The 144,179-nt window shown below is 45.9% G+C and overlaps 2 protein-coding genes across 8 annotated transcripts; one reads left to right on the top strand and one right to left on the bottom strand.

Moving 5' to 3' along the window:
* Positions 1-496: 496 nt before the first annotated feature.
* Positions 497-21,044, bottom strand: LOC144612069 (hsp90 co-chaperone Cdc37-like 1). The gene is made up of 7 exons (XM_078431627.1): positions 20,666-21,044; positions 17,276-17,557; positions 15,799-15,901; positions 13,244-13,359; positions 10,624-10,746; positions 7,119-7,301; positions 497-2,754 (listed from the first exon to the last, which is right to left on the bottom strand). Exons 1-7 carry the CDS (start codon positions 20,801-20,803, stop codon positions 2,647-2,649), a joined length of 1,053 nt encoding a protein of 350 aa, XP_078287753.1. The 5' UTR covers positions 20,804-21,044; the 3' UTR covers positions 497-2,646.
* A 9,640-nt stretch (positions 21,045-30,684) lies between these two features.
* Positions 30,685-143,701, top strand: gak (cyclin G associated kinase). Of its 7 annotated transcripts, none has more exons than XM_078431562.1 (28): positions 30,685-30,900; positions 38,731-38,792; positions 42,347-42,406; positions 43,640-43,754; positions 44,270-44,412; positions 54,625-54,750; positions 55,416-55,505; positions 59,873-60,008; positions 62,198-62,310; positions 70,068-70,167; positions 81,492-81,609; positions 88,805-88,854; positions 95,043-95,191; positions 98,536-98,658; positions 101,803-101,936; positions 105,390-105,584; positions 107,465-107,582; positions 109,206-109,285; positions 117,044-117,237; positions 119,740-119,895; positions 123,083-123,574; positions 129,987-130,142; positions 132,357-132,500; positions 135,211-135,330; positions 137,465-137,707; positions 138,624-138,775; positions 139,984-140,160; positions 140,713-143,701. In XM_078431562.1, exons 1-28 carry the CDS (start codon positions 30,762-30,764, stop codon positions 140,812-140,814), a joined length of 3,987 nt encoding a protein of 1,328 aa, XP_078287688.1. In that variant the 5' UTR covers positions 30,685-30,761; the 3' UTR covers positions 140,815-143,701. The 7 variants fall into 7 exon arrangements, with proteins under 7 accessions (XP_078287688.1, XP_078287709.1, XP_078287699.1 ...); XM_078431583.1 differs by having other exon boundaries at positions 129,984-130,142; positions 132,357-132,485; XM_078431573.1 differs by having other exon boundaries at positions 129,984-130,142; positions 138,627-138,775.
* Positions 143,702-144,179: the final 478 nt, after the last annotated feature.

The following is a 144,179-nucleotide window of genomic DNA, read 5'->3' as shown; positions in this document are numbered from 1 at the left end:
CATGCACAACGACTTCAGGAGAGAAGGAATGGGTGACTGAAGACGGGTCTCGATCCGAAACGTCACCCATTCCTTTTCTCCTGAGGTGCTGCCTGACCTGCTGAGTTACTCCAGCATTTTGTGAATAAATACCTGGGATAACATAGAATTAGTGTACAGGTGATTGTGAACTCAGTGGGTTGAAGGTCCTATTTTCACATTGTATCTCCAAATTAAAATTTAGATTTATGCCCAGCATTACTGCTATTAATTTGTTCTATTTTTTTAATTATATTCATGTGTTGTGTTTGCAGTCCTGTTAAGCTACAGCAAAAGTAATAAATTTCATTGTGATATGTATTAGCAGCAGAACAATTAAACATTTGACTCTGCCAATGATAGAAAATAAACTCCCAAGTCAATAAACCTCCCGTTTAAATCTTGTTCAGGCATCTCACTTAAAGTCCAGTGTCTGAGATAATGCAATGGAAATGAAGATCCTACTAGAACTACCATCCTTATTTTCAGGTTTATTCATACCAAGCAATTAATTTTCTCTTTTAAAAAGCATAGTAAATAAATCAGTGCAACTAAGTGACCGTTCAGCATCCTTACTGAGAAGGTGCAAGTTTTCATTTTGCAGCGCTTGTATACAGATCTGTAGATAGACTTGGCAACAAAAAAAAAATACATACACAAGCAGTTACATCATAGACAATGATTAAACAAAATTGGGTGAAGCCACAGGAGAGACGAGATTACTTGGAAACCAAGTCTCTGCAGTCAATGGCTTATTCTAGAACCACATCTTGCCTCCACTATTACTGATTCAAGTTTTGCGTGGAGTGTGCAATGCCAGACACCCATTACAAAATATCCGAGCCTCACTGTATCAGGTTTAGCTTGTCCAGTCAAACAATATCTTTTGACACTCATTTCACCAGTGCCAGTACTGTACATTTATTCACAAGAATACAAAAAGTCAGTGTTTTTCATGGATCATCCCAACCAAACCACTGCAGCTCCAAGTAGCTCGAATTGTACAAACTCTTTATATTTATCACACTCAGGATTTCACTTTTTAAGTTCAGAGAACTTGAGCCCCAATATATAGAAGCATCATTGCATTGTACAGTTTAACTGGAAACCAGAGTCAGTAAATTCCATCCTCCCGAAATGCAATATAATAATCAATTCTGCTCCTGTGATTCAGACGTCCCTGACCAAAGAGGTAGACAGCTGTTTCCACAACTGTGCTGTCAATTTGAAAGTGCGCGCGCACACACACACAACCTGGCTGTGAAATCAGGGTTGACCTGTACTGCTCGAGAGCTCTGCAGCAACCTCTCTGCACATTGCAACAGTGACTCCTGGACCCGCCACTATTGTAGTCTGTTCTCGTTTCCAGAACCCCACCCTCCAAATCTTTCCTCCACGGAGCAGTAAACAGATGCAAAAGCTGTGCCACAAGAAACCATGGTTGCTGGAATCTCGAGGGAAAAAAAAAAGCAAAGCTCCAGAGGAACTCGGGTCAGTTAGCATCTGCTGAGGGGATGGACAGACGATATTTCGGGTCAGGACCTTTTAGACTGATTGGGAGTGGCGTGGAGGTGGAAAGCTGGGGCAGGGACAAAGCCTCTTGAAGGATATTGCAGATCCGAATGGGATGTCGAGTTTGGGGTTCCCAGGCGTGAATCGTCTGCCCGTTAAACCCTGCTGCTGAGCATCAGGAATCTATTGTCCAGAGCACAAGTGCGCTTTACTGACGGCAGATGTAAAGTTGTGTTGCCTGTCTGACCCAAGCAGGTATTAACTTCCCAAGCATTGCTTGAATGGAAGTGGAACCCTGTTTTAGTATTCTCAATGCCAATACAGTTCCTAAATCAGAACTCGAGACTTGCCAAGCTGCCAATGAACCCCTTCTAAAAAAAAAAAAATTAAAAGTGGGCGATGAGAGAAGTCAGTTTTCAGATCCGCTTTCAAAGTGCGGCCTTCTCTCCTAGTTTCCTATGAACTTTTCATTTCAAACATTCCAGGATTTAGGCAGATGTTAATTTGTTAAAATTACAGTACGGCACAGCAGGGTAAATTTGCTGAAAGGTTAGTGCGGATGGGAAATTATTTATGCTCAGTTTTATTGCTAGTGCTGAGAGAAATGTACACTCTGCAGCAGAGGTCCAAGGCACGGTTCCCTTTTATCTCAAAACAAAAATCTCAGTACCTTTTTCCTGCTGGGCTGCCTCCTGCCTCGCTTGTCGGGAACCCGGCCCCTATGAAGCTGCTACACACCAGAGAAACGGAGGAGAAAAAAACCCTGTGCATAATGTACTCTGGAATCTGACTGATCCACAGAGAATAATTCCAGTGGGTCGCGTGCTCTCGTCGAGGATGGGGAAGGAGGAGAGAACATGGACCCACGAATCCTGCACTGCACTTCAAAACAGCCAGCCTCAAGATGCTCAAACATCCGACTCATACCACCATCAGTTTGGGTTTCAATAAAACTCAGCTAATTTTGTTTTGTTTTTTTAAACACTCCTGCCGAATATAAAGTGCAGCATTCGAACAGGCAAGTTAACAGTTACATACAAAAATAGCCGGCTTTTCTTCCACTGTAGTGAAAATGTTTTATGTGGATTTCTAGTAGACAGCATTATTGCTAAACATTTACGATATGTCCATTCTAGGCTCTTCACTCCTCTCCTCTTTGGCTTCTTGAGTACGGTAGATCCTTAGGCCTGCATCGATGTAGTGCTGCAAGTATTGCTCGGCAACCTGCAGCAGAGAAACACAGGGAGCTCCATCATGATTGCTGACGTGACACAGGGGGGTGATGAACACAACATTAAGGCGACATGTACTTGCACTCAAACTTTCAAAGGGGACGTTTGTTCACTTTGAAAGCAATTCCCTGGCCGACCAAGTCGTGGAAACTGTGTCAGTTCTGAATGGAAATTAAGAGAAGGAAATACATGCAAATGAGTCGCACACATTGCTTTAAAAATGGTACCTAACTAAAAGGCGGCAGAGTTGCTGCCTCACAGTGCCAGACCCAGGTTTGACCCTAACTATGGGTGCTGTCTGTACAGAGTTTGGACATTCTCCCCGTGACTAAATGGACTTCCCTCGGGCGCTCCGGCTTCCAGCCACACACCAAAGATATACAAGTTTGAAGGTTCATTGGCTTTGGCAAAGATTGTACGTTGTCCCGAGTGCGTAGGATAGTGCTAGTATACGTGGAACACTGGTCGGCACAGACACAGTGGGCCGAAGGGCCTGTTTCTGAGCAGTATCTCTAAAGTAAACGAAAATGCTTTGCCATACTAGCACAACCCCATACTTATGGGGTTCATAGTGCAAGGGTTAATTCTGTAGAAACCATTTTGTGCTAACTGGACACCATTTTGTGCTAACTGTGGCATATATTTTGAGCTGAATATGCTCTTTAAGCTGAATATGTTCCCGTGGGAAGTCGGCCTTCACGGTACCAGACACCTGCAGATTAGAAGTTGTTTTTCAGGGTTTAGAAGTTGTTCTCATGGTTTATCGAGGACTGGACGTTCCAATGCTTCGAGCCAAATTCAATGGTGCCTCCTTATCACACAATGGTGGTCCTTTATCATCTTAGCTATGCGACTCCCCTGTACTCCTGTTTGACTCCCTAACGCAATTAAAGGAACTCTACTAATTTCTGTTGAGACTGCTTTATGCTATGTAACTGTGGAAATTGCTGAATGAGCTTTGTGCTGCTTTGAACTGTATAAACACTGACTGTAATCTGTGTATTCTTTGAGAGGACAGAAGCAGGTGCTTGAGTGAACAGCAGTGCACTCAGGGGTCTCTGTGTCTTCTCCCACCGGTGTTAAAGTAAAAAGTTTTAACTGAGTCTTGTGTTCTTTGAATTATTTCATAGATAAGTCTAGGCGACTTTCACAATAGGACCATAAGACACGAGAGCAGATTTGGGCCATTTGTCCCATCAAGTCTCCTCTGCTATTCAATCATAGCTGATCTATATTTCCACTCTCGACCCCATTTCCCCCCCCTTCTCCCCGTAATCTTCAATGCCCTTAGTTGGACTACTCTTGACATTTGACGCCCATCATCTTGGTTAGGTAAACTACTTGTGGAGACGGAGTTCAGGCCACTGCCTGCCCTGACTAAAGGTTCCCAAGGAATTATCCAAAACAGCTGCCTCAGCTTCCCAGACACCAACTAACAAATTCAAAACAGCCAAATCAGAAATCTCAATCAATAGTCAATAGTCATTTATTTGTCACATACACATAAATGTGTAGTGAAATGAGAAATTAAAAATCAGTGATTGGGATTAATAGAATTGATCCATTTCAGGACATTCCCAAGATGTGAAAGACATTAGATAAATGCAAGGTAAACAATGGCACACAATGGAGGACCACTTGAAACCAGCTCAGACATCAGACATCATTGGGCCAGCAGCCAAGATTGCCTTGATTTCCAAAGTCCTTAACCCAGATTGCCATTAAAATTACAGCCAAGGCATGCAGTCCCCCCCCCCAGCTTGATCCACAACATTGGTGCTGCAACCTGCATCCAAAACCTTGCGCCTGAGGCAGCACGGTGGCGCAGCGGGAGAGTTGGTGCCTTACAGCGCCAGAGACCCAGGTTCGATCCTGGCTACGGGTGCTTGTCTGTATGGACTTTCTACGTTCTCCCCAAGACCGCTTGGGTTTTCTCCTAGAACTTCAATTTCCTCCCACGCTCCAAAGACATGCAGGTTTGTAGGTTAATTGGCTTGGTATAAATGTAAAAATTGTTCCTACTGTAGGCTAGTGTCAATGTGCAGGGATCGCTGATCTGTGCGGACTCGGTGGGCCGAAGGGCCTTGTTTCAGCGCTGTATCTCTAAACTAAACACAAAGCTGAATCACAGACCAGTCTTGGGGTGCACACAAAATTGTACACTGCCATTTGGAGAATATCTGGAACAGACTGTTTCAGAAAGTGTAAATGCAAATGCAATGCAATGTAGGGAGTGTGTTAAATTAGGGATATTCCAACTTTAACAATGCAGTTATTTCACTGCAGTCAAGCAGGCTGGTGTTTCATTGCAAAAATGGACACAAAATGCTGGAGTAACCAGTGGGACAGCATGATTCTCTGGAGAGAAGGCTTAGGTGACATTCCAGGTTGAGACCTTTCTTCAGACTGGCGCGTTTGAAGAGGGTTCTCGATCCGAAACGTCGCCGAAGCCTTCTCTCCAGAGATGCTGACTATCCGACTGAGATACTCCAGCATTTTGTGTCTTTCTTTGGGGTAAATCAGCATCTGCAGTTCCTTCCCACACATGGAGTTTCATTGTGAAAGATTTGTGGAACATGGGAGCCAAGTGTAAGGCTATAGGTGAGGGTTACTGACAAATGCATCTGCAAAGATCTATGAGGATATTAATCCAGCAATCCCAACAGGTGCTTAACAACACCGGCACCCAGAGTCTCGATGCGATCTGGTGATGGTACACAGTCTGTCTCAGCATAACAGGGGAACTGCCCGGTTTCACTGGGGAATGGACACTTGGACGGGTACATGGATAGGAACGGTTTAGGGGGGATGTGGGCCAAATGGAACTTGGAAGGGGCTTCTTGGTCAGCATGGATGAATTGGGCCAAAGGCCCTGGTTCCGTGTTGCATGACTCTATGATGGGGAACTATTTGCAAGTCAGGAGGGTTTGTAATTTGTCGGAAATGTATATCCTCATTGCTGGGCTTTATTGACGGCAGGGATGTTGCCCCATCGGTCCCGGTCTGATGGGGCAGCATTGCTCAAGTCCCCTGCTTGCCCTATCATCTGGTAACGGAGGAAAGGCTTGCACCGTGAGAAGAAGCAATGTATCTGCTGATCAGGGGACGGTGCGGAAGGCTCCCGTTCCCGCCTGATGGTAGCATGTGAGGTTTTCAAAGAAAATACACAGTTGGTGGAGACCAGTCGTAGTTTACCTCCCCGGAAGGAATGTTCCGTGAAGATGATTTCAGAAAGGAGGGAGGAAAAGCAAAAAAAAAACAAAAAAAGGACCCTGTCAAGCCCGATCAGAACTCAGAAAGGGACAGACAGTGCAAAACATACCCGAGGGTCCATGTTGCTTAGCACATTCTGGAGAATGTGGACATCTTGCAACTGGCAACACCGTTTGAGCTCCTGGAAGGCAGATATAACTCATTATAAAGGAGACCAAGAGCTCATTCCATATTTTAATGGGAGTGACTGGGGTGGAAACGTTTGGCTGGGCTACAAGCACAGAATTGCCTTTTGACAATCTTCCACAAAAGAGTTGCAGGAACTATCTCTATACTCAACAGGCTAAGCAAGTCTGTTAATGATGGCAAGGTGAGGGGGTCTAGGATTGATTTTGAGGAGAGGGGTCTAGTATCGATTTTAGCAAGGCTTTTGACATCGCTCCACATGGCTGACTGGTCAGTTCATAGGTTTTTAGAGGAGCAGAATTAGGCCATTCGGCCCATCCGGTCTAGGCTGGCATTCAATCATGGCTGACCTACCTTTCCCTCTCAACCCCATTCTCGTGCATTCACCCCAAAACCCCCGACACCAGTACGAATCAAGACTGTCAAAATCCACCGTAAAAATATCCATGGATGGCCTCCACAAGCCTTCGGAATTCATAGCAGTAGGGGCCATGGTATGGCAGCAATTAAAATCCAAAGCATGCTCAAGGAATGGTCTTCAGGTACTTTGGTGACTGGAAGGTTGCTTCTGGTGGGACCAACAGGAGCCGAACAATGTCCTTGTATTTCTAGATGCAAGTACCAAACATTTAGGGTCTCGCATCATGAAGGGACCTATTCCGAAATTTACAGATTAGGGCAGACTGCTTTTAATTTGGGCCAAGCTATACTGCGGTGCTATAGGAACACGGAGATGAGGCAGGCCGAGAAGAAAAATGGGAAAGGTGGACAACAAAGCAAAAGCTGGAAGGCAGACATATACACATGGCTGCAACCCCAAACACAGGTTTGACTGCAACTTGAACTCAATTTGCAAAAATAAACCAGATACTCAGATATCTTCAAAGAAATAAGCCGCATTGTAAACCTGCACCCGAAGGATAAAATGAAGTGAATCCAAAAGTGTAAGGTACTTGCCTGTGGCAAAGACTTGAACACCCCCACGGGGTGCAGAGCACACGCATCCAGGGGATTCTGGTGTAGAGCTGCCTTCTGTGTCGGCACCGTCTCAGTGGATTTTGCTTCGGTAAATTCTCGGACCCTCTGGATAAATGCGTTTAGTTCAGCGTTGAAAGCTTCCATGTATCCCTCTTCAGCTATCTTCGTACGGGGGTGAAGCGAGCCAGTGAGAAACAAGAACAAGTGTCATCGTTACAATTCAACATTGCAGGATTGCGAAGGACTTGTGCAGCCCTACCCAATATAACAGGACAGAACATCACGAGAACACATCTCTCAGAGTAGGAAGGCAAAGATTTAAGCAGTCGGATTCGTTTTTTTTGGTTCTACTTTGGAAATAAACAAGATGGGTGGAATAGATTTCACACTGGTTTGATTCCCAATGGCACCAATCGCAATGGAAGCCAATGGGCCTGGACTCCAGGACTGATCCCAACAATGGAGCACAGTGTCGCAGCGGTAGATGCAGCCTCACAGCACCAGAGACCCAGGTTCGATCCAGACCTTGGGTGCTGTCTGTACAGTGTTTATATGTTCTCCCTGTGATGGCGTGGGTTTTCTCCGGGTGCTCCAGTTTCCTCCCACTTTAAGGCATGCAAGTTGGTAGGTTAATTGGGTTCTGTAAAGATTGTCCCTCGTAAGTAGGGTAGAACTAGTGCACGGGTGATCGCTGGTCAGGGCGGACCCAGGGGGCCGAAGAGCCCGTTTCCATGCTGCATCTCTAAACTACACTGCCTACGGCATCTTTCTTGTTGAGTTTGCATGCCTTCCTTGTAACTGTATGGTTTTCTGGGTGCTCCACTTTCCCTTCAACATCCCAACAAACGTGCTGGCACATTACACGGCTCGTGTAAATTTCCCTACAATTACGTGGGTAGCAGGAGAACCAAAGGCCTCTGGAGGTAATGAATACATATCAGATGGCGCAGTGTACATCACGACCTGTAGCACGAGCTTTGCGTAAATAAAGATAGAATAGCTACAGAGATACGAGGCAAAGTTGTCTAACGGGCATGCTGAGAACTGGCAATGACTAGATGGGATGAATGGCCTCCAGTTACAATGAAAAGCAACTTTAAATCCCTGTTTCAGTAAAGTGCATGCACTGCAGCAGTAACATCGCCGGCATCTGCAGTTCTTTTGATTTTCATGTACCCAAAGCAGAGGTAGATATCTACACCTTGCCGTCTAATTTCTAAAAATCTCACACCATTATTCTCTACTACGGAAGGGGAGAATTATTTCATCTGTACCAGTGTCAGGCCAGTGGTGCAGCTGCAAAGATTATGCCCTTATCATGTATCTATGCACTGCCTCGATTAGTTTATTTTAGTTTTCTAGTTTACTTTAGAGATACAGCGTGGAATCAGGCCCTTCGGCCCACTGAGACCAATCTGACCAGCGATCCCCGCACATTAACACTATCCTACACACACTAGGGAGAATTTGCAAAAAAATAAACCAAGCCAATCAACCTACAAACCTGTACATCTTTGGAGTGCGGGAGGAAACCGAAGATCTTAGAGAAAACCCCCAGTCACGGGGAGAACGTAGACAGCACCCGTCGTCAGGATCGAAGCCGGGTCTCTGGCGCAGTGAGGCAGCAACTCTACCGCTGTACCGCCGTGCTGTCGCCTTGCTGTGTTGCCGTGCCACCGTGCTGTGTCGCCGTGCCACCGTGTACCGCCGTGCTATGTCGCTGTGCCGCCGTGCTGTGTCGCCGTGCTGTGTCGCCGTACCGCCGTGCTGTGTCGCCGTACCGCCGTGCTGTGTCGCCGTACCGCCGTGCTGTGTCGCCGTACTGCCGTGCTGTGTCGCCGTACCGCCGTGCTGTGTCGCCGTACCGCCGTGCTGTGTCGCCGTACCGCCGTGCTGTGTCACTGTGCCGCCGTGCTGTGTCACTGTGCCACCGTGCTGTGTCGCCGTACCGCCGTGCTGTGTCACTGTGCCGCCGTGTTGTTTTGCTGTACCACCGTGGTTGTAATCATGTTTTGTCTTTACACAACAAAAGCTTTTCACTGTACCTCGGTACACGTAACAGTAAACTGAACTGGAGCTGCAGCCAGAAACCCGGGTTTTCGACAGAACGCTGTAGTAGTTCAGCGGGTCAGGCTGCATTTCAGGAGAACATGGTTGGGTGATATATCGGGTTGGAAGTGTCCCGGGGAGCCACGCGGGCCCGATCCACCCGCCGAACAACTGCGGCGCCGACGCCCAGAACGACGACCGATGATCGAACGCACCCGGGTAGGCCCAACTCGCCACCCAGGTGACTTCGGTGAAGCCGGGCAGTGTGACCTGTCTGGGCCGAAGGAGCCTCTGAGGGCGGCGATGGGACCCTCAGTGGCGGCAGGAGGAGCCTTGGTGGCGGTGGGGCCTCACGATCGATAAGCGTGAGGGGAGAGGGGAAGACAATGGGGACCCGGCGTGGGGGGACCGCCGTGAGGGATGGTGGGAGAACAATGGGGACCCGGCGTGGGGGAGGGGGAAGGCACTCTAGTTTAGAATACCCTGGCCAGGGGACAAGTCTGTGTTTGTTTGCTTGTTCGTTCCACTGAAGGCACTGCACACAGCAGCCAGACAACAGTCGCTTGTCTGTCTTTTTGTTTTTACTTTAAATTTCGGATTTTTGTGTGCCTTGTGTGTAGTGACTGTCGGCAGACCAATTTCCCTCTGGGGATGAATTAAGTCTTATCGTGTGGTATCGTATCGGAACCCTTCCTCAGACTGACGACATGTTGGGTTGGAACCCTTCTTCAGTCTGAAGAGGGGTCCCAACCCGAAACGTCACCTATCCATGTTTTCCTGAGATGCTCCCTGACCCACCGAACTGAGCTACTCCAGCAATCAGCATCATTATAGGTAGAACAATTGAGTTTTTTGATCGGGATTTCTAATCTTTATGGGGAGGGAACTTAAAGGGAGTAATTAATTGAACGATAGTGTGGGCAGCACAGTAGTAGACCTTGCATGTTCTACCCATGACTGCATAGGATTCCTTCGGATGCTCCGGTTTCTTCCCACATCCAAACGACATGCAGGTTTTTAGCAGTCAATCGGCCTCTGTAAAATTGCCCCAAATTGCAGGGAACGGTTGAGAAAGTGGGATAACCTAGAACTAGTGCGAGTCCATTTCCAGGCTGTCTCTTTAAACGAAACATACAGCATTAAAACAGGCTCTTCCGCCCACCGAGTTCACGGCGACCATGGATCACACTAGTTCGATGCTATCCCACTTACGCATCCATTCTCCACATAACAGGAGGAATTTACAGGGAAATTAAATTTAAAACCTGGGGATGTGGGAGGAATCTGGAGCACCAGTAGGCAACCCACGCGGTCACAGGGAGAACGTGCAAACTGCACACAGAGGTCAGGATTGAACCAGGGTCCCTGGCGCTGGGCGGAAGCAGCCTTTCTATTCTATTTCCCATTTCCACCGTTTTTTTTGTCATGGCCTTACTTTTGCTTTCTCGAAGAACTGCCGGAAGCAGCCCCGGGGATCTTGTTGAAGGCTTCTACCCAGCTCCATGATGAACTGCATGACAACAGCCTGGTGAGCCACTTGCTCCATCAGTGCCTGTTTCTGCAAATTAAACAACAACAAGCAAACAAATTACCTTTTGGTGTTAAAGTGTGTGACAGCAAGAATAAGGAGAAGTGCTGGATTACAATAACATGGAACAGGTCCTTCCAGAAAATGGAGCAACTCAGCGGGACAGGCAGCATCTCTGGAGAAAAGGAATGGGTGACATTTCGGGTCAAGATCCTTCTTCAGACTGACGTCGGGGGAGAGGGGGGTACATCAATAAGTAAGTACAAGGTGTGAAAACAGGACAAGGGGAGTGGAGATCAAGGAAAAAGTAGAATAAATCATTGTTGGCTGGGAGTTAGCTGCTTTTTAAAAATCTCTGTTCAAAACAAACAGAGATAAAAAAGTAGTCGGAGACAGTAAGACTGGTGAGACAACTGGAAAGGGGGAGGGATGAAGAGAAAGGGAAAGCAAGGGCTACTTGAAGTTAGAGAAGTCAATGTTCATACCGCTGGGGTGTAAGCTGCCCAAGCAAAATAGGTGTTGTTCCTCCAATTTTCGCTGAGCCTCACTCTGACAATGGAGGAGGCCCAGGACAGAAAGGTCAGATTGGGAATGGGAGGGGGAGTTAGAAAGTGTTTAGCAACCAGGAGATCAGGTAGGTAGGTATAGGTGGACTGAGCGGAGGTGTTCAGCAAAACGATCGCCGAGCACGTGCTTGATCTTACCAATATATAAGAGTCTACACCTGGAACAGCAGATACAGTAGATGAGGTTGGAGGAAGTGCAAGTGAACCTCAGCCTCACCTGGAAAGACTGTTTGGGTCCTTGGACGGAGTCGAGGGGGGAGATAAAAGGACAGGTGTTGCATTTCCTGCGGTTGCTGGGAAAGTACCTGGGGAGGGGGTGGTTTGGGTGGGAATCGACGAGTTGACCAAGGACTTGCAGAAGGAACGGGCCCTACGAAAAGCGGTGAGGATGGAAAGATGTGGCCAGTAGTGGGATCCCGTTGGTGGTGGCGAAAATGTTGGAGGATTATGTGCTGTGTGCGACAGCTGATGGGGCAGAAGGTGAGGACAAGGGGGACTCTGTCCCTGTTACGACTGGGGGAGGGGGAGCAAGAGTGGAGCTGAGCTGAGGGACATCGAGAAGACCCTAGTGTGGGCCTCCTCTAGGGCGTAGATGGAGGAATTGGGAGTAGGGGATAGTTTTTACAGGAAGCAGGTTGGGAAGAAGTGTAGTCAAGATTACAGGAAGCTGGGTAAGTCCTTTCAGAAGCTAGCGATTCACCTCTTCCGCATTTCGGACATTGGACTGCGTCTATGGAACTGATGCGCAACAATGCTGAGAACTACATTCTGCACTCGGTATCTTCCCCTTTGCTCTAATGATGTATTTGAGTTTCACTGATCAGAAGCTCAGCTGAACCCAAGCCAGATCATTATAATGGCAGCAAGAACTGGTTAGAGACTGGGCATCCCATGAGAACTGCAGATGCAGCTTAGTGCACAAAAGGACACAAAGTGCTGGAGTAACCCAGCAGGTCAGGCAACATCCCTGGAAAACATGGATAGGTGACGTTTCAGGTCGTGACCCTTCTTCAGACCCAAAACGCCGTTTATCCATGTTCTCCAGAGATGCTGCCACACCTGCAGAGTTACTCCAGCACTTGACGTCTGTCTGATTGTATCCAGGTATGGGATATCTGATGCAGAAAACTATTCACTGCAACATTAACAAATGCAAACCCAAACAGTGCAGCATAGGAACCACCCCTTTGGCCCTCAATGTCTGTGCTGAACATCATCCCTAGAAAAACTCTTATCTGCCTCCATTCCTTTTACAATTAGGGGGCAAACTAGGCAAATAAAGCACCTGCGGCTGGATTAGGTATGATGCTTTCCTTGGAGGTCACCAGTTGAATAACATTACATTAATAAATTTAAAATTCACCTACATTTACTAGAAGCACCTTTGCTTCTGAACGCACTATTTCCCATATAGAAATGCCAATAAATGGGCTTCAACTGAACTGCTCAGGAACAATCAACCCAAAACATTGTGTAGGAAGGAACTGCAGATGCTGGTTTAAACCAAAGATGGACACAAAATGCTGGAGTAACTCAGTGGTCCAGGCAGCATCTCTGGAGAATATGGATAGGCAATGTTTCGGGTCGAGACCCTTCTTCAGACCCAAAACGTCACCCATTCTTTACCTCCAGAGATGCTGCCTGCCCCGCTGAGTTAGTCCAGCATTTTGTGTCTATCTGCAGCCCAAAGCATTGACCGTTTCTCTACCAATGCCACCTGATTTGCCCCATTTCCTCTTTCAATCAAGACTCCAGTATTTTTTTTACTTTAAATGTAGTCAAGAATGATTCACTGTCATATGTACAGAGAACAGAACAATGAAATTCCAACCGTCAGCAGCATAATCAGCCTGCTCAATTTAAAATGGATGCATTAACCCGAATGAGCATCATAACACAGACTAGGCAAAAATATGCTCCCCACAGCCCAGAACAAATGTCATTAATTCTCTCACACTTACCTCCTCCTCTTTTAAATGAAAGCACCACTTTATCAAGTAATTAGCAGTCTCTTGACAAACAAGGTGGGGGTGGTCAGACAAATGTCTCTGGCTGTCAACCCACCGCTTCAACATGCCTGAAGGGAAAGAAGGTACGTTACTTCAGCATTTGCTACCACCAATGCAACCACTACATTGGAGAGAATGAGCAAGAGGCAATTTCACACAGCCTCGTAACAGTCATTGTATTTTGGATTGGCGACAAAATTCCTTCAAGGTGACAGTGGGGGCGGCATGGTGGCGCAGCGGTAGGGTTGCTGCCTTTCAGCGCCAGAGACCCTGGCTCGATCCTGGCTATGGGTGCTATAAGAAAATAACAGCAGATGCTGGTACAAATCGAAGGTATTTATTCACAAAATGCTTGGGTAACTCAGCAGGTCAGGCAGCATCTCGGGAGAGAAGGAATGGGTGACGTTTCGGGTCGAGACCCTTCTTCAGACTGATGTCAGGAGGGCGTGACAAAGGAAGGATATAGGTGGAGACAGGAAGATAGAGGGAGATCTGGGAAGGAGGAGGGGAAGAGAGGGACAGAGGAACTATCTAAAGTTGGAGAAGTCGATGTTCACACCACTGGGCTGCAAGCTGCCCAGGCGAAATATGATGTGCTGTTCCACCAATTTCCGGTGGGCCTCACTATGGCACTGGAGGAGGCCCATGACAGAAAGGTCAGACTGGGAATGGGAGGGGGAGTTGAAGTGCTCGGCCACCGGCTATGGGTGCTGTCTGTACGGAGTTTGTACATTCTCACTGTGAACGCGTGGTTTTTCTCTGGGTCCTCCGGTTTCCTCCCAGATTCCAAAGTAGTACAGGGTTGTAGGCTAATTGGCTTCTGTGAATTGTTCCCAGTGTGCATGATAGAACTCGCGTCCAGGACGGTTAGCGGTTGGCATGGACTTGGTGGGCCGAAGGGCATGTTTCCACACTGCGTCTCTTAAAAACAGCATATTTCTGACTGCAGATGAGGAGGACTTTGCAGGAGGTGGAATTTCAATGCAGCATTGTCCTTCAAATGTAGGACAGCACAGTGGCTCGGCTGGTAGAGCTGCATTTCACAGAGCCAGTGACCCGAGTTTGATTTTGAACGCGGGCTCTGTCTGTGAGGAGTTTGCACACACTCCATGTGACCACATGGTTTCCTTCAGATGCTTGAGTTTGGAATGGAATACTTTATTGTCACATGCGACTAGGCACAGTGAAATTCTTTGCTTGCACACTCGCATCCCAGAGACATACAGGCTTATAGATTAACTGGCCTCTAAAATTGCCCTTCATGTGTAGGCAGTGGATGAGGAAGTGGGATAACACAGAACTAGCGTGAATGGATGATCAATGGCTGTTGTGGACTCGATGGGCCGAAGGACCCGTTTCCATGCTGCATCTCGAAACTAAAAATAAACTAATTCTGAATTTGGAAAGAAGCCAGAATGGATACTTTTAAATACGTTTGGGCAGCTTACAACCTAGTGGTATGTATATTGAATTCTCTAACTTCAAGAAACCCCTCTGTACCCTCTCTCTCCATTCCCCCCCCACCCAAGATGCACCAAGCTTCCGTTCTCACCTAGTAAACAGCTATAAAATAGCCTGTTTCCTTTATCATTGTTACTGTTACTTTATTGCATATCTTTCATTCATTTGTGTTATATCTCTCTACATCACTGTCCATATCTCGTTTCCCTTTCCCCTGACTAATCTGAAGGGTCTCGACCCGAAAGGCACTCATTTGTTCTCTTCAGAGATGCTGTCTGTCCAGCTGAGTTACTCCAGCATTTTGTGTCCATCTTTGGATACTTTTAAAATTTGTTATCATGGCTTAGAACGGAGATGAGGAAAAACTTTTTCAGTCGGAGAGTTGTAAATCAGTGGAATTCTCTGCCTCAGAAGGCAGTGGAGGCCAATTCTCTAGATGCTTTCAAGGGAGAGCTAGATAGAGCTCTTAATGATAGCAGAGTCAGGGGGTATGGTGAGAAGGCAGGAACGGGATACTGATTGTGAATGATCAGCCATGATCACATTGAATGGTGGTGCTGGCTCGAAGGGCCGAATGGCCTACTCCTGCACCTATCGTCTGTTGTCTTCTGCTAGATGGATTTTCAGTTTAGAAAAACTTTCAAAACATGTTGTGTGAATACATTGCCACTTGAATCAGGAGGCTACATCCCAGCAGTCTATGTACAAATCAGGTCTTTCTCCCATTCAGAAAATAAAATACAGATGTTGTGAGCAGGAAAAAAAACAGAACATGCAGGAAATACTCAAGCAGCACCAGTGGACATGAAAGCAGAATTAACATTTCTGCCCTCCGTTTGGAACTGGTGCGCTACGATGCTGAGAACTATATGCCGCACCTTTGCTCTATCCATTTTATTCGAGTTTGACTAGATTGCATTTATGTATGATCTGTTTGGCTAGCATGCAAGGCAAAGCTTTTCGCTGTACCTCAGTATGTGTGACGGTTATAAACCCAAACCATTTATCATAGCTTACCACATTTTGTCCAAGTGCTGTCCACTTACCAAAGTGCCTGATCTGTTGTTCATATTTCTGTGCAAATGTTGCATTTTTCCCATACTTCTCATCCTCGACTTCTTTACACTTTTTGCTTTTGTTGATCACACTCTGTTTTTACCAAAAAAAACAAGAATCAATTTACAAGCAGACCGACGGAGTTTGTTTCGTCTCAGCACCTTTGATTTCCTGATGAAAAGTGCATGTCTCGCAGACACACCAATCAGAGGGTGGGGGGATAAACATGTTTCTACATGTCATTTAACTGTGCTGCCTGGATTAGGGGGGCATTAGCTGTAAGGAGAGATCAGACAAACTTGGATCGTTTCCTCTGGAGTGCCGGTTGGGGGGGGGGGGGGGGGGGGAGAGAGACCTCATACAAGTATATAAAATTATGAGTAGCGTAGATAGGGTAGACAGTCAGAACCTTTTTTTCCGCAGGGTGGAAATGTCAATGACAAGAGGGACATTGTTCAATGGGGCAAAGTTCAGTGGAGATGTGTGGGCCGAGTTTTTACATGGAGTGCATCAATCACGCTGGCTAGGGCTGTGGTTAGCACCAGGTTGAATCAATTCCAGTTCCACACAACCCACCCAACACACCCCTGCCCCAACACCACCAATAATGGAAAGGCTACACAGCTCAGCCAATGGGTCTTTTCTCTGTGCAAGGTTGCTGTCCATCCCCAGCGTGCTTTACTGAATGGCTTGTAGTCCCAAACAACTATGTGCCTTACATGAAAAGACTGTGTAACCTGCTGGAGTAACTCAGCAGGTCTGGCAGCATCTCTGTAAAACGCAAATAGGTGACATTTTGGGTCAGGACCCTTCTTCAGGTTGACTGTGGGGGTGGGGAAGACAAACTAGAAAGAGACAAGACAAGGGGGGGGATGGACACAAAACACTGGAGTGTAACTCAGCAGGACAGGCAGCGTCTCTGGATAGAAGGAATGGGTGACGTTTCAGATCAAGACCCTTCTTCAGAGGTTGATTGGCAGATGGTTGGACAAAGGCCAGAGGCAAAAGGTGTGAGATTAGGAGAAAAGGATAGAAGTAACAAGTAGGGAATCTAAAGGAAAGAATATGCTTCCTTCATCAAAAAGGGTCAGTTGGGTTTTCACAACATCTTAACTGCTTTGTGTAAGTAGGAACTGCAGATGGTGGTTTAAACCGAAGATGGACACAAAATGTTGGAGTAACTCAGCGGGACAGGCAACATCTCTGGAGAGAATGGGTGACGTTTCAGGTTGAGACCCTTCACCGGACACATCGCCCATTCCTTCTCTCCAGAGGTGTTGCCCGTCCCGCTGAGTTACTGCGGCTTTTTGTGTCTATCTTAACAGCTTTATTGTTACCAGCTCTATATTATTTATTTCAACTTTGTATCCCAATTTTGGGGTGAGAGTGTGGAGGGAGGTGTTGGGTTTCTCCCCACTGGTCCAGGGACAACCCTGCTACATGCTTAATGCTGCAAACATACCGCACCTTATTAAATCCTTCTTTACCGACGGTGTCAATATTCCACGAACTCAACCGCTCATTCCAGATCAGCTCCTCTTCCTTCTGCCTCCATTCATCCTCTTTCTTTTTCAGCTCCCAGTATTCAGTCTGTGCTTTGGCACGCTCCTGCTCCAAAGACTCGGAGTTGTGCAGCTCCAAATTGCAAAGTCTCTGCTGGGCTTCAGCCAGCCTCCACCGGCACTCCACCGTCTTCTGCATTAGCTCCTGCTGCTTGTGACAAACACTCTCTACGCCACCAGTATACACCTAGAACGTACAGACATTGCGAGTCAGCATCAAAGGACAGCTGGACTCACGGCCCATTCACTGTGGAGCTGGGCAAGGTGCAAAAAAAACAAACTAGAATAGAACAGTGTGGTACAGTGGAGCAGCAGGTAGAGCTGCTGCCTCACAGCGCCAGAGACGCAGGTTCAATCCTGACCTCAGGTGCTGTCAGTATGAAGTTTGCATGTTCTCCACGTGACCGCGCGGGTTTCCTCCGGGTGCTCTGGTTTCTTCCCACATCTCAAAGACGTGTTGGTTGGTAGGTTACTTGACCTCTAATGTTTTCATGCTTGTATCTCTAAAATAAACTTCACATCCCTTTATGATGAAAACAGTTTTCCAAGATAGGTCATTAGACTTTAGACATACTGCACAGAAACAGGGCCTTTCGCCCACTGGGTTCACGTCGACCAGCGATCACCCCATACACTAGCACTATCCTACACACGAGCGACAATTTACAATTTTAATCAAAGCCAATTAACCTACAACCCCGTACATCTTTGGAATGTGGGAGGAAACCAGCGCACCCTGAGTAAACCCATGGGGAGAACGTGCAAACTCCGTACAGACTGCACCCATAGTCAGTATCGAACCCGGTCTCTGGCGCTGTCAGGCAACAACTCTACTGCTGCACCACAGTGCCATCCTTGCCCAAACAGAGCAACACATACGTCCTTCCTTCATCCTTCGCTCAGTCCGCCTTAACCAACCTGATCACCCGGTGGCTGAGCAACTCCCCCTCCAACTCCCAGTCTGACCTTTCTATCATGGGCCTCCTCCAGTGCCATAGTGAGGCCCACCGGAAATTTGAGGAACAGCACCAAATATTTCGCTTGGGCAGCTTGCAGCCCAGTGGTATGAACATTGACTTCTCCAAATTTAGATAGTTCCTCTGTCCCTCTCTTTCCCTCCCCCTTCCCAGTTCTCCCCCTATGTTCCTGTCTCCACCTATATCCTTCCTTTGTCCCGCCCCCTGACATCAGTCTGAAGAAGGGTCTTGACCTGAAAAGTCACCCATTCCTTCTCTCCTGAGATGCTGCCTGACCTGCTGAGTTACTCCAGCATTTTGTGATACCTTCAAGAGCAACACATACCCAGCATTAAGGTAACACAAGTGGCATAAAAGGGGCAAGTAGAGAGAACCTGACCCCACTCATGAAGGAGTGCAAATTAAATATTGACTCAATCTTTGCAGAAAAAGGATAGGTGACATTTCATGTCAAGACCCTTCTTCAGACTAAACGTATGGGTTTGGAGCTCCATCACCGACTTTCAGTCTGAGGATGGGCTCCAACCCAAAACAAATAGTGAAAAACCTGGGTAGAGTGGATGTGGAGAGAATGTTGCCCCTAGTGGGAGAGTCTAGGACAAGAGGTCCTAGCCTCAGAATGAAAGGACGTTCCTCTAGGAAGGAGAGGAGGAGGAATTTCTTAAGTCAGAGGATGGTGAATCTGTGGAATTATTTGCCACAGAAGGCTGTGGAGGCAATCAATGGATATTTTTAAGGCAGAGATAAGATAGATTTGTGATTAGTATGGGGGCCAGGGGTTATGGGGAGAAGCAGGAGAGATAGTTCAGGCAAGATTGAATGACAGAACAGACTTGGTGAGCCAAGTAGCCTAATTCTACTCCTATCACTTAAGTACTAAACCTAAACCGACGGAAGTACTAAACCTAAAACTAAACCTAATCACCCCCCTCCCGATATCCTCTAACCCCCAGAAGCACAACCCCTCCCTTCAGCCCCCCCCATTCCCTAGTCTGCTCCCCCCCCAACCCCTTTCTATCCCCTCACCCCCCCCGAGGTCCCCCTCTTTGTCACAAGTTATAGGAGCAGAATTAAGCCATTCGGCCCATCGAGTCTACTCCACCATTCAATCATAGCTGAACTATTTCTCCCTCCTAACCCCATTCTCCCGCCTTCTCCCCATATACCTGAACTAATCAAGAATCTATCAATCACTGCCTTAAAAATGAGTTAGACACAAAAGGCTGGAGTAACTCAGCAGGACAGGCAGCATCTCTGGAGAGAAGGAATGGGAGACGTTTTGGGTTGAATAGGCAGAAACAATGGGTCTGCCAGGGCAGTTGTGTTTGTGGATTTTGGGGATTAGGTAAAACTGCAAATGATGAGGCTGGAGGGCAGACAGCCAGAAGTGATGAAATCAGAAATGGTGTGCAAGATTAAGGCCTGGTGCTCGTCTGTGGGACCATAGTCCAAGGATAAGTAGGAGGCGTCTGAGGGTTGTCGCCGATCCGTAGTCCAGTGGAGGTCAGCACGCCAGACTACCACGGCACCTCCCTTGTTGGCGGGTTTTATTATAATGTCGGGGTTGCTGCAGAGTGAGCAGAGGGCTGTATGTTAGACAATAGATGCAGGAGGAGGCCATTTGGCCCTTCGAGCCAGCACCACCATTCAATGTGATCATGGCTGATCATTCTCAATCAGTACCCCGTTCCTGCCTTCTCCCCATACCCCCTGACTCTGCTATCCTTACGAGCTCTATCTAGCTCTCTTTTGAATGTATTCAGAGAATTGGCCTCCACTGCCTTCTGAGGCAGAGAATTCCACAGATTCACAGCTCTCTGACTGAAAAAGTTCTTCCTCATCTCAGTTCTAAATGGCCTACCCCTTATTCTTAAACTGTGGCCCCTGGTTCTGGACTCCCCCCAACATTGGGAACATGTTTCCTGCCTCTAACGTGTCCAACCCCTTAATAATCTTATACGTAGGCATAAATAGGCATATAGAGAGGGTAGAAGGCCGTTCTGGGGAGTCCAAGAGGAGGGAGACCGGTGGAGAAGGGGGTCATCAGAGTGAGCAGACGGCTGTACGTTAGACAATAGGTGCAGGAGTAGGCCACTGGGTCTGGGTGGTGAGGACAACTTCGCAGAGAAAAGGGCACGGACGGTGGCCGAGGGAGGCAAAGTGAGTGACACAGATTCGCCACCCAGCACTGATTAAAATGTCCTCTCTCTCTCTCTCCCAGCCCCAGCAGCGCGTCCACCGTCCATCATCCACCCCCTTGCCGTGACTGAGACAGCCGCCCGCGGTCCCGGGGGTCCCGGGTGTCCCGGGTGCCGAACCTGACTCTGCCTCAGCCAGCCCGCGTCGGGGATGGGTCTGTATTTTCCTCCTCCTCCAGCGGCGGCGGCGGCCTCGTCGTCCTCTTCCTGCTCGTTGTCGGAAGCGGCGCCGGGCAGTCCGGCCCGGTACTCCATCATGCTGGGTGGGGAGGGAGAGACCTTCAGCACCGCTGCTGTTGCTCCCGCCGCATCCTCCGCCACTTCTTCCTCCGTCGCTGCGGGGCCGCCCGCCGTAACAAAGCGTCCGCGTCACCGGGGCCCCAGCGGCCCCTCGTCACACGTGACCAGCGCCCCAGCGTCACGTGATCGACCGTCCGTCGCGGCCACTCGCCCCGCCCCCTCAAGGGCAGGACGTCACATGATCGGCGGCTCCCTCTCCCCTCCAGGCTCTGGGTGCCGATGCGTCACCGTGCGACACGAGATCAACCGTCTCCGGGGATGGGGGCGGGGGCACCGTCGCGTCACCACCATCACCACCACCACCCCTCCTCGCCAGCACGTCACGTGATCGGTGTCATAATATAATTAGATAACTGCAGATGCTGGTACAAATCGAAGGTTTTTATTCACAAAATGCTGGAGTAACTCAGCAGGTCAGGCAGCATCTCAGGAGAGAAGGAATGGGTGACGTTTCAAGTCGAGACCCTTCTTCAGACGTGATCGGTGTCTCTGGACAGCGCGGCACGTGATCAACTGGCGCGTCACGTGCCAGCTGAAGATGGCTCTTGACCCGAAAGGTCAGCCATTCCTTGTCTGGGATGATGTCCACCCTTCTCTCCAGAGAGATGCTGCCTGACCCCGCTGAGTTACTCCAGCAAGTCCGATCAAAGATAGTCTGAGGGCCTGCAGTGAGGTAGATAGTAGTTCATTCAGGACTGCTCTCCACTCTGGTTGTGGTAGGATGGTGATAACTATCGCATCTCACTCCGCCTCAGATGTGGAATAATGAAGCAGACACAATCTGTATAAGTCACATTACTTAGTTTCTATTTCACAAAATGCTGGAGCAACTCAGCAGGTCAAGCAGTATCTCAGGAGAGAAGGAATGGGTGACGTTTCGGGTCGAGACCCCGACTCTCAGTCTGAGGAAGGGTCACCCATTCCTTCTCTCCCGAGATGCTGCCTGGCCCGCTGAGTTGCTCCAGCATTTTGTGAAATAAATACCTTCGATTTGTACGAGCATCTGCAGTTATTTTCTTACATTACTTAGTTTCTATGTTTATTGCCTCTCCTGACTGCAACCTCTGCTCGGGCCTTGCATTACACAGCAAGCACACCTTCCCACTCTCCAGTCACCTTAGGAATCAAGGGATATGGGGAGAAGGCAGGCACGGGTTATTGATTGTGGACGATCAGCCATGAATGGTGGTGCTGGCTTGAAGGGCCGAATGGCCTCCTGCACCTATTTTCTAAGTGTCTACCTGATTCAAAGGTCATGATATTTGCATATCATCATCATGACTCATCGTCATGACATCAACCAGTGCTAATTTTTTAGGTGTCACTAGTGCCAGAGCGGCCGCTGATACCTGTTAAATTCCCCGCTAGTTAACATTCCCCGCTGTTTATTTTGCCTTTTTGTACAGAGGTGCCGTTGCGGTGCTCTGGTGAGCTCCGCCAACAATGCACCCCTGGTGATAACAGCTGAGAAGAAACTCCCTGAATCTGGTGGTGTGCTTTTTCACACTTCTACACCTTTGCCTGATGGGAGAGGGGAGAATTGGGGGATGGACAGGATGCGAGGCAGCGTGAGGTGTAAATGGAGTCAACGGAAGGGAGTCAGCCACAAAAAGCTGGAGAAACTCAGCGGATCAGGCAGCATCTCTGGAGAAAAGGACTAGGCAAAGTTTCGGGTCGAGACCCTTCTTCAGACTGAGACAGGGGAAAGGGAAATGAGAGATATAGACGATGATCTTTCGTTTCCCTCTCCCCTGACTCAGTCTGAAGGGTCTCGACCCGAAACGTCATCTATTCCTTTTCAACAGAGATGCTGTCTGACCCACTGAGTTACTCCAGCTTTTAGTGTTTGTCTCTAAGTGTGTGTATTGAACATTGTTTATTTTATTATATTATATATATATTTATATGTGTGCGTGTTTGTGTATTCGTATGTATACATACGTACGCACAGTGTTGCTGCCAATTCGTACAGACTGTGGTCTATTGATGAGGAAGTTGAGGATCCAGTTATAGAGGGATGCGCAGAGACTAACACCTTACTCTGGCAGAACCTGTTGAAGATAGACACAAAAAGCTGGAGTAACTCAGCGACACAGGCAGCATCTCTGGGAGAGAAGGAATGGGTGACATTTCGGGTCTAGACCCTTCTTCAGACCTCTCGATCCGAATCGCCACCCATTCCTTCTCCAGAGATGCTGCTTGTTCTGCTGAGTTACTCCAGCTTTTTGTGTCTATCTTCGGTTTAAACCAGCATCTGAAGTTCCTTCCGAGACAGAACCTGTTGAAGTTGGTCTGCAATGGCCACTGTGTTAAAAATAATTCATATGCAGGTATCTGGCCTTCTAGAGATGGAACTGGAAGCAAGTCATCCTCAGTCCTGAGGAACTATCTATGAAGAAGGAGTATAAGGCTTTTGGGTTAGCTGGCAGTGTGAGCGGGGCCATGGAATGGCTTTGGGATAGACAGGCCTGTGGAAGAATGCCCTGCCCCATCAGGCTCATTGAGAAGGCCATTGGACCAGGGCTGGACAGAAGATACTACCGCTGACAGACTCATGTTAGAAGATAGACACAAAGTGCTGGAGTAACTCAGTGAGTCAGGCAGCATCTCTGGAGAAAAGGAACGGGTGATGTTTCGGGTCAGAACACGTCCTCAGGCAGGCTGATAGTATTGGGAACTAGATGTTCTGAGGGGAAAGCTGGTTAAGGCATCAGGGCTGAAAATTCGTCCAATGTGTCCCCCTTTGATTTGTCATTAAAGTGAATAAAACAGAGTTGGCAAGGCAACATTAGGCAGTGGTTGCATCCTCGTTCTATCTCAGAGCAGTGGCTGAACAAATTGAATTCCGTGCCGAACTCACTTGCTGCATTGCCGTACCAATGCTTGATTGGACTGCAGTTTTGATGTCTGATACAACCTCTACTCAGTTCAATAACCAGCGTGACTGCAGCTCATGATTTATAGATCACTCCCCTATCTAGCAGAGTGCACCAAAGTCATGGGCTCCCATCAAGTGCAGGTTGTGCAGCTTCTGTGACAACTAACCTTACAAGGTGCTATCAGCATTCCTCAGCTTTCTCCTCTGGCGACATAGTGCTGATTGGGCACTGACTCTAGCCCTCTCTGTCCTCGTGTCCGATGTTGATTTGCTGAGGCCGAAACATTTCCTGCCGCAGTGTCCATTTTAAATGTGTGAGCATGGAGAATACCGAGTACCAACTAAGGCAGAATTAGCAACAACCGGGTGGAACAAGAAATCCTGTGAGAAGAATTACCATGTGCAAATAAGCACAATTACCATGAACAAATAAGAATTACAATGTGCAAATAAGCCTTCAAGTTAAATGCTTTGTGGTATCCATGAAATATCTCAACCATAACGACTGCGTATTAAAAATCACCAGGACAACTTCTAGCTTATCTAACTGAAGGACCATTCTGTTGGTGAACTGATTTTATTTTGTACAATTACCAATTTCAATGTTCACCCTGTGTATTTTGGTTAGCAGGAAATATTCTGCAATGGGATGCCAAGATGAATCAAACGGCAACTCTTAGATTTTATTTATTTTTGTTCGGACATGAATATTAATGTGGAAACAAGGAACTCCAGATGCTGGTTTACCAAAAAAGGCACAAAGTGTAACTCAGCGGGTCAGGCGGCATCTTTGGAGAACATGAATAGGTGACGTTTTGGGTCAGGACCCTTCTTCCGACTGCTAATGTACCAACTTTCATTATATCCTCACGATGATTTTTCCATATTTATTTTGCAAAAACATAAAAGGCTACTTGGCCCATCAGGTCTATGCTGGCTCTCAGAGCAGTCTCATGCTCTCCCTCCCTCACCACTTCTTTCCCTGTAATCCATTCTGTCACACATTCTTACTGATCGCTCTCTGATTCTTCCACCAGCTACCAACACCAGGGACAACTTGTTGCTGCCAATTAACTGAACAGCCTACAAGTCATTGGGAAGTGGAAGGAAACTAGAACATCTATTGGAAGCCCAGGTTATCACAGAGAAAATAGACACAAAATGCGGGAGCATCTCTGGAGAGAAGAATGGGTGGCGTTTTGGGTCGAGGCCCTTCTTCAGACTGAGAGTCTGGGGAGAGGAGACACCGAGATAAGGAAGTGTAAGGTGTGAAAACAAGACATCAAAGGGAATGACGTTCAAGGAAAATGAAGAATAGATCATTGCTATCTAGGAGAAGGTGACAGATTCACCATCCTCTGACTAAAGACATTTCTCCTCATCTCCTTCCGAAAAGAACATCTTTTAATTCTGAGGCTATGACCTCTAGTTCTACTCTCCCATGAGTGGAAACATCCTCTCCACATCCACTCTATCCAAACCTTTCACTTGTATCTATGGTACGGTAAATCTTATCTGATTGTATAGCATGCAAAGCAAAGCTTTTCATTGTGCCTTGATACACGTGTCAATAATAAGCCTAAACCAGGGCAGTAACTGGTTGGACTTGACGTGTCAGCCGTACTCCATCCCCAGCTCTGTGATAAGCAAATTCATTGGCTGACACCCAAGTTAATGAGGTGCCATAAATTAACATAAATTGCTTGTCAACAACTTGGATAATTTACAAGAGACTTTAGACTCAGCGAGTCCATCGTGTGGCGTGCATCTGAAACTACATTATGATGATGAACTCATCCTTTTTTTTTCCCTTGAAATGTGAATGTCAAATTTCTTCACAAATGATAAATTATTTTCAACTGTTTAACTGTTCTTGGAAACAGTCTAACAAAACATGATGCATCTCTCTCCACTGTTAGTGAGTCATGGAGCACAGGATGGGTTCTTCAGCTCACCTGCCCATGCTGACCCTTATGTCCATCTGCAGCATTTCTATTTGTCTGCATTAGGCCCGTATCCCTCTACTCCTTTTTTAAAAATCCATGCGGCTACCAAATTCATTTTCAAGCACTCTACCTGTGCCACCTCCTCTTCTGGCAGTTCATTGCATATACCCACCACCCCCTCTGAAAAACGGGACCCTCAAATCTTTACATTTGTCCCCCCTCAAGTTAAATTACGTTTTAGACTCCCCTGCTCGAGGAAAAAGATTCAGACAATTTTCTCTAGTTAAGCACCTCATAACCTTATGAACCTCGACCAGGTCAACTTCCTTTTAATCAGGTCGGCCGATTTGGGGCTACTCACTATCCCGCGATCTAGGCTTAAGCTCAGGGGTGACCACGCTTTTGCGGTTGCAGCTCCGAGACTGTGGAACAGCATCCCTCTCCCCAACAGAACTGCCCCCTCCATCGACTACTTTAAGTCCAGGCTCAAAACCTATTTCTACTCCCTAGCGTTTGAGGCCCTCTAAGTGGGCACTGTGAACTGTTTATGTATGTGCTGTTATGTTTGTGTGCCATTGTATGTATGTTCGTTTCTTAGTACCTGAACTGATGTACAGCACTTTGGTCAACGTGGGTTGTTTTTAAATGTGCTATACAAATAAAATTGACTTGACTTGACTTGACTTTTAAACTCCAATGAGAACATACATAGCCTATCCAATCCCTCCCATTAACTAAAACCCTCCATTCTAGGCAACATATCCTGGTGAGTCTAAGATAGACTCTTCAGACCATGTACCTCTCCAAATGTCTATTAAACACTGTTAATGTACGTATTTGAACTACTTATCTGGCAGCTGGTTCCATAAACCCAACACACTGTGTGAAAAGGGTCGCCCGTCAGGTTCCTATTAAATCTTTCCCTTCTCACCTAAAAATCTATAGCCTCCTGTTCTCGATTCCCCATCCCTGCATTCACCCTATCTATATTCCTCATGATTTTACACTCCATTATAGAAGATGTTTGGCACTCGAGCCTTGCATCAGTCAGGGTACCGAGGACAGTATAGTCTGCCTGGGCCTATGTGATCTCTAGGTTTGCTAAATACTTTAACTCCCACTCCCATTCCCACACTGACCTTTCTGTCCTGAGCCTCCTCCATTGTTAGACTGAGGCCAAATGTAAATTGGAGGAGCAGCATCTCGTATTTCGCTTGGGCAGCTTACATCCCAGCGGTATGAATTTTAATTTCTCTAATTTCAAGTAACCCTTGCTTTCACTCTCTTCTGTTCCTCCCCCACCCTAGTTCTCTGGCTAGTTTCACTGTCCTGATTAATTTTACTGTTTTTCTGCGTCGTTGTCAGCTTCCCCTCATCCAACAATGAACCATTCCACATTTACTTGATCATCGTCTGCTTTGATCTATCCTATTCGCACCTTGCATGTTCTTTGTACCCTACCACATCTCTCGTTTCCTTCTCCCCTGACTCTTGACCCGTAACATCACCCATTCCTTCTCTCCAGAGATGCTGCCTGATCAGCCACGATTGAATGGCGGAGTAGTAGCGATGGGCTGAATGGCCTAATACTACTATAACTTGTCAACTTGTGAAAATCATGATGGGAAGCTGCCAAGCCCAGCTCCTGCTCATCCCCGAGGACCAGGAACTGGGTGGTGCAGGGAGTCGGGGAAGGCGGCAGACGTTGGACAAAGGGCTGGTAAAGTAAACCGGGGGTGTTATTCTCTAAGGTCAGCTGCGGGATGTGCCCCGGGGCACGAAGGCTGAAGGTGGCCGGGCGGGGAGAGGGACGACGGTTCGTGGGATGATCCGGATCGTGGCGACGGCTGCAAACGGGCCTTTGTGACCAGCTGCAGCAGGGACTGGGAAATGGCCCCAAGACCTGGCGACTTGATTAGTTTGATTAGTGCAGGTGTCAGGGGTTATGGGGAGAAGCCGGAGAACGGGATTAGGAGGGACAGATAGATCAGCCATGATTGAATGGCGGAGTAGACTTGATGGACCGAATGGCCTATTTCTACTCCTATTCCTCATGACCTTATGACTCTTGCATTTGGACTCAGTGTGCTCCTTCTATATATTCTGTACAATCGGGGATTGTACTTTTGTGTGGCAATAATCTTACTGAACTGTATGCAAAAAAAAAAGAATTTTGCTGTCCCTTGGTGCATGTGATAATAAAGAATCTTTGAAATTAGAGGGCATTTTAGGGTGAGGGTGAGTGGGGAAAGATTCACAGATGATTTGTGGGGAAGCATCTTCACACTGAGACTGGTACATATATGGAACAAGCTATCAGAGAAAATGATAGAGGTGGGTACAATTATATATTTCAAAGACCCTTGGATAAGTATTCTCAATTGTTAAGTACTTTTACTCATTATATAAGTACGATAACGTACAGGTACATTGAAAACCTTGCCTGCAGCAGCATTGCAGGCATATACTCAGACTACATATGAAATCAAACAAAAGTGCTGGAGTAACTCAGCGGGTCAGGCAGCATCTCCGGAGAACCTGCTCTCCAGAGATACTGCCCGACCCACTGAGTTACTGCATCAATCACAAGGTCTGCGTCCCCAGCAATCGTAGTGTCATCTGCAAACTTGCTAATCAACCAGTCCACGATTACATCCAAGTCATTTATATATATATATTCCAAACAGCAGAGGTCCCAGCACAGATCCCTGCGGAATTCACCCAGAGGGTTGAAAATTTGTGGAATTCTCTGCCTCAGAAGGCAGTGGGGGCTGATTTACTGGAAGTATTTAAAAGAGAGTTAGACAGAGCTCTTAAGGTTAGCGGAATCAAGGGTTATGGGGAGAAGGCAGGAATGGGGTACTGATTGTGGATGATCAGCCATGATCACATTGGATGGCGGTGTTGGCTCGAAGGGCCAAATGGCCTATTCCTACACCAATTGTCTATGTCTATGTATCTATGTAATTCCACTGGCCACAGACCTCCAGCCTGAATGTTGTCCTCCCACCACAACCTTGTCTTCTATCAATAAGTCAGTTCTGAATCCATATGGCCAGGTCACTGGTAATCACGTACATCTTAATCTTCTACATTGGGAACTTCATCAACTGTCTTACTGAAATCCATGTAGACAACATCCATTACCCTCCCCTTATTGATCATCCTCATCACCTCCTCAAAAAACTCAATCAGGTTAGTGAGACACAACTCGCCGTACACAAAGCCATGCTGATTGGCCCGAATTAACCCATTCTCTTCCAAGTGGGAAGTAAATCCTATCCCGAAGATTCCTCTCAAGTAGCTACCCCACCACTGACGTGAGGTTGACTGGCCTGTAATTCCCTGGATTCTCTCTATTCCTCTTCTTAAATAGAGGAACACCATGAGCTCCTCTCAGTTTCAGTTTAGTTTATTGTCACGTGTAAGTACAGTGTAAAGCTTTTATTGCGTGCTGACCAGTCAGCAGAAAGACTATGATCACAATCGAGCCATTTACAGTGTAAAGATGCGTGATAAGGGAATAACTTTTAGCGCAAGGTAAAGCCAGCAAAGTCCGATCAATGATAGTCTGAGGGTCATCAGTGAAGTAGATAGTAGCTCAGTACTGCTCTTTGGTTGTGGTAGGATGATTCAGTTGCCTGATAACAGCTGGGAAGAAAATGTCCCTGAATCTGGAGACGTGTGTTTTCACACTTCTTTCCCTTTTGCCTGATGGGAGAGGGGAGAAGAGGGATCTCACCTGTGGCTCGAGAAGACTTAAAGTTCTTTGTCAAGGCTCCTGCAATTTCCTCTCTTGCCTCTCCCAATGACCTGATATAAATCTAATCAGGTCCTGGGGATGTATTCACCGAAATGCTGCTCCTCTCCCTCTATTCCTCTCCCCTCCATCCTTGTCTCCTCCATCCACCTTCCCTCCCCTCCCCCTCTTCCTTCTCCTCCCTCTATCCATCTTCTCTTCCCTCACCCTGCAATCTATCTCTCTTCCCGCCATCTCTCCACCCCTCTTCCCTCCACCCTCCTCTCCTCCTTCCATCCCTCCTCTCCTCCTCCCATCCCTCCTCTCCTCCCGCTCCCATCCATCAACTTTCCCTTCCTCCCTCCATCCATCTTTTCTTCCCACTTCCTCCACTATCCCTCTTCCTGCCATCTCTCTACCCTCTTCCCTCCAATCCCCTCCCTCTTCCTTCCTCTCCCCTCCATTCCTCTTCCCCCTCTCCCTTCCTCTTCCCTCCTCTCCCCCTTTCCCTCCCCCTCCATTCTTCCTCCCCATCCCTCCTCTCCCTCTCACACACATCTCTCTCCCTTCCCCACTATCCTTCTCTCCATTTCTACCTCCCGTCATCCCTCCTCTCCCCCTCGATCCCTCCTCTCCTCCTCGATACCTCCTCTCCTCTATCCCTCTTTCCACTCCATCCCTCTACCCCTCTCACCTGCATCCCGCTCCATTCCCTCTCCACTCCCCCTCAATCCCTCCTCTCCCCCTCAGCCCTCCTCTCCCCACCATCTCTCCTCTCCCCCTCTAACCACTGTTCCCTCCATCCCTCACCCCCTCTCCTCCCTCTATCCATCAATCCCTCTATCTCCCCTCCCTTCATCCCTCAATCCCTCTCTCTCCCCTCCCCTCCCTCTATCCCTCTCTCCCCCTCCCTCTCTCCCCCCTCTATGCCTCTCTCTCTGTCTCCTCCTCTCCCTCTATCCCTCTCTCTCCCTCTATCTCCCCTCTCTCCCCTCCCTCTCTTTCCCCTCTCTCTATCCCTGTCTCCCCTCCCTCTATGCCTCTCTCTCCGTCTCCTCCCCTCCCTCTATCCCTATCTCTCCCTCCCTACCCTCTACACCTCTACCTCCACCTCACTTTCCCTTTCCTTTTCCTTTTCCCTTTCCCTCTCCCTTTCTCTTCCTCTTTCCCCTCTCCCTCCCCCTCTATCTCCTCCCTCTCTCTCTCCCCTCCCCTCTGGCCCCTCCTCCGCTGACGCCGTTGCGGAAGCGGCTCCTTCCTTCCCTCCCTCCCTCGGGCCCGGACCCGCTGCTGTTGTTGCCAGGGCCGGGAGCGAGTGCAGGCCCCGCTGTTGCCGCTGCTGCCAGCGCCGCCATGTCCATCTTCCAGTCGGCCATCGACTTCCTGGCGGGCTCCCAGGGCCCGGCGGGCGGCCACGACCACAGCGACTTCGTGGGGCAGACGGTGGAGCTGGGGGAGGCCAAGCTGCGGATCAAGCGAGTCATCGCCGAGGGTGAGTGTGAGAGAGAGAGAGAGAGAGCACAGGCCCCGGCCCACAGCACAGGCCCCGGCCCCGGCCCATAGCACAGGCCCCGGCCCCGGCCCCGGCCCACAGCACAGGCCCCGGCCCACAGCACAGGCCCCGGCCCACAGCACAGGCCCCGGCCCCGAGCACAGGCCGCTCCCCGCTGTCATCACCAGGCCCGGGGTTGGGGTGGGGAGGGAGGCCCGGACAGGACACACCGCCGGGGAGAGGGAGCTGGAGCCCTGGGGACCGGGCCTGTGATCCCCGGGCCGGGCCGGGCCGGCCCCCTCTCCCCGCTGACTGTCCCGGCCCCCCACCCCACCCGGCACGGCCTGCGATCCCCGGCCTCCAGCTCCCCAGCCCCGCCCGAGACACCGGTCTCTCCTGATCCCCGGCCGGGCCTGGGCTCCCTCTCCTCGGCCTCGGTGCTCTCTCTCCCCGGGCTCCCGCCCTGTCCTCGTCGGGCATCCACTCCCCGGGGTCCGGGATCCCGCTGTCCCGACTCCCTCACCCCCGGCCCAGTAAAATGGAGGGAGGCTTGGGTTAGAACACCTTCACCGGCGGGGGGCTGATCCGCCAGCACCCCAGGGTGGGGGAGGGAAGGAGGCAGACACTGTCACCCCAGGGTGGGGTAGGGAGGGAGGCTGATCCCCCAGCACCCCAGGGTTGGGGGAGGGAAGGAGGCAGACACTGTCACCCCAGGCTGTGGTAGGGAGGGAGGCAGACCCTGGGTGGGGGAGGGAGGCAGACCTTGTCACCCCAGGGTGGGGGAGAGGGGGAGGCAGACCCTGTCACCCCAGGGTGGGGGAGGGAAGGAGGCAGACCCTGGCACCCCAGGGTGAAGGAGGAAGGCAGACCCTGTCACCCCAGGGTGAAGGAGGGAGGTAGGTAGACCCTGTCACCCCAGGGCGAGGGAGGGAGGCTGATCCCCCAGCACCCCAGGGTGGGGGAAGGAGGGAGGCAGACCCTGTCACCCTAGTGCAATGTGACAGATGGACCTCAGCACCCTAGGGTGGGGGAGATGGACCCCAGCACCCCAGGGTGGGAGGGGAGATGCATCACGTCCCTCTAGTGTGGGTAGGGAAGGCTGATCCTGTCACCCTGTGGTGGGTGGCTGCCTTCAGTAGACCCCGTCACCCCAGGGAGTGGGGAAGGAGAAGCACTCCATCACCCTAGGGTGGATGAACCCATCACATCGGGTGGATGGGCGCCTTCCATGGACCCCAGCACCCCAGTGTGGAGTGGGGGGATAGACGGCCACCGGTATACCAGAGTGGACGGCTGAGGGGTGAGACGGTCCCTGTCACCCCTGGGGTGGGTGGGGCGGAAGGATCTGGGTAAGGAGATTGTGAAGCTCTTTTTGACCCTCACTGAGCCACATGGACACTGTAGAGGATCGCTGTACGGAGCAGCCGTTCTGTGCATGCGTGGAACAAAGTCAGTCTGTGCCTCATTTGGAAATAAATGGAACGTCGGTCTTTGTCACAAAAATTAAGTATTCTTGCTGAAACTCCGCAGTGTTAATGAGACCGTGGGGGTACTGCATGCAGCTTTGACCTACTTATTGAAGGAGGTATGTTCTTGCATTGGAAACGTTGCAGAGGAATTTTTCTAGGTTTTTTTTCTGGGATGAAGGAGTGACTTCTGAGAACCATTCGATCAAGTTGGACATGTGGAGGGAGGAACTGCAGATCTTAAACCAAAGATAGACACAAAAAAAAGCTGCAGTACCTCAGCGGGAAAGACAGCATGCTTTTTCAGAGTTATGCTTTCAAAATCAGCGGTTGCCTACTTAAGAGGAGTTACTTGTTTTCACTTTATTCGCACTTTGGAGATACTGTGGGTGGAATGAGTTCTGATCAACCAGCTGTGGAGGGTAGCTGGAAGAGAGTGTTTGATCCACTGGATTAGTAAAGGTGCACTATGTCTGTGATTTGGTGTCATGGGGTAAATCTTTTCACTCACAAAGTGTTGATTATTGGATGGTGGAAATTGCTGAAAATAAAACATCAAATTCAATTCAGCGCAGACAATTGTGATTAATTTCTGGAGATTCATTTCCATTGGTACAATCAATCAACTGGACTCACTTTATTCCAAAATAATATCACTGGACCTGAACCTTTAGTGAGTTTGTGTAAATCTGAAACTGCTTTCTCAATAAAACTGAGTGAAGTGAATTGCAATTGAGATTTCAAAACAGAGAGGATCAGCTGAAACAAAAGTTAAGAACACTTGACGCAGAACAAAGGAAGTTTGTTGCATATCCCAGTTTGGAGTTTAATACAGATGTGCGACGTTTCGCATTTTGGAAAGTCAGATCAGAGCAGAACCTTCACAGTGAATGTCAGGGCTTTGGGCTGTGTTGTAGAGCAGATGGATCTAGGAGTACAGGTACATAGTTCATTGAAGGTGGCTTCACAGATAGATAGGGTTGTCAAAACGTTTTTGGTTCATTGGCCTTCATCAGTCAGAGTATAGAAGTTGGGAGGTCATGTTACAGTTGTATAATGCATTAGTGAGGCCATAGTTGGAGTATTGTGTTCAGTTGTGGTCACCCTCATACAGGAAAGATGTTGTCAAGCGGGAAATGGTGCGGAAAAGATTTACGAGGATGTTGCCAGGACTCGAGGGCCTGAGCTGTTGAGCAGGTTATGACTTTAATCCTTGGAGTGCAGGAGGAGGATGGGTGACCTTATCGAGGTGTGCAAGATCATGAGGGGATTAGATTGGATAAATGCACGGACTCTTTTACCTAGAGTCAAGGAATCAAGAACCAGAGGACATAGGTTTAAGGTGAGGGGATTGTATGTTTTATGTTCTATGTGTCCGTGGATGTCAATGAGTAGAAGCAGTAACTGTGTAAGGGATTCGCTCCAAGTACCTTGCGGTCACTCCGTGATACAACAAATTGTTTTCAAACACAAAGTTCTTTTTAACAGCTTTAAATGTATTGTTACTGCTAAAAATACTAAAGGTGGTTTGTTACATTGTTTAATAGAATTGTGTTGATCAAAGCGATTGCGTGTCAGTTTCAGTGCCTTGTCAGTTTCAGTGGCTTGTCAATTTCAATGCCTTGTCAATTTCAGTGGCTTGTCAATTTCAATGCCATGTCAATTTCAGTGCCTAGTCAATTTCATGCCGTGTCAATTTTAACAGCCTCTGCGGTGTAACAAGCAGCCTATATTTTTTAAAGAGACAGTCCACTATGACTGAAATCCCTGATAAAGAGGTCTTTAATAACGAGGGTTTATCGTACTTGTTTTTATAATGGTTCCTTTTACATCCCTTTCCCAATATCCCGCAGTGCTTTACAGCTTATGAAAATAATTTTAAATGCCATCACTGTCGCAATATTTTGTGCTCAGCAAGCTCCGGTAGAGTGAGAAAGACCAGATATTGGCCAGATTGCCCTGCCTCTGGCCCTGTGTCCCGGCACTCTGCCTGCCGTTCCTCTGTGTTCTCACCTTTTGTGGGTGTAGAGAGTCTTGCTACTTGGTCCCAAACAACCGTAGCCCCTGGTGAGTTGGAAGGAGCTCTGTGGACATTGTATTCCAAGGTGGAAACAAGAGCTGTTGATGCTGGTCTACACAAAATGACATAAAGTGACCTGTAACTCAGCAGGTCAGGTGGCATATCTGGAGAACATAGGTTCAGACTGATTGCTGGTGAGGAGGAAGAGGTGAAGAAAGTTGGGAAAGAAGAGAGGCAGGACAAAGCAAGGCAAGTAATAGGTGGACACTGGCGAGGGGGAGGTTTGATACGCAAAGAGTTGGAAGAAAGGCCAGTGCAGAGGTGCAATACAGCCTAAATGAAGAGTTGCAAATTGTGAAGCCAGAGGATGGAATGGGGAGGGGGGGGGGGTGGTGCGGGGAAGGGCAAAATAGGTGTGAATCCGAGTGGGACACAGGGGAGGGGGTGGGGAGAAAAGGGAAGGGGGGGGGCGGAAGGAGGTTTGTTAGAGGTTACCTAAGATTGAAGAAATCAATGTTCTTAATTTGGGTTTTAGTTTTAATGAGCTTTTGCTGTTTTAATGTGTATATTTGATTGAATATTTAGTTAATATCAATGGTCCAAGATCTGCAATTTCTGAGGCCTCACCTGTGACATCCAGAGAGCCCTCCAACTGTTTGACCAAGGATTTCCAACAGTGTTTTGAAATCTTTCATGGCCTCCAGATTCTGAAGGATGAATAATGAAGCATCACAGTCCAGGTCCAGCACAGTCCAGTACAGGTTTCCGGCACCCTTGGTTCAACAGTCTTTCTGGTTTATCCATTTTGCCGTACCGAGTGTTCACGGTTTTAGGTGGGGGGGGGGGGGGGGGGGGGGCACACACACCGAAATGCCGGCCCGCAAAGTCGGCTATGGGAACGGTTCTGCCGGCTCTGGCCGGGCTAGAGTTCCAGAACCCCGGCCACAGGGAGCAAATTCAACCCGTCGGTATGCTGTGGAAGTCACGATTACGTCGGGATCGGCCGCCACAGCCGACCTAGCCGCCACGGTTTCAGGGGGGGAGGGGCATAGTCGGGATTAAAGGCTTGGGGGGTGGTGGGCAGTAGCTGGAAAATTGGCGGTGGACCTGTTTGTACCACAAGAAAAATGCCTGGAAATAGCAGATCTTGGACCATTGATATTTAAAAAGTATTCAATTAATTTTAAATATTAAAAAAGCAAAAGCACGTTAAAACGAAAAACAATTCAGAACATTGAAATAAGTAACCGGAAATTGGAGGAACAGCACCTCATATTTCGCCTGGGCAGTTTGCAGCCCAGTGGTATGAACATCGACTTCTCCAACTTTAGATAGTTCCTCTGTCCCTCTCTTCTCCTCCCCCTTCCCAGATCTCCCTCTATCTTCCTGTCTCCACCTATATCCTTCCTTTGTCCCGCCCTCCTGACATCAGTCTGAAGAAGGGTCTCGACCCAAAACGTCACCCATTCCTTCTCTCCCGAGATGCTGCCTGACCTGCTGAGTTACTCCAGCATTTTGTGAATAAATACCTTCGATTTGTACCAGCATCTGCAGTTATTTTCTTATAGAAATAAGTAAAGCAATTGGATTTCCAGTGTTAACACCCACTTCAATATGAGTAGGGTCACAGTTCCAATAGCAAGCATCCTTGGTTTAAAAGCTGCTTGCTGGATGTATCTGGGACCTTACCTCATCAAGTTGGCCCTCTGGCACTGTGCTCAATGGGTCCGGTGATGGAGTGGGGCAGTCAGGTGTGCTGACTTTTTGGGCCCCATATCTGTGGAAGGATGTGCTGGCACTGGAGAGGGTCCAGAAGAGGTTCACGAAGATGAGTAGGTTAACATATGATGAGCGTTTGACAGCACTGGGCCTCTACTCGCTGGAGTTTATAAGGATGAGGGGGGACCCTCATTGAAACTTACCCAATAGTGAAAGGCCTGGATAGAGTGGATGTGGAGAGGATGTTTACTCTATTGGGAAGGTCTTGGACCAGAGGTCATAGTCTTAGAATTAAAAGACGTTCCTTTAAGAAGGAATTTATTCACAAAATGCTGGAGTAACTCAGCAGGTCAGGCAGCATCTCAGGAGAGAAGGAATGGGTGACGTTCAGACGAAGGGTCTCGACCCGAAACGTCACCCATTCCTGAAGAAGGGTCTCGACCCGAAACGTCACCCATTCCTTCTGCCTGAGATGCTGCCTGACCTGCTGAGTTACTCCAGCATTTTGTGAATAAATACCTTCGATTTGTACCTGCATCTGCAGTTATTTTCTTACACTTCCTTTAAGAAGGAGATGAGGAGGAATTTCTTTAGTCAGAGGGTAGTGAATCTGTGGAATTCATTGCCACAGAAAGCCAAGCCGTTGGATATTTTTACAGTGGAGATAAATAGATTCTTGATTAGCATAGGTGATGGGGAGAAGGCAGGAGAATGGGATTAAGAGGAAAAGATACCATAATTGAATGGCGGAGTAGACTTGATGGGCCGAATTGGCCTAATTCTGCTCCTATCACTTAGGAACTTATGACATCTACCTGCAGTGTGACTTGGACCTTTACATTTGACTGGACATGTATTGTGTGTTCATGAGAGTTGTCTTGAAGAAAGGGCTGATAACTAGTGCTTCCCTTCTGAATGACTGAATCAGTCAGCACTATTTGAGTCAGTGTTCATACCGTTAGGCTGTAAGCTTCCCTTGTGTGTTAGGATGGGCAGCTTACAACCTAGTGGGATGAACATTGAGTTCTCCAGATTTATGTAACTGACCTGTAAACAACCCCTTTTCTTCCTGGTTGGAACAAGGAGCTGCGGGTGCTAGTTTACCAAGGAAAGACCCAAAATGCTGGAGTGACTCAGCGGGTCAGGCAGCATTCCTGGTAAAGGCGTGGGTTATGTAACGGGTTGGGACTCTTCTTCAGACTGATGGGTGAGTCTTGGACTAGAGGTCATAGCCTCAGAATTAAAGGACATTCCTTTAGGAAGGAGATGTCTGTGGAATTCTCTGCCACAGAAGGCAGTGGAGGCCACGTCAATGGATATTGTTAAGGCAGAGATAAATAGATTCTTGATTAGTACGGGTGTCAGAGGTTATGGGGAGAAGGCAGGAGAATGGGGTTAGGAGGGAGAGATAGATCAGCCATGATTGAATGGCGGAGTAGAATTGATGGGCTGAATGGCCTAATTCTGCTCATATCACTTACAACCTTTTATTTCCACCGTTGAGGATCTGAAGAGGATTAAAAGAGATAGCCCTGGCAGTGTTGTGTTTTGCACAGCACGTTTTTGTGTTCAATTGACTGGAATGTGTCTTGCACCCAGGACATTCTAATTGAGATACAGGGGTATTGCAGCTATTAATAATTAAAAAGTGTGTATTTATCAGCCATGATCTGAAAAAAATGTCAGATTTGACCGGAGGGCTCCTGTTTTACAATGGGAGCATCTCTGCTCGAGTTTACAGTACACTTTCTGGACTGCTGATCTTGAGATTGCAATAGGCCTGGTATGTGTGTGAAAACCTTGATATGTTTGGCCTCCAGTATGTCAGATGAGGGGAATACATCAAGGTTAATGCCAGCAGCATAATCATGGACGAGTCTCACCCCAGACTCTCCCTCTTCTGCCTTCTCCCATCAGGCAAGAGATACAGAAGTTTGAAATCGCACACCTCTAGATTCAGGGACAGTTTCTTCCCGGCTGTTACCAGGCAACTAAATTGTCCTCTCACCAACTAGAGAGCGGGTCCTGACCTACCACCTACCTCATTGGAGACCCTGGGACTATTTTCAGTTCGACTTTGTTGGACTTTATCTTGCACTCAACATTATTCCCTTCAGCTTGTATGTGGACAATGTCGCTGGCTTGGTTGTAATCATGTATAGTATTTCCGTTGACTGGATAGCACGCAACAAAAAGCTTTCCACTGGACCTCGGTACACGTGATAATAAACTAAATATGGTCCATGATCAAACACCTCCGGTTTCCTCCCACACTCCAAAGACGTACAGGTTTGTAGGTTAATTGGCTTCGGTAAGAATTGTAAATTGTCCTGAGTGTGTCGGGTAGTGTTCGTGTACGGGGTGATCACTGGTCAGCGTGGAATCAGTGTGCCGAAGAGCCTGTTTCCCCGCTGTATCTCCGGACTAATATAAAGGCCCAACAGACCAGCAGACTTACTCCAGCACCTTGTATGTTTGTTTTTAGAAAACCATCATCTGCAGTTCATTGTGTTCCCTTCAGTGGAATTATAGCTTTCAGACACTTTTTAGTTTCTGTTTTCCAGATACTTTGTAATTTTCACTTTCGTTTTCCGCACTCTAAAAAAAATATTTCTGATTTAACAGGTGGCTTTGCCTTTGTTTATGAAGCCCAGGATCTTGGTAGTGGGCGAGACTATGCTTTAAAGGTGAGTTATCGTTTGAACTTATCTGAGACGTGCATTCAAGCCATTCTTTGCTTTGGACGCCAACTTAGGAAGTATTTCCATTGCCTCTGTGGTTGACTGAAATTAATTCTTCTGGGCTCTTCCTGTCAGGATGGGAGCTGTACCCTTTTGTGGTTCCCGTTCAGTTGCCGGCAAAATGTCGTGTACAAAAACATGAGAAGAATAGATTGGGTAGCTGCACAGAGTCTCTTGCCCAGAGTAAGGGAATCGAGAACCAGAGGACATAGGTTTAAGGTGATGGGGGGAAAGATTTTTAATAGGAACCTGAGGGGGAACTTTTTCACACAAAGGGCGGTGGGTGTATGGAACAAGCTGCTGGAGGAGGTAGTTGAGGCAGGTAGTACTATTGTGACGTTTAAGAAACATTTGGACAGGTACATGGATAGGACAGGTTTACAGGAGTGTGGTGGGACCAGTGTAGATGGGACATGTTGGTCGGTGTGGGCAAGTTGGGCCGAAGGGCCTGCTTAGTTTAGTTTAGAAATACAGCGCTGAAACAAGCCCACCGGGTCCGCGCTGACCAGCGATTCCCGCACATTAACACTATTCTACACCCACTAGGGACAATTTTTACATTTACCAAGCCAATTCATCTACAAACCTGTACGTCTTTGGAGTGTGGGAGGAAACCAAAGATCTCAGAGAAAACCCACGCAGCTCACGGGGAGAACGTACAAACTCCGTACTGACAGCACCCAGAGTCGGGATTGAACCCGGGTCTCCGGCGTTGCATTCGCTGTCAGGCAGCAACTCTACTGCTGCTCCACCGTGACCATAAGATTCTATGACTGAAACAGTTGCTCATAAATCAGGAAATACTTCTATTTATTTTGGAATAATGTCTGAGTCACACATTTCAGGGATATCGCAGGTGGGGTGGTTGATGCCAGTATATTGAATGAGTGAAGGTGGGGCTTTGAATCTCAGGTTGTGATCTTTACTTCTGTGGAACAGAATGTCATTGTTGCATGTAAGTGAAACTATCCTCCCTTTCTTTTTCAAATCCACACTCCTGCCACTGTATAAGATTCTTCTGAATTTTCCGTTCGATTTCTTTGTGTCTTCAATTTGCGGCCTTATTCCAAGAGTGGAAACATAGAATGATAAAAATTATTTAAAGAATTTTAAACCTCTGCATGTTAGTTAAAGAATGGGTCGACTGGGCTAATATTCATTGGAATTTAGAAGGATGAGAGGGGATCATATACAGAAACATAACATTCTTAAAGGATTGGACAGGTTGGAAACATGTTCCCAATGTTGGGGGAGTCCAGAACCAGGGGCCACAGTTTAAGAATAAGGGGTAGGCCATTTAGGACTGAGATGAGTAAAAACCTTTTCACCCAGAGAGTTGTGAATCCGTGGAATTCTCTGCTACAGAAGGCAGTGTAGGCCAATTCACTGGATGTATTCAAGAGAGAGTTAGATTTAGCTCTTAGGGCTAACGGAATCAAGGGATATGGGGAGAAAACAGGAACGGGGTACTGATTCTGGATGTTCAGCCATGATCATATTGAATGGTGGTGCTGGCTTGAAGTGCCGAATGACCGACACCTGCACCTATTTTCTACATGTTTCTATGTTTAATCCTTTGGCTTATTCTTTTCAATAGAAAATAGACTTGGCCTCTTCATTCCCTAGCTTAAATTGAGCTTAACCTCCCAATTTAGTTATCAAACATTGAGGATATTTGGCATGGGTCCTCTTGGGTGTGGATGAATGAGAGAGGATGTTACTGAAACTTGTATCGTACTGGAAACATTTGATGGGAGAGGCTACAACTGTGGAGCACAGCCTCAGTTCCAATTAAGAATGGAAAGAAGTGGAACTTCTTTTCTGAGGGATGTCTTCCAAAGACAATGTAAAATTATCCCTAGTGTGTGTAGGGTAGTGTTAATGTTCGGGGATCGCTGGTCGGTGTGGACTCGGTGGGCCGAAGCACCTGTTTCTGCGCTGTATCTCCAAACTAAACTAAATCTGCTAGTTAATAACCCTTTAGCTTGATCGTTTTAAAAGAAAAGAGACGTTGCTTTTTCATTCTTTCATGTTGAGCATAACCTCCCAATTTAATAATCAAGACGTGTTTGGGTATATTACATAAATACATAGAAAATAGGTGCAGGAGTAGGCCATTCGGCCCTTCGAGCCAGCACCGTCATTCAATGTCATCATCCATAATCAGTACCCTGTTCCTGCTTTCTCCTCATATCCCTTGATTCCGCTAGCCCTAAGAGCTCTATCTTTCTTTTGAATGCATCCAGTGAATCGGCCTCCACTGCCTTCTGAGGCAGAGAATTCCACAAATTCACAACTCTGGGTGAAAAAGTTTTTCTCATCTCAGTCCTAAATGGCCAACCCCTTATTCTTAATTTGTGGCCCCTGGTACTGGACTCCCCCAACATCGGGAATATGTTTCCTGCATCTAGCGTGTCCAATTTTATATGTTTCTGTAAGATCTCCTCTCATCCTTCTAAAATTCAGTGAATACAAGCCCAGTCGTTCCATTCTTTCATGATATGACAATCCCGCCATCCGGGGAATTAACCTCGTGAACTTAAGCTGCACTCCCTCAATAACAATAATGTCCTTCTTCAAATTAGGAGACCAAAACTGCACACAATACTCCAGGTGCGGTCTCACCAGGGCCCTGTGCAACTGCAGAAGGACCTCTTTGCTCCGATACTCAAATCCTCTCGCAATGAAGGCCAACATGCCATTTGCTTTCTTCACTGCCTGCAGTTCCTTCCTACACACTTACTCTCAGTGACTGATGTACAAGGACATCTAGGTGATGAGCTTGGGTCCTCCGGTGGATGGACGAATGAGAGATGATCTTACTGAAACATCCTGGATGGACTTGATGGGAGAGTCCGTAACTGTGGAGCATCGTCTTAGTTGGATGCTTTTGCTTCATTGCTCAATCCAGAGTCAATGTTAGAGAATTCCTCCTTCGGCAAAGATGCTACATTAATGCAGAGTCTTGACGTCTATTTAGTTCAGTTTAGTTTCGTTTAGAGATACAGCGCGGAAGCAGGCCCTTCGGCCCACTGAGAATGCGCCGACCCATGATCCCAACACGTTAACGCTACCCTACACACACACTTGGGACAATTTTTCATTTGTACCAAGCCAATTAACCTACAAACCCGTACGTCTTTGGAGTGTGGGAGGAAAGCGAAGATCTCGGAGAAAACCCCCACAGGTCACAGGGAGAACGTACCAACTCCATACAGACAGCACCCGTAGTCAGAATCGAAGCCTGGTCCCTCGCACTGTTAGGCAGTAGCTCTACCGCTACACCACCATACCGCTCTTTAGCATTGCTTTGCTGATCAAATTGCAGGTGGAACAGCTCTTGTCAGTTAAGGTTTTATCTACAGGAAACCTGTGGTATGCCAGTGTGTGTAGTCAAATCAAAATGTCAAGTTATTTTATTGTCACTCAGAGCAGTTGCCCCCGTAACCTGTCACTACTTTCTGTGTTCTATCGTCAAATTATTTGATTTTGTATTCCAGAGACTTCTGTCAAACGAGGAAGAGAAGAGTAAGGCAATCATTCAGGAAGTTTGTTTTATGGTATCCTTTTAAGTCAAGTGAAGTCCTCTTGCTTGTCAGTCCTAATTGCTTAATTTGCAAGACTTTCTTTGCTGTCCAACTCTATGACCTTAGATGCCACTAGGATTGCTGATACCCGTCTGTCAGTGGAATATTATTAATAGAGCATAAAATTGCTCAACAAATATTAAGAAAATAACTGCAGATGCTGGTACAAATCGAAGGTATTTATTCACAAAATGCTGGAGTAACTCAGCAGGTCAGGCAGCATCTCGGGAGAGAAGGAATGGGTGACTTTTCGGGTCGAGACCCTTCTTCACCTCCTGTCACCTCCCAAATCTCCCAATTTGGTATCCGCCTTGTATTTTGTTTTGTTACTTACTGCCTCGTCCTGACAGAATAAACAAACAGGTTGTTGAAGGATCAGAGGATCTTTTTGGGCCTAACCAGGATTTCCTTGAGATTGGATCAGAAGAGGTTGATTATTTAACTGGGCATTATTTATCATGTTGCCAAAGGATCAGAAGGGTTTTATTATTTAACTGAGTGTTATTTACCTCTCAATTCAGATCAATTAACGTTCCCATGAATGTAGACACAAAGCACTGGAGTTTCTCCGCGGGTCAGGCAGCATCTCTGGAGAAAAAAGGACGGGTGACGTTTTGGGTTGGGACCTTTCTTCAGACTGAAAGTAGAAGGGAGGGAACTGGAGGCAAGAAGACCAAGGAAGGGTGGAGCCCACAATGGCCCATTGTTGGCTGGGGTAGAGGTGATAACAAAGGGTTTCAAGGATACGAACAGTGGAACTGGTAGGATTAGAGTGGGGGCAGGGGGGTGAGACAGGGAAAGGAGGGGTTGAAACTAGAGAAATCAATGTTCCCCATGAATGCCACTGCAGTCAGTGGTTTCAAAACTCTTGTTATTCACAGTAGCAATCCAGCAAATATATCTTTCTTCTTGCGCTATATTTTGACGTTCTTTTTTGTCCTGCTTTCCACCTTTCTCGGAACACTTAGGGTCGTTCGTTGAGGCTTGAAGGAGCGGCTTGCCACGAGGCGTTGTGCCTAATGAAGAATTGTGTTTGTGCTCTGTCGTTGTACTCTCCTCATGCCCTTTAGCGTACAAAATGGTCTCAAAAAATGTAATGCCTCCACGAACCAATGGTACAATCTTTATGACCAAAGTGTAAGTAAGTTTAACACATGGAGTGGTGAAAACCTTTATTAATTTGCCTCCTTGACAAAGCAACTTCAGAAGAAACTTTCAGGGCATCCGAACATTGTACAGTTCAGCTCGGCAGCTTCTATAGGAAAAGAAGAATCTGATACTGGACAAGGAGAGTACCTTATACTCACAGAACTATGCAAAGGTCGGTTCTCTACCTATGTACGTATAATAGCTTGCTTTCTCACTGTTATGGGGAAGATTTTTTTGGTTAATGTTTAGAATAATTGTGGGAAGAGAGATTTTTTTTTTTTTTTTTTGTAAAAATTTAGTTCAGTTAATTTTTTTAGTTCAGTTTAGAGATACAGTACGGAAACAGGCCCTTTGGCCTCACCGAGTCCGCGCCGCCCAGTAACGTTGAAAATTGACACATTGACACTATCCAACACACATTTACACTTACACCAAGCCAATTAACCTACAAACCTGCATGTCTGTGGAGTGTGGGAAGGAAACCGAAGACTTCGGAGAAAACCCACGCGGTCACGAGGAGAACGTACAAACTCCGTACAGACAGCACCCGTACTCGGGATCGACCCCGGATCTCCGCCGTTGCGAGTGCTATAAGGCAGCAACTCTACCACTGCGCCACCGCGCCGCTCGTTTGGTTAAAACTAATGCATATTTGTTTTCTTCCCCCTCCCTCCCTCTTGCTTCCAGGGCAGCTGGTTGAGTTTATAAACAAGGTTGAAGCAAATGGCTCCCTGTCGTGTAATACAGTGCTGAAAATATTTTATCAGGCATGCCGTGGAGTGCAACACATGCACAAACAGAAACCACCAATCATTCATCGAGATCTGAAGGTAAGGAGCGGCTTCTGCGCACCTGACTAAGCTGAGAACAATTGCACTTGCTGCCTGAACTAGTTGTGAAAAGGAAGTTGCTATTTATTGTGCTGAGTCATCTTGTTTGTGATTGTTTAACTTCCTTCATCCCTTCTCAATGTCCACACGCAGCCACATTGTGTGTGAATAGCAGTAGAAATATTGGGCACAAAAAATAGTAACTCAGCAGGCCAGGCTGCATCTCTGGGGAAAGGAAAGGAAAAGGTGACATTTTTGGTCGGAACCCTTTTTCAGAATGATTTGAAACGTCACCTGTTCCTTCTCCCCAGAGATGCCTCCTGACCCGCTACGTTACTCCAGCATTTTGTGTCTATCTTCGGTATAAACCAGCATTTGCAGTTCCTTCCGACACAATATAAACGGCAGAGTTTGGTTATGCAGTATTATTTTGGAAGTTTGCATGGTGCAAGATAATTTGTTGCAGCAATTTTGTACTATTTAGAATTAGAGATCAAGGGATTACTGACAACTAGCAACCAGTTGACTTTCTCCAATTCAGTGATTCTATGATACTTTATTGTTTTACATGTACCATGTACAGAGAGGTACAGTGAGATGCTTTGTTTTTCATACAACCCGGTAAAATCATACAGCAGACCTCACCTGGGCAGTACACAAGATTTTAGATTTTAAATTTGGTGAGGACAGATATTTTTCCTTTCAGTTGTGCAGTGAGTTGGTAAGAGTATCTTGTGGAATCTTCCCTTGAGGATATGCTGGCTTGTTCATATGAATTGAGGCCATCGGATACTATGGAAACTGCTGTCATTATAACAAAGCAGGACTAATTCCTTTTGGGTTGCTCCTTACGGTTTAACAATGTTGGCTTCCAAGATCGTCATAGAGTTATACAGTGTGGAAACAGGCCCTTCGACCCAACTTGTCCACACCAGCTAACATGTCCCAGCTACACTAGTCCCACCTGCCTGCGTTTGGTCCACATCCCTCCAAACCTGCCCTGTCCATGTACCTGTCTAACTGTTTCTTAACTGTTACGATAGTCCCTGCCTCAACTACCTCCTCTGGCAGCTTGTTCCATGCACCCACCACCCCTTGCATGGAAAAAGGTACCCCTCCGATTCTTATGAAAACTTTTCCCCTTCACCTTAATCCTATGTTGTCTGGCGGCACGGTGGCGCAACGGTAGAGTTGCTGCTTTACAGCGAATGCAGCGCCGGAGACTCGGGTTCGATCCTGACTACGGGTGCTGTACTGTGAGGAGTTTGTACGTTCTCCCCGTGACCTGCGTGGGTTTTCTCCGAGATCTTCGGTTTCCTCCCACACTCCAAAGACGTACAGGTATGTAGGTTAATTGACTGGGTAAATGTAAAAATTGTCCCTAGTGTGTGTAGGATAGTGTTAATGTGCGGGGATCGCTGGGCGGCGCAGACTTGGTGGGCCGAAAAGGCCTGTTTCCGCGCTGTATCTGAAATATGAAAAATATGAAAAAAATATGGCCCTCGATTCACCTACCGTGGGCAAGAGACTGTGTGCATCTACCTGATCTACTCCTCTCATGAATAGATGAGAACTATCTTCAGTGCAAACTGTAACCGTACACGGGCATAGAGTGGAATCGGATTTCTTGCTTCCGTTGCATGACAGAACACATGGTTCATGAATCATTTGATGCGTTTTGTCTCCAGTGTTGCAATGCTTGTTCAAAAACAAAAGGCAAAAGAAAAGATTCCTCTCTGAATTTTCTTCCAGCAAAATGTTCATTTGCAGAGAAAAGTCTCGGTGACTAATATTCTGTATTGTTTCACCAATGTTTCCCAGTTATGAGCAGTGTAAGAAGTTATTTCAGTCCCCTCAATTGCACAATTCACTAATATCTTTGAGCTTTGTGAATGCCATAGACAGTCAGAATCTTTTTACCGGGATAGGTATGTCAAAGACGAGGAGGAATAGCTTTAAGGTGGAGAGGGAGGTGGAGTTTAATGGGGAGGAACTATAAAGGAGAAGAATTGTTGGTGCTATAACACCATAAAAAAAATCTAGACCAAGTTGGGCCCAAACCTCTCCTGTATTGGTGTAGCACCCTCTCCTCCCCCACTCTCCCCTTCCCTCTCCCCCTCCACTCCCCCCTCTCCCCACCCATCTCCCCTCCTTCCCTCCACCCCATCCCTCCTCCCCCCTTCCCCTCCCACCCACCCCATCCCCCTCACCCCATCCCCCTCAACCCCCCCTTATCCTCCCTCCTTCCACCCCCTCCCCTTTCCCCTTCCCCTCCCCCACCACTCCATCCCCCTTGAACTCCCTTATCCCTCCCTCACTAGGAGGTAGATTTAAACTTTAAAATGTGAATAGCTTTAAAAATATAACACCAATTTCAATGAAACTTCTTCCATTAGCACCAAAGGGACGATGGTGAGTAAGGTGGGCCTAAAATTGTTGTGCTATCGTGTACCATTTTGGCTGTAGTTCAGGAACAAACAAACAAACGAGAGTTTTAGTATATAGATTTGGACAGATACATGGATACAAACATAGAAAATAGGTGCTGGAATAGGCCATTCGGCCCTTCGAGCCAACAACGCCATTCAATATGATCATGGCTGATCATCCACAATCAGTTCTCCGTTCCTGCTTTTTCCCCATTATCCCTTGATTCCATTAGTCCTAAGAACTAAATCTAACTCTCTCTTGAAAACATCCAGTGAATTGACCTCCACCGCCTTCTGTGGCAGAGAATTCCACAGATTCATTGGATAGGATTAGAGGGATAAGGGCCAAACGTGGGCAGGTGGGTCCAGTGTAGAAGGGGCATCTTGGTCCATATAGGCAGGCTGGGCCGAAGGGCCTGCTTTCGTGCAGTATGACTATAAGTCTTGGGATGTCACTTTTTTTTATACAGAGTGGTCACTACTTGGAATGAGATGTGAGGGGTGATCATGGAGGCAGATACAATAGTGGCGTTTAAGAGGCTTTCGGTAGGTATGTGGACATGCAGGGAATGGAGGAATTTGGTTCACGTGCAGGCAGAGGAGATTAGTTCAACGTGGCATCACTTATAATAATAATAATAATAATGCATTTTATTTATATAGCGCTTTTCATATACTCAAAGACGCTTTACAGAGATTTAGAGAACATAGGGAAATGAATAAATAGATAAATAAGTAAATAAATAAACGAACAGAGAAAGGAGACAGAAGGTGAGGTGACCTTCAGTGGTTGAAGACAGTACTGAACAGGTGAGACTTCAGCGATGTTTTGAATGTGGAGGAGTCTCTAACGGTTTGGGGTAGTGAGTTCCATAGGGTGGGAGCAGCGATGGAGAAAGCCCTGTCCCCCCAGGATCTGAGTTTGGTCCGGATGTGGGGGGATAGGAGATTGACAGCAGCAGAGCGGAGGGTGCAGGTGGGAGTGTGCCTGCGGAGGAGGTCGGTCAGGTAGGATGGGGCCAGGTTATGGAGGGCTTTGTAGGTTATGAGGAGGATTTTGTACTGGATTCTCTGGGGGATGGGGAGCCAATGGAGTTTATAAAGGACGGGGGTGATATGGTCACGGATCGGGGTGTGGGTGAGTAGACGGGCAGCGGAGTTTTGAATGTATTGAAGTTTACTGATGATTTTTGAGGGTGCGCCATAGAGGAGGCTGTTGCAGTAGTCCAGACGGGAGGTGATGAAGGCGTGGATGAGGGTTTCTGCAGCTGTGGAGGAGAGGGATGGACGGAGACGGGCAATGTTTTTGAGGTGGGCTGAAGGGATCTATTCCTGTCTTGTATTGTTCCATAGACTATCTGAAGAAGGGCCTTGACCTGAAACATTACCTATTCCTTTTCTCCAGTGATGCTGTCTGACCCACTGAGTTGCTCCAGCATTTTGTGTCTATCTTCCGTTTAAACCAGCATCTGCAGTTCCTTCCCACACGTTGTATTCTATGTCCAGTAACCACAAGATAGTTGAACTTAAGTAATGAATATTATTATTTATTATTATCTAGTGTTAAATGTGCCAAGTTAATACTTTCAAACGTTTTAATTAGAACAGAGAAAATAGGTGCAGGAGTAGGCCATTCAGCCCTTCGAGCCAGCACCACCATTCAATATGATTATGGCTGATCATCTCAAATCAGTACCCTGTTCGTCTTTTCCCCATATCCCTTGATTCCTTAGCCCTAAGAGCTAAATCTAACTCTCTCTTGAAAACATCCAGTGAATTGGCCTCCACTGCCTTCTGTGGCAGAGAATTCCAAAGATTCACAACTCTCTGGGTGAAAAGGTTTTTCCTCGTCTCAGTCCTAAATGGCCTACCCCTTATTCTTAAACTGTGACCCCTGATTCTGGACTCCCCCAACATGGGAAACATTTTTCCTGCATCTAGCCTGTCCAACCCTTTAAGAATTTTATATCTATAAGATCCCCTCTCATCCTTCTAAATTCCAGTGAATACTAGCCCAGTCGACCCATTCTTTCATCATATGTCAGTCCCACTATCACGGGAATTAACTTGGTGAACCTACGCTGCACTCCCTCAATAGCAAGAATGTCCTTTCTCAAATTAGGAGACCAAAATTGCACACAATACTCGAGATACTCCATTGTTGATCATCTGAAAGTATGTTGTCCAAACCGGTTGTCTGCCATTTAATCAAATCTTCTGTAAACTGTTGCTAGTTCTTCCTGTTAAACTACCTAAGTGCTCGCTTGGGGTTTTATATTGGCATTAATTAAGGATTGTTTAGTTTAGTTTAGAGATACAGCACGGAAACAGGCCCTTTGGGCCACTGAGTCCGCGCTGACCAACGATTCCCACATACTAACACTATTCTACACTACTGGGAAAAATGTACATTTATACCAAGTCAATTAAAGCACAAACCTGGACGTCTTTTGAATCTGGGAGGAAACCGAAGATCTCAAAGAATAGCCATGTGGTCACGTACAAACTCCGTACAGACAGCACCCGTAGTCAGGATCGAACCCGGGTCTCTGAAGCTGTAGGCACTGTAAGGCAGCAAGTCTGCAACTGCGTCGCAGTGCAGCCAGTTGGTTAATGAAAAGACGAGCAGGAGGTTTAGTTTAGTTTAGTGATACAGCGCAGAAACAGGCCCTTCAGCCCACCGAGTCTGCACAGACCAGTGATCCCCGTACGTTAACAATATCCTACACACACCACGGACAATTTTACATTTATGCGGAGTCTATTAACCTACATACCTGTACGTCTTTGGAGTGTGGGAGGAAACTGAAGATTTCGGCGAAAACCCACGCAGTCATGGGGAGAACGCACAAACTCCGTACAGACAGTACCCATAGCCTGGATCGAACCTGGGTCCCCAGCGCTGAAAGCACTGTACGACAGCAACTCTACCGCTGTGTCACCGGGCCACCGAGTTGTGATGTTACGATCAGGAGTTTGTGCTGTTAGTGGTGCTGGGGCCCCAGCTGTTCATGATCTGTTTGAGTAATTTGGGACTGGGGTATCTTGGTCTGCATTGACAATTTGGGCCGAAGGGCCTGTTTCTATGCAAAAAGGACCACGATGAGTTCGTTGTGAATGGTGAGGATGCTAAGTGGCTTAAGGGTAACATTGACAGGCCAAGTGAATGAGCAAGGTAGTGGCTGAACACAATGTAAGTTTAGATACAAAATGCTGGAGTAACTCAGCGGGACAGGCAGCATCTTTGGAGAGGAGGAATGGGTGACGTTTCGGGTCTGAAGAAGGGTCTCGACCCGAAACGCCCCCCTTTCCTTCTCTCCAGAGATGCTGCCTGTCCTGCTGAGTTACTCCAGCATTTTGTGTTGATCTTCGGTTTAAACCAGCATCTGCAGTTCCATCCGATTCAATGTGAGGTTGTTTATCATGGTGGAAAAAATATTAAGACTGAGTATTTTTTGTTAAATGATGATAAGTTGAAAGCTGCTGGTGTTGACAAATCACTGAAAATTAATATGCATATGCAGCAAGCAAGTTGGAAAGCAACTATTATGATATTTGTAAAAGAGAATTTGAATGCAAGAAGGGAGTCGTCTTTACTTTGCTTTGGAGTTTAGAGATGCAGCGTAGAAACAGGCCCTTCGGCTCATCGAGTCCATGCTGACCAGCTATCATCCATATACTAATACCATCCTACACATTAGGGCCAATTTACAATTTTACCAATTAACCTACAAACCTGTATGTTTTTGGAGTGTGGGAGGAAACCGGAGCACCTGGAGAAAACTCACGCGGTCACAGGGAGAATGTACAAACTCCATACAGACAGCACCTGTAGTCGGGATCGAAGCCAGGTCTCTGGTGCTGTAAGGCAGCAACTCTACCGCTGCGCCACCGTGCCGCCCCTTATACCAATTATGTGGAGATCTGGTGAGGCTGATTCTGGAATATTGTGTGCGGGGCCTTCCCGGAAACATTTCTTTAAAATGTAGCTTCAAGTCTTGAGAGTGGGAAATGGTTGAAAATAAATATGCATGTATAAATATTTTAAATGTTTTCACCTTCCTGTGATCTGACTAGTTGTCGGTGTTTCGTAATTGGCATTAATTATTTGGACTTGGGAACAAGAAAGTATCAGATGTTAAACTGAAAAGGAATGCGTTATTCTCCAAGAATGAGAAAACTCGCAGAATGGCGGTTTAAAGGGCAAATTATCTTTGAGGAAAGTAGGTGTGGTACGCTTGGACAGAAACAAGATCAAATGATCACCTACACATTGGATATTAACCAAGTGAGCGACAATGGATGTTAAGGAACTGGGTAATAGAATCAGTTGGAAATTAAGGGCACAGCACACTGGGATTTATTTCTAGAGGTATCATGTTCAGGTCTATTGAACTCGGGTTAACTGTTTAAAACGGCTTGGTTAAACAACATTGATTTTGAATCAATAAAATCACAGAGCAATACTGGAGGAATTACAAAACTGGACATACAAACATAGTATAATGTTTAAGCAGACATTTGGAAAGGATAAATAGCTTGGAAGCTCCTTTAGGAAGGAAGGAAGACTTAAATATCTGCAAAATGTTTGGGTGATACAGGGAAGGAATGTTGACAATAATTCCGTGATTGGAGGATTTAAAACTTGGAGCCACGTCTAACATCGTTACTAGATGGGTTCAGCGGGGAAATGAGACAACGTTTTACTTTTTTAGTTTTACTTTTAGAGATGCAGCATGCATACAGGCCCTTCGGCCCACCGAGACCGCGCCGACCAACAATCACCCTGTAAACCTGTTCTATCCTACACACTAGGGACAATTTTACCGAAGCCAATTAACCTACAAACCCGCACGTCTTTGGAATGTGGGAGGAAACCGGAGCACCAGGAGAAAACCCACGTGGTTACAGGGGGAACGTACCAACTCCATGCAGACAGCACCCATAGACCGGATCGAACTCTGGTCTCTGGCGCTGTAAGGCAGCAACTCTACCGCTGTGCCGCCCCTAAGTTTTCTCTAGTTTAGTTTAGTTTATTATTGTCACATGTACAGTGAACAGCTTTTGTTTGTGCGCTATCCAGTCAAAGAAAATACTATACTTTTCATAAATACAGTCAAGCCGTCCACAGTGAACAGATAAAGGAGAAAAGATGCTAGGTTTAGTGCAAAGAAATAACATTGATGTCCCAGTATCTATATACTAAAACTCTTGTTTGTTTGTTTGTTTGTTTGTTTGTTTGTTCCTGAACTACTGCCAAAACGGTACACAATAGTGCGACAATTTTAGGCCCACCTTACTCACCGTCGTCCCTTTGGTGCTAATGGAAGACGTTTCATTGAAATCGGTGTTATATTTTTAGTTATTCACATTTTACAGTTTAAATCTATCTCCTAGGGAGGGAGGGGGAGGGGTGGAGGGAGGGAGCAGGAGGGAGGATAAGGAGGGTTGAGGGGGATGGAGTGGGGGGGGGGGAAGGGGGGTGGGGGTACTGCACCAATGCAGGAGAGGTTTGGGCCCAATGGGTCCACTTGGTCTAATATGTAAGAAAATGGAACATGGGGAGTGACTGAGGCAAAGAGTTTGGATGCTTTGAAAATGGAAGCTGTTAGATCCATGTGAAATGAGCATGAAAGGTTAGGCTGGAAAGGTGAAATGTGTCGGTTTGGATTCTCCTAGTGTAAATGCCGCTGCACACTGGATGAACCACATGGCTTGTTTCTGTGCATGTGTAATGTAAGGAAGTCATTAACATTAATAGCCCTGATTATTCACTCTGCCAGTTGCTTGGAGAGAAAGGACGATAACCTATTTCCTATGGTATTAGGTTTTTGTTTAAAGGCAAATGCATAGTTTTTGTCCGTTGTAAGATCTCTGTGCCTTCTGATATGTAGGTCCCCATTTTCAGTCCCAAATCACAATCATAGTTTGCGTAGAAATTGAACCAGACCTTACAGGGCTCGATGGACACAAAGTGCTGGAGTAACTTCGCGGGTCAGGCAGCTTCAGTGGAGAATACGGATGGATGACGTTTGGTGTCAGCCCAGCCCGAAACATCTCCCGTCTTTATCTCCAGCGATGCTGCCTGACCCGCTGAGTTACTCCAGCACTTTGCATCTATCTTTGGTTTAAGCCACCACCTGCAGCTCTTTGTTTCTACTTACAAGGCTTTGGTTCTTTTTGTTATTATTAGCCATGCTTTTCAGATTCTCTGGGCAGGAGAAGCCCTGCAAGTATAGACACAGGCATTGTCCTGGATATTTTTCATTTCAAACATCGCAGAATGCTATTATCTCAACATTTTCTTTTGGTATACAGCAATTGAAATGCTGAAATGGATGCTTTTCAGTTTCAGCTTGGCATTTCCCAGAAAACCTTGCAGTTTTTGCATGCAGTACAAACAGATTACATTTTTAGGTTGAGCTCTAAGGTTAAGCAGACTAGAACCTACATCTCTCCAGAGATGCTGCATGTCCCACTGAGTTGCACCAGTTTTTTGTGTCTATGTTCGGTATAACCTACTCAAGATCAGCACAAAAAGCTGGAGTAACTCAGCGGGTCAGCCAGCATCTCTGGAGAAAAGGAATGGGTGACGTTTTCGGTCGAGACCCTTCCTCGGACTGAGTGTCGGGGGAAAGGGAAACAAAAGATATAGACGGTGATGTAGAGAGATAGAGAACAAATGCATGAAAGATATGCAAAAAAGTCACGATGAGAAAGGAGACAGGCCTAGGTGAAAACGACAAGACCACTTTGAAGCTGGTACGACTTGGGTGAGGGAGGAATGGAGAGATGTGGGAAAGCAAGGGTTACTTGAAGTTAGAGAAATCAATGTTCATACTACTGAGTTGTAAGCTGCTCAAGCGAAATAGGAGGTGCTGTTCCTCCAATTTGCATTTGGTCTCACTTTGACAGTGGAGGAGGCTCAGGACAGAAAGGTCAGTGTGGGAATGGGAAGGGAATTAAAGTGTTTTGCACCGGGAGATCAGGTAGGTTCAGAACCAACTCATCTTCCAAAATGCCAGACAGCAGTGCCGAAGCCCTCTCTGCCTCCCTCCGAGGGTTGTAGACAGTGCAGATGATGCAGCAGTGAACAGCCAACTGAGAGGTGGTGGAGATCAGCAGCCTGCTATGGCCCTGAGTTGAGGAGGTGTGAGAATGATGGTGACCTGACCTTCAAGGGTGAACGTTTTAGGCAACGTGGAAGTCATTGAAAATCTCAGATCTCGGCGAGGACAGTGTTTGAGCGCTGACCATTTAAGTATGCCGAGGGAGGTTCTGCAGATGCTGGTTAAAACTGAAGATAGGCACTGAAGACAGTAACTCAGTGGGAACGACAGCATCTCTGGAGAGAAGGAACCGTGTGAAGAAGGGTCTCGACCCGAAACATCAGCCGTTCCTTCTCTCCAGAGTTGCTGTCTGCCTGAGTCCCTCCAGCTTTTTGTGACCCTTTAAGTATGATGGTTTCAACCTGGAAGCACTTATTGATACGTGTGACTTAATAAGATCTGTTGTTCACAATCGAGGTTGCAAATCTCACGACAGACTATTGGTGCGCTCCATGGTTGTTGATGGAGCAGTTTTAAAACAAAAATATCACCCGAGAATGAAAATCTCACTGAAAAATTGGGAGATGATTTTTTTCTAAGTGCACAGAGAAATCAAGAAATGGATGAGAAATTGCTTAACCAACAGTAGAAGGCTGCTGTTATAGTTGTGTTATTGAATTTCTTGTTGAAGGTGACACATCCTAATTTTGTTGTGCGGTTCATCTCTAATGCAGATTGAAAACCTCTTGGTCAGTAACCAAGGCACAATCAAGCTCTGTGATTTTGGCAGTGCCACCAGCATCGCGCACTATCCGGACTATAGCTGGAGCGCGCACAAGAGGGCAATGGTAGAAGAGGAGGTAAGAGTGTTTTCTATTGTTTATCGCGGTGGCACGTTGAATAGACAATAGGTGCAGGAGGAGGCCCTTCGAGCCAGCACCGCCATTCAATGTGATCATGGCTGATCATTCTCAATCAGTACCCCGTTCCTGCCTTCTCCCCATACCCCCTGACTCCGCTATCCTTAAGAGCTCTATCTAGCTCTCTCTTGAATGCATTCCGAGAATTGGCCTCCACTGCCTTCTGAGGCAGAGAATTCCACAGATTCACAACTCTCTGACTGAAAAAGTTTTTCCTCATACTCTCTGACTGAAAAAGTTTTTCCTCAGTGGCACAGAGCGCACACTGCAGATATTTAGGAAAGACAATGGAGTACCTAACAGAAGGCAGTAGAGGCCAATTCACTGGGTGAATTTAAAAGAGAGTTAGATACAGCTTTTGGGGCTAGTGGAATCAAGGGATCTGGGGGTGAAAGCGGGCACGGGTTACAGATTGTGGATGACAGGCCACGATCACAATGAATGGCGGTACAGGCTCGAAGGGCCAAATGTCCTCCTCCTGCACCTATTTTCTTTGTTTTACCATTCCATCCTTTCATAGTGTGCGTAGTTTGGAACAAAATATTGTTCCATCGTATCATTAATGAATAATTGGTGTAAAGAGCGCCTTTCTTTGACAAAAACAGATTACACGGAATACAACGCCAATGTACAGGACACCAGAGATAATTGACCTTTATTCCAATTACCCAATCAATGAGAAGCAAGATATTTGGGTACGTATGCAATGAATTGCTGCAGCATGCTTTGTAATAACAAAATAAATCACCTCTTACACCCAGAACATCCTTTTGCAGAAAAGCACGATGGAAACCAACGTTGCTTCCATAGTTTAAAGTAGTCTTCACAAAGTCACAACTTTCTTTTTTGTCATTTTGTAGTGAGCTTTCAGAAGTGCAAGATTTTGTCCAAACTACTCATGTATCATGCTACTTGCACGTTTATCAGCCAACTGAATCATCCTACCACAACCAGAGAGCAGTGCTTAACTACTGTCTACCTCTTTGATGACCCTCGGACTATCCTTGATTGGACTTTGCTGGCTTTACCTTGCACTAAACGTTATTCCCTTATCATGCATCGATTGTAATCGTGTATTGTCTTTCCGCTGACTGGATAGTACGCAACAAAAGCTTTTCACTGTACCTCAGTGCACGTGACAGTAAACTGAACTGAACTGAACTGATCTTTATCTGTGTAACTGACTGGTTTGCGGGGGCCCGGCTTACTAGTGAAGGCAATGCCCCTGTATATTTGGTTCCACTGATGCATTGAGAGGGTGGAAAAATCAAATGCAAGAGGGCATAGCTTGAAGGTGAGAGGGGCTGCGTTTAAGGAGATGTGCAGGGCACGTTTTTACACAGAGGGCGGTGGGTGCCTGCAATGCACTTTCACGGGTGGTGACTGAGGCAGATACCAGGGTGGCATTTATGAGACTTTTGGATAGACAATAGGCAATAGGTGCAGGAGGAGGCCATTCGGCCCTTCGAGCCAGCACCACCATTCAATGTGATCATGGCTGATCATTCTCAATCAGTACCCCGTTCCTGCCTTCTCCCCATACCCCCTGACTCTGCTATCCTTAAGAGCTCTATCTAGCTCTCTCTCTTGAATGCATTCAGAGACTTGGCCTCCACTGCCTTCTGAGGCAGTGAATTCCACAGATTTACAACTCTCTGACTGAAAAAGTTTTTCCTCATCTCCGTTCTAAATGGCCTACCCCTTATTCTTAAACTGTGGCCCCTGGTTCTGGACTCCCCCAACATTGGGAACACGTTTCCTGCCTCTAACGTGTCCAACCCCTTAATAATCTTATATGTTTCGATAAGATCCCCTCTCATCCTTCTAAATTCCAGGCACGTGGATGTACAGGGAATGGAGGGATATGAATCACGTGCAGATTGATTAGAGGTGGTCTTGGCATCATGTTTAGTTTTAGTTTAGATTAGTTTATTGTCACGTGTACTGGGGCACAGTGAAAAGCTTTTGTTGTGCGCTAACCAGCCAGTGGAAAGACATACAATACAATACAATACAATATATCTTTATTGTCATTGTACCCAGGGGTACAACGAGATTGGGAATGCGCCTCCCATACGATGCAATAATTTAAGTAATTTAGACAGCAGCAACCCAACGAAATGAAACAGTTGTAACAGTTTTGGACAGGGTAAAGTGCAAGTTGATCTATGCGTTGTGGCCATCCGGCTCAGCAGGACCGGTTCATAGCAGCTATGGCCCTGGGGATGAAGCTGTTCCTGAGTCTGGAGGTGCGGGCGTAGAAGGCCTTGTATCGTCTGCCCGATGGAAGGAGTTCGAACAGACTGTTGCAGGGGTGTGAAGAGTCTTTGTGGATGCTGGTGGCTTTTCTGAGGCATCGTGTGTTGTAGATGCCCTCCAAGTCTGGTAGCTGTGTTCCGATGGCCCTCTGAGCTCTATGGACTACCCGCTGTAGAGCTTTCCTTTCTGCCTCCGTGCAGCTGAGGTACCGCACAGGGATGCCATGCGTTAGGATGCTCTCTATGGTGCAGCGGTAGAAGGTCGTCAGCAGCTGTTGGGGTAGACCAGACTTTTTCAGTGTTCTTAAGTAGAACAGTCTTTGTTGTGCCTTCTTGACCAGCGCAGCAGTGTTATTGGACCATGTTAGGTCCTCCGAAATGTGAGTGCCCAGAAACTTGAAGCTGGACACTCTCTCCATACTGTCCCCGTTGATAGAGATCGGGGCATATTCCCCGTTATGTGACCTACGGAAGTTGATGATCAGCTCCTTGGTCTTGGTGGTATTTAGGGACAGGTTGTTATCCGAGCACCAGTCCGCCAGGTTCTGCACCTCCGCTCTATAGTTTGTTTCATCCCCGTTGGTGATAAGCCCGATCACCGTTGTGTCATCTGCAAACTTGACAATGGTGTTGGTGTCGAATGCAGGAACACAGTCGTGTGTGAAGAGGGAGTAGAGCATGGGGCTCAGAACACAGCCCTGTGGTGTGCCGGTACTCAGGGTGATAGTGGAGGACAGGTGCAGGCCCATTCTCACTGCCTGCGGTCGTTCCAGCAGGAAGTCCAGGATCCAGTCACATAATGACAAGCTGAGGCCTAGCTGGTGGAGTTTGGTGATGAGCTTGGTGGGGATGACCGTGTTGAAGGCGGAGCTATAGTCTATGAATAGCATCCTCACGTACGTGCCCTGTCTCTCTAGGTGAGTCAGGACAGTGTGAAGAGCCAGAGAGATGGCGTCCTCTGTGGATCTATTTGCCCTGTATGCAAATCATGTTTACAATCGAGCTATCCACAGTGCACAAATACATGAGAAGGGAATAATATTTAGTGCAAGGTGAAGCCAGTAAAAATCCAATCAAAGATAGTCTGAGGGTGCCCGATGAGGTAGATAGTAGTTCAAGACTGCTCTCTGGTTGCGGTAGGATGGTTCCGTTCATTTCCCTGATAACAGCAGGTTTCTTTGGCATAGACATCGTGGGCACAAAGGCCTGTTCTTGTGCTGCACTGTCCTAGGTTCTAAAAGTCCCAAACCTTTGAACAGTGTGGGCATGTCCTGATAGACGTATCCCCCACAAGCACACGGCCTTGTGTGAGCTGCCTGAGTGTTCAATGAGGACCTTTCTCTTGTCAAAACATGTGCTGAGTATACTGTTGATGATAACTCCGACTCATGGAGTTGTTTGGTCATTGCACATTGGAGGGAAAAAAATGATCTGCAATCAATGCACAAACTAGTTTTTTTGTTGGAATGTTCAAGGGCCTATCGATTCAAACTCCAGTTGACCAAAAGAACGTGGGCGGAACAGTGACGCAGCGGTAGAGTTGCTGCCTAGCAGCTCCAGAGACCCAGGTTCCATCCTGACCTTGGGTGCCATTTGCAATGTTCTCCCTGTGACCGCTTGGGTTTTCTCCGGGTGCTGCAGTTTCCGCCCACATTTCCGAAGACATGCAGGTTTGTAGGTTAATTGGCCCTCTGTAAATTGCCCCCGGTGTGTAGGACAACCTAGAACTAGCTTACGGGTGGTCAATGGCCCGGACTCGACGGCCGCAGGACCTGTTTCCACGCTGTGCCTCAAAACCAAATTAAACTAAACATTCCAGTGCGGTGAAGCAGGAGAAACTGGGCGGGAAACAGAATTGTGTGCACAATTCACCAATTGCAAAATGAAAAGTATTCGGCCAGCCTCGTGCCATCTGCAGAGAAAGAAATAGAGTTTACGTTTCAGTCAGTGGCTTGTCATCATAACTGACCATAAGTCAGAGATGAAAACCAGATCATAAGGCCATTAGGGATAGGAGTAGAATTAGGCCATTCGGCCCATCAAGTCTACCCCAATTCATTCATGGCTGATCTATCTCTCCCTCCTAACCCCATTCTCCTGCCTTCTCCCCATAACCTCTGAGACCTGTACTAATCAAAAATCTATCTCTTCCTTAAAAATATCCACTGACTTGGCCTTCACAGCATTCTGTGGCAAATTCCACAGATACACCACCCTCAGACTAAATACATTTCTCCTCATCTCCTTCCTAAAAGAACATTCTTTAATTCTGAGGCTATGACCTCTAGTCCGAGACTCTCCCATTAGTGGAAACACATCCGCTCCACATCCACTCTATCCAAGCCTTTCACTATTCTGTTTGTTTCAATGAGGCCCCACCTCATTCTTCTGAGCTCCAGCGAGTACAGGCCCAGTGCGTGCAAAAGCTCATCATTGGTTAACCTACTCATTCCTGGGATCATTCTTATAAACCTCCTCTGGACCCTCTCCAGAGCCAGCACGTCCTTCCTCAGATATGGCGTCCAAAATCGCTCACAATATCCCAAATGTGGCCTTACCAGCGCCTTATGGAGCCTCAGCATTACAACCCTGGTTTTTTGTATACAAGCCCTCTTGAAATAAATGCTAGCACTGAGTTTGCTTTAAAGAGAAAAAGGGAGGATGGTAATGACCAAAGGCAAGCAGCCTGTGAAGGAGTAAGAAGGAGATATTAAGTGACAAGAGGGTTAATGAAGGCTGATTTTTTTTTCTCTCTAACGGACGTGCAGATGTTTGTTAAAGATATATCTTGTGACTCTCCTCAGGCCTTGGGTTGCATTCTATACCTGTTGTGCTTTAAGCAACACCCATTTGAAGATGGAGCTAAACTTGGAATAGTGAATGGAAAGTACTCTATTCCTGCAAATGATACAAAATACAATGTTTTTCACGATCTCATTCGTAAGTATTAAATGCAAGTTATACAGTTTCAACATTCAAAGTTGAAAGGTTAATTATGCAAGGCACACCAGCTGAAATGTTAACAATGAATGTTAGATGACTATTTTGCAGCCGTGAACTAGTTGGGAGAGGTGATGGCACTTATTGTGTGCTCAACCTTAGTCCTCCAGTGCAGATGCTTTAGATGGTCTGAAGAAGGGTCTCGACCTGAAACGTCACCCATTCCTTCTCTCCAGAGATGCTGCCTGTCCCGCTGTGTTACTTCAGCATTTTGTGCCTATCTTCGGTTTAAATCAGCATCTGCAGTTCCTCCCTACACAGGATGCTTTTATTTGCTGAGTGCCTGTAATAATTTGCTGAATACCGTGATATTCACTCAGTATTGAGTATAGAAGTTGGGAGGTCATGTTGCAGTTGTATAAGACGTTGGTGAGACCGCATTTAGAATATTGTGTTCACTTCTGGGCACCATGTTATAGGAAAGATATTGCCAAGCTTGAAAGGGTTCAGAAAAGATTTACGAGGATGTTGCCAGGACTAGAGGGTGTGAGCAAAAGGGAGAGGTTGAGTAGGCTGGGTCTCTATTCCATGGAGTGCAGGAGGATGAGGGGGGATCTTATAGAGGTGCACAAAATCATGAGAGGAATAGAAGGGGTAGATGCACACAGTCTCTTGTGCAGAGTTGGGGAATCGAGGACCAGCGGACATAGGTTCACGGTGAAGGGGAAAAGAATTAATAGGAATCCAAGGGGTATTTTTTTCACACAAAGGATGGTGGGTGAATGGAACAAGATGTCAGAGGAGGTAGTTGAGGCTGGGACTATCCCAACATTTAAGAAACAGTTAGACGGGTACATGGATAGGACTGGTTTGGAGGGATATGGACCAAGCGCAGGCAAGTGGGACGAGTGTAGGCAAGTTGGGCCAAAGGGCCTGTTTCCACACTGTATCACTCTATGACTCATTGTTGAGGAATATAATAAATCAAAGGAATAATCCCATTTGCAAAAAATAGGCAGTATTATATAGCAGGATTTTATCTTGAATATATAATCACTTCTCAGCATTCCAAGTGTTGGGGATTTTGAAAATGATAAGGAAGATGAGTAGGTTGTGATACGGTTAACCCTGGAGCTCATATACTGAGGAAGCAAATGGCCAACATAGAATGGCAGGCTTCACAGCACAGTTTAATTAAAATAGCTAAAACTAATCGCCAAGAGAAAAAAATAGAAGCTTTAAATCCATTCACAAAATGTTGACGGGCAAATTACAAATGGTCTGAGGAAAAAGCAGCACAGATTACAGCAGGATTGCAAAACCCACTGGGGATTGAGCCCATGTAATTATAATATCTCAGTCTGGTATGCTGCTAAACCCGGCGAAATTCAGCTGAGGATATTTCTAATTATCGAAACCAGAACGGCTGCTTTGTAATTGTTTACTCGCCATACGGCTTCCTTTCAGCTAATGGATTTTCTTAGTCTGCCGATGAAACACTTTTTTCATTGTTCGCTGTCGAGTGATTGGGACTTTCATTAACGTTTGGCTGCTTCTGGGAGTAAACAACATATTAGAAGTGATGGCATGATAATTTGGACATTCAATCCGTGAGCTATTGAGGCTGAGTGAGTGTGAGCGAATACTTGATCTCACTCACCTTTTTGCTGAATTCTTTATGAATGAATGAATGAATGAATGAATCAATCAATCAATGAATACTTTATTGTCATATGTGACAAGTCACAGCAAAATTCTTTGCTTGCACACCCAAGGTATGTAAATAGTCGCCACGTAAAGTGCGCTTGCAAAGTTACAAAGTACCCCCAAGCCATGTCCCCCTTTGTTCTTCCTCTTTCCCCCTCCTCACGGCGGTCCCCCCTTTGTTCCTTCCCTCGGCAGCGACGTCCTCACTTCCACGTGGTCCGTCCTCGTCCGTCGGTCAGCGCCATCATCGACCGTCACACTGACCTCTCCACTATCCGACGGACTCGGGCTCCGACCCACGGGGCTCCGGCCTTGGGTTCTCCACTTCCCGCCGGGAGGCGTCTTTAAAACCATCACAGGCGATTTTCTTCTCTCCGCCCTGACCTTCCCCCCCCCCCCACATTACGGAGTGGAGTGGGGTATATTTCCTCTAGGACTCTAGTGTGATAATCTACATTTTCCCTTCTCTTTCACTGCTGTAGGTAATATGATGAAGATAAATCCTCAGGAGAGAGTGGGTATAACCGAGGTTGTGAACCAGCTGCAGGAGATAGCTGCTGCGAGGAATATTAATCTTAAATCTCCGATCTCAGAGGTAAGAAACCCGTGTCAAGGTTGCCAGTTGGTGGCTTGACAACAAGTGTGGAGTTCTGATTTGACTTTGGCAGCAGTTTAGTAGATCAAAAACATTGTATTTAAACTGCTATTATTTAATATTTAAGAAGGGTCTCGACCCGCAACGTCACCCTTTCCTTCTATCCAGAGATGCTGCCTGTCCCGCTGAGTTATTCCAGCTTTTTGTGTCTATCCTCTCTTATTTAATATTTAGTCATTATCGAAAAGCATCTGGCATTTATTGAACCTGCTGCTCATTTGTGTTCTCGGAGCAAATGAGAGGATCTGATAGCAAGTGAGAGGATATGGGGAAAAAGCAGGAACGGGGTACTGATTTTGGATGGTCAGCCATGATCACATTGAATGGTGGTGCTGGCTCAAAGGGCTGAATGGCCTATTCCTGCACCTATTTTCCATGTTTCTATGAATAAGAATTGCATCCAATAGGTTGGGCAGCACGGTGGTGCAGCGGTAGAGTTGCTGCCTCACAGCGCCAGAGAGCTGGGATGGAGACTGACATTGGGTGCTGTATTTATTTAAATGATAAACGCTGCAGTATAAATGCACCGCACCACTCCCTTCTGGCTATGGCTCTTTTTTCTAATGTTAAAATTCTTGATAGAAAGAGGAAAACAATAGCAGTTGAAGCTGACACACACTGAGTTGGTCAACAGGTGTCTTTGTCCTGGAAGCCATTGAAACTCTTAACAACACGCTTTAAATACATTTTCGTGTTCCTGGATCAGTTATGCTGGCAATCACTTGGCCCGGCAGTGGTTCAAACTGAGCTGTTCACAGTGTGCACTGCAGACTCATTTCACTTGAGCCTGGTATTTAGTGGTGTTCGGAAAGGTGCATTGAACACATAAGAAATTGTAGATTTTTTTTAGAGATTTAGAGATACAGCGCGGAAACGGGCCCTTCAGCCCACCGGGTCCGCGCCGCCCAGCGATCCCCGCACATTAACACTATCTTACACACACTAGGGACAATTTTTTTAACATTTGCCCAGCCAATTAACCTACATACCTGTACGTCTTTGGAGTGTGGGAGGAAACCGAAGATCTCGGAGAAAACCCACGCAGGTCACGGGGAGAACGTACAAACTCCATACAGACGGCGCCCGTAGTCAGGATCGAACCTGAGTCTCCGGCGCTGCATTTGCTGTAAGGCAGCAACTCTACCGCTGCGTCACCGATGCTGGTGTGTGTGTGTGGGGGTGGGGGGGGGGGGGGGCAAGAAGGAACTGCAGGTGCTGGATTACACTGACGATAGACAGAAAATGCTGGAGCAACTCAGTCCGACAGGCAGCATTTCTAGATAGAAGGAGTGGGTGACATTTCGGGTCGAGAAGAAGGGTCGATATCAGTTTGAAGAAATGTCTCGACTGGAAACATCACCTGTTCCTTCTCTCCAGAGATGCTGCCTGTCCCGCTGAGTTACTCCAGCATTTTGTGCCTACAATGTTCCTATCATTGGGTTGCAAGCTACCCAAGTGGAATACGAGGTGCTGTTCTTCCAGTTTGCATGTGACCGCACTCCAGCAGCGGAGGAGGCCAAGGGCAGAAGGGTTGGCATGAGAAAGGGAATTGGTGGACAGGGCGCATGTATTCAGTGTCACTAGTCTATGCTTGGTTGTGCCGATGTGGAGGGGGCCACAACGGGAAAGGTTTATTGACCTGTGTGTGTTGTGATGTGTCTGATCTGTTCCTCTGTGATTATAAGACAAGATGTCTTGTTCTCATGCACAGTAATTTCCCCGTTTTTCACGTCTCACACTGTGTGCATGAACCCTGTACCAGGTTATGCCAATGATAAACTAATCCCTTCATTTTCGTCCAATGCATCTTGAAAATTGGCAGCGTTTAGTAGATTAAAAAAAAAAATCCATGTTGTTATTCAATATTTAATAATTATCAAAATGCATCTGGCATTTATTGAGCCTGCTGCTCGTTTGTGTTCTTGTAGCAAGTGAGAGGAGCTTGAATAGGAATTGCATCCAATAAGTTGGGCAGCACAGAGGCGCAGCGGTAGAGTTGGTGCCTCACAGCGCCAGAGCCCCATGTTCGATCCTGACTGCGGGTGCTGTCTCTACGAAGAATGTCTGTTCTCCCTGTGACCTGCGTGGGCTTTCTCCGGGATTTCCAGTTTCATCCCACACTCCACAAAGACGCGCAGTTTTGTTGGTTAATTGGCTTCAGTAAGATTGTAAATTGTCCGTCGTGTGCAGGATGGTGTTAGTGTACAGGGCGAGCGCTGGTCGGTGCAGACTCGGTGGGCCGAATGGCCTGTTTCCGTGCTGTATCTCTGAAGGATCCGACCATTGGGTCAGATAGTGCTGGACTTGGCTTGTTGTCTGCAGTGCCCTTAGATACCTGCCTTTCCCAGACACGGACTGCAATCAAATTAACCTCTGCTCCGAGAGGGCTCTTAGGAGGTGGTGATGAGACCTCAGATGGCTTGTTGCTAAGACTATGCTCCCTGAATGCCTTGATGGCTTTCACTACTGTTAAAAACAGTGTGCATAAATGTTTCTGCTGGAAACAAGTGAAATATGGCTAATTATGAAAACTGTTAAAACAATTTCAGCTTCAAGTTAACTAAAAACACCGTAAAATACTGACATAATTGGAAATGTTAACTGCACTTGCGGTTCCCCATAGAGTTGGCGCCCTCACATAAACCTGCAGGGTTGCCGATGTACACAAACCTGCCCTAATGTGAGTTTGGCCTCTCTCTCTCTCTCTCCTCTGTCAGTGCTCCACTGCTTTCACTTGACCTCTGGCTTATTTTGGACTTCTGCACCACACTGCGTGTGTGTGGAAGTGTGAGATAAGCTGAATCCCAACAGCTAGGAGCTGAAAGCTGCCAGTGAACCCCACTCACGTATGAATGTTCAGTTTCTTTTCTCCATTGTGATTTAGAGACGTAGAATTCAACGAGGTTTTTTTAATCAATGGAAAGGATTGTTTATGTATTTTTAAATTTTGGCCCATTCTAACATTACGCATGTGTGCGCGTGTCTGTGTGTGTGCACGCCTGTGATTGTGCGCGCCTGTGTGCGTGCGCGCGCCTGTGTGGGTGTGCGCGCCCGCGCGTCTATGTGTGCACGCCTGTGCGCGCTGTCTGTGCGCGCGCGTATCCGCGTGTCTGTGTGCGCGAGCGTGTCTGTTTTCCCATGTCTGTGCGCTTGCCCGTGTCTGCGTGTGTCCACGTGCTTCTCCGTGTGTTTGTGCGTGTCTGCGTGTGCCTGTTTGTGTCCGTGTCTACGTGCATGTTCGGGTCTGTGCGTGCGTGCCTGGCTGTGTGCGTGCATGCGTTTGTGCGTGTCTCTGTGTGTTTGCGTCTGTGTGTGTCAGTCTGTGGACTCAGCATGATATGTTTATATTCTCCATCTGTCATTAGTTCATTTTGCATCAATGTACAACTGGATAAGGCATCCAAGCCTGGAGGAAGTTAATTTCCTAATGCGTTCCTATCATCATTCTGTCGCCTTGTCGCTTCCTGGGGATCATTGTAATTGGAAACACGACCAGTCCTGGGAAGCTGCTCTCTCGTGCAGGAAGGTCATTGCTGATCCTGCAGCTGTGTCATGTTCAAAGCCCCATGGCCGTTGCTTCATATAGTGCTCAAACATCTAGTCAGCATTGGCCTGAATATTTTCATAGACGCAGCATCTACATTTCGATGATGAAGGACATTTCTTACCTCACTCATAATGGCTGACTTCCTACCCTGAACTCATCATCAAAGACTCCAAGCTCCCTTGTCTGAGGAGCAGTCTCTAGGTAACAACTCTGCCGATTGCCCCAGGAATCTTGCACGTTTCAATGGGGCGGCACATTGGTGCATCTGGCCAAGCTGCGCCAGAAGCCCATGTTCGATCCTGACCACGGTTGATATCTGTTTGCTCTCCTGTGACCGGTTATCTCCCGCATCCTAAAGACGCGGGTTGGATTGCAGATTAGCTGGCCCGCTGCAAATTGCCTGTGGCCTGTAGAAAGTGGATGCAAAAGTGGGATAACATAGAACCACAGGTGCTCTTCAACTTACGGTGGGTTACATTCCGAGAAACCCATCGGAAACAGAAAATATCGTAAGTCGGAATGCATTTAATAAACCTGATCACGTGGCCGAAAGCGAGCGGCGGCTCGCTATGGGCCGCTGGCGTTTGCACCATCGCAAAGTCGAAATATCGTAAGTCGAAGCATTGTTAGTTGGGGAGCATCCGTAGTGTGAATGGGTGATCGATGGCCAGCATGGATGTGCTGGGCTGAAGGGCCTGTTTCCATCGTGTATCTCAAAAACTAAAACTGAAACTCAAATAAAAACAATGAAATCACCTCTTCTTCAAATTCTGCTGGGTTGTTCAATACTACTCTTTCTCCCCCACCGTCCCCACCACACCCTCCTTTCAAAGCAATTTAGTAAACGATTAGACGGGCGTGGACCCGTTTGGGTGTAAACCTTTCCTGCGGGCCCAGCAACCCTCCCCCAACTGACAATCCGTAAAGCTGTTTCCGGCTGAGGAATGTCTCCCGTGGGCGGGTAAGGGGGGACAGAGGAGGGGAGAGGGAGCCACTCACCTCGGCCCCATGCGGCCAGCGCAAGCCATGGACCCGAAACCTCTCCTGCAGCCAACAGCGGTGACGGCCATCTTGTTTGGCCCTCTGCTGCCGTGCTGCACCATGGGAGGAAGGTCAAGCACAGGGTCCTCCCCGCGGCGGAGGCGGGGGGGGGGAGCACATTTATTAAAGTTTATTAAGTTAATTGTTTATAAAAAGTAACAAAACTTGATTTATTGAGACCGCAGGGGAATGGTGAGTAGGGTGGGCCTAATAATGGTTGCGCTATTGTGTACCGTTTTGGCTGTATTTCAAAAACAAATATATTCACAAACCCACAAATCTACAAGATGAGAGTTTTAGTAATTTACTAGACCAAGTGGACCCGTTGGGCCCAAACCTCTCCTGCATTCGTGCAGCACCCTCTCCTCTCCCCACCCCTCCCTCTCTCCCCATCACCCTCTCCCCCTTCCCTCCTCCCCTCCCTCCTCCCCCCTCCCCCTCCCTCCCCCCACTCCATCCCCCTCAACCCCCCTTATCCTCCCTCCTCCCCCCCTCCCTCCACCTCCTCCCTCCCTCCCTCCTAGGAGATAGATTTAAACTTTAAAATATGAATAACTTTAAAAATATAACACCGATTTCAATGAAACCTCTTCCATTAGCACCAAAGGGACGACGGTGAGTAAGGTGGGCCTAAAATTGTTGCGCTATCGTGTACCATTTTGGCTGTAGTTGAGGAACAAACAAACAAATGAGAGTTTTGGTATATAGATAGATGTTGGACCACTTCCAATGCAAGAATTGCCATCCTTACAAAGACCAAACTCGTGCTCAACACTTTTGCAATAATGATACGTTATTGTCACATGCACCTAGGTGCAGTGAAATTCTTTGTTTTTGCACAAAGTACACATTGGGTCCTCACGTATCTGGTGCCGATAAAGTTACAAAGGTACCCATTGGGGTCATAGGTGTAGGAAGGAACTGCAGGTGCCGGTTTCCTCCTGCAGATAGACACAAAATGCTGGAGTAACTCAGCGGGACAGGTAGCGGCTCTGGAGAGACGGAATGGGTGATGTTTTGGGTCAAGACCCTTCTTCAGACTCACGTTTCTGGTCGAGACCCTTCTTCAGACTCAAAAGACGGGTCTCGTCCCGAAACGTCATCCATTCCTTCTATCCAGAAGTGCTGCCTGTCCCACTGAGTTATTCCAGCATTTTGTGTCTCATTAGTGTCATGTTGGTCCCTCTTCATTCTCAGTGCCCCCCCCCCGCTGGGTCCCTTTTTGTTCCCAGTGGCTCAGGCCGACAGTCTCTCCGTTTTTGCTGCAAAAATCCAGCGGCTCTCTCCCGATGCCGTGGTCCTCCAAGTCTTCAGGACCTCCAGACGGGTTCCCGGTTCTGCGGTCCGACGAGCCTTTGGATCTTCCGAGGGGACACCGCAGTTGTGGCACCCTCCGCCAGTATATTAATTCTCCACGATGTGTGTGTTTCCTCCCGATACTCCGGTTTCCTCCCACATCCCAAAGACATGCGGCTTTGTAGGTTAATTGGCCCTGTAAAAATTGCCCCTAGTGTGAAGAGAGTGGATGAGAGAGTGGGATATCAGAGAACTGGTTTGAATGGGCAATCAATTATGAGGGCAATTTACAAAGGCCAATTAACTTACAAGGTGTAAGACAAGATGTACACAAAGAGCTGGAGGAACTCAGCGGGACAGGCAGCATCTCTGGAGAGAAGGAATGAGTAATGTTTCGGGTCGAGACCCTTCTTCAGAATCGCATCTATTGCTCACCGATTGCACACGGATTGCTCACATCTATTGTCTCAATGTGGATGGAACTGTTTTAATTGCTTGAACACAATATACTTTACTAGTTAGGAAACACTTTTCCGTCATTTATGTGCCAAATTACAATTATGTGTAACAATTAGTTTTGCAGTGGAAAACCTTGGAAGAAGAAAAGTGTGTCTGGGGATTCTTGCAGCTCTGATAGTGCACCCTGTGTTATTAAAATATGGATTTGATTATAGAAAGATGGAAACATACATAGAAAGATAGAAAATAGGTGCAGGAGTAGGCCATTCAGCCCTTCGAGCCAGCACCACCACCATTCAATATGATCATGGCTGATCATCCAGAATCAGTACCCCGTTCCTGCTTTTCCCCCATGTCCCTTGATTCCGTTAGCCATAAGAGCTAAATCTAACTCTCCCTTGAAAACATCCAGTGAATTAGCCTCCACTGCCTACTGTGGCAGAGAATTATTAAAGCAATAGCTGAATGTGTTTTAATGCCTGATTATATTGGGCAATGTGGACTGATCAAACTGTATCTCATGGGCTTTTTTAAATTGTAAGACCTTGTAGATTTGCAGTTAGCTAAAGGAGGAGGGTTGCGTCAGTTTAGTTTAGAAATACAGCATGGAAACAGGCCTTTCGGCCCACCGCGTCCGCACCGACCGGTGATCCCTGCACACGAACACCATCGTACGCACACTAGGGGCAATTTCCAATTTTACCAAGCCAATTAACTTACAAACCTGTACATCTTTGGAGTGTGGGAGGAAACCGGAGATCTCAGAGAAAACCTACGAAGGTCACGGGGGGACGGGACGTGCAAAGCCCGTACAGACAGCACCTGTAGTCGGGATCGAACCGGGTCCCTGGTGCTGTAAGGCAGCAACTCTACTGCTGCACCACCGTGCTGCTTCAATTGAAGAGTGTTCCCTTCACTATTTGGATTTATGATGCACCATGTTTTTCTTTATAGTTTTGGTAACTTTCAAATCATCGGATGAAAAAAATGTGGAACTTTTGTCTGGCTGAGCCTGCCCATGTTCGTAGTTAGGATGAAAATCGAGGAAGATTTACTCCATTTTAATTGTAAATGTGACGCATGTAAGCTGCAGTCAGCTGCACATACTGCACTCGAGCCACAATAGGTAACCCGCTGGACCTGCCTGTGAGTGCTAAGCTGAGCTTTGTGTTGGGTCTGAGTGCAGCAGTCCCTCTGGACTCACTCTTGCTCTCACTCCGAAACAGTTGCAGACTCATTTCCAATTGGCGTGCAGTCTTTGCCTTTTCTTATTTGTATTGTGTCCGAATCATTCTCTCACGAAACTCTGGGATTTTACTTCAGTTTGGTGGTAATTGATATTCATTCTTAACAGTTCCTGGAGCAGAATGGAGGAATCACCAACAGCACGGTTGCAAGTACAAAGCCGCAATGGAACAAACCGGGAGGATCTCTGAACAATGTGCATAATGCAGGTGGGTGGCCTGCTTCTTCAGCAAAGGATTTTTTTTAATCTTCCTGGCGTAGCAGTAGAGTTGCTGCCTTACAGCGCCAGAGACCTGGGTTCGATCCTGACTACGGGTGCTATCTGTACAGAGTTTGTATGTTCTCCCCGTGAGCTGTGTGGGGTTTTCTCCGAAATCTTCGGTTTCCTCCTACACTCCAAAGACGTACAGGTTTGTAGGTTAATCGGCTTGGTATCACTGTAAAAAAAAAATTGTCCCTCGTGTGTGTGGGGTGGTGTTAGTCTGCGGGGATCGCTGGTCGGCGCAGAATCGGTGGGCCTGTTTCCGCGCTGCATCTCTGAACACAACTAAACCAAGCAAAGCCATATAAATGTGTGTCTTGTAGTAACAAACGCATTCAAGTTTAAGGTGCACTGTGTTGTTACTGATTGGTGATCAGCATCACTCATCTTGTTATTAAAGAGGATTTGATAGTTAAAATCCTGCTGTCAAGATTGTTTAGACTCAGGACTGTAACTTGGTTCTCCACGTAGATGCAAGCCAGGAAGCTCATGTAGAAATCAGGTCAGAAACAATGATGCCGCTACAGCGGTGCCCTCGTTTCTATTTGATTATTCCATCTGTGTTCAGTTTTATGTTGCTCGTTAGCACACAAATTGACAAATAGAATGGGCTCTGGTTTGTTTTTCTTTCAAACCCGCAAAGTCACACCGACAACCCGTACTCAGTGGACTTATTAATATGTTTATTGTTATTGAATTTGAGACCTCTGCAGAATCATCAAAGCCAGGACCACAAGGGGTATCATAGAATCACAGGGCTGTACAGCTCAAAATTGGACCCTTCGGCCCACTGCGTCCATGCTGTCCATTTGTCCACACTAGCCTTCTGTGCCTTACCTCAAAGATCAATGAGATTGTCTGTGTACAGAGGGACAGGAGAATGGACCAGCCTCAAAATGATCATTTCATGTCTCATGTCAAAGGAACAGAATTAGGCCATCAAGTCTACTCTGCCATGCAATTGTGGCTGATCTATCTTTCCCACTCAGCCCCATTCCCCTTCCTTCTCCCCATAACCTTTGATACCCTGACTAATCAAGAATCTGTCCATCTCTGCTTTAAAAATACACAGTGACTTGGCCTCCACAGCTGCCTGTGGCAAAGAATTCCACAGATTCATCACCCTCTGACGAAAGAAATTTCTCCTCATCTCCTTTCTAAAGAAATGTTCTATTTCTCACCTGTATTTACCACGGAGAAAGACATAGATGGCAGGAAATCCAGGGGAGTTAATAGTGATATCTTGACGAGATGTTTTCCAAGGCATTAAGGTAAATAAATTCCCAGGGTGTGATCAAGTGTATCTTAGGACCTGGTGGGAAGCTGGGGACGAAAAATGTGAAATTGGAGAGGAATGGGTGAGGTGCGGAAGACTGGAGGGTCTCTCATGTTGTGCCTCTGTGTAAGAAACCACCGCAATGTCCAAACCAACTGGAAGAACTGAGATAAATGCCCCGAGGCAACTACAACCACCCACAACAAGCTTCCCACCCCTCAGTTGTGTAGAATGTCTTCTCTTCCAGCCGTAACTAGGGGTGATGAGGGGTGATCTTACAGAGGTGTATAAGATCATGAGAGGAATAGATCGGGTAGATGCACAGAGTTTCTTGCCCAGAGTAGGGGAATCGAGAACCAGAGGGCACAGGTTTAAGGTGAAGGGGAAAAGATTGAATAGGAATCTGAAGGGTCATTTTTTCACACAAAGGGAGGTGGGTGTGTGGAACAAGCTGCCAGAGGAGGTAGTTGAGGCAGGGACTATCGCAACATTTAAGAAACACTTAGGCAGGTACGTAGATAGGACAGGTTTGGAGGGATATGGACCAAATGCGGTCAGATGGGACTAGTGTAGCTGGGACATGCTGGCCGGTGTGGGCTAGTTGGTCCGAAGGACCTGTTTCCACACTGTATCACTATGACTCTTCTGGGCTAGGGGTGACTTGTACAAAAGGGACGGGTTACATCTTAACAGCAGGGGGACAAACATTCTGGCAGGCAGGTTTGCTAGTGCGACACCTGTGGCTTTAAACTAAGTAGTGGGGGGGAGGGGTTAACAAATTGTGAATATGAAGATGAGGTTAAAGGGAATTCAGGAGATATTGCAGAAGACTCTCGGAAGAATGGGAACAGAAGTTCTAGAGGGGAAAAGAGATTAAGGGCAGGGCCATTTGTGACCGATGTGAGAGGGGAGGTAAATACAGAAGTTAAAGTGTTGTACTTAAATGCGCGTACTATAAAAAATAAAGTGGATGAGCTTGAGGCTCAGTTAGTCATGGGCAAGTATGATGTTTTAGGGATCACTGAGACATGGCTACAATACAGAGTAATACAGAGAATACAGAGCTTTATTTGTCATTCGGTACCGAGGTACCGAACGAAATTACATTGCAGTCACACACAAAAAAAAAAGAACACAAGACACATGACCCCAACACAAACATCCATCACAGTGACTCCAAACACCCCCTCACTGTGATGGAGGCAACAAAACTTCCACTCTCTTCCCCACGCCCACGGACAAACAGCTCGTCCCCGACCGACCCGCACAGTCCCCGCAAGGGGATGGAAGTCCCCGCGGCCGAGCCGCACCGGGCGCTGAAAAGTCCCGCGGCCGAGCCGGGCGATTGAAGGCCCCGCGGCCGAGCCATACCGGGTGCTGAAACGTCACGTGACCGAGCCGGGCGATGGAAGGCCCCGCGGCCGTACCATGCGCTGCTAAGTCCCGCGGCCGAGCCGCACCGGGCGATGTTAGGTCCCGCGGCCGAGCCACACCAGCGATGTAAAGTCCCGCGGCCGAGCCGTGCCGGGCAATGGAAGGCCCCGCGGCCGAGCCGCGCCTGGCGCTGAACTGTCCCGCGGCCGCACCGGGCAATGTTAGGTCCCGCGGCCGAGCCGCACCAGCGATGTAAAGTCCCGCGGCCTAGCCGCACCGGGCGATGTTAGGTCCGGCGGCCGAGCTGCACCAGCGGTGTAAAGTCCAGCAGCCGAGCCGCACCGGGCGATGGAAGGCCCCGCGGGCGATGGAAGGCCCGCGGCCGAGCCGCGCCCCGCGCCGTGAGGAAGAGACCTAAAAAGGAAAGGTTTCCCCCACCACCCCCCACCCCACCCCACCCCCCCGCACATACACAGCCAAAAAAACAAAAACAAAAACCATCCCAACACCGACACACAACAAAAAAAAGGAAAAAAGACGAACAGACTGCCAGCGAGCCACAGCCGTTAGGCGCCGCCACACGTGACCAAGAGGACCAGGGCTGGGAACTGAATATTCAGGGGTACACAACGTATAGAAAAGACAGACAGGTGGGCAGAGGGGGTGGGGTTGCTCTGCTGGTAAGGAATGATATTCATTCCCTTGCAAGGGGTGACATAGAATCAGGAGATGTTGAATCAGTATGGATAGAAATGAGGAATTGTAAGGGTAAAAAGACCCCAAGTTGAATCAGGAGATAAAATTGGCATGTCACAAATGTAATGCTACGGTGGTTATGGGAGATTTCAACATGCAGGTAGACTGGGAAAATCAGGTTGGAAATGGACCCCAGGAAAGAGAGTTTGTAGAGTGCCTTCGAGATGGATTCTTAGAACAGCTTGTACTGGAGCCTACCAGGGAGAAGGCAATTCTGGATTTAGTGTTTTGTAATGATCCTGATCTGATAAGGGGACTAGAGGTAAAAGAGCCATTAGGAGGCAGTGATCACAACATGATAAGTTTTACTCTGCAAATGGAAAGGCAGAAGGGAAAATCGGAAGTGTCAGTATTACAGTATAGCAAAGGGGATTACAGAAGTATGAGGCAGGAGTTGGCCAAAATTGACTGGAAGGAGGCCCCAGCAGGGAAGACGGTAGAACAGCAATGGCAGGTATTCCTGGGAATAATGCAGAGGTTGCAGGATCAATTTATCCCAAAGAGGTGGAAAGACTCTAAGGGGAGTAAGAGACACCTGTGGCTGACAAGGGAAGTCAAGGACAGCATAAAAATTAAGGAGAGGAAGTATAACATAGCAAAGAAGAGTGGGAAGACAGAGGATTGGGACTCTTTTAAAGAGCAACAAAAGTTAACTAAAAAGGCAATACGGGGAGAAAAGATGAGGTACGAGGGTAAACTAGCCAATAATATAAAGGAGGATAGCAAAAGTTTTTTTAGGTACGTGAAGAGGAAGAAAATAGTCAAGGCAAATGTGGGTCCCTTGAAGACAGAAGCAGGGGAATTTATTATGGGGAACAAAGAAATGGCAGACGAGTTAAACCGTTACTTTGGATCTGTCTTCACTGAGGAAGATACACACAATCTCCCAAATGTTCTAGGGGCCGGAGAACCTAGGGTGATGGAGGAACTGAAGGAAATCCACATTAGGCAGGAAATGGTTTTGGGTAGACTGATGGGACTAAAGGCTGATAAATCCCCAGGGCCTGATGGTCTGCATCCCAGGGTACTTAAGGAGGTGGCTCTAGAAATAGTGGAAGCATTGGAGATCATTTTTCAATGTTCTATAGATTCAGGATCAGTTCCTGTGGATTGGAGGATAGCAAATGTTATCCCACTTTTTAAGAAAGGAGGGAGAGAGAAAACGGGTAATTATAGACCAGTTAGTCTGACATCAGTGGTGGGGAAGATGCTGGAGTCAATTATAAAAGACGAAATTGCTGAGCATTTGGATAGCAGTAACGGGATCATTCCGAGTCAGCATGGATTTACGAAGGGGAAATCATGCTTGACAAATCTACTGGAATTTTTTGAGGATGTAACTAGGAAAATTGACAGGGGAGAGTCAGTGGATGTGGTGTACCTCGACTTTCAGAAAGCCTTCGACAAGGTCCCACATAGGAGATTAGTGGGCAAAATTAGAGCACATGGTATTGGGGGTAGGGTACTGACATGGATAGAAAATTGGTTGACAGACAGAAAGCAAAGAGTGGGGATAAATGGGTCCCTTTCGGAATGGCAGGCAGTGACCAGTGGGGTACCGCAAGGTTCGGTGCTGGGACCCCAGCTATTTACGATATACATTAATGACTTGGATGAAGGGATTAAAAGTACCATTAGCAAATTTGCAGATGATACTAAGCTGGGGGGTAGTGTGAATTGTGAGGAAGATGCAATAAGGCTGCAGGGTGACTTGGACAGGTTGTGTGAGTGGGCGGATACATGGCAGATGCAGTTTAATGTAGATAAGTGTGAGGTTATTCACTTTGGAAGTAAGAATAGAAAGGCAGATTATTATCTGAATGGTGTCAAGTTAGGAAGAGGGGATGTTCAACGAGATCTGGGTGTCCTAGTGCATCAGTCACTGAAAGGAAGCATGCAGGTACAGCAGGCAGTGAAGAAAGCCAATGGAATGTTGGCCTTCATAACAAGAGGAGTTGAGTATAGGAGCAAAGAGGTCCTTCTACAGTTGTACCGAGCCCTGGTGAGACCGCACCTGGAGTACTTTGTGCAGTTTTGGTCTCCAAATTTGAGGAAGGATATTCTTGCTATTGAGGGCGTGCAGCCGGAATGGCGGGACTGTCGTATGTTGAAAGGCTGGAGCAATTAGGCTTGTATACACTGGAATTTAGAAGGATGAGGGGGGATCTTATTGAAACATATAAGATAATTAGGGGATTGGACACATTAGAGGCAGGAAACATGTTCCCAATGTTGGGGGAGTCCTGAACAAGGGGCCACAGTTTAAGAATAAGGGGTAGGCCATTTAGAACGGAGATGAGGAAGAACTTTTTCAGTCAGAGAGCCAGTCAGCGGCCAGTTCGTTGGATGCTTTCAAGAGAGAGCTGGATAGAGCTCTTAAGGATAGCAGAGTGAGGGGGTATGGGGAGAAGGCAGGAACGGGGTACTGATTGAGAGTGATCAGCCATGATCGCATTGAATGGCGGTGCTGGCTCGAAGGGCTGAATGGCCTACTCCTGCACCAATTGTCTATTGTCTATTGTCACCTCCGCTCAGTGCGCCTAAACCAACCTGATTGTCTATTGACTCTATAACTAATCCGCACAATTTTTCTTGCGCACTTCGGTTTTGTCCGTTTCTGCTCGAGTGGGACGCGTTAGTAAGCTGCTGCAGGGAGGAAGCCCAACAAAAATGTGTGTTAATAATGGGCCCATTATGTTGAAATGTGTCCAGCTCTGCAAGAAGCTGGGCTGTCGAGTGTCAGCTGCCTGCAGCACCAGAGGAAATGAAGAGGTTGTATTCATACACCACTTTGCAAGTCATTAGGATGTCTCGAAGCTGCACTGTCAACAAAAATCATTTCTATCCTTCACACTTTCCACCACACCCTTTTCTACTGCGCCAGGATATTTAGAAATGTGTGCTGAGAGATTCTCACTGTGGTTTATCTGGTGATTACAAGATCAGAATTATCATTTTTAATGAATTGAGGTTGAATTGATCATCTCAACTAGTTCTCTTCACTGAAGATAGACACAAAGCGCTGGAGTAACTCAGCGGGTCAGGCAGCATCTCTGGAGAAAAAGGATGAGTGATGTTTCAGGTCAGAACCCCATCTTCAGACGTTCCAATCTTTCTTCCGATCCGAAACGTCACCCATGTCTCTCGAGATGCTGCCTGACCCGCTGAGTTACTCCAGCACTTTGTGTCGATCTTCAGTACGAACCAGCATCTGCAATTCCTTCCTAGACACAGTAGTGTTCTTTGATCTGTATTCTTCATCTGAGGTCCAATACATATAAAAGGCAGACCTGAAATTGCAGAGGGGTGTGTCTACTGCAGGGTCTTGATCCAAAACGTCCACCATCCCTCTTCCTCCATAGATGCTGCCTGACCTGCTGAGTTCCTCCAGGTGCTTATAAGCCAACGGGTACCTTTCCATACATCCCAAACTGCAAGGAGAGAGTCTAGTTTACATTATTGAGTCTCTTCCAACAGTTTTGCTGGATATTCAATAAAGTTCAAACTTGACCCACAATCACACATCACCCACATTTAATGACACCACTCCCTGTTAACCACTTGTTCTATATTTATTCCATATTTATGCCGCTTACGGAATAACTATCTCATTCTTTCAACATAGTGGAAATATTGCTCGCCCAATTTATATCTCAATATATACTTGATTTATCTAATGAAAAGCATCCACATAGCCGTACATACCTGTTCACAAATAATAATGACATCCATATTCTGATGGAAAGCACTGGACAGCTTAAAGAGTGACCTTGTTGTGTAAGTGTCACGAGATTTCAAACCTTATCTACATCAGAAGAAAATTATGTTTAATCGTCCATTCCACTTATTAAGCTGGTTAATTGAATATAGGCACAAAATGCTGGAGTAACTCATGACCTTTCTGTCATGGGCCTCCTCCAGTGCCATAGTGAGGCCCACCGGAAATTGGAGGAACAGCACCTCATATTTCGCTTGGGCAGCTTGCAGCCCAGTGGTATGAACATCGACTTCTCCAACTTTAGATAGTTCCTCTGTCCCTCTCTTCCCCTCCTCCTTCCCAGATCTCCCTCTACCTTCCTGTCTCCACCTATATCCTTCCTTTGTCCCGCCCCCCTGACATCAGTCTGAAGAAGGGTCTCGACCCGAAACGTCACCCATTCCTTCTCTCCTGAAATGCTGCCTGACCTGCTGAGTTTCAGGCCCCCCCCTGCAATTTCAGGTCTGCCTTTTATATGTATTGGACCTCAGATGAAGAATACAGATCAAAGAACACTACTGTGTCTAGGAAGGAATTGCAGATGCTGGTTCGTACTGAAGATCGACACACAGTGCTGGAGTAACTCTGCGGGTCAGGCAGCAGCTCGAGAGACATGGGTGACGTTTCGGATCGGAAGATTGGAACGTCTGAAGATGGGGTTCTGACCTGAAACATCACTCATTCTTTTTTCTCCAGAGATGCTATGAGGTTGCAGGGTGACTTGGACAAGTTGTGTGAGTGGGCAGATGCATGGCAGATGCAGTTTAATGTGGATAAGTGTGAGGTTATCCACTTTGGTGGTAAGAATATGAAGGCAGAGTATTATCTGAATGGTGTCAAGTTAGGAACAGGGGATGTACAACGAGATCTGGGTGTCCTAATGCATCAGTCACTGAAAGGAAGCATGCAGATACAGCAGGCAGTGAAGAAAGCCAATGGAATGTTGGCCTTCATAACAAGAGGAGTTGAGTATAGGAGCAAAGAGGTCCTTCTGCAGTTATACAGGGCCCTAGTGAGACCGCACCTGGAGTACTGTGTGCAGTTTTGGTCTCCAAATTTGAGGAAGGATATTCTTGCTATTGAGGGCGTACAGCGTAGGTTTACTAGGTTAATTCCCGGAATGGCGGGACTATCATATGTTGAAAGACTGGAGCGACTAGGCTTGTATACACTGGAATTTAGAAGGATGAGAGGAGATCTTATCGAAACGTATAAGATTTTTAAGGGGTTGGACACGTTAGAGGCAGGAAACATGTTCCCAATGTTGGGGGAGTCCAGAACAAGGGGCCACAGTTTAAGAATAAGGGGTAGGCCATTTAGAACTGAGATGAGGAAAAACCTTTTCAGTCAGAGAGTTGTGAATCTGTGGAATTCTCTGTCTCAGAAGGAAGTGGAGGCCAATTCTCTGAATGCATTCAAGAGAGAGCTGTATATAGCTCTTATGGATAGCGGAGTCAGGGGGTATGGGGAGAAGGCTGGAACGGGGTACTAATTGAGAATGATCAGCCATGATCACATTGAATGGCGGTGCTGGCTCGAAGGGCCGAATGGTCTCCTCCTGCACCTATTGTCTATTGTTACTCCAGCATTTTGGGAGTAACTCAGCAGGTCACTCGCATGGCGACCGGGATACGTTGTGCAGGACGCACAACAGGCAGGACCTATGGGTCGGTAACAATTGTGTGTCGGAGAGGGAGCTTGCCGAGCTCGTCGTTGAAAAGATTATCGTCGCTTGTGAGAATCTGCCGAGTGGAGTCTTGGATCAGGGGCAAGCTGGTGTAAAGCTTTACCGAAGGAGACCAAACCTAGGTCGATACAGGTGTCGATGCCAAGCAGAGGGCCGACCTTCCCCCTGACGATAAAGAAATTCAATTTGTAGGAAGGTGCAGCTAGGCGGCACTGTAACTCCACGCTTCCGATGGGGCGCACCTCGCCACCCCCAGAGGGAAGCAGCGTGGCAGAGGTAGCTTTGATAGTCTCTGCATTCCGCAGACCCTGAAAATCAGACAATGATAAAACATTGCAGCGAGCACCCGTATGGATTTTGGTACCAACAGCCCAATTGTTGACGTGAAGATTGACCATGGGACCGCGGTGTTCATTCGACAGCTCCAGTAAGGAATGTATGTTTAGGCCAATTCCGTCTACCGCAGGCAAATATTCCTCGGTGTTAATAGGAGAGTAATCAGAGGCTTCGTGGAAAGACTCGGATTGAAGCAGGTGGACAGCTTGGTTGGTCTCAGACCTGCGCACACGGGAACGGCAGCATCTGAAGACATGATTTTTACGCTTACAACCATGGGAAATTTCCCCAAAAGCCGGGCGCTCTTCGCGGATGGCCGTGTGCGAGCCTCCACGGTTAGCGCATCTGTTAATAAATGGAGCACCAAACCTACCAGGCACATTCGTTGGCTGGCATTGCATCCTGAAATACGTGCCCGCAGCATCCACATCATAAGTGGTGTGTGGTGCCAAGCTCAAAGCCTTAAAGTGTGTATCCGTTGCCTCGTGGATACGACGATGCTACTCGGCCCTGTGCAGAGTGAGCTCCGAATCACACAGAAGTCCCAATCTCACCTTGTCATTGAGAATGCCATGTACGAGCCTGTCTCTGATGAGCTCGTCACAAAGATCACCAAACCTGCACTTGCTGGCAATGTGTTTCAGCGAGTTTATGTAAGCCTCCACAGGCTCTCCTTGGTTTTGGCTGCGCACAGAAAACTTGTGGCGCTCCATAAGGAGATTGGTTTGCGGGTCACAAAGTTGTCTGCGCTTGTTTTTTAAACATACCGGATCATGGATGGACTCCGCTGGGGTGACAGCTTCGCACGTCGAATGGCTCCAAGCCAGCCAAGTTCAGGAAAATAGACGCCTGGATCCCTGGGGCTTTATCATGATGCGCTGCATCCGTGTACACAGCATATTCTTCCTCGAAGTTACACCAATGCTCTCCGATGTCCACATCAAACACTAGCGGCTCGGGCTTGCGAAAGGAGTCAGCCATGGTAGAACAGATCAAAGTGTAAAAACTCTAAACTGAAACGCGATGGAGGTGTAATTCTACACTTCTGACACCATGTTCTTGCCCCATTCAATCACCGTGAGTCAAGCTGAAGCATAAATCCTTCATTGCGTGAATGCTCAGAGGATACAATACATCGTGGGCTGTCGTCTCCGCGCCTAGTTCCCTTTGACCCCCCCTGGTAGCTGAATCCCACCCTACCAACAGCTGGTTGGCATATAGAAAAACCCGGTCTGGATCAGGAACTGGATATACATCATAGAAGACAGACACGATCAAGTCAGTTAATATGACTGATCCACAGCATCTCGGGAGAAAAGGAACAGGTGACGTTTCGGGTCAAGACCCTTCAGACTTGACTCTGCCTGAAGACGGGTCTCGACCCAAAACGTCACCTATTCCATTTCTCCAGAGATGCTGCCTGATCCGCGAAGTTACTCCAGCATTTTGTGTCTATCTTCGGTGTAAAACAGCACCTGCAGTTCCTTCCTAGACATGGTTAATTGAATATACTGCCTTAATAAAACATAGGGAAAAATAATCACAGACCTTTTATGTGAATAAAATAGAAGTCAAAGTTTGGGGAATTTGTGACGAGGGGGAATTAAGTTTAGTTCAGTTTAGAGATACGGAAACAGACCCTTCGGCCCACTAAGTCTGCGCTGACCAGCGATCTCCGCACATTAACACTATCCTACACACACTAGGGACAATTTACAATTTTGCATTAACCTACAAACCTATACGTCTTTGGAGTGTGGGAAGAAACTGGAGCACCCGGAGAAAACCCACGCAGGTCATGGGGAGAACATACAAACTTTGTACAGACAAACACCCGTAGTCAGGATCGAACCCGAGTCTCTGGCGCTGTAAGGATCCAATACGATACAACTTTATTTATCCCTGAGGGAAGTTGGCCTGCCACCAATCAAAAGATGCAGTTACAAGGCATTAAAAGTATCATGTGCATTTATAATGATAATAACATGTAAGTGAAAGCAGCCACTCTACCACTGCGCCACCATGCTGCACTAAGCCTGATTAAGTATGAATACTTATGGATTTCTTGTTAACCGTGTTCCTCAGGTGTTGAAAATGATGTGTCACACCAGGGAGGGTTGTTTGATATCCTCAAAGGAGGCACGGAGAGGTTCCTGACGAACATCAAGGATACATCCTCAAAGATGATCCAGTCAGTTGCCAAGTAAGTGAAGATGAACACTGAGCAAAACGGGCGCTGGTGTTTAGAGTGTTTCCTAGCATTTATTTCAAGGACTGGAACATAAAAACAGGGATGTCATGCTGAGGCTCTATAAGGCACTGGCCAGATCGCGTTTGGAGTATTGTGAGCTCCAGTTTTGGGCTCCATATCTGAGGACGGGTGTGCTGGCATTGGAAAGGGTCCAGAGGAGGTTTACAACAATGATGCCAGGAATGATGAGCGTTTGACCGCAATGGGCCTATACTCACTGGAGTTCAAAAGGATGAGGCTGGGACCTCATTGAAACTTACCGAATAGTGAAAGACCTGGATGGAATGGATGTGGAGAGGATGTTTCCACTGGTGGGAGAGTCTAGGACCACAGGCCACAGCCTCAGAATAAAAGGGCGTGCCTTTAGGAAGGAGATGACGAGGAATTTCTTTTTTATCAGAGGGTGGTAAATGTGTGGAATTCATTGCCACAGACAGCTGTAGAAGCCAAGTCTGGATATTTTTAAGATGCAAATTGACTGGTTCTTGATTCGTACGGGTGTCAGGGGTTGTGTGGAGAAGGCTGGAGAATGGAGTTAGGAGGGAGAGATAGATCAGCCATGATTCAATGGCGGTGTAGCCTTGATGGGCCAAATGGCCTAATTCTGCTCATATAACTTATGAACTTCCATTGAGGCAACATATATTATATCAAGTCTACCATGGCAGAGCCATGCATGAGACTGTGCGATCTACAGCTGTGCCACGCATTAGGAGATGGCTTCACAAGATGCGACATAGATGGAGGAGTTCTTTCACCAAGCCGCATGCTGGGGCCTGTGTTTCGCAGGGGTACCGTGCACTAGGATCTTTGTACGTTGTGTATTTAATCGATCCAATACATCCACAGAAGTGATAAAGTTTAATGCCATGATAAAGTACATGGTGTTTATGGTCTGGCACTGGAATTTAGGATGGGAGAGGAACTAATGGAAACATATGAAATTCTTGAGGGATTGGACAGGCTAGATGCAGGAAAAATGTTTCCCATGTTGGGGGGGTGGGGGGAGCCCAGAACCAGGGGTCACAGTTTAAGAAAAAGGGGTTTAGGACTGAGATGAGGAAAAAGGTTTTCACCCGGAGAGTTGTGAATCTGTGGAATTCTCTGCCACAGAAGGCAGTGGAGGCCAATTCACTGGATGTTTTCAAGAGAGAGTTAGATTTAGCTCTTCGGGCCAACGGAATCAAGGGATATGGGGAAAAAGGAGGAACGGTGTACTGATTTTGGATGATCAGCCTTGATCATATTGAATGGCGGTGCTGGCTCGAAGGGCCAAATGGCCTACTCCTGCACCTATTTTCTATGTTTCTAAAGGGATGATAGCACGTTCTCCCAGTGCAGGGCCGCAGGGACAACAGCTCCATCCAAAGCCGCAAGAAACTGCAGAGAATTGTGGACGCAGCCCATCACATAAACCAACCTCCCATCCATTGACTTCATCTACACCTCAACACTGCCTCGGCAAGGCCAGCAGCCTAATCAAGGACGAGTCTCACCCCAGACACTCCCTCCTCCCCTCTCCCATCAGGCTAAAGGTATAGAAGTGTGAAAACGCACACCTCCAGATTCAGGGCAGTTTCTTCCCAGCTGTTACCAGGCAACTGAGTTCTCTCTGACAAGAGTTCTCTTGCTGCACCTCCTGTGATTGCTCCTACTCTCCCGCTCTACGACCACGTTTTAACCCAAAGTCGTTACCACAAACCATTGTGGGTTCCACGTTTCTTCGATCATTGTTACTTTTCTGCGCATCCTTCATTAATTTGCTCCATATCTCTCTATATCACCATCTATATCCCTCGTTTCCCTTTCCCCAGACTCTGCCCGAAGAAGGGTCTTGACCTGAAACGCCACCTATTCCTTTTCTCCAGAGATGCCGCCTGTCCCGCTGAGTTACCCCAGCTTTTTATGTCATCCTGCCAACAACTCTGACTATCTTTGATCGTACTTTACTAGACTTTATAGCACGAATGTTATTCACGTTATTCCCCTTATCATGTATCTGTACACTGTAGATGGCTCCATTGTAATCATGTATTGTCTTTCCGCTGACAGGTTAACACGCAACAAAGGTTTTTCACTGTACCTCAGTACACGTGACAATAAACTAAACTCAAACAAGAGCTGTCATATTTTGCCTACAATTTTTTGGGTTATATGGTTATTTGTCAGGGTTTATGGGGAGAAGGCAGGGAGAATGGGGTTAGGAGGGAACGATAGATCAGTCATGATTGAATGGCAGATTAGGCTTGATGGGCCGAATTCTCCTATTAGTTACGATCTTATGATTTCTATGTAATCTATGTTCAGTGGTTCTACGCTCTTCCACCATTTTTTGAACATTGTAGAGACCACAGATTTTGGAGACCCCCCCCCCCAAAAAAATGGAGAAAGAACGACAGAAATATTCAAGTTACTTTTACCAGATAAACATTTAACCCATTAGTTTAAAATTTAGCCCACAAAGAAAACAATAATGCCAAGTTACGTTGCATTCTCTTGCCCCTTTTTTTTGAACTGCAAGCAGAGATAGATATTAGTAGAAATTACTCGAAAATGTGTGTGGTCGCAGAAGAAAAGCGAGAGATGGCAATAGATTGTAGTTTCTCCCACCCCCTCTTTTTCTTTCTGAATATTCTCTGTGCTCTCATCCATTGGTATTAGCAAGGAGCACGGACCTAACAGCGAAGGCCATTGTGTTAGTTGTTTGTCAGTCAGCTGGGATAAATGTCAACCTTGCGCAACAGCAAAGTTTCCATTTGTTTTCTTAGTTCATCGATGACCCATTTAATGAAGCTGCCTTTCGCTAGAATTTTGAATTTTCAATCAACAATGCAGGAAATAGTTTTGTTCACAATAAATGCCAATTTCTCCGGGCTGCCAATTATTATGTCATTTGCATTTTCTTTTTTATTTTGCATGTCTTTGTGTGGGATTTCACAGGAAATGTTTTATTAATGAGTTGCGTGCACTTATCAGTTTTATTTTCCATATGTTGTGAATGTTGCTGTTTGTCACTGAGTATTTTGAGTATTCATTGCTCAATTTCTTTCTTTTTCAACATCTCTCTGCTTCCCATAGCAATCCCAGGTAAATAAATTTGGTTCTTCTGTGTGCTGTTAAGGCTTATAACGATCTAGGTTTTGCTCACCTTTTGTCAGTCTGCTGTGAAATTCAGATTAGATCGTTTTGCATGTTGCTTTCTTGAAGGTTGCAACCTTAAATGCTTTAAGTTAAATCCAGATTCATGGACAGTTTCTTCCCAGCTGTTATCAGGCAACTGAATCATCCTACCACAACCAGAGAGCAGTGCTGAACTACTATCTACCTCATTGGTGACCCTCGGACTATCCGTGATCAGACTTTGCTGGTTTTACTTTGCACTAAACGTTATTCCCTTATCATGTATCTGTACACTGTAAATGGCTTGATTGCAATCATGTATTTGTCTATCTGCTGACTGGATAGCACTCAACAAAAGCTTCTCACTGTACCTCGGTACACATGACAATAAACTAAGCTAACTGTAATTCCGTTTTACAGCAGGATGATTGCTATTGAAATGGGAGCTGGGAGAAATTTGCTTCGGCATCTTGGTCGGCATGGTCAAGTTGGGCCGAAGGGCCTGTTTCCGTGCTCTCTAGTACTAGATGCCACTTCTCCTGTGGAGGTGCACAAGCACCTGGTGTTATGTCAGTGATTCAGTTCATTTCAATGGGGATTGGCAGTATGCACACTTGGGAAGATCATCTTTCTTTTAAATTATTTAAATGCTCATGACTTCCAAGTGTTTTAGTTTAGTTTAGACAGCGCAGAAACAGGCCCTTCGGCCTAACGAGTCCCAGCCCAACAGCCATCCCTACACACTTACGCTACCCTGCACACACTGGGGACAATGTACAATTTTACCCAAGCCAATTAGCCGACAAACCTGTACGTCTTTGGAGCTTGGGAGGAATCCGGAGCACCCGGAGAAACACCACGCAAGTCAAGGGGAGAAAGTACAAACTCCGTGCACACAGCACCCTTGGACAGGACCGAACCCAGGTCTCTGGCGCTGTAAGGCAGCAGCTGTGCCACCATGCCGCCCTTTTAATGCGTTGTGCATATTGTTTTTCTTTTAAATTATTTATATCAGTTCTAATACTTAAATATCTTCCCGTCTGAGCTATTTAAAAACTATTACATTTGCTTCTAGTATTGAGTGGGGATCAAGTCCTGCTCTATCATTGTCTCCCCGTGGTTAGGATAAGGCCTCATGCTGCAAGAGGCCCAGTTGTTGCTGCAGCCAGGATACATAGTGCCATTGCTTTTGGCCAAACACACCTGGATCCAGTGTAGGGGCAGTGACTTTAACCAGTGGGCCACATCCAGTGCCTTCTTGCTCATTGTTTTACCTCGTCGTTCGGTTAGTCTGCGAGGCTGACTTCCCAGATGTTGAGACTGGGGAAGTGAGTAACTCTTATCTGTGGATGTTGGTCACATGTTGATTTACATTTGAAAACGCACACCTCCAGATTCAGGGACAGTTTCTTCCCAGCTGTTATCAGGCAACTGAACCATCCTACCACAACCAGAGAGGTACTGAACTGCTATCTACCTCTTTGGTGAGCCTCGGACTTTCCTTGGTTGGACTTTGCCGGCTTTACCTTGCTCAAAACGTTATTCCCTTATCATGTATCTATACACTGTAAATGGCTCGATTGTAATCATTAATTTGTCTTTCCACTGACTGGGTAGCACGCAACAAAAGCTTTTCACTGTACCTCAATACATGTGGCAATAAACTGAACTGAGCTAAAGTAAAATCACACGTTTTAGTATTTACAGATATAGCCCTCAGTGACATGATCCAGTCCCTTCCTCAGTACCAACACCAAGTCCTCAATTCACTTTTGTGAGATGGTGTGTCGTAATAACTTGCATAAAGTCATTTAACTTTTTTAGGTATATTGATTTCCTGTAAGATTTTACTTTTTAAGTCCAAGGTGCTTAAAAATATAAAATTGCTTTTGTGCAATTTAGTTTTTGATCTAATGACTAAAATAACCAATTGTATTGATATATAGGTTTGTAGAAGATAGCCACAAAAATGCCTGAGTAACTCTGCGGGACAGGCAGCATCCGTGGATAGAAAAAATTGGTGACTTTTCGGGTCGAGACCCTTATTCAGACTGAATCAGGGGAGAGGGAGATACTGAGATAAGGAAATGTAAGGTGTGAAAGGTCAAAGGGGATGTAGATCAAGGGAAATGTAGAGAAGATAACAACAAAGCAAACAGAGATAAAATGTAAATGAAGGCAGTCAGACTAGTCAGAGAACTGGGAAGGGGGGAGGGATGGAGAGAGAGGGAAGGCAAAGATTACGAAGTTAGGGAGGTCAATATTCATACTGCTGGGGTGTAAGCTGCCCAAGCGAAATATGAGGTGTTGTACTGGGCCTTACTCTGGCAATGGAGGAGACCATAACATTTTATTTGACTTGGGTTAGTTGTGCTCTGGGTTAGTTGTACAGGTTGTTATGGGAAATGTTTGCAAAAGGATAGAGTTTATTTGGTAACAAGTTTGAAAATGTATTTTTTCAAAGTTGAAATAAAATGGAAAGTATTGGGAAGTATTGGGAATTCTCAACAAATCAGGTGCTGTGGAGAGCAGAATAGTTTATTGTATTGCCTTGCTGTTCATTAGGCCTGGAATTGGATTTTTGACCAGATTGGGAAAATTCCTTGTTGGAGAAATACCGAACTCCTGTGTCAATCTCCTTCACAGTTTACATGGAGGAAATATTTTATGATGAATACATTCTTCTTAATTACTTTAGCTCTTAATATGAATGATATTTATCACTTCCAGTTGTTTAGCTTAGTTTAGAGATACAGTGCGGAAACAGGCCCTTTGGCCCACCGAGTCTGCGCCGACCAGCAATCGTGGCACACTAAAGCAATCCTACACGCACTACGGACAATTTACATTTGTCCCGAGCCAATGAACCTACAAAACTCTGTGTCTTTGGAGTGTGGGAGGAAACCGGAGCACCCAGAGAAAACCTACGCTGGTAGGTAAAGACGTGCAGATTTGTAGGTCAATTGGCTTCTGTAAATTGTCCCTAATGTGTAGGATAGAACTAGTGTATGGGTGATCACAGGTTGATGCGGACATGGTGGGTCGCACGGTGCCTCTTTCCATTCTGTGACTCTAAACTTAAAACATAAGATGGGGGTATGTTGATGGAAAAAAATAGTTGACTAATGTGGCTTCATTTTTAATTGTTACCTACTGGCACCCTTCTGTCAAAGAAAAACCTTGCCTATAACTATGATCACCAAGTTCTTGTCACGAAGGGAATTTACAATGGGCAATTATTCTAGTAACCTGCACATGTCTGAGATGTGTCTGAACATGCACACTCCACGCGGATAGCACTGGAGGTCAGAATTAAACCTGGATCTCTGGAGTTGTGAAGCAGCATCTGTTCCACTTGTGCGTTGCTTGAAACTCTGATGGAAATAACTTTAGTGGTAATTTTGATAACAGAAATACAGGGGAGTAGGACTACTGGACTGCTCCATTAAGAGGTAGCACAAGCATGACAAGGTGAATGGTACGTGACAATGACGACAGCTGACCTTTGGGTATTCATTTCCCAGACATTAACATTAATGTTGTAGGAAGGAACTGCAGATGCTGGTTTAAACCGAAGATAGACACAAAATGCTGGAGTAACTCAGCGGGACAGGCAGCATCTCTGGGGAGAAGGAATGGGGGACGTTTCCGGTCAAGACTCGGTCAAGGTGCAGGCTCGAAGGGCCGAATGGCCTACTCCTGCACCTATTTTCTATGTTTCTCTGACCCTTCTTCAGACTGAGTGAAGTCTGAAGAAGGGTCTCGACCCGAAACGTCAGCTTTTATTTAACATTAATGTCTGGCTCATTGTATTTCCGTTCTGTTTCTCAGTACAAACTTGCCTTTCTGAGAAAGCAATGATTACGTCAGGTTTTTACCTTGATTTTTATCTTCCACCTATTGTAATCTAGACCAGTGCATGAATGCTCCGTTCACCACTTTGCCCTTCCTGTTTACTAGTTAAGTTAAATATTTCTTTATTTTGCAATTCTATTCTAACACGGTGCTTTTGTGCTTTTTTGATCAGTTATGCGAAAGGAGATTTGGACATTTCGTACGTAACCACTAGAATAGCTGGTGAGTCAGCGATCCTTTCTGTTTCAGCAGCTAATTGTTTCATTAACTGCTTCCGACAATAGATTTTCATTTAACCACAAAGCTAATCTTTAACTATGAGTTACTTGTTCATGACATAGACTTAATGTATGTCTGTGTATTCCAATAAACATTTGTTGATGTTTTCAAGGTTATATATTCAGGAAACAACAAAGAGAGTCATACAGCACTGTATTCACTGGAATTTAGATGGATGAGAGGGGATCTTATAGAAACATATCAAATTATTAAGGGATTGGACAGGCTAGATGCAGGAAAAATGTTCCCCATGTTGGGGGAGTCCAGAACCAGGGGCCACAGTTTAAGAAGAAGGGGTAGGCCAATTAGAACTGAGATGAGGAAAAACTTTATCACCCAGAGAGTTGTGAATTTGTGGAATTCTCTGCCTCAGAAGGCAGTAGAGGTCGATTCACTGGATGCATTCAAAAGAGAGTTAGGTGGAGCTCTTAGGGCTAGCGGAATCAAGGGATATGGGGAGAAGGCCGGAACGGGGTACTGATTGTTGATGATCAGCCATGATCACATTGAATGGCGGTGCTGGCTCGAAGGGCCGAAGGCCTACTCCTGCGCCTATTATCTATGTATCTATGTAAGCACGGAAACAGCCCTTTAGGCCCAACCTGCTCATGCCGACCGAGATGCCCCATGTACACTAGTCCCACATGCCTGCATTTGGCCCATATCCTTCAAAAATCTTTCCTATCCATGTACTTGTTGGAACGTCAAGCTCTCTCAAAATTTGATGTTCTGGATATTATGTGGTGAATACTGCCCAGTCCATCAAGGGTACTGAGCTCTCCACCATCAAAGGGATCTATAAAGGCACTGTCTCAAAAGGACAGCCAGCATCATCAAGGACCAATACAACCCAGACAATGCTCTCACTTCATTCCTGCCATCAGGAAGAAGGTACAGGAGTCTGAAAACAAAGATCCAGGAGTAGCTTCGTCCCAATAACCATTGAACACTGAGGACTTCAACTAAACTCTGAACTATGAGCTGCCTAGGTTCCACGAGAGACTTTGGGCCTTGTTTTGTTTATGCATAATATTGTTTTTTAAATTTATTGTATTTTTTAAATGTTATTTATTATATTATCTATTAAGTACTGTAATTGCAAACCTGTTATTCTGCTGCTGCTGCTATTAAGAATTTCATTGTTCCGTTTCGGGACAAATTAAGATAAAACCCTCTTGACTCTTGAAACAAATACTTCCACTTATCAGTGTGTTGCAACAACTCCGATTGACGTTGGAAGTTTGATCTGAAGTCTCGAAGAGATCGCTACCATTTGTGCGTGATTCATGAAATATTGTTCTAACATGACCCCCGAGCATTTACCGAGCAAGGTTTACAAGAATGATCCTGGGAATGAGTGGATTAACATATGATGGGGCATTTGATGGCACTGGGCCTGTACTCGCTGGTGTTTTGAAGGATAATGGCTGGTGAATCTGTGGAATTCTTTGCCACAGAAGGCTGTGGAGGCCAAGTCAATAGATATTTTTAAGACAGATAGATAGATACTTGATTATAGACAATAGACAATAGGTGCAGGAGTAGGCCATTCAGCCCTTCGAGCCAGCACCGCCATTCAATGCGATCATGGCTGATCACTCTCAATCAGTACCCCGTTCCTGCCTTCTCCCCATACCCCCTCACTCCGCTATCCTTAAGAGCTCTATCCAGCTCTCTCTTGAAAGCATCCAACGAACTGGCCTCCCCTCCTTCTGAGGCAGAGAATTCCACACCTTCACCACTCTCTGACTGAAAAAGTTCTTCCTCATCTCCGTTCTAAATGGCCTACCCCTTATTCTTAAACTGTGGCCCCTTGTTCTGGACTCCCCCAACATTGGGAACATGTTTCCTGCCTCTAATGTGTCCAATCCCCTAATTATCTTATATGTTTCAATAAGATCCCCCCTCATCCTTCTAAATTCCAGTGTATACAAGCCCAATTGCTCCAGCCTTTCAACATACGACAGTCCCGCCATTCCGGGAATTAACCTAGTGAACCTACGCTGCATGCCCTCAATAGCAAGAATATCCTTCCTCAAACTTGGAGACCAAAACTGCACACCGTACTCCAGGTGCGGTCTCACCAGGGCCCGGTACAACTGTAGAAGGACCTCTTTGCTCCTATACTCAACTCCTCTTGTTATGAAGGCCAACATTCCATTGGCTTTCTTCACTGCCTGCCGTACCTGCATGCTTCCTTTCAGTGACTGATGCACTAGGACACCCAGATCTCGTTGAACATCCCCTCCTCCTAACTTGACACCATTCAGATAATAGTCTGCGTTTCTATTCTTACTTCCAAAGTGAATAACCTCACACTTATCTACATTAAACTGCATCTGCCATGTATCCGCCCACTCACACAACCTGTCCAAGTCACCCTGCAGCCTTATTGCATCTTCCTCACAATTCACACTACCCCCCAGCTTAGTATCATCTGCAAATTTGCTAATGGTACTTTTAATCCCTTCATCTAAGTCATTAATGTATATCGTAAATAGCTGGGGTCCCAGCACCGAACCTTGCGGTACCCCACTGGTCACTGCCTGCCATTCCGAAAGGGACCCATTTATCCCCACTCTTTGCTTTCTGTCTGGCAACCAATTTTCTATCCATGTCAGTACCCTACCCCCAATACCATGTGCTCTAATTTTGCCCACTAATCTCCTATGTGGGACCTTGTCGAAGGCTTTCTGAAAGTCGAGGTACACCACATCCACCGACTCTCCCCTGTCAATTTTCCTAGTTACATCCTCAAAAAATTCCAGTAGATTTGTCAAGCATGATTTCCCCTTCGTAAATCCATGCTGACTCGGAATGATCCTGTTACTGCTATCCAAATGCTCAGCAATTTCGTCTTTTATAATTGACTCCAGCATCTTCCCCACCACTGATGTCAGACTAACTGGTCTATAATTACCCGTTTTCTCTCTCCCTCCTTTCTTAAAAAGTGGGATAACATTTGCTATCCTCCAATCCACAGGAACTGATCCTGAATCTATAGAACATTGGAAAATGATCTCCAATGCTTCCACTATTTCTAGAGCCACCTCCTTAAGTACCCTGGGATGCAGACCATCAGGCCCTGGGGACTTATCAGCCTTCAGTCCCATCAGTCTACCCAAAACCATTTCCTGCCTAATGTGGATTTCCTTCAGTTCCTCCATCACCCTAGGATCACCGGCCCCTAGAACATTTGGGAGATTGTGTGTATCTTCCTCAGTGAAGACAGATCCAAAGTAACGGTTTAACTCGTCTGCCATTTCTTTGTTCCCCATAATAAATTCCCCTGCTTCTGTCTTCAAGGGACCCACATTTGCCTTGACTATTTTTTTCCTCTTCACGTACCTAAAAAAACTTTTGCTATCCTCCTTTATATTATTGGCTAGTTTACCCTCGTACCTCATCTTTTCTCCCCGTATTGCCTTTTTAGTTAACTTTTGTTGCTCTTTAAAAGAGTCCCAATCCTCTGTCTTCCCACTCTTCTTTGCTATGTTATACTTCCTCTCCTTAATTTTTATGCTGTCCCTGACTTCCTTTGTTAGCCACAGGTGTCTCCTACTCCCCTTAGAGTCTTTCCGCCTCTTTGGGATAAATTGATCCTGCAACCTCTGCATTATTCCCAGGAATACCTGCCATTGCTGTTCGACCGTCTTCCCTGCTAGGGCCTCCTTCCAGTCAATTTTGGCCAACTCCCGCCTCATGCCTCTGTAATCCCCTTTGCTATACTGTAATACTGACACTTCCGATTTTCCCTTCTGCCTTTCCATTTGCAGAGTAAAACTTATCATGTTGTGATCACTGCCTCCTAATGGCTCTTTTACCTCTAGTCCCCTTATCAGATCAGGATCATTACACAACACTAAATCCAAAATTGCCTTCTCCCTGGCAGGCTCCAGTACAAGCTGTTCTAAGCATCCATCTCGAAGGCACTCTACAAACTCTCTTTCCTGGGGTCCATTTCCAACCTGATTTTCCCAGTCTACCTGCATGTTGAAATCTCCCATAACCACCGTAGCATTACATTTGTGACACGCCAATTTTATCTCCTGATTCAACTTGCATCCTATGTCGAGGCTACTGTTTGGGGGCCTATAGATAACTCCCATTAGGGTCTTTTTACCCTTACAATTCCTCATTTCTATCCATACTGATTCAACATCTCCTGATTCTATATCACCCCTTGCAAGGGAATGAATATCATTCCTTACCAGCAGAGCAACCCCACCCCCTCTGCCCACCTGTCTGTCTTTTCTATACGTTGTGTATCCCTGAATATTCAGTTCCCAGCCCTGGTCCTCTTGTAGCCATGTCTCAGTGATCCCTACAACATCATACTTGCCCATGACTAACTGAGCCTCAAGCTCATCCACTTTATTTTTTATACTACGCGCATTTAAGTACAACACTTTAACTTCTGTATTTACCTCCCCTCTCACATCGGTCACAAATGGCCCTGCCCTTAATCTCTTTTCCCCTCTAGAACTTCTGTTCCCATTCTTCCGAGAGTCTTCCGCAATATCTCCTGTATTCCCTTTAACCTCATCTTCACAATTTGTTAACCCCTCCCCCCCACTACTTAGTTTAAAGCCACAGGTGTCGCACTAGCAAACCTGCCTGCCAGAATGTTTATCCCCCCGCTGTTAAGATGTAACCCGTCCCTTTTGTACAAGTCACCCCTAGCCCAGAAGAGATCCCAGTGGTCCAGAAATCTAAATCCCTGCTCTCTGCACCAGCCCCTCAGCCATAAATTCATACCCTCTATCTCTCTGTTCCTGGCCTCACCAGCACGAGGTACCGGTAGCTGTCCAGAGATAACCACCTTCGACGTCCTACTTCTCAGTCTTTTTCCTAACTCTCTAAACTCCCGCTGTAGCACCTCCTTCCTCTTCCGCCCGACGTCATTCGTGCCCACGTGCACAACGACTTCAGGTTGATCGCCTTCCGTCACTAGGATGTTCTGAAGCCGGTCCGTGTTGTGCTGAACCCTGGCACCAGGGAGGCAACAGACCATCCTCAAGTCCCTCCTGCTGCCACAGAATCTTCTGTCCGTCCCTCGGACGATGGAGTCACCCACCACTACGGCTCTTCCTGACTTCGGTCTCCCCGTCGAGTATCCTTGCCAACAGGTCCGCCACTCGGACTGGAAACGTCTTCTGCCCCGACAGTTCCCAAGAGGGTATACCTATTTGCAATAGGCACAGCCACTGGGGTCTCCTGTAGTCCACGTCCACTCCCCCCTGAAACAGTCTCCCACCTTCGCTCGACCTGGACCCTTGGCGTGACAGCCTCACAATAGGTCCTGTCGAAGTATGGGTGTCAGGGGTTATGGGGAGAATGGGGTTAGGAAGAAGAGATAGATCAGCCATGATAGAATGGCAGGGTAGACTGGATGGGCCGAATGGCCTAATTCTAGTCTTATCACATGATCTGATGATGAAGGGGGACCTTATTGAAACTTACCGAATAGTGAAAGGCTTGGATAGAGTGGATGTGGAGAGGATGTTGCCACTAGTGGGAGAGCCTGGGACAAGAGGTCATAGCCTCAGAATTAAAGAATGTTCCTTTACGAAGGAGATGGGGAGCAATGTCTTTAGTCAGAGGGTGGTGAATCTGTGGAATTCTTTGCCACAGAAAGCTGTGGAGGCCAAGTCAGTGGATATTTTTAAGGGATAGATAGATTCTTGATTAATACAGGTGTCAGAAGTTATGGGGAGAAGGCAGGAGATTGGGGTTAGGGGGGAGAGATAGATCTGCCATGATTGAATGGCGGAGTCGACTTGATGGGCCGAATTGCCTAATTCTGCTCCTATCACTTATGACCTCATGACCATTTGAGAAAAACATTGGGGGAGAATGCTTCTGAAAACATACAATCATTGCAATTAAAATTTGGCAAAGCTGCCATCAATGGGTGATCCACAGCAAAAGAAAATGGAGCAATAATTACAGAGTTGTCATTCTAATTACAATTTTCGCACAAATGTTTTCCACAGAGGAAATAATAGCCACCATGGAGAGCAAGTCAGTAATCTAATTAATAAGTTCTGGTGTCATTTAAATCATTTATAATTTACAACCCCGGCAGTTTGGTGCCAAGTATTTGTAAAATATTGCATCTTTCCCCACAGTAATGTCGTTTCCAGCTGAGGGCGTTGAGTCGGCCATCAAGAATAACATTGAAGATGTCAGGTTGTTTCTAGATTCCCGGCATCCAGGTCGTTATGCCGTTTATAATCTCTCTCAGCGCTCATATCGATCATCCAGATTCCATAACAGGGTATGTGTCGTAAATGTGAATGCAAATGATTTTGAATATGATTATGGATGAATGAGCAAATTTAAAGTGTGTAGGAAGGAACAGCAGACGCTGGTTTGAACCGAAAATAGACACAAAATGCTGGAGTAACTCGGCGGGACAGGCAGCATCTCTGGAGGGAAGGAATGGGTGACGTCACCCATTCCTTCTCTCCAGAGATGCTGCCTGTCCCGATGAGTTACTCCAGCATTCTGTATCTACCTTCGACCAAATTTAAAGTTGCCTTCCTCCCTTGGCTGTGGGTTCTCAATTTCAATTTCAATTTTCAATTTAAAATACTTTATTGGCATGATAAGATACATCATTATATTGCCAAAGTATAGAACATAACATACATATTTAAAATGCATGAATATAAAAACAAGTATACAATGCATGGGTCGATATGCCCCTGTACATATATATATACTCACGCAATAGATTTATAGCCTTTTATCGATTGCTACTCGTTCTTGCAGTTGTAAACAGTACAGCAAGGTAGCAAGTTTAGCAGGTCGATATTAATTTCCTTAGTGTTCATTTATGTATGAGTGTATGTGTACATGTTGGTCATTCACTGTCTCTCAGGTTGTGGCATGCTGCTACGTATTGTGCGCCAAGATGTACCGTATTTCCTTCTCCAAGGATTATTCTTAGTTTTGATATATCGTCTAGCTCTTTAAAATCTGGGGTTGCCAGACTGAGTTTTTCAAAATATATATTTCTTATTTCATTGAATTTTTTACATTTTAAGAGGAAGTGCACCTCTGTTTCAACCTCATCTGTCAAGCAGTGACCGCATATTCTATTTTCTCTTGGTTGCCAAGATCTCTTCTGTCTTCCTTTTTCAATTGCCAAATGGTGGTCACTTAACCTGTACTTGGTGAGGGTCTGTCTCTGCTTTATGTCTCTAACAGTTGAGAAATATTCTGCCAATTTATAATCTCTTTTTAGGGCACGGTAGCACTCTAGTCTGCTTTGGCTTTTAGTTACTTTATCCCAATGTTCCAAATAGATTTCTTTGCATTGTTTAACAATTTGGTTCACTCTAACTGGTGATTGGAAAGCAGTGTTGATCTGAGACTGGTCAAGGTTTAACTGAGTAGGGTTAGTTAGTCTCAGTATCAACTGACACAGGGAGCTCTTTTCTGAGTTCCCCTCTTGGGTTTGGAGGGCTTTGAACTGGAGGGTGTCTGGGGGACTAGATTTAAGGTGATTCCAAAAATTTAGTGCTCGTTTCTGGATATTTATTATCAGTGGGTATCTACCTAATTCCGCCCTACGTGCGTTTGTTGGTGTTTTCCTTTGGATGCGGAGGATGTTCCGACAAAACTCCGCATGTAGGGCCTCTGTTGTGCGTTTTTCCCCATTTAGTATAGCTATGGTGACTGAGCGGACCCCATACTTCGCAACCATAAAGCGCAATGGGCTGAATTACACTGTCAAATATTTGAAGCCAGATTTTAATTGGAATTTGGATGTTGTGGAACCATCCTAGAACAGTCGAGTAGCTGTGCCGTTGAAACATTTTCAACAGTTGGCGGCTAAATGCTATCCACTGACCTATTGTGGACATCCCTGGAGGAGGGAAGAGAACAATACTTGTGACCCAAGATAGACACAAAGTGCTGGAATAACTCAGTGGGTCTGAAAGCATCCCGGTCGGGTCGGGACCCTTCTTCAGACTGGGAATGAAGAAGGATCCCAACCGGAATTATCACCCATCCTTTTTTCTTCAGAGATGCTGCCCGACCCGCTGAGTTACTCCAGCACTTTGTGTCCATCTTTGGTAGAAACCAGCGTCTGCAGTTCTTTATTTCTGCTACTAGTTACCCAACTTGTTTTTATGTATGCAACCTCAAAAACCCTTTTTGTTTTTTTCCAACCATGCACCCACCAAATCTTTAGTGATCCAAAATTAAAGTTACTGCTCATGGACAGGGCATGTGTAATAAATGTGAACGCAAAGGAGAAATCTTTATAATATAAGAATTCTGTATAAAATGTAATAAATAATATAATAAATATAATAAATAAAATATCTCAAATGTTGTTTTAGATTTGAAAAAAATGGTATAACAGAAATGCAATTTTAATTCTTATCACAAATTCAGCCTGAAACCATTTCAGTGAATTGTAATCACTTCTAGATATCTGTTGGCTTCCTGTTTAGAGATAAAAGTGATATTTATGCCTTTCGTTTTATTAATAGGTTTACTGTTGCTTGCTCTTGCTCTTGAACTTGGAAACTGTTCTGTAGATCTTTGAAGATATTAGGGCAGATTATTTTGTGAAGGATTATTTGCTTTAATATTGAAATTGAGAAAGGGACTTGGGAGTGCTGGTGCAGGACTCCCAAAATGCTAATTTGCAAGTCGAATCGGTGGTAAGGAAGGCAAATTCAACGCCAGCATTTATATCAAGAGGACTGGAATACAAAAACAGAGATATAATGCTGAAGTTCTATAAGGCGCTGGTCGGGCCGCATTTGGAGTACTGTGAGCCAATCTGGGCCCCATATCTGAGGAAGGATGTGCTGGCTCTGGAGAGGGTCCAGAGGAGGTTTACAAGAATGATTCCAGGAATGAGTGGGTTAGTATATGATGAACATTTGACAGCACTAGGCCTCTACTTGCTGGAGTTTAGAAGGTTGAGGGGGGACCTCATTGAAACATACAGAATAATGAAAGGCTTGGATAGAGTGGATGCGGAAAGAATGTTTCCACTGGTGGGAGAGTTTAGGACCAGAAGTCATAGCTTCAGAATTAAAGGACGCTCTTTTGGAAAGGAGGTGAGGAGGAACTTCTTTAGTCAGAGGGCAGTTAATCTGTGGAACTCAGAGCAAAATAATAACCCAGACAAGAGAGTTAATCTTCCCTTCTTACAAGTTCACAGGTTATAGGGGTAGAATTAGGCCATTCGGCCCATTGAGTCTACTCCGCCATTCAATCATGGCTGATCTATCCCGCCGAATCCCTTCTGAAGAAGGGTCCCGATCCAAAACATAACCTATCCTTTTTCTCCACAGATGCTGCTTGACCCTCTGTGTTACTCCAGCACTTTGTGCCCATCTTTGTTATAAACCAGCATATGGAGTTCTTTATTTCTACTTTATGTAATCTTTGAGTTACTCCCTGACTTTGTGCCTATCTTTATTATAAACCAGCATTTAAGGTTAATTATTTCTGCATATGAGATCTTTGAATTTCTGAACAAAGTTAATCTAACATGGTGACATTCACATTCGCTGCATGATATACTGCATATTTTCAGTAAAGCACGGGAGTGGTTTGTTTAAAACATTTTCGTTGTTCTTGTAATGCTAGGTTTCGGAATGCGGTTGGCCTATGAGACGTGCCCCAAGTCTGCAAAATCTGTACAACATTTGCAGGAACATGCACTTGTGGTTGAAGCAAGATCCAAAGAATATTTGTGTTGTCCATTGCCTTGTGAGTAGTACAAAACTTTGTCTTTGTGGTGCATCATCTTTTGGCACATTGGCCTTCGTCAGTCAGCCTATTGAGTATAGAGGTTGGGAGGCCATGTTGCAGTTGTTTAAGACATTGGCGAGGCCGCATTTGGAGTATTGTGTTCAGTCCTGGGCACCATGTTATCGGAAAGATGTTGTCAAGTTGGAAAGGGTACAGAGAAGATTTACGAGGATGTTGCAGTACTCAAGGGTCTGAGCTATAGGGAGAGGTTGAGTCGGCTGGGACTTCTTGGAGCATAGGAGGATGAGGGGTAATCTTATAGAGGTGCATAAAATCATGAGAGGAATAGATCGGGTAGATGCACAGATTTTCTTGTCCAGAGTAGGGGAATCGAGAATCCGAGGACATGGGGTTAAGGTGAAAGGTTTAATAGAAATCTGAGGGGTAACTTTTTCACACAAAGGGTAGTGGGTGTATGGAACAAGCTGCCAGAGGAAATAGTGGAGGCAGGGACTATCCCAACGTTTAAGAAACAATTGGACATGTACATGGATAGACAATAGACAATAGGTGCAGGAGTAGGCCATTCAGCCCTTCGAGCCAGCACCGCCATTCAATGCGATCATGGCTGATCACTCTCAATCAGTACCCCGTTCCTGCCTTCTCCCCATACCCCCTCACTCCGCTATCCTTAAGAGCTCTATCCAGCTCTCTCTTGAAAGCATCCAACGAACTGGCCTCCACTGCCTTCTGAGGCAGAGAATTCCACACCTTCACCACTCTCTGACTGAAAAAGTTCTTCCTCATCTCTGTTCTAAATGGCCTACCCCTTATTCTTAAACTGTGGCCCCTTGTTCTGGACTCCCCCAACATTGGGAACATGTTTCCTGCCTCTAATGTGTCCAATCCCCTAATTATCTTATATGTTTCAATAAGATCCCCCCTCATCCTTCTAAATTCCAGTGTATACAAGCCCAATTGCTCCAGCCTTTCAACATACGACAGTCCCGCCATTCCGGGAATTAACCTAGTGAACCTACGCTGCATGCCCTCAATAGCAAGAATATCCTTCCTCAAATTTGGAGACCAAAACTGCACACAGTACTCCAGGTGCGGTCTCACCAGGGCCCGGTACAACTGTAGAAGGACCTCTTTGCTCCTATACTCAACTCCTCTTGTTACGAAGGCCAACATTCCATTGGCTTTCTTCACTGCCTGCTGTACCTGCATGCTTCCTTTCATTGACTGATGCACTAGGACACCCAGATCTCGTTGAACTCCCCCTCCTCCTAACTTGACACCATTCAGATAATAATCTGCCTTTCTATTCTTACTTCCAGTACAAGCTGTTCTAAGAATCCATCTCGAAGGCACTCTACAAACTCTCTTTCCTGGGGTCCATTTCCAACCTGATTTTCCCAGTCTACCTGCATGTTGAAATCTCCCATAACCACCGTAGCATTACATTTTTGACTCGCCAATTTTATCTCCTGATTCAACTTGCACCCTATGTCGAGGCTACTGTTTGGGGGCCTATAGATAACTCCCATTAGGGTCTTTTTACCCTTACAATTTCTCATTTCTATCCATACTGATTCAACATCTCCTGATTCTATGTCACCCCTTGCAAGGGAATGAATATCATTCCTTACCATCAGAGCAACCCCACCCCCTCTGCCCTCCTGTCTGTCTTTTCTATACGTTGTGTACCCCTGAATATTCAGTTCCCAGCCCTGGTTCTCTTGTAGCCATGTCTCAGTGATCCCTACAACATCATAATTGCCCATGACTAACTGAGCCTCAAGCTCATCCACTTTATTTTTTATACTACGCGCATTTAAGTACAACACTTTAACTTCTGTATTTACCTCCCCTCTCACATCGGTCACAATTGGCCCTGCCCTTAATTTCTTTTCCCCTCTAGAACTTCTGTTCCCCTTCTTCCGAGAGTATTTTGCAATATCTCCTGTATTCCCTTTTTTTTACCTCATCTTCATATTCACAATTTGTCAACCCCTCCCCCCCACTACTTAGTTTAAAGCCACAGGTGTCGCACTAGCAAACCTGCCTGCCAGAATGTTTGTCCCCCTGCTGTTAAGATGTAACCCGTCCCTTTTGTACAAGTCACCCCTAGCTCAGAACAGGTTTGGAGTGATATGGGCCAAATGCAGGCAGATGGGACTAGTGTAGATGGGTCACGTTCGTCGGTGTGAGCAAGTTGGGCCAAAAGGCCTGTTTCCACACTGTATTACTCTATGACTATCAGATTGTAAATTGTTTGTGGAACAACACTACTTAAGAGATGATATTTTTTTTGGAAGTTCATAAGGAATAGAAAATTATTTTCAGTAATTTATTTTGAGATAGGAGGACTTGGGCTCATATTGGTAAAGCTCACACTTAAGGCTTGTCAGAAAAGGTTGTTCCGAAAACAGGTCTTGGATTGAACATTTGGGCGGGTTTGGAGCCAAAAAGCCTTGAATACGTCAGAGACATTGGATAATGGTTAAGTTTTGGGTTGATGAGCTGATATGGCTGTATAAATGTTTCTCAAATATTTTTTCAAAGTTAAGAACAATTTAAACTAATCAGTGAAATATTTCTTTTAGAGCAGATTAAAAAATCTTTAATTTGTACATTATCCTTTGTGGGACAGTGTTTTTTTCTTAAAATGTGCACTTTAAGGGGGAGAACAGTATTCTGAATTGAAGGGAGAAAGCAGATACACAGAGTTGGGTGCTTTTTACAAACATAAACTTTGTACGTTCTCCCCGTGACCTGCGTAGGTTTTTCCCAGATCTTCGGTTTCCTCCCACACTCCAAAGACGTACAGACTTGTAGGTTAATTGGCTTGGTATAAGTGTAAATTGTCCCTAATGTGTGTAGGGTAGTGTTAATGTGCGGAGATCGCTGGTCGGTGTGGACTTGGTGGGCCGAAGGACCTGTTTCGGTGCCACCGTACCGCCATTGAATGCGGAGATTGACAGATTCTTGATTGGTACAGATGTCAAGGGTTATGGGGAGAAGGCAGGGGAATGGGGTTGAGAGGGAAAGATCGATCAGCCATGATTGAATGGTAGAGTAGACTTGATGGGCCGATTGGCCTGCTTCTTCGCCTCTGACTTATGAACATGAACGTATGATTGAAATCTTTCACCACAGGATGGCCGAGCAGCATCCGCAGTGGTGGTCTGTTCCTTCCTCTGCTTTTGCCGCCTCTTCACCACGGCTGAAGCTGCCGTGTACATGTTCAGTATGAAGAGGTCACCACCCGGTATCTGGGCTTCCCACAAAAGGTACGCATTTTTAAAATTCATAGTACAGGCACCTCGTGTTTTGCACAGTAGTTACCTTCTTGAAAAAAATCAGCGTGTAATTCAAAAACGTGAAAATTAAACATATACTCCCCTCTCCCATCAGGCAAGAGGGACAGAAGTGTGAAACCGCACACATCCAAATTCAAGGACAGTTTCTTTCCAGCTGCTATCGGGCAACTGAACCACCTCACCAATAATTAGAGAGCAGTCCTGAGCTACTATCTACCTTACTGGAGACCCTTGGACTATCCATGATCGGACTTTACTGGACTTTACCTTGTACTATCGCTATTCACGTTATTCCTTTTATCATGTATCTGAACACCGTGGATGGCTCGATTGTAATCGTGTATTCTCTTTCCACTGACTGGTTAGCACCTCGCTGCACCTCTCTTTCCACTGACTGGTCAGCTTTTCACTGCACCTCGGTACACGTGACAATGAACTTAACTCCAACTATGCTGCCTAGTATGCATTTGAGCGGGTTATTTCAAAAACACGAGTGTGTAAAATCGGGCTTTGGTATTAAATGAACAAGTGCGTTATTCCAAAGAGGCGTAAATCAAACACGCGTGAAGCGCGAGGTGCCTGTGTAAAGTTGAGCAGAGGGTGTGACTGGTCCCACCAAGATGCAGCACAGAACGCCACAGGAGATCCTTCTTCCCTGTGGCTATCAAACTGTACAGCTCCTCCCCCTTCTGTCATGGGGTAGACTGACTCGCCACTTTAATTTTATGTTTCATGTATCTTGTGTTTTATGTCCGTTGGCAGACCAATTTCCCTCCTGGGATAAAGTCCATCATATTGTATCGTATCGACACTTGCCAGGCATTGCTGAATGAAGGAGTGCAGTTTGTTGATATGTTGAAGAGAACGCAAGGTGGTTATCATTGTTGCACCAAGGTTGGGGTGGTGGGAAAAGGCAGAGAGCGAGGAAGGAATGTTGTTTTGACTTGCACTTATTTTAATGCAAGGGACCTGACGAGTAAAGGCAGATGACCTTCGGGCATCGACAGGTACGAGCGACTGAGGCGGAAGCCTGGTTAAGAGAAGAGCAGTGCAGGCAGCTGAAAGTTCCGGGGTACAGGTGCTTCAGGAGGGACAGAGATGAAGGGTAATAGAGGAGGAGGGGGTGTGGGGGGGGAGAGGTTGTGTTATTGTTTAAGGAGGATGTCACGGCTGTGGTCCGAGGTGACAGTACGGACGGTTCATCTAGTGAGGCTCTGTGGGTGGAGCTGAGGAACAAGTAAGGGATTTATTCACAAAATGCTGGAGTAACTCAGCAGGTCAGGCAGCATCTCGGGAGAGAGGGAATGGGTGACGTTTCGGGTCGAGACCCTTCAGTCTGTAGATTGGAGTACAGTGCCCTCCGTAATGTTTGGGACAAAGAACCATCATTTATTTATTTGCCTCTGTACTGCACAATTTGAGATTTGTAATAGAAAAAAAAATCACATGTGGTTAAAGTGCACATTGTCAGATTTTAATAAAGGCCATTTTTATACATTTTGGTTTCACCATGTAGAAATCACAGCAGTGTTTATACATAGTCCCCCATTTCAGGGCACCATAATGTTTGGGACACAGCAATGCCATGTAAATGAAAGTAGTCATGTTTAGTATTTTGTTGCATATCCTTTGCATGCAATGACTGCTTGAAGTCTGCGATTCACAGACATCACCAGTTGCTGGGTGTCTTCTCTGGTGATGCTCTGCCAGGCCTGTATTGCAGCCATCTTTAGCTTATACTTGTTTTGGGGGCTAGTCCCCTTCAGTTTTCTCTTCAGCATATAAAAGGCATGCTCAATTGGGTTCAGATCGGGTGATTGACGGCCTCTCAAGAATTGACCACTTTTTAGCTTTGAAAAACTCCTTTGTTGCTTTAGCAGTATGTTTGGGATCATTGTCTTGCTGTAGAATGAACCGCCGGCCAATGAGTTTTGAGGCATTTGTTTGAACTTGAGCAGATTGGATGTGTCTCTACACTTCAGAATTCATTATGCTACTACCGTCATTAGTTGTTTCTTCAATGAAGATAAGTGAGCCAGTACCTTCAGCAGCCATACATGTCCAGGCCATAACACCCCCACCACCGTGTTTCACAGATGAGGTGGTATGCTTTGGATCTTGGGCAGTTTCTTCTCTCCTCCATACTTTGCTCTTGCCATCACTCTGATATAAGTTGATCTTTGTCTCATCTGTCCACAAGACCTTTTTTCCAGAATTGTGGTTGCTCTTTTAAGTACTTCTTGGCAAACTGTAACCTGGCCATCCTATTTTTGCGGCTAACCAGTGGTTTGTATCTTGCAGTGTAGCCTCTGTATTGCTGTTCACGAAGTCTTCTGCTGACAGTGGTCATTGACAAATCCACACCTGACTCCTGAAGAGTGTTTCTTATCTGTCGAACAGGTGTTTGGGGATTTTTCTTTATTATAGAGAGACTTCTTCTGTCATCGGTTGTGGAGGTCTTCCTTGGCCTGCCAGTCCCTTTGCAATTAGTAAGCTCACCAGTGCTCTCTGTCTTCTTAATGATGTTTCAAACAGTTGATTTTGGTAAGCCTAAGGTTTGGCTGATGTCTCTCACAGTTTAATTCTTGTTTCTCAGTCTCATAATGGCTTCTTTGACTTTCATTGGCACAACTTTGGTCCTCATGTTGATAAACAGCAATAAAAGTTTCCAAAGGTGATGGAAAGACTGGAGGAAAGACTAGTTGCTGAGAGCTCTTTTATACCTGCATTTAAAAAGGCATTTAAACAACCCTGAGCAATTACAAACCTGTGAAGCCATGTGTTCCAAACATTATGGTGCCCTGAAATGGGGGGAATATGTATAATCACAGCTGTAATTTCTACATGGTGAAACCAAAATGTATAAAAATACCCTTTCATAAAATCTGACAATGTGCACTTTAACCACATGTGATTTTCTTTCTATTACAAATCTCAAATTGTGGAGTACAGAGGCAAATAAATAAATGATGGGTCTTTGTCCCAAACATTATGGCGGGCACTGTAGGTTGCTTGAAGGAAAAGGAACGTCAGGAAAGTGGGATGTTTTTAAAAGTCTGCTGACACTGATAGAGTGAAGGGCAAGACGGGCAAACGTCAGGAAGCTTGGATGACGAGGAGAATTGAGATTTGGAACGGATGTGTAGCAAATAATTCTGAGTGTGAGCCTTAGTCTTACTTCACTTCTAGTTATAAAAGGGAAACAAGTGAAGCCCGTGTGTTATATTGAAATACCCGAAACAAGCGTTTAATTTCAGTAATAACTATTACTATTGAACATGAGCGAGACCTTGGGTAAACTCAGTAAGCTTGAGTTCCAGACTACGCATAAGTTGTCAGAAAGTGCACCACCTTCCTGAGTTTATGACTGTGGTTTATCACAATGTCACTCAGTGTTTGTATCCTGCCCCTTGTGTTTCATAGGTATGTGGAATACATGTGCGATATGATGGCAGAAGAACCGATAATCCCACATAACAAATCCATCCTGATCAAGTCCATTGTGATGACACCAGTTCCTCTATTTAATAAACAACGCAATGCTTGTCGGCCATTTTGTGAGATATATGTTGGCGATGAGCGAGTGATAACCACCTCCGAAGAATATGATAAACTGAGGTAAATGCAGACTGGTTATTTTGTTATTTGCAGTTTATTGGCACTTTCACATCAAGTCTTAAGGACATAAATGATAGGAACAGAATTAGGCCATTTGGCCCATCAAGTCTTCTCCGCCATTCAATCATGGCCGATCTATATCTTCCTCCTAACCCCATTCTCCTGCCTTCTCCCCATAACCCACGACACCCTTTCTCTGCATCCGCAATTTCTGTTTCAATCTCACTGATTTGAAAATCTGGTCTTGTTATTAGCCCAAAGGGGCGAGTCAATAAATTGACAAACCCACTCGAAGATGAGTGGTGCAATGTATTGGCCAACTGGTTTTTACACAGAGGGTGCTGGGTACCTGGAACACGCTGCCAGGGGTGGTGGTGGAGGCAGATAGGATAGTAGTGTTTAAGATATGCAGGGAATGGATAGATATGAATCCCTTGCAGGCAAAGGAGATTGCTTGAACCTGGCATCATGTTCGGCATGGACATTATGGGCCGAAGGGCCTGCTCCTGTGCTGTACTGTTCTGTATTCCATGTTCTGTGATCCAATGGTTTATTGTCACGTGTAAACGCACAGTGAAATTCATTTCTTACATACAGTCCAGTCCAGTATTTCCATACCTAAACATACCCTTCATTGGTTAGTGTACAGAAATAGTTTACTAAGCACGCAAGCAAGAGACGCTGTGTTTGTGCACCAGTTTCAAAATGCAGTCCGCGCTCTAGTTCTTATGAGCGGTTCTATGCCAGGCAAGCTCCAGGCTGCTGCGGGCCTCCAGCTGTGGCCTTCCTTGGACGCGACATCCCTTTCCTTGCCCGTCCACCGTTATTCCCTGGGTCGCCTCCCATAGCCAACCTTGGGGGCGTGGTAGGTAGGCCAGACCCCGGTTCCCTCTCCTACCAGCCTCGCTCCTCACCCGTTGCATCCATTGTTATCGTTGCCGGCCCTATCCTCCCGGCCTCCGCTCTCCGGGGACGGGTAGGGTACCTGTAACATGTTGCCAGGGGTGGTGGTGGAGGCAGATATTATAGTTGCGCTAAAGAGGCTTTGAGATAGGCACATGGATATGCAAGGAATGGAGGGATATGAATCCCCTGCCGGCAGAGGAGATTAGTTGAACCTAGCATCAGGTTCGGCATAGAAACATAGAAAATAGGTGCAGGAGTAGGCCATTCGGCCCTTCGAGCCAGCACCGCCATTCAATATGATCATGGTTGATCATCCAACTCAGTATCCTGTACCTGCCTTCTCTCCATACCCCCTGATCCCTTTAGCCTCAAGGGCCACATCTAACTCCCTCTTAAATATAGCCAATGAACTGGCCTCAACTACCTTCTGTGGCAGAGAATGCCACAGATTCACCACTCTCTGTGTGAAAAAAAACGTTCTCATCTCGGTCCTAAAAGACTTCCCCCTTATCCTTAAACTGTGACCCCTTGTTCTGGACTTCCCCAACATCGGGAACAATCTTCCTGCATCTAGCCTGTCCAACCCCTTAAGAATTTTGTAAGTTTCTATAAGATCCCTCCTCAATCTTCTAAATTCCAGCGAGTACAAGCCGAGTCTATCCAGTCTTTCTTCATCTGGACAATATGGACAATATGGACTGAAGGGACGAAGGCCTTGCCCCTGCAGACCGCGGGGGACGTGCACGGGCCGTCTCGGCAGCACTCTCCCTGCAGGCCGTAATCCACCGGGCCCTCCGACCGGTAGCTGGCTCGCTCCCTCCAGGTCCCGGTGTGCTGGGATCTTCTGCCGAGCAGCTTGCTGGGTGCCCTGCGTCACATGCTTTGTGGCCAATGGATTTAACAAATTGAATTGGACTTGAATTGTGCCTTGTTGCACTCCAGGTGGGAGATTATCTGACATTTGTTTCTTACAGGGAATTTAAAGTAGAAGATGGCTTGGCAACAATACCACTAGGTCTAAATATCCAAGGTGATGTTCTCATCGTGATCTTTCATGCCAGATCAACACTTGGAGGAAGACTGCAAGCAAAGGTACACTTAACTCTGAAGAATGTGTAGGAAGGAACTGCAGATGCTGGTTTACACTGAGGATAGACACACAATGCTGGAGTAACTCAGCGGGACAGGCAGCAACTCTGGATAGAATGAATGGGTGACGTTTTGGCTCGAGACCCTTCTTCATACTGAGAGTCAGGGGAGAGGGAGACACAGAGATATGGAAAGTGTGAAAATGAGACATCAAAGGGGATGAAGCTCAAGGAAAATGTAGAATAGATCATTATTAGCTAGGGGAAGGTGACAACGAAGCATACAGAGATAACATTTAATCAGGAAGACAGTCGGACTGGTCAGAGAACTAGGGTAGGGGAGGGATGGAGAGAGAGGGAAAGCAAGGATTACTTGAAGTTAGAGAAGTTGATATCCATACCTCTGGGGTGTAAGCAACCCAAGCAAAATATGAGGTACTGTTCCTCCAATGTGTGTTGTGCCTCACTCTGACAGTGGAGGAGGCCCAGGACAGAAAGGTAACAGTGTAGGAATGGGAGGGGCCGTTAATGTGTTTGTGCAACTGGGAGATCAGGTTGGTTTAGGCGCACTGAGCGGAGGTGACAATAGACAATAGACAATAGACAATAGGTGCAGGAGTAGGCCATTCAGCCCTTCGAGCCAGCACCGCCATTCAATGCGATCATGGCTGATCACTCTCAATCAGTACCCCGTTCCTGCCTTCTCCCCATACCCCCTCACTCCGCTATCCTTAAGAGCTCTATCCAGCTCTCTCTTGAAAGCATCCAACGAACTGGCCTCCACTGCCTTCTGAGGCAGAGAATTCCACACCTTCACCACTCTCTGACTGAAAAAGTTCTTCCTCATCTCCGTTCTAAATGGCCTACCCCTTATTCTTAAACTGTGGCCCCTTGTTCTGGACTCCCCCAACATTGGGAACATGTTTCCTGCCTCTAATGTGTCCAATCCCCTAATTATCTTATATGTTTCAATAAGATCCCCCCTCATCCTTCTAAATTCCAGTGTATACAAGCCTAATTGCTCCAGCCTTTCAACATACGACAGTCCCGCCATTCCGGGAATTAACCTAGTGAACCTACGCTGCACGCCCTCAATAGCAAGAATATCCTTCCTCAAATTTGGAGACCAAAACTGCACACAGTACTCCAGGTGCGGTCTCACCAGGGCCCGGTACAACTGTAGAAGGACCTCTTTGCTCCTATACTCAACTCCTCTTGTTATGAAGGCCAACATTCCATTGGCTGTCTTCACTGCCTGTTGTACCTGCATGCTTCCTTTCAGTGACTGACGCACTAGGACACCCAGATCTCGTTGAACATCCCCTCTTCCTAACTTGTTTAGCAAAACGATCGCCCAGCCTTCGCTTTGTCTCCGGAGAACTCGGAAGAATAATCAGTACAATGTGTATGGGAATCTGGACACTCTGTCTGTTGCTGATGCATTGTTAAGAGGTGATAAAAGTTCATCAGTAAATTTATCTTTACATTGGAGCATCATTTCAGCAGGATGTGTTAGTGGTGTAGCATTAGATCATTCTGAATAGGATTTCTAAGCAGCATATATTTTCCACAATGAACAAATGAGAAATTTGATGATTAATGAAGATCTGGAAATTTGTCGTTTCAGATGACTTCAATGAAAATGTTTCAGATTCAATTCCACACTGGATTTGTGCCCAGAAATGCTACCTCAGTCAAGTTTGCAAAGTAAGTATTTTTAAGTTTGTTTACTTACAACATATTTTTCATGTAACTGCTGATTTTGGCATCACGTGAGAATTCACAGAAAGTTGGTCTGATATAAAATTCACTTGTTAAAGCTGCCTGCATTCTTATCTGTACACTTGCCACTGACAGTGCATAACTGATGTACAGTCGAAGTACTTGTAAAGGTCAACTTTTAATCCATCCAAATAGGCACTTTGGTCCTTCAAATGTCAAATTGGCTTTAGTTTTCCAATCAGTCAGTAAATGTACAGACAAGGATGAGAGGAGATCTTATCGAAACGTATAAGATTATTAAGGGGTTGGACACGTTAGAGGCAGGAAACATGTTCCCAATGTTGGGGGAGTCCAGAACAAGGGGCCACAGTTTAAGAATAAGGGGTAGGCCATTTAGAACTGAGATGAGGAAAAACTTTTTCAGTCAGAGTTGTGAATCTGTGGAATTCTTTGCCTCAGAAGGCAGTGGAGGCCAATTCTCTGAATGCATTCAAGAGAGAGCTGGATAGAGCTCTTAAGGATAGCGGAGTCAGGGGGTATGGGGAGAAGGCAGGAACGGGGTACTGATTGAGAATGATCAGCCATGATCACATTGAATGGCGGTGCTGGCTCAAAGGGCCGAATGGCCTCCTCCTGCACCTATTGTCTATTGACCAGAAATCAAGACTTCAAAAGGTACAAGTGTTGTTCTTTTTCGCAGAAAATAGTTGCATTGGCAGAAGGAAATGAGCCAAGCTTCTGTTCTGTTGAAATTCAATATCCATTTGTACCACGTTGTCCAACATGTAAACTAGGTCAAGAACCATGTCAGGTCTATATCTTTCCAACAACTCAAATTAAACTCAGGCACAAGGAGGTGCAGATGCTGATTTACAAAAAAAACTATACAAAGTGTTGGAGTAACTCAGCAGATCAGGCTGCATCTCTGGAGAACGTGGTTAAGCAACATTTCAAGTCGGGGGCCCTGCTTGAGTCTGGTTATAGGAGGAGGGAGAAAGCTGGAGGAGAGGTGGGAGCGAGGCAAAGCCTGACCAGTGGTAAGTGGGTACAGGTAAGGGGTGTTTTGATAACCAGATATGAAAAGACAAAAGGTAGCGAGGTAAGAAGAGAAGAGGTGTGAAATGTGAAGCCAGATGAAGGAATATAGGTGGAAGGGAGCAAAGGGAAAGGGAGGAATTAGTGCACATCCAGGTGGGGTATAGGGAAGAGGGGGAGTGTGTGGGGGTGGTTTATTGGTTAGTTACTTACATGTAGGTCGTTTTGTTCAGCTTTGGCCACCATGTTATAGGAAAGATGTTGTCAAGCTTGGAAGAGTTCAGAGATGATTTACTAGGATGTTGCCAGGTCTCGAGCGTCTGAGCTATAGGGAGAGGTTGAGCAGGCTAGGACTTTATTCCTTGCAGCACACGAGGATGAGGGGTGATCTTATAAAGGTGTACAAAATCATGAAAGAAATAGATCTGGTAGACGCACAGAGTCTCCAGCCCAGAGTTGGGGAATCAAGAACCAGAGGACATCGGTTTAAGGTGAGGAGGGGGGGGAGATTCAATGGGAATCTGAGGGGTAAATCTTTTACACAAAAAGGGTGGTGGGTTTTGGAACAAGCTGCCGGAGGAGGTAGTTGAGGCAGGTACTATCACAATATTTAAGAAACAGTTAGACAGGTATATGGATAGGGTAGGTTTAGAGGGATATGGGCCAAAAGCAGGCAGGTGGGACTAGTTTAGATGGGACATGTTGGTCGGCATGGGCAAGTTGGGCCGAAGAACCTGTTTCCATGCTGTGTGACTCTATGACTCCATGTAACATCTGTCCCTATACCTCCTCCTTACAATCAAGCCGTCCACAGTGCACGGATAAAGGGTACAACATTTAATGCAAGATATAACATTGAAGCCCGATAAAGTCCGATTAAAGATCGTTCAAAGGTCTCCAATGACATAGATGGGACCACATGCACCTCCTCTGACCTCACCTACTGCATTCGGTGTTCCCTATTCGGCCTCCTTTACATCAGTCCCAAGTCCCAAACACTGAACACTTGTGCTTGATCTGCCAAGGCCTGCTGGATCTCCTGTTTGCTAAGCACTTTAATAATAATAATAATAATAATGCATTACATTTATATAGCGCTTTTCATATACTCAAATACGCGTTACAGGGATTTAGAGAACATAGGGAAGTGAATAAATAGATAAATAAGTAAACAAACAGAGAACGGAGACAGAAGGTGAGATGACCTTCAGTGGTTGAAGGCAGTACTGAACAGGTGAGACTTCAGTGATGTTTTGAATGTGGTGAGTGTGGAGGAGTCTCTGACGGTTTGGGGTAGTGAGTTCCATAGGGTGGGAGCAGCGATGGAGAAAGCCCTGTCCCCCCAGGATCTGAGTTTGGTCCGGATGTGGGGGGATAGGAGATTGGCAGCAGCAGAGCGGAGGGTGCAGGTGGGAGTGTGCCTGTGGAGGAGGTCGGTCAGGTAGGATGGGGCCAGGTTATGGGCCTCCTCCATTGCCAGAGTGAGGCTACACGCAAACTGGAGGAACAGCACCTTGCATTCCGCTTGGTATGAACATTGAATTCCCCAAATTTAGGTAACTAGCCTTCAAACACACCCCACCTCTCTCTCTCTCCCCCCCCCCCCCCCCCCCACATCCCCTGTCCCTGAATTGAATTGGATTGAATACTTTATTGTCACGTGTGACAAATCACGTTGAAATTCTTTGTTTTGCATACTCAAGGTATGCAAAGGGCGCTGACAAAGGTATAAAGTATCCCATACCAGGCCCTCCTTTGATCTCCCCCCGCCCCCACTCTCCCCTTCCCCTCCCTCACGGCGGTCCACCACCGCCATGTTCTCCTCTGTTCTTCCTTCCCCCAACCCAGTGCCCCACCTGGTTGCGCAATGATATCTGGCTTTGGCCTCCCCCCATCCACATCCACCTGCATCCCTTCCTCTGGCTTCCATTTCATGCCTCTTCTTTGCGTATTCGCTACCTTTTATCTTTTCATCTCTGGCCTTTGTCCAATCATCTACCAATGTCCCGCTCCCACCTCTCTTCCCGTTCTCTCTCCCCCACCTACGACAATCAGTACGAAGAAAGGGCCCAATTCAAAATGTTGCCTTATCCATGTTCTCCAGAGATACTGTCTGACTCACTGAGATACTCCAGCACATTGTGTCAACATTTAAGTTATCCAGGAATCGTTTAATTATCACAACATTAATTTGCTGTTCAGAATATTGCAAGAACTGTCTGGACTTTAATTATCTGAATTTAATTGTCTCATAAAATATAGAATGGTCGGGTTGATCATGTTTTACTTCTTTGATACGTAATATAAATATTATTGTGAGGGGTTTCATTTGGTGAAATCTAAACATCCAATAAATGATAAAATTAAATGGGAGTAAATCTTGGGGGTGAAAAGGGGCAGAGGGTATACTGGCGGTATTTGCTTAAGTGCCTTTGCAGGTTAAATTAATGGTGTTGTCTGAATATTTGGCAAGATAATTTCAGCTCTGCTACTACAATTCATGCTAGATTTATGGCAAATGAAAGGAAATGATTTTATGAGAGGAATAGATCGGGTAGATGCACATAATCTCTTGCCCAGGGGAGGGGAATCAAGGACCAGAGGACATTGGTTCATGGTGAAGGGGAAAAGATTTAATAAGAATCTGAGGGGTAACTTTTCACACAAAGGGTGATGGGTGTATGGAACAAGCTGCCAGAGGAGGTAGTTGAGGCTGGGACTATCTCAACATTTAAGAAACGGTTAGACAGGTACATGGATAGGACAGGTTTGGAGGGATATGGATCAAACGTGGGCAGGTGGGACTAGTGTAGCAGGGACATGTTGGCCGGTGTGGGCAAGTTGGGCCGAAGGGCCTGTTTCCACACTGTATCACTCTAAGAAGAAATGCCATGGGTCGTGACTTAATTACATGGGGTGGTTATGTCAGTCTCAGTGGGCAAACTACTTTGCTAAATCCCGAGTAAAGCACAAAGTGCTGTAGTAAATCAGCGGGCCAGCCAGCATATCTGGAGAACATGGACAGGCGATCTTTCGGATTGCGATCCATATTCCGACCACTTTGCTGAATGCCCATGCGTTGTGAACCTGGAATAAGTTTTGCATGATTGCTAAGGAAACTGAGATTTGTTTGAACTCATCTGAGATCACCACAGATGGTTTCTCTGGTCGGAGACATTAAATGCGATAAGGCACAAGGTTATTTTTAGTGCATGAACGCTGGTGTGGGAGCATCGAAGGGCAGCTGAATGAGTAATCCTTTTATTTCTTACAATAATTAAAAATGCAAATATTGCAAGACTGGGAGGTGCACTGAGGATGGGAGGTGCGGGTGATGTGATTGTTGGAAGGAATAGCAAGGGTTGGTTTAGGACTGAAATGTTGCCAAAATTGTTTTTTTTAGGAATGCAGTGCAGAAACAGGCCCTACGGGCCACTGAGTCCGCGCCGACCAACAATCCCCGCACACGAACACTATCCTACACGCACTAGAGACAATTGTACATTTATACCAAACCAATTAACCTATAAACCTGTACTTCTTTGGAGTGTGGGAGGAAACCGGAGCACCCGGGGAAACCCCAGGCTGTCACACAGAGAACGTACAAACTCCGTACAGACAGCACCGGTAGTCGGGATCGAACCCGGGATTTAGAAGGATGAGAGGAGATCTTATCGAAACGTATAAGATTATTAAGGGGTTGGACACGTTAGAGGCAGGAAACATGTTCCCAATGTTGGGGGAGTCTAGAACAAGGGGCCACAGTTTAAGAATTAGGGGTAGGCCATTTAGAACTGAGATGAGAAAAAACTTTTTCAGTCAGAGAGTTGTGAATCTGTGGAATTGTCTGCCTCAGAAGGCAGTGGAGGCCAATTCTCTGAATGCATTCAAGAGAGAGCTGGATAGAGCTCTTAAGGATAGCGGAGTCAGGGGGTATGGGGAGAAGGCAGGAACGGGGTACTGATTGAGAATGATCAGCCATGATCACATTGAATGGCGGTGCTGGCTCGAAGGGCCGAATGGCCTCCTCCTGCACCTATTGTCTACTGGCGCTGTAAGACAGCAACTCTACCGTTGCGCCACCGTGCCTCCCGTGTTGAACCCAGTGATTACAAATAATACAGCAATTAAATCAGTTATGTATTATATGAGGTATAACCTGATACCTGAACCAGGCAGATTTGCAGTACCATAGAATGTTGTTACTGGAGCTCTGGAGGAGCTATCTCAAGGTTAATTTCTCACCGGGGCCCTGGTTCTAGATAACCCTGAAAGCAGGTCTCTTAAAAACTAAAAGTATTGTTATATTCTCTCAACAAACAAGAGGAATCTTCCAATGTCAGAGCACTTGTATACAGTTGATGTTAGAGGGTTAAACCACAGCAGTGGCCATGTACATCTCGGGAATCTAAAACCTTTTGCCACAACTTGTGCTAAAGTTCTTGAATTTAAAATAAATGCAGGAGAAAAATGCATCGCACATTGGACAAAGAAATTACCCAGTTGGATTTTTCAGTGGTTTGAAGCGAGATTCGTATACTTGCGAATAGGTGTAATATCTTTCACACCCTTGGCTACTCAACAACTATTTTAGCAAAAGATGGACACAAAATGCTGGAATAATTCAGCAGAACAGGCAGCATCTCTGGAGAAAAGGAATGGGTGACATTTAAGGTCGAGATCCTTCTTCAGACTCGAAACGTCACCCATTCCTTCTCTCCAGAGATGCTGCCTATCCCGTTGAGTTACTCCAGCATTTTACATCCATCTTCGGTTTAAACCAACATCTGCCGTTCCTTTCTGCTCCAACTATTTTATCAATTTTGTTTTCAGAAGTAGGAAACTGCAACAAAAATGTTTGCAAGAATACATTAGGACCCAAGTTGTTTCTTCTCTTCTGCAGTAGTGTGCAGTTAAGTCGGGGCGTTTGAGAAATATATATATTATTTGAAAGTTAAAATGATCATCTGTTTTGGATGCTGCTGATATTCAGAGAAAAGAAAGATAGACACAAAATGCTGGAGTAATTCAGTGGGTCAGGCAGCATCTCTGGAGAGAAGGAATGGGTGGCGTTTCGGGTTAAGACCCTTCTTCAGACTGAGAGTCAGGGGAGATGGAGTCTCGAGATATGGAAGAGTATGAAAACAACAGATCAAAGCAGATGATGGTAAGGAAATGTAGAATGGTTCATTGTTAAAGGGGAAGGTGAGAAGGCGGCATACAATCAGTAATATTTAATCAGGAGGGCAGAGGACTTGGTACGCAATGAATATAAGACATGGGAGCAGAATTAAGCCATTCAGCCCATCCAGTCGATCACAGCCGATCTGTTTTTCCCTCTCAACCCCATTCTCCTGCTTTCTCCCCGAAACCTCTGACAGCTTGTTGCTGTTTCTGTTAAGAAGCAGAAACCTGAGGGCTCGATGCTGCTTGAAATTGTAGCTAAATGCAAACATTATGGATCGTACTGCCCTTCTGCCTTTGTATATTTCACAAAATCAGAGAGAACTCGTGCTCAGCCTTACTGCGCCAGAGACCCGGCTTTGATCCTGACTACGGGTGCTGTCTGTACAGAGTTTGTTTGTTCCCCACGTGACCTGCGTGGGTTTTCTCCGGGTGCACCGGTTTCCACACACATTCGAAACGCGGTACAATTGTTTAGGTTAATTGGCTTGGTATAAATGTAAATTGTCCCTAGTGTGTGTAGGATAGTGCTCGTGTGCGGGGGCCGCTGGTCGGCGCGGACCCAGTGGGCCGAAGGGCCTGTTTCCGCGCTGTATCCCTAAACTAAACAGTTGTAAGTCAATTCCTGTGTGACTGAGAATATGCATTTTGCAAGCCAAAACATTGGGCAAGTGCAGCGATCACTTTAAAAATACCACAACCTCAGCATCCACTCCCAGGACCACAAACCACTTTGGCATGGAAATGTATTAAGGGCCTGTTCCACAGGCGATTTTAAGGCGACTGCCGGTGACTAGGCTGTCGCCGAACGTTCACCGGGGTGTTGGGGGCATGACCGTGAGGAGTCTTCAATGAATCGTAGCGGATCTCGGCGCGCCGCAGAAATTTTTTCCCAGATAGAAATTTCTCGGCGACAGCTGGCTTGTCGCCAGGTATCGTAGCTTATTGCGGGCGCTGTCGCATGCTGTCCCCAGGTTTGCTAGGTTGTCGCAGATGCATTTAGAAGCACGTAATATTAAATTAAGAAAAGGCATTTGAAGACACCAGAAGATAGTTTTGTTTAACCAATTTATTTACCGTCAGGACGTTTGACAGGTAGATTGGAGGCGACAGTTTGACGGTCAGGTAAGCGTGGGGATTTTGCGATGTTTCCGAAGACGGTGTAATCTCTTAGCCAGGTGCTAGTTTCACAAAAAAAGTAACTTGTATCGACCTGACTCGGCATTGTCGTGGTCATTGTCGTAGGGTAAAAGAAAATTTTGGCGATCTGCTACGACTTTGACAGTCGCCTTAAAAATCGCGTAACTGGGACGGCCCCTTCACTCATCCTTCATTGCCACTTTATGGCTATTCTTGCCACTCCTGGAATCTTCTACATATCTGCTCCATGGGTGTACTAATTTTTCAATATCAATTGGAAATGCAGAAGCTCAATTAAACCAGCATCATAAAAGCACATTGGGAGAAAGCTAAATGGTGGGTTTGGTTTAGTTGTCAATTGATTTTGGTGGTTTTGTATTTCAGGTATGATCTTGATGCATGCGACATCCAGGAGAAATATCCCGATCTCTTCCAAGTAACTCTGGAGGTCGAGGTGGACTCTCAGGAGAACTCCAGGAGTGACATTCCACCCTGGGAAAACTTTATGACAAAGGGCCTCAATCCGAAGATCCTCTTCTCCAGTCGTGAAGAACAACAAGAGATGCTTTCTAAATTCGGTACGTTTCTTTTAAGCTCTAAAACGCAACCAACACTATATGCAGCTTGTAACAAAGAATTTCTGCAGAGCTGAGGAATGCATGAATGAAGGATGGAAGTTTGACACAAAATGCCGGAGTAACTCAACGCGACGGGCAGCATCTCTGAAGAGAATGAATGGGTGACGTTTCGGGTCGAGACCCTGCTTCAGTCTGAATGAAGAAACGTCACCCATTCCTTTTCTCCGGAGATGCTGCCTGTCCTGCAGAGTTATTCCAGCATTTTGTGTCCATCTTCGGTTTAAACCAGCATCTGCAGTTCCTTCCAAAACAGGGATGGAAGTTTAGTTTGCTGTAGAGGGACAGTGTGGAAACAGGCCCTTCGGCCCACCGAGTCCGTGCCAACCAGCGATCCCCGTACACTCGCACCATCCTACACACTGAGGACAATTTACAATTTTTACCGAAGCCAAATTGACCTACAAACCTGTGCGTCTTTGGAGTGTGGGAGGAAACCGGAGCACCTGGAGAAAACCCACGCGGTCACAGAGAGAACGTACAAACTCCGTACAGACGGCATCCGTAGTCGGGATCGAATCCAGGTCTCTGGTGCTGTGAGGCAGCTGCTCTACTGCTGCGCCACCGTGCCGCCCTGAATGTTAGATAAGTTTGTTTTAAACATAGGCAACGAATTGTGTGGTTATGTAACTATTTAAGGCAGAGAGTAAAAAGTTTTACGAATCATCTGTTCTCGCCATGTTTCTCAGCAGGATACATGTATTCATTTTAATGCTTTTTAATAAGTTAAAGTTATCAAGTAATCACATTAGGCTGATTACCATACGTCGAATAGTGAAGGGGTTGGATAGCGTGGATGTGGAGAAGATGTTTCCGCTAGTGGGAGAGTCTAGGACCAGAGGTCATAGCTTCAGAACTGAAGGACGTTCCATTGGGAAAGAGATGAGGAGGAATTTCTTTAGACAGAGGGTGGTGAATCCGTGGAATTCTTTGCCACAGAAGGCTATGGATATTTATAAGGCAGAGATAGATAGATTCTTGATTAGTACAGGTGTATGGGGAGAAGGCAGGAGAATGGGATTAGGAGGATGAGATAGATCACCCATGATTGAATGGCGGAGTAGACTTGTTGGGCACAAAGACTTCCTATGGCCTAATTCTGTTCCTATCACTTATGACCTTAGGATTTATTTAGTGAAGACATGTGTGTGGGTTTGGTTTATGAATTTTGCTAAATTTCACTGAAGTATCAGAAGCTGAGAAGGGATCTGATAGAAGTCTATAAAATTATGAGAAGCTTATGTGGGGTAGACAGTCAGAACCCTTTTCCCAGGGTGGAACTGTCAAATACTGGAGCGCATAACTTTAAATTGAGAGGGGCAAAGTTTAAAGGAGATGAGGAGGGCAAGTTTTGTTTTAACACATGTGTACTCACTGTCAGTGGAGGTGGGAGAAGCTGATAGGACAGGAATGTTTAAGAGGCATTTTGAACGGACACCTAAACAGTCAAGGAATAGAGGGGAAAAGGCACAAAGTTCTGGAGTAACTCAGCGTGTCAGGCTGCGTTTTTGGGGAACATTTGAATAGGTGACATTTTGGATCAGGAGCCTTCTTCAGATTGATTGTGGTGGAGGCCGAGGGGAGGTGGTGGGGGAAGAAAGCTGCAAGAGACAGGTGCAGGACAAAGCCTAGCAAGCGATATGGTGGATACAGGTGACAGAGGCATGACTGTACGTACGGCCAGTATCAGTCTGAAGAAGACGTCACCCATTCCTTCTCTCCAGAGTTGCTGTCTGCCCCGCTGAGATTCTCCAGCATTTTGTGTCTATCTTTGATGTAAGGGCACTGTTTAAGGGCAGGTGCGATTAGTTAGATTGTCATAATGGTCAGAACAGACAAGGTGAGCTGAAGGGCTTGTTCCTCTACCCTTCTATGTCCATAGTTTACTCTCATTGCTCAACATTTATTCTGTAGTGAGCGATTTTGTGTTTGTTTAATTTAGTTTAGAGATACAGCGCAGAAACAGGCCCTTCGGCCCACCGAGTCCGCACACACCAACACAACACTATCCTACACACACACACTAGGGACAATTTATATTTATACCAAGCCAATTAACCTACAAACCTGCACGTCTTTGGAGTGTAGGACGAAACCGAAGATCCCGGAGAAAACCCACGCAGGCCTCGTGGAGAATGTATAAACTCCGTACGGTCGGCACCCGTAGTCGGGATCAAACCCGTGTCTCTGGCGCTATAAGCGCTGTAAGGTAGCAACTCTACCGCTGCGTTGTGTAGGTAGATGTAGAATTTGTAACTTTGTCAGCGCCCTTTATGTGGCGACTATTTGCATACCTTGGGAATGCAAGCAAGGAATTTCACTGTGACTTGTCACATGACAATTCAATTCAGTAGACCGCACATTTAAAAAAAAAAATACTGTGGAAACAAATTTGTGGCTCGAAGATATTCTGAGCGTTCTGAATATTTTTCTTAACCCATGAAGGGAAACCTGAGTTGCCTCGTCAGCCAGGGTCAACAGCACAGTACCATGCGGACAGCCCGAAGTCAGACCGCGCCTCGGATAACACAAGCGAGGACGAGGCGTCGCATCAGAACAGCGATACTTCCAGCAGCTTTTTCGAAACACTAAATTGGGAAGGTAAATGTTGGCTGATTTTGACGAATTCTTTGAATTTTAGTTGGCATCATCTCAGATGATTTCACCTTATTGGCAATGTGTTTGATTTTTGTTTCTGATGGGTAGTTATTTAAAAAACTGAAAAGAGGTCAAGAGTCTAGTTTGCCTCAGCTGATATTGATGAAGTCTTTGAATTTTAGTTGGCGTCGTCTCAGATGATTTCACCTTATTGGCAATGTTTTGATTTTTGCCCTAGATGTGTAGTTACTTAAAAAGCTGAAAGGTGGTCATGAGCCCAGTTTACTTTGTGTCAAATTCACAACTAGTCACCTAATATTTTGTTTAGCTCATATGATCATAAGATCATAAATGATAGGAGCAGAATTAGACCATTCGGCCCATCAAGCCTACTCCAACATTCACTCATGGCTGATCTATCTTTCCCTCTCAACCCCATTTTCCTGCCTTCTCCCCATAACCCCTGAGAGGTCTAGATCCTTCCTGAGACGGGCACTTTGGCACAACTCATCGAATCTAGTCGGAAGAAGGGTCTCAACTTCACATGAATATTAAGCTAATCTTCCCTGAATCACTGCTCTTCTACGATTCTAGTCAGCTGGCCATTGTAATAAATGTGCATTTGTGAAATCAACTATACCTGTGAATAAATCCGTGCTCTTATACAGAAATGTGTAGGCAAGACCAAGCGCAGGCTCGACGATCGTTTCATGAACACCTCTGCTCAGTCTGCCTGGGCCTACGTGATCTCCCGGCTGCTAAACACTTACTCCCCCTCCCATTCCCACACTGACCTTTTTGTCCTGGGTCTCCACCACTGTCAGAGTGAGGCCCACCACAAATTAGAGCTACAGACCCTCACATTTCACTCGGGCAGCGTAGAACCCAGTGGTATGGATATTGACATCTCTAACTTCAAGTAGCACTTGCTTTCCCTCTCTCTCCATCCACGTTCACAGGTTATAGGAGTAGAATGAGGCCATTCGGTCCATCGCGTCTACTCCGCCATTCAATCATGGCTGATCTTGACCTCCTAATCCAATTTTCCTGCCTTCTCCCCATACCCTTGACACCTGTTCGAATCAAAGATTTGTCTATTTCTGCCTTTAAAATATCCACTGACTTGGTCTCCACAGCCCTCTGTGGCAGTGTTCCACAGATTAACTATCACTCCTCCACCCGAGTTCTCTGAGTTGTTTCACTGTCCTCCGGATTACAATAGACAATAGGTGCAGGAGTAGGCCATTCGGCCCTTTGAACCATTCAATGTGATCATGGCTGATCATTCTCAATCAGTACCCCGTTCCTGCCTTTTCCCCATACCCCCATATCCCCACACAAATGATTTAAATTTTACTCATTGTGTGCCTTGTTGTCACCTTCCCCTCAGCCAACAATGAACCATTCTACATTTTCTTTGCATTGTTCCCTTTGATCTCTTGTTTTTACACCTTACCCTTCCATATCTCTATGTCTCTCTCTCTTTCCTGACTCTCGGTCTGAAGAAGGATCTCGATCCATAAACGTCTCTCCAGAGACGCTGCCTGTCCCGCTGAATTACTCCAGCATTTTGTGTCTGTCTCTTATACAGAAACTTTGGAAGGAAAATTAAGGCATGCATTTTGTGAAATATTGAGATACTAATCAGGATTTAAAGTTTATTGAATTGGTATTAAATCCCTTAATTAGATTTGAGCAGTGCTTGAATTTAATTTGGAGGATAATCTTTCTCCCCTTTTTTCCCAACAACACTTAAATATCCCCCTTTTATCCTTTTGATTTTATTGCTTTGATCTAAGCAATCTTTTGACTGCTAATTTTGCAAGGATTATTTTCTTTTTCATTATTGCTTACCGCTGTGAAATTATGTTCTGTAAGCGTTTCACTACCTGCTGTGACATTAAACAGTGCAAATCAAAAAAGTTGCAGCTATAACTGTGCATTGTTCCCTGAAGGTGGAATCTCATGTGGATAGGGTGGTGAAGAAGGCGTTTGGTATGCTTGCCTTTATAAATCAGAGCATCGAATATAGAAGTTGGGACGTAATGTTAAAATTGTACAAGGCATTGGTGAGGCCGAATCTGGAATATGGTGTGCAGTTCTGGTCGCCAAATTATAGGAAGGATGTCAACAAAATCGAGAGAGTACAGAGGAGATTTACTAGAATGTTGCCTGGGTTTCAGCACTTAAGCTACAGAGAGAGATTGAACAGGTTGGGTCTTTATTCTTTGGAGCGCAGAAGGTTAAGGGGGGACTTGATAGAGGTTTTTAAAATTTTAAGAGGGACGGACAGAGTTGACGTGGGTAAGCTTTTCCCTTTGAGAGTGGGGAAGATTCAAACAAGGGGACATAACTTCAGAATTAAGGGACAAAAGTTTAGGGGTAACATGAGGGGTAACTTCTTTACTCAGAGGGTGGTGGCTGTATGGAATGAGCTTCCGGTGGAAGTGGTGGAGGCAGGCTCGATTTTATTATTTAAGAGTAAATTAGATAGGTATATGGATGGGAGGGGATTGGAGGGTTATGGTCTGAGAGCAGGTAGATGGGACTAGGTCGGAGAAAGTGTTCGGCATGGACTAGAAGGGCCAAACTGGCCTGTTTCCGTGCTGTAATTGTTATATGGTTATATGGTTATGATCACTGATCTGCTTTGTTCACAAAATACTGGAGTAACTCAGCAGGTCAGGCAGCATCTCAGGAGAGAAGGAATGGGTGATGTTTCAGGTCAGACTGAAGAAGGGTCTCGACCCGAAACATCACCCATTCCTTCTCTCCTGAGATGCTGCCTGACCTGCTGAGTTACTCCAGCATTTTGTGAATAAATACCTTCGATTTGTACCAGCATCTGCAGTTATTTTCTTATACTGATCTGCTTTGAGTTAACTGGCATGAACTGGTAAGGGATGGGGGTGGGGGAAAGTGCTGGAGTTTACTCAGCGGGTCAGGCAGCATCTCCTGAGGACATGGATAGGTGACGTTTCCGGTCAGTGTTCATACCGCTGGGGTGTAAGCCACAAAAGCGAAATATGAGGTGTTGTTCCTCCAATTTGCGCTGGGCAATGGAGGAGGCCCAGGCCAGAAAGGTCAGATTGGTAGTAAGTAAATACTGAAAAGGAAGTAAGCTGATGCAGATTTTAATGGTTCGTGCGAACTTAGTAATTTTAGACCTAAAACTGTGCTTGTTTACCAGAGGGAAAGGAGGACCCTGGAACTGCCGAGGAACAGTCTCCAGACGATGACCATCCCGACCTGGAGGAGGAATGCAGTCCGTCGGACGAGGGGTTTGCGGCTTTTACCGGTGAATGCGGTTCCGTGAGGGCCGATGAACCGGAGAGCCCAACTGAGCCCGACTCGGAACAAGTGAACAAGGTCAGCTTCTTCTTCGAGGTGGACATGGAGGGGGCGGCGGAGCAAGGTGAGAGGCGTCCTTCCGAGGACAGCGTGGACCTGCTGGGTCTCCACAGCGACCCCCAGCCTGACGTGGCTCCTCCGGCAGTGGAGATGAAGAGCTCGTCCAGCAACGCCGACCTGCTGAATGATTTGTTTTCTGGAGCTCCACCTGACGCGCACCAGGACAGCTCCACGGACCTCATTGGGGGAGGGGACGATTTCTTCTTCAGTACGGCACCTCCACCGTCGGTGGAACCAGTTCCCGCAGCTCCGCCGGCGCAGGCCTCAGCAGGTACGTTCAGCAGATATCACTCGTGGCCACTCGATCCATCTACAGCGGATGCTCTTTCGGTTATCGCCGGATATTTTGATTGTCACAGAGTCACACAGCGTGGAAACTGGTCCTTCGGCCCATCGCCTACACCGACCATCCACACTAGTCCCGCCCGCCTGCATTTGGCCCATATCCCTCTAAACATGTACCTGTCTCAATGTTCCTTAAACGTTGCGATACGACCTGCCTCAACTACCTCCACCAACTGTTCGTTCCATCTGCCCACCACCCTTTAGTTTAGTTTAGTTCAGAGACACAGCACGGCCCACCCGAGTCCATGCCAACCAGCAATCCCGCGCACTTAAAGTATTCATCACACACTAGGGACAATTTACAATTGTACCGCCAATTATCCTACAAACCTGTACATCTTTGTTTGAAAAAGTTACCCATCAAGTTCCTATTAAATATTTCCCCCTTTACCTTAAACCTATGTCCTCTGGTGTTCGATTCCCCTACTCTGGGCAAGAGAATCTGTGCGTCAACCTGCACTATTCCTCTCATGATTTTGTACAGTGCATTCAGAAAGTATTTAGACTCCTTCACTTTTTCCACACTTTGCTATGTTACAGCCTTATTTTAAAATGGATTAAATTCTTTTTTTTTAATCATCAATCTACGCACAATACCCCATAATAAAAAAGCGAAAAGAGTTTAGAAATTTTTGCATAGTAATTAAAAAGAAATAACTGAAATATCACATTTAGATAAGTATTCAGACCTTTGCTATGACACTCAAAATTGAGGTGATGTTCATCCTGTTTCCATTGATTATCCTTGAGATGCTTCTACAAATTGATTGGAGTCCACCAATGGTAAATTGAATTGATTGGACATGATTTGGAAAGGCACATACCTGTCTATATAAGGTTCCACAGTTGACAGTGCATGTCAGAGCAAAAACCAAGCCATGAAGATGAAGGAATTGTCCGTAGACCTCCGAGACAGGATTGTGTCGAGACACAGATCTGGGGATAAGTAGAGAACAAGTTCTGCTGCCCTGCAGGTCCCGAAGAGCACAGTGGCCTCTGTCATTCTTAAATGGAAGAACTTTGGAACCACCAGGATTCTTCATAGAGCTGGCCGCCCGGCCAAACTGAGCAATCAGGGGAGAAGGGCCTTGGTCAGGGAGGTGACCAAGAACTCGATGGTCACTTTGTTCGAGTTCCAGAGTTCCTCTGTGAAGATGGGAGAACCTTCCAGAAGGACAACTATAACTGTACCAATCAGGCCTTTATGGTAGTGGCCAGATGGAAGCCACTCCTCGGTAAAAGGCACATGACAGCCCGCTTGGAGTTTGCTAAAAGGCACCTAAAGGACTCTCAGACCATGAGAAACAAGATTCTCTGGTCTGATGAAACCAAGATTTAACTCTTTGGCCTGAATGCCAAGCGGCATCGTTCATCACCTGGCCAATACCATACCTATGGTGAAGCATGGTGGTGGCAGCATCATGCTGTGTGGATGTTTTTCAGCAACAGGAACTGGGAGACTAGTCAGGATCGAGGGAAAGATGAACGGAGCAGAGTACAGAGGGATCCTTGATGAAAACCTGCTCCAGAGCGTTCTGAACCTCAGACTGGGGCGGAGGTTCATCTGCCAACAGGACGACGACCCTAAGCACACAGCCAAGACAATGCAGGAGTGGCTTTGTGACAAGTCTGTGAATGTCCTTGAGTGGCCCAACCAGAGCCCGATCGAACATCTCTGGAGGGACCTGAAAATAGCTGTGCATCGACGCTCCCCATCCAACCTGACAGAGCTTGAGAGGATCTGCAGAGAAGAATGGGAGAAATTATCCAAATACAGGTGTGCCAAGCTTGTAACGTCATACCCAAGAAGACGAGGCTGTAATCGCTGCCAAAGGTGCCTCAACAAAGTACTGAGTAAAGGGTCTGAATACTTTTGTAAATGTGATTTTTCAGTTATTTCTTTTTAATTACTTTGCAAAAAATTCTAACACCTGTTTTCGCTTTTTTAGTATTGTGTGTGTAGATTGATGATAAAAAAAAAAGAATTTAATCCATTTTAAAATAAGGCTGTAACGTAGCAAAATGTGGAAAAAGTGAAGGGGTCTGAATACTTTCTGAATGCGGTACACCTCTATAAGATCGCCCCTCGCTCTCCTGTGCTCCAAGGAATAGTCCTAGCCTGCCCGACCTCTCCATATAACTCACCCTTGTGCCCTGGCAACATCCTCGTAAATCTTCTCTGCACCCTTTCCAGCTTGACAACAACTTTCCTATAACACGGTGCCCAGAGGTAATTGTTAAGAGATTAGAATATAGAATCTGGAACCTCTTGGTTCCAGAGCACTTGCCATATTATCCCTTTAGCCGGAACCACAGAGGTCACGGACTTGGGTGACCGAGATACCAGCCCCGCAAAGTTGGTCGTGGAAGTCGGCTACAGGCCGCAGGAGGCAAATTCGACCTGTCGATCGGCTGTGGAAGTCGGCTATGGGAAAGGATCTGCCGGCTATAGCCGGGCTGGAGTTCCAAAGCCCCAGCCGATCGGTGCGGTAGTCCCAATGAGGTTGAGGTTGGTCGCCTCAGCCATCCTAGATGCCACATTTTCAAGAGGAATTGGGGGGGAAGGGGGGGAATTTGTCCAGATTAAAGGGAGGGGTGGGAGTGGGGGGGGGGGGGGCAGACCACTAGTTGCTGGAAAATCGGTGGCGAGCCTTTGTACCAGCAGGTGTAGAGATTGAGGAAAATATCGCACAACGCCTTGTCTCCTCCTTAAGTAGACACACAGATACATAGAAAATAGGTGCAAGAGAAGGCCATTCGGCCCTTCGAGCCATCATATTCAATATGATCATGGCTGATCATCCAAAATCAATACCCCATTCCTGCTTTTTTCCCCATCTCCCTTGATTCCATTAACCCTAAGAGCTAAATCTAACTCTCTCTTGAAAACATCCAGTGAATTGGCCTCCACTGCCTTCTGTGGCTGAGAATTCCACACTCTGGAATTGTGGAATTCCAGAACTCTCTGGGTGAAAAAGTTTTTCCTCATCTCAGTCCTAAACGGCCTACCCCTTATTCGTGAACTGTGACCTCTGGTTCTGGACTCCCCCAACATGGGAACATTTTTCCTGCATCTAGCATGTCCAATCCATTAAGAATTTCATATGTTTCTGTACGATCCCCTCTCATCCTAAATAATGCACAAACAATGCACTCCGTTTTCACCAAATCTTAAATGAGGATATAATTAAAGTTCTCTCCCCCCCCCCCCCTCCCCCCACCCCCACCCCCCTCACCCTTCCCTTTGGCCCACCCAGCCATTCATCCATTTCTCCCACTATCCTGCCCCTCTTTCCACTTCACTCCCCTTCCCCCCTATCACCATCCACAGATATCTCTTCTAGTTTAATATTTCACTCCTCTTTCTACTTATCTTGCAACCTTCTGTTTTCTTTTCATCCCTGGCCTTTGTCCAACCATCTGACACTCAAAATTCCCCCTCACCTGCATTCGCCTATTACATAAGATGGACACAAAATGCTGGAGCAACTCAGCGGGTCAGGCAGCATCTCTGGAGAACAGGAATAGGTGAGGTTTCAGGTCGAAACGTCGACCTGTACCTTTTCTCCAGAGCTGTTGCCTGAAACTGCTGAGTAGTTCCAGCATTTTGCGTCTATCTTCAGTGTAAACCAGCATCTGCAGTTCGGTCCTACACATTTCACCTATCACTTGCCAGGCTTTGTCCCGCCCCACCTCTCATCCAGCTTTCTCCCCTTTCCTACAATTATTCTGAGAAAGGGTCACGATCCGAAACGTCGCCTATGCATGGCCTCCAGAGATGTTGCCTGATCCGCCGAGACCCTTCTTCCTTGTAAAGCTTTGATTATATGTGGAGTATTGTGTGTACTTCTAGCTGCCCCATTAGTGATCTGGAAGTGGAATAACATAGAACTTGTGAGAACAGGTGATCCATGGTTAAATGACTTGTTTCTATGCAGTAATCCTTCGACCAGAGAACAATGCAGCACAGGAACGGGCTCATCAGCCCACATTGTCTGTGCTGAGCATGATGCCAAGTTAAACCGATCTCATCTGCCTGCATATGACCCATGTCCCTCTATTCCCTGCACTTCCATCTGCCTATCTAAAAGCCTCATAAACGCCACTATCGTATCTGCCTCCTCCACCACCCCTGGCAATGCGTTCCAGGCCCACACCATTCTCTGCGTAAAAAAAACCTGCCCCGCACTTCATTAAACTTTCACCCTCTCATCTTATAACTATGCCCATTAGTGTTGGACATTTCCACCCTGGGGAAAAAGTTTCTGACTGTCCACCCTGTATATGCCTTTCCTAATTTTATATACGTATATCATAATCATAATGATAATCATAATCATACATTATTAGCCAAGTATGTTTTGCAACATACGAGGAATTTGATTTGCCATACAGTCATACCAATAAAAAGCAACAAAACACACAAAATGCATTTTAATATGAACATCCACCAGAGTGACTCCCCCACATTCCTCACTGTGATGGAAGGCGGAAAAAAAGTTAAATCTCTTCCCTTTTTCCTCTCGCAGTCGGGGGCCTCGAATCTTCCGTTGACGGGACGATCTTGGCTCCTGTAGCCAGCAGTCGGGCCCTCCACGTTGGGGCGATAAAGCTCCCTTATTGGGGGGGGGGGGGTAGGTGGGGGGGATCTCAGCTCCCCCGCGCCCGGCGATCGGACCCTAGGTCGGGGCTAGTCGAACCTCCTGCGGCTTTGGAGCTTCCCGACATCGGTCTCTACCCGACTGTGAGCTCCTCGATGGTGAAATCCGCAGTCTGGTAGAGACTGATGCCGGGAAGCTCCAAAGCTGCAGGTTCGACTAGCCCCGTCAAGGGATCACAGGCTCCGATGGTAAGTCCACGGCCCCGCGGGTTAGGCCTCAGAGCGATCGGAGAACGATCCAGAAAACAATCGCATCTCCGGCAAGGTAAGAGATTGAAAAACAAAAAAGTCTGCCCCAATCCTCCCCCCCCCAACATAACAAACCAGAGAACATTAACACATACATTTTAAAGCACACAAAAAATAACAAAAAAGACAGACAGACTGTTAGTGAGGCTGCCATCGCTTACGGCGCCACCCAGTGGATCTCCTCAAACTCCGACGTTCTGGAGAAAACAATCCAGGTTTATCAAACACCTTTGTGGAACTGAAACTCTCTAATCCAGGCAGAATTCTGGTAAAAGTGCAAGTAAAATGTAAAATGGTAAATGTAAGAATTCGGAGCAGGAGTGTACATCTGATGTTGGTCGGCCACAGCATTCATCAAGGTTACGGCTGATTGTCTAACCCACTTTCACCTTCCTGTTATGTCCATGTCCTTCGATTTCTATAGTATGCAGAAATATTAATTTCTGCTAGGAATTATCTCAATGACTGAGTCTCTGCAATCATCTGCAGGAGACTTCCACATATTCTCCACCGTCTGCATGTTACATGGTTTTGTTTAAAGATACAGCGTAGAAACAGGCCACTCGGCCCACCGAGTCCGCGCCGACCCACGATCACCCTTAGTTCTATCCTACACACTCGGGACAATTGTACAGAAACCAATTAACCTACAAAGCGATGTGGGAGTAAACTGCATCCGTAGAAACACAGGGAGAACGCGATCACAGGGAGAATGCACAAATTTCATGCAGAGAGCCCCTGCAGTCAGGATCGAACCCGAGTTTCTGCGCTGTGAGGCAGCGACTCCACCGCTCCACCACTCTGCCGCCCACTGTATCTCCTTTTTATATCCACTTTGTAATCTCTTTAAATCAAGGGCGGCACGGTGGCACAGCGGTAGAGTTGCTGCCGTACAGTGCTTGCAGCACCGGAGACCCAGGTTCAATCCCGACTACGGGTGCCGTCTGCGCAGAGTTTGTACGTTCTCCCCGTGACCGCGTGAGTTTTCTCCAAGATCTTTGGTTTCCTCCCACACTCCAAAGACGTACAGGTTTGTCGGTTAATTGGCTTGGTATAAGTGTAAATTGCCCCGCGTATGTGTAGGATAGAGCTAGTGTGCGGGGATCGATGGTTGGTGTGGACTCGGTGGGCCGAAGGGCCCGTTTCTGCGCTGTACCTCTAAACTAAACGAAACAAATGTCACTGAACCGTTGAATGATTTGGCACCTTTTCACCACAGCTATTAATCTGAAAGATTCATCATGCTGAATATGATAGTCCAAATATGCCAGCACCATGCACAAAGGTAAAGGCTCCTCCCCAGTCACCTGCTCATGGTTTGTTCAAATTTAGACCAATGCAAGTTGCCCTGGTGCACTACAGATTGATCAGTGACGGATTGATAACAAGCAAAAGCATTAAACCAATCTTATTTCTTTTTTGTCAGCAGACTCCTTTGATCCGTTTGGTACTGGATTGCTGACAGACAAGCCTGATCAAGCCGAGCCAGATTTATTTGGAGAATTTTTCAGTCCTAATCCTACGTCGTTGTCGTCCACAAATGATCTGCCTCACCCATCCTCCAGCTCAGATTTCTTCAACATGGGTAAAGTTGTCTCTGTGATCCTCACTACATTCTTCCACCTTTGCTTAGTGTCTCTTTGAATTTATTCAATGCAGGGGAACATTCTCACAACTCTGGGACTCTATTCCTTGGAGCGCTGGAGGATGAGGGGTGATCTTGTCGAGGTGTTTCAAATCATGTGAGGGATAGATCGGGTAGGTGCACAGAGTCTCTTGCCCAGAGTAGGGGAATCAAGGACCAGAGGTCATAGGTTGAAGGCGAAGGGGAAAAGATTTAATAAGAATCTGAGGGACAGCTTTTTCACACAAAGGGTGGTTACTGTGTGGAACAAGCTGCCAGAGGAGGCAGTTGAGGCTGGGACTATCCCAACGTTTAAGAAACAGTTGGACAGGTACATGGATAGGAAAGGTTTGGAGGGATATGGACCAAACGCGGGCAGGTGGGACTAGTGGAGCTAGGACATGTTGGCCGGTGTGGGCAAGTTGGGCCAAAGAGCCTGTTTCCACGCTGTATCACTCTATAACTCTATAATTCGTAGCTGCTGGATGCCTCTGCCCAAACTACAAGTCCTCTCTTAGATGTGACTTTCTAGTCCTCGTGTGTTCACGTTGAAAATACATGTTCCTTTCTCTTTCCACCAAGAAAACATGAATTAAAACTTCTTCCCAAAATGTTTTACATAACCTGCTACCACTTGGTGAATATTGAAAGTAGTTAATGATTTTTTATGGGTGGCATAGAAACCACGTTTATAATTACTAACTACATTTTACATGAGCTGCGATAAGTCAATTAATGTTTTCTGGAACAAAGACAAACTGTGTACGTGTAGGAAGAAACTGCAGGTGCCGGTTTACACCGAGATAAACACAAAATGCTGGAGTAACTCAGCGGGTCAGGCAGCATCTCTGGAGAGAAGGAATTGCCGACGTTTCGGGTCGAGACCTCTCTTTGGACCTTCTTCAACTGAACTTGTTATGAACAGCCGAGGCAAATCTAAATTACATTTTCAATCGGAAGCAGACATTAGAAGAAAAAAAAAATCAAACAGGCAGCAAATATTTTGTTATATCACAAAGTTGTACAATTGTCTTGGCTTATTCTCGGGGAACATTGGAATGAAAGTCTGGATCACAATTAAGTTGATCATGAATGGCTTATGCCACAAACCCTGGTTTTGAATCTGGTACTCAGTAAAGACCTGGTACTACTTGTGTGCAGAAGTGTTTCATTATTGTATCATGCAATGGCCTGACTCCAATTTCATTATGTCACCTTGTTGCTCTGGTATTAAATCTTGATAAACTCTCCGTTGTTTTATGCACAGAGGCATGCATTCAAATGACTTATTTTGATAACTTATTTTTATTTTGCCAAACTTGATTGAGCCCGGTTGTTCTTTCCACCAATGTAGTATCCTTTGACTTCCTTAATATCCGGAAACTGTCTGTTTCCACGTTGAAAAAACTCAATGACTGAACGCCCGTTAGGCTTTGGGCCGAAGAAGTATGAGCTTCACTGTCCTCCTTTGTCAAGTGGAAAAATCTATTAAACTTCAAAAAAATCATTGTGTTTCCCAGGGACCTTATTTTTCCTCAACAGTTTCTCAAAGCATAATTTGAAAGAAGCAATGAAGCAAGGGAATTTATACCCTAATTAATACCCTTATTTGGAATGAGATTCTAATACTTCAGACTTTAGAGATACAGCACAGACACCTTCCCCTTCGGCCTACCAGGTCCACGCTGACCAGCGATCACCCCGTACACCAGCACTACTAGGGACGATTTTGGGGTACTGATTTTGGAATGATCAGCCATGATCGTATTGAAATGCGGTGCTGCCTCGAGGGGCCGAATGACCTACTCCTGCACCTATTTTCTATGTAATTTACAATTTTACCAAAAGCCAATTAACCTACAAACCTGTATATCGTTCGAGTGTGGGAAGAAGCCGGTGAAAACCCGTGCAGGTCACGGGGAGAACGTGCAAACCCCGTACAGACAGCACCCTTAATCAGGATCGAACCCGGATCTCTGGCGCTGTAAGGCAGCAACTCTACTGCTGCGCCACCGTGCCTGCCCTGCCTAACAATAGTGATCGTTGAAGTGATTTTGCAGTTTTTCACTGAATATTTGATTACTTTCTTGGCTGTTGCTTTTTAATATCCTGAGTATTCTAACAATTCTGGGAAACTACCGGGGCACATACTCATCAATTGTGTTTGCTTTCCAGGGGCTGCAGGACCACCTGAGTCTTTAAAAGTATCATCATCTGCTAGTCAGCCGGACCTGATGAGTGACTGGGACGTATGGGCCTCCAATAGCAGCTCAATTCCACAGCAGAATAACCAAGCTGCCTTCGGTACTGCAGTACAAAGTAATATAACTTTAAAAAAAATCTTGCTCAGTCATACTGCTAGTGGGGCTTTTGCTTCATGAAAACAAACGGGGGATGAGATGTGGCATCTGAAAAATCAAGGAAACTGCAGATGCTGGAAATAGTAACGGAGGGCGTGGAAAGGTCTAGCACAGGAACAGGCCCTTCGGCCCACAATGTCTGTACCGACCTGAATGTGTAAGAAACATTTAGGCAGGTACATGGATAGGACAGGTTTAGAGGGATATAGAAACATAGAAAATATGTGCAGGAGTCGGCCTATTTCAAGTCGAGCCAGCGCCGCCATTCAATGTGACCATGGCTGATCATCCAGAATCAGTATCTCGATCCTGCTTCCTCCCCATATCACTTGATTCCGTTAGCCCGAAGAGCTATATCCAACTCTCTCTTGAATATATCCAGTGAACTGGCCTCCACTGCAATCTGTGTTAGAGAATTCCACAGAAAAAAAAATTCATCATCTAAGTCCTAAATGGCCTACCCCTTATTCTTAAACTGTGATCCCTGGTTCTGGACTCTCCCAACATCAGGAACAATTTTCCTGCATCTAGCCTGTCCAATCCCTAAATAATTTTATATGATCCTATAAGATACCCTCTCATCCTTCTAAATTCCAGTGAAGATAAGCCCAGCCAATCCATTCTTTCATCATATGTCAGTCCCGCCATCCCGGGAATGAACCTGGTGAACCTACGCTGCACTTCCTCAATAACAATAATGTCCTTCCTCAAATTAGGAGACCAAAATTGCACACAATACTCCAGGTGCGGTCTCATCAGTGCCCTGTACAATTGCAGTAGGACCTCCTTGCTCCTAAACTCAAATCCTCTTGCAATGAAAGCCAACATGCCATTAGCTTTCTTCTCTGCCTGCTGTACCTGCATGCTTACTTTCAGTGACTGATGTACAAGCACACCCAAGTCTCTTTGTACCTTCCCTTTTCCTAATTTGACACCATTCAGATAATAATCTGCCTTCCTGTTCTTGCCACCAAAGCAGATAACCTCACATTCATCCACATAATACTGCATCTGCCATGCATCTGCCCACTCACCCAACCTATCCAAGTCACCCTGCAGCCTTACAGCATCCACATCGCAGCTCACACTGCCACCCAGCTTTGTGTCATCTGCAAATTGGAGATTCCTTCGTCTAAATTGTTAATATATATATTGTAAATAACTGGGATCCCAGCACTGAGCCTTGCAGCACCCCACGAGTCACTGCCTGCCATTTTGAAAAAGACCCGTTAATTCCTACTCTTTGCTTCCCGTCTGGGCCCAAACTCGGGCAGCTGGGACTAGTGTAGATGGGACGTGTTGGCCGGTGTGGGCAAGTTGAGGTGGAGAGCCTGTTTCCATGCTGTATCACTCTATGACCAAGGGAGATATAATTAAATCTCGACTGTTCAGATATTGCTGTGACACGAATTCCCACATGGCTGAAGGTGCCTGCAGCCTTGCGACAGCCAGCAGCCCACCAGTCTCTCCTTCATAGGTGCAGGTTGTAGGTCATTTGTCATCTGGGAAGAGCTTTGCCTTTGATCAAATGCTCCCTGATTTTGGAATAAAGCATTTCTCTCTGTACACAGTACTGAAATAATTGCAATTCTCTAAATATTAAAGCAGTAATCAAAACAAAACTCCAGACACTGAAAATTTAAAAGAAAATCAGAAAATGCTGAAAAAGGTAAGTTCTGATGAAGGGTCTCAGATAGAATCATAGAACTATGCAGCATGGAAACAGGCCCTTCGGCCCAACCTGCCCACACCGACCAACATGTCCCATCTACACGAGTCCCACCTGCCTGTGTTTGGCCCATATCCTTCTAAAGCTATCCTACCCAAATGTCCTGATATGAAATGTTGGATTCTTTCTCTTTCCACAGATACTGCCTGACCTGCTATGTTTTTCCAGCATTTTCTGTTTTTATTAAAGCAGTCATCTTTGTAACTTTGTTTCACGACAAAGCTTCTTTGCTGTTGATAATTGTGCACTTACGTAGTTAGCATGTTAATTTTAATTATATTAAGTTATTAGTTGAAGGACATCTATACAGAGATGTAACTCGGGGGGACGGGGGGACATGATGGTGCAAGGGTAGAGTTGCTGCCTCACAGCGCTTACAGCGTCAGAGACCCGGGTTCGATCCTGGCTATGGGTGCTTGTCTCTATGGAGTTTGTCTCCCCATGACCCCCGTGGGTTTTCTCCGAGAACTTTGGTTTCCTCCCACACTCCAAAGACGTACAGGTTTGTAGGTTAATTGGGTTGGTGTAAATGTAAAATTTGTCCCTAGTTTAGGATAGTATTGAGGTGCGGGGATCGCTTGGGCAGCGCAGACTCGGTGGGCCGAAGGGCCTGTTTCCGCACTGTATCTCTAAACTCAAGTAAACTAAACTAATGTCTTAAAAGTTGTTCAGATATTGTTCACCTTGTATGACATATGGCTCAGATGTTATTCAATAGACAATAGGTGCAGGAGGAGGCCATTCGGCCCTTCAATAGACAATAGACAATAGGTGCAGGAGTAGGCCATTCAGCCCTTCGAGCCAGCACCGCCATTCAATGCGATCATGGCTGATCACTCTCAATCAGTACCCCGTTCCTGCCTTCTCCCCATACCCCCTCACTCCGTTATCCTTAAGAGTTCACCTGTAACTAAAATGCGTTGGGTTGTTCCTGTTGTAGGTTCAACTTTTACTTCAACCTCTGCGCCCGGGGCTTCATCAGGTACATCGTTTGGTCAGTCAAAGTCGCAGAGCTTTGATCCGTTCGCTGATATCGGTAACCTTGCCTCAGGCTTGTCAGGTAATTTTTCTTCTTGAACTCGACTGCCATCACCTGCACTTCCATCCTTGCCAATACTGCCCCATCTTTGACCTCCACGGGCTGTTGAAGAAGCGCACTGTTTGATATGGCGCAGTATATAATATAAAATAACTGGTTGTAATTTGTTGCATTGTGCACATGGGAAGATGCAAGGAATACAGGTAGTTCTGCTGTAATGTGATAGTTCCTAAGAAACCCCGTGTGAAAGAAAATCACATTGGAAAAACAATTGTGCCAATGGGGAAAAGGGGGTTTAGGGGTTATAGAGCTTCAGACTCTATAATAGCAAAGTTTTTTTTCCTGCAGGACTTTCAAAAACAAAGGTCTTTTTAATAATTAGTTTACATTTGTTACTGCAAGCCAATAATAAGTCATCAAGGACGAGTTGCACCCTGGCCACTCCCACTTCTCCCCTCCCATCAGGCAAAAGGTATAGAAGTCTGAAAACGCACACCTCTAAATTCAGGGACAGTTTCTTTCCAGCTGCCGTCAGGCAACTGAACCATCCTTCAGCAGTGCTGAACTACTAGCTACATCTTCGGGGTCCCTCGGACTATCTGTGATCGGGCTTTACCTTGTACTAAACGTTATTCCCTTATCATGTCTCTGTACACTGAACGACTCGATTGTAATCATGTATTGTCTTTCCGCTGGCTGGTTAGCGCGCAACAAAAGCTTTTCACTGCACCTCGGTACACGGTACAGTAAACTAAACTGAAATCTCTCCCCCTCCCTCTCCCCACCCCTCTCCCTCTCCCCATCCCTCTGCTCGGTACACGTGACAATAAACTAAACTGAACTGAACATCCAATCTGACTACATGTTACATCGATTAATAGAGTATCGTTACACAAATATCGATAGAAGCGATTAATTGTTTATCAATTTGAATGGCCACCTACGGTGAAACTAACAAACTGTGTTCTTTGGAGACAATGATGTATTGCGGGAGGTTATATTCACCAATTCCCTTGACTGTTTTCTTTCCAAGCCAACTCTTTGTTTCTGCTTGTGAATTTCCAAAATAACGGTTAAATGGATGCCTAGTTCCCGTTTAAAATCGTGATTCGCCCCCCCCCCGAAACATAAACAATGTTCCCCGATTCATCGCTCACATTATATTTAATCACCGGTCTGGAAACACTTGTTACGGTAGAATTACCTGTATCCACAGATGAAATCATATAAATTGGTCGAGTTGATAGATGCAAAATGCTGGAGTAACTCAGTGGGTCGGGCAGCATTTCTGGAGAAAATGGACAAGTGATGTTTGGGGTCGGGACCCTTCTTCAGACTGTAGTGGGGCTGGAGGGGACGGAGTCAAGGGGGGGGGGGGGGGAGTCGGGGGATTTGAAGCGAGAAAAACCCAAGACAAATCAGGGCTGGCAACAGTTGACCTCAGACACAATGCTGGAGTAACTCAGCAGGTCAGGCGGCATCTAGGAGAGAGGGAATGGGTGACGTTTCGGGTCGAGACCCTTCTTCAGACTGATGTCAGACGGGAGGGACAAAGAAAGGATATAGGTGGAGACAGGAAGACAGTGGGAGAACTGGGAAGGGGGAGGGGGGGGGGGAAGAGAGAGAGACAGAGGAACTATCTAAAGTTGGAGAAGTCAATGTTCATACCGTTGGGCTGCAAGCTGCCCAAGCGAAATATGAGGTGCTGTTCCTCCAATTTCTGGTGGGCCTCACTATGGCACTGGAGGAGGCCCATGACAGAAAGGTCAGACTGGGAGTGGGAGGGGGGAGTTGAAGTGCTCAGCCACCGGGAGATCAGGTTGGTTAAGGCGGACTGAGCGAAGGTGTTGAGCAAAACGAAATGTTGAGCTGCCGGACCCGCTGAGTTACTCCAGCATTTTGTGGTACCTTCGATTTGTACCAGCATCTGCAGTTATTTTCCTACACCTCAGACAAGGAGGTTCCCTGACAGGCCGATCGGTGACTAGAGACGGATGTGAGCCCAAGAGGGATACATCGTTGCAGACAGTGGCGCTGGTTAATGGACATTTAGTGGAGGAAGGGGAGGAAGAGAGGGGTGGGTGTGAGAGGGGTGTTTGTGGAAGTTATAGTTGTCTTGCTGTGCTGTTAATGACTGTGTGTGGTGCTGTGCCAGGTTCGGCGAGTGGAGGGTTCACATCAGGAGGGTCAAGCGCTCAGAAGACCACGCCGCCAGCAATGGGCAGCAGTTCGAGGCAAGCAGGTCGGACATTGGGCGGCAGCACTTCGTCACGGAAGCAAGCACCACTCCCAAGGCCATCACAGGCAAAAGCAGCAGCCCAGAACAAGCCTAACTACAACTTGAGTTTCAGCGTAATCGGAATGCGGGAGGAACGAGGCATCCGAGGGCCTGGATTTGGTACGTTTTGGTTTGCTATTTTCCCCTACCAAATCTCTTCAAGTATTCTTACAAACCACTTAAAAGAATAATCTGTGCTTCAATTACATGGTATTACATATAAATTACAAGCATGGTTTTTTTGGTGTTATGTGTAATTCTTCGTGTTAATGAAATCCTACATACAATCCAAACTCCATAAATAGGGCAGCACAGTGGCATAGCGGTAGAGCTACTGCCTTACAGCACCAGAGACCCGGGTTCGATCCCGACTATGGGTGCTGTCTGTATGGAGTTTGTACGTTCTCCGCGTGACCTGCGTAGGTTTTCTCCGAGATCTTCGGTTTCCTCACACTCTACAAAGACGTACCAATTTGTAGGTTAATTAGCTTGGTATAAACGTAAACTGTAAAATGTAAATTGTCCCTAGTGTGTGTAGGATAGTGTAAGTGTGTGGGGAGCGCTGGTCGGATCTGAAGGGCAGGTTTTTCACACAGGTGGTAGGTATATGGAACAAGCAGCCAAAGGAGGTGCTGGGTTCAGGTACAATCAAAACGTATAAAGACATCTGGAAGTACGTGGATAGAAAGGTTTAGAGGGTTATGGGCTGAACACAGGCAAATGGGATTAGTTTAGATGGAGATCATGGTTAGCTTGGACAAATTGGTCTGAATGGCCTGATTCTATGCGGTATTCATTTATGGATCTCCATGTTTCTTGCTTTCATCTGAAATCTCAGTCCTCTCATTTAAGGCTGACGTTCAAAATTATTTAAATCCAAATCTTCTTAATTTCAAACATCTCTCGCGATCATGGTTTGAACTCCCCCATTCTGATTAAACCACCACAACTTTAAAAAATGTTTTCTTGGTCAATGATTCATGCTCGGTAATGAAGAATAGTCGATTCCTATTGATAAGATTTTATTCTAACACAGCAGGACCAAAACCGAAAGTATCTGCAAGTGACTTTCAGGATCTGTTATCGGATCAGGGATTTTCCAGTGCATCGGATAAAAGAGGACCGAAAACTATTGCAGAAATGCGACGGGATGAGATGACGAAAGAAATGGATCCTCTCAAGCTAAAGGTTTGTAAAATATATACAGGCCTCGAATATCTGAGTTTGAAATTGATATTTCCTAACCAGTACTGTGAATGCAACACGGATGGAAAGGTTTAGAGGGAGAAGGACCAAAAACACAGGCAAATAGGATTATTTTAGATAGTGATCTTGGTTTAGCATGAACAAACTGGGCTGAATGGCCTGTATTTCTCAACGGATCTCCACATTTCCAGCTTTAATCTGAAATCAGTCTAATGAGAGTCCCGACCTGAAACGTCACTTATCCATGTTCGAAGTTATCAGACTGAAGAAGGGTCTCGACCCGAAACATCACCCATTCCTTCTCTCCCGAGATGCTGCCTGACCTGCTGAGTTACTCCAGCATTTTGTGAATAAATACCTTCGATTTGTACCAGCATCTGCAGTTATCTTCTTATACTACTTATCCATGTTCTCCAGGGATGCTGCCTGACATGCTGAGTTACTCCAGCACATAGCTGGAACTGGCACTTGCTAATGTTCAGTGATGCTCTTGGTGTTGCACGATAGTCTCACCGTGCACCTGCAGACAGGACGTTCAGGCTTTGCACAGGTAAAAGGTAGAAGTAAACAAACACGGGAGTAAACCATTCAGTCCTTTGAGTTCATTCTGGCATTCAGCCAGATTATGACTCATTTATTCCTTAGTGCTATTAAAACCCTGGACATATCCCATATCCTAGTGCTGTGATGAAGCTTTGAAAACGTTGCCACTGTAAATTTACAATGGATGACTTTTTCTTCAGTTGAAAAGATTAACTGTTCAATGCTCTAAAATTATACTAATTTATTTGCTTTTCCGTGAAAACGAACTGAAAGGTCATTTCCGGTTCCATTTTTGCGACGCATGTGGATTTAGCTGATACTTTGGCCCTTTCAATGAATGGTGCTGTTCTTAACTTATCATACGTGAGGCTGAAACAGCATACAATTATTCAAAATGCTGGAGTAACTCAGCGGAACAGGCAGCATTTCTGGAGAGAAGCAATGGGTGATGTTTCGAGTTTCGAGTCTCAACCTGAAACGTCACCCATCCCTTCTCTCCAGAAATGCTGCCTGTCCCGCTGAGTTACTCCAGCATTTTGTGTCTACCTTCGATTTAAACCGGCATTTGCAGTTCTTTCTTATACAATTATTCAATGCATTTTTATAGATAATTGAAATATGAACTAAAACGATAATTGCTTTGCTAGATCTTTGACTGGATTGAAGGAAAGGAGAGAAATATAAGAGCTTTGTTGTCAACTCTGCATACAGTACTATGGGAAGGTGAAACCAAATGGAAACCCGTGGGCATGGCAGATATAGTAAACCCAGACCAAGTGAAGAGAGCCTATAGAAAAGCAATACTTGTGGTTCATCCTGACAAGGTAAGGTTAACAGCATGAAACTGTCTTGAAAATCAACAGGATAACGTTGAAAAAGTTTGATAAGTATGGGTGTCAGGTTATGGGGAGAAGGCAGGAGAATGGGGTTGAGAGGGAAAGATAGATCAGCCATGATTGAATGGCGGGGATGATGATGGGCCGAATGGCCTTATTTTGCTCCGATAAATTATGAATGTATGAACTTATGAAAATCTGGAAACAGTCCACATTTAACATGGAAGATGCACGGTATTTCTAATAGTGCGATTGGATTTAAATGTAACATTTGTTTTCCTTTTAGCACAATAGATAAATGTGGGGTATTGAAGTTTAAATTACTGCATACACAGGTTTTAATGACTATTGAACCATTTAATGACTATTTGTACCAGCATCTGCAGTTATTTTCTTATATTGAATCCTAAAGAGACCCGTCGCCACATTTTTGGTGTGCAATTCTGCGTGGTATTTTAAACTTTCAAATGGACAATGCAGAAAATCTCACTAGAGCTATCATGGAAAGGAATTTAATGATTTTTGTTTTATTTTCTTCAGGCTACAGGTGAGCCGTATGAAGAGTATGCCAAAATGATCTTCATGGAGCTGAACGATGCTTGGTCGGAATTTGAAAACCAAGGATCAAAGGGACTCTTCTGAAGTTATAAACTTGTTGGTTGTGACGAAAGAGGCTGCTCCGTGCTGTTTTATCTTCTCCAGGAAGGGCACTGCAAAGGATCGTACCTTCGGATGTTTTCATGCTCATAGAATGTCACTGCAGAAACTTTGCAAAAATGCACAGTTCCTTTCACGATGATTTTTTGCTGCACGTCCTGCACCCTGAAGACAATCCTGTACTGAAAAAAGAAATGACGGAAGGGTCAGAAAACCACATTTTTAACTTAAAAAAAAAATTATTGCAGTAAAATCGGGTTTTGAAGCCCGCACGAAAATCTCGACTGTTCTTTGATACAGAGGTGGAAATGTTTCAAGACACCAGTAGAAGAATTAAGTAAGATGAGGTCGGCTCTAAAAACACATAGTTGCAGACTTAGTAAGTTTAGGTAAAATAGTCAACAATCCTTTACCTTTGAAAGCAAAAAAAAAGCATTCCTGTTGGCATATTGCACCCCCTCTTCCCACCTTCTCTAGGCTTTGTTCATATTTGTTTACCATGTCTGCCTGTTAATTTATCATGCCAGCCTTTTGTCCAATTTCATTCCCACCCAAAAAAGGTCACCGGCCAGAAATGATATTCATTTTCTTTGCCTGTGTGGGCAATAATTTATCTATTTGAAATGAGAGATTTCTACGAGCAAGTCCTTGTGTAGTCATTTTTGTAATAATGTAAATTTACTGTTTGTGATTCAATGTTATGTGCTGTGAATTACGGTGTTGCCATACTTTGAAGCATAATGCCGAGAGATGTCACTGACCACATACTGTGGGCCAGCAGATCAATGTTGCGGTTTTACCATGAGGTCAATGAGTTTCAAGCATTGACCAGTACCTGTGAGGAATGATTTGCATTAACTTAAAGTGAAGTGAAATATTAGATTTCTCTTTTAAAACATTGAGTGTATCCAGTTTGCATTCCAACCCGGGGGAGTTGCCCTTTGAGCACGACTTTCCACAAGGTGAAACTTAGGAAGATTTCTCCTGTGTGTTTAGAAAGGAGAACGTCTTCTGCTGTCCTTTCAAAGGTCTTATCTCATGTGCTCTTTTTTTTTCTCCATCTGGAGATATTTGCGTAGTTTTCTATCCTGTAATTGAAATTGCCGAGGCTGTTCAAGAACTGATATTGCGTTACAGTATCAAAGTTCTTTATATCTGCCTCTTGATTTTAAAGTTAGTTTGGATCCACCCAGATGTGGCATTTTGAGCTGAATTGAATTGCAGCTTAAACCACTCTTGCTTATTTGGATTTTGCTGCCTCCATTTTGGTGCACCATGTTTTCATTTGCTTTGTAGAAACCAACAGACATTCAGCTTGCCCTATACAACGCAACAAACATTGTATTTATAGATCTGAATCAACTAGGCATGTTTCCATGGAAAAATGGATTCTTGACACATCTGTTTATACAAAATATGAGTTAATGACTTGATTGTTGGTTAATGAAGAAAAATGAATTTGTATTACAAACACTTCCAAATATGGCGTATTGACATGCAGTTCTTTAATGTGTTACTCCTAGTATCCCGTGGTATTCTAATGATTTCTAAACCACTCTTGCTTATTTGGATTTTGCTGCCTCCATGCGAGATACCTCAGCGGAGAAGGAGGAATGAAATAGGTCAGGCTACTACTCATCCACCAGCAGTGCAGCCATGCATTGTAACGTACATCTCCCATTCAAATTTTTTTTCACCAATCTGCAAGGAGCTTTATCTGGCAACCAGCTGAGTCAGAACGAAACTGTCCAACATCCACCATTTGAATTTGAAGTGCCAACTAAGGTTGGGAATCCACACCCCTATGTGTTAATCATGGGATGTCCAGTGCAGATCCTGACACCAGGACACTAGACCACTCAGTATTTAACCCAAAAGCCACATTCCTGATACCGTTTTGCTGAAGAATGTTAACCGTACGAAACTGTACACGGTGTGAGACTCGCAGGTGTTTCAGATGGGCAGAAGTTTTATTACCTAACTGTTTGAGAATAATAATGAACAAAGACTTGTAATGTGGCTTATGGGATAGTTTCAAAGCTGAACAGTAAACACTACAACTGGATGAAGCAGATACTCGTGGTACCTTTTTTGGTATTGGTTTGAAATGGTGTGGCTGAAATGTTTCCTGAAAGAGTACACATGAAAGCTGAAGCAAGATCTAAGTTTTTCGTATATTTGTATATTTTGGCAATGTATAATGAAGGATACGTCATGTAATTTTTTTTTCTGGGAACAAGTAGTTAAATAGGAAGTGATATATAGCAGGAGCCTTGCGTTGCTGGATGGGACACTCCTTAAATGGCAGATATAGGGCATTGCAGCCATTTTAAAGCATTAAGAGTAAATTCCAAGTGCAAAAGGGGAGATGTTTGCTCTTCAGTTTACCTTAATTTATGGGAAATAATTTGATTGCACAATTACTTTTAAATCTAATAGAGTCTTAATCTGTGTAATTTTAGGGGATATATTGAAGGGATTTGCATAAAATCTTACTTTGGACAGCTATCAGAAAATATGTTACGCAAGTTGCATTTTTAATATGGAAATATTGTATTATCTATAGATTGTACAACACCATATATGTATATATAGAACAAACTGAATTGAAGCCTCAAACATTGTTAGAAGGGTTTCGTGTAAGAAACATAATATAAACTTTGTTAATTTAGTCACATACTTCTTTATCTGGAAATAAGTGTCTTATTTGTGAATGACTTTAACGGCTAATAAAACAAGATTGATTTATTTAGTTGTTTGTTGCCTCACTTCTCAAGTCTATCAGATTAAGTTTGTATAAGATGTGACAGATTTTGTTTTGTACATTTTGTACATTTATTGTGACGTGTACACATCTTTTCCTTATTTGAGCTCTCGGTTATAAAATCAGTTAAATTAATTCATTGTTTTATTTACTTGATTGATATGAGATCTGCAGGCTTGGCCAACACTAACCATCACTAACTGCCCTTGAAAAGGTGCTGGTGAACTGCCTTCTTGAACTGCTGCAGTCCTTGGGATGTGGGGACAGCTATAACGCTGTTCGGGAGCGAGCTGTGAGATTTTGACCCATGATGATGAAAGAATGGCAATAGTTTAGTTTAATTTATTATTATCACGAGATACAGTGAAAAGCTTTTTGTGCGTGCTATCCACTCACAGAAAAGACCATATTGGATTACATTCAAGCTGTCCACAATGTACAGATAAAGGAGGTATTTATTCACAAAGTGCTGGAGTAACTCAGCAGGTTGGGCAGCATCTCGGGAGAGAAGGAATGGGTGACGTTTCGGGTCGAGACCCTTCTTCAGACTGATGTCAGGGGCGGCGGGACAAAGGAAGGATGTAGG

This window comes from Rhinoraja longicauda, chromosome 3 (assembly GCF_053455715.1).
Source record: "Rhinoraja longicauda isolate Sanriku21f chromosome 3, sRhiLon1.1, whole genome shotgun sequence".
In the NCBI taxonomy this organism is placed as follows: domain Eukaryota; kingdom Metazoa; phylum Chordata; class Chondrichthyes; order Rajiformes; family Arhynchobatidae; genus Rhinoraja; species Rhinoraja longicauda.
This window is presented reverse-complemented; position numbering and strand designations above follow the sequence as displayed.

Excerpts from the sequence above, each read along its gene's own strand:
- LOC144612069 (XM_078431627.1), bottom strand. The coding sequence starts at position 20,803 with ATGATGGAGTACCGGGCCGGACTGCCCGGCGCCGCTTCCGACAACGAG. Across the intron at positions 17,558-20,665 it reads GCTGGCTGAGGCAGAGTCAG|GTGTATACTGGTGGCGTAGA; the intron begins GTTCGGCACCCG and ends TGTACGTTCTAG. Across the intron at positions 10,747-13,243 it reads TTCATTTAAAAGAGGAGGAG|AAACAGGCACTGATGGAGCA; the intron begins GTAAGTGTGAGA and ends TTTAATTTGCAG.
- gak (XM_078431553.1), top strand. The coding sequence starts at position 30,762 with ATGTCCATCTTCCAGTCGGCCATCGACTTCCTGGCGGGCTCCCAGGGC. Across the intron at positions 95,192-98,535 it reads CATCCAGATTCCATAACAGG|GTTTCGGAATGCGGTTGGCC; the intron begins GTATGTGTCGTA and ends TTGTAATGCTAG. Across the intron at positions 130,143-132,356 it reads CTCAGATTTCTTCAACATGG|GGGCTGCAGGACCACCTGAG; the intron begins GTAAAGTTGTCT and ends TTTGCTTTCCAG.